We start from the raw sequence: 121,896 nt of genomic DNA on the forward strand, positions 1-121,896 counted from the left end.
TGATGAGTTATATCCAGTCACAGTTTCATCCAAGAATGTCTATCACTTTAAAGGATTTTGCAAAATTCTCCATATATGGGGGCTGCTAGGTGGCCCAGTGTATTGATAGAACACAGGCCCTGGAGTCAGGAGGACCTGAGTTCAAATCCTACCTCAGATACTTAATAATTACCTAGCAGTGTGGCCTTGGGCAAGCCACTTAACCCCATTGTCTTGTAAAAACCTAAAAAAAAACTTCTCCATATATGGTCAGTTTGTTTTAATTTGCTGTCATTCAAAAGTGAAACTATATTAAAATGGCACTTTTGAGAGAGAATGGAAGGTATCAGGAGTCAAAGAAATCAAATAGTAAGAAGATTGAAAGCATTCACCTTTTGGTGAATAAATAAATGTAAAGATACAGAACTTACTTAAAGAATTATCATTTTGAGTCTTGCAATCCTGTTATTTTGTGTTCCATTCTGGTCCTCTTGTTTCAGGGAGATCAGATTAATACTCTCATAGGCAATAGATGAGTTCTTAATGCCTTTACCCAGATCAGATGCAATTTTTCTTTGCTTCCAATGCAGAAGTCAAAGGTTTAATGTCTCATTTGCAGCTCCATTATCCATCCACAGAGGCTACTCAATTTGAAGGATAGGACAAGAAAGTAGCCAAGAGCTAGCATTTATACTGAACTTTAAGGTTTATGAAGCATTTTGATAAACATTATCATTTTATCCCCATAAAAACCATGGAAAGTAGAGATGAGGAAACTACGGTAGATAGAGTTTAAATGACTTGTCTAGGGTCATATAGTTAGCAAGTGTCTGAGCTCAGATTTGAGCTCATATCTTCCAATCCCAGGCTCAGTGCTCTTCACTTCAGATACCTGAGAAAGTAATGAGCAGATATGATTAAGAGAAAGGAGAACTTTGGGGCTAACTAATCTTCACATTGGCACTTTCTCAAAAATAGAGAGTACAGGAGCTAAATTCTATCCTTCGTGTGTAGACCTCACTCCCCCAAAGTAATGCTCTGAGATCATAAGTATGTCCACAGTGTCAAATATATCCAAGCAAACCCTAATTGAAAAGAGAGAGTCTATTGAGTTCCAGTTTTAAAGTTTACATTTTTAAATACTATTTGTTTGTAAATTTAAATTGGGGGGGGATTTTTTGCTTTGATGAATAAAAATGTCATTAAAGAAATATATATTCCTTTTACTAATTTGTATCCCTAGTGACTTGCACTTTGCCAAGGAACATTAATAAATGTTCAATTGAATTGAAATTGTGCATATTCTCTTCCTCCTGATCGTAAGGAAGAACCAAAAGGCTCTGACAGTAAACTGGGGGGAAGGGTCACCAAAAGGCTTGGGAATTTGAAGAGACTTGAGTCCCAGGAGAGGATATTATTGTGGCCCAAACTAGAAATGCCAAACACGATGCCCACAACATTCCCAAGTAGGCACAAACCAGATCAAAATATAATTAGGAAATACTTGACAAAATAAACAAAAATATAATAAAATGCAGATAACATTACGTTTTTAAAAACCAAGTCTATAAGTGGTCCACAGTGCTCCTAGTATAGGGTTCAATGGCCCCCTTTTCTATTTCAGTTTAACACCATGGTCTACACTAAAGGGCTACAAGGATCCCTAGACCTCCAAAAAGTCAGTCTACAGTCATAAAATAGAGAAGATGCAATACCAACCATTATAAGAAACTAACCAAATAACTTTATTTACCAAAAACCAAGGAACTAAGGAACTCCCCCCCCCAAAAAAAATTAGACAGTATTGGAGAGGAATTGGGGGAAAAGATAATAAATCTCTTTTTTTTCTAAAAAGTCCAAGAGTAGAATTCTTGAGGAAACCAAAAAGGAAATGGTCTTTTTCATCCAGAAAATCATAAGGCAAACTATTCCCAGTCTGTTTCCTCATCTATAAAATGAGGATAATAATACCTACCTACCAGTATTGTTGGGAGGATAAAATGAGATATTTTTAAAGCACTTTGAAAACCTTAGAGAATCAACAAATGTTACCTATTATTATTAAAAAAGAAAAGAACATGTAAGTGTTGAAAAGAATTTCTGCATCTGACATTTAAGAGCATTGTGTTTTGGAGCTAGGGAGTCTGTTTGCAGGCTGCTTCTAACTACACAAGAATGAAACTGTGAGGAATTAAAAGAAGTATCTAATGAAGTCAAGGTGGATGTATAAGAAAATTTATCAGTTAACTTATATTTTTAAGAGGCATATATAAAAAATGGTAGGAATGATAGACAACAAAGGCTGAATACAAATACATATTACATCAGTAGGAAAAAATGTAAAATATTATAAAGCATAAAATAATCTTGGGGTGAAGAAGATAATTAGGTACAATGGAAAGGGTTTAGGTTTGGAGGGTTGGTTAGTTGGTTGTCTGGTTGTTTTTCAACTACATGAGGAAGAGAAGGATGTTAAAGAAAGTCCAGGAGAGTTACTCAGATAGGAGGAATCAGAATGGAGGAAAACACAATGATTTTCTTGCTTATGTTTTCTCTGGCAAGGAGAATAACCTTGAATTTGGAAAGGACAGAACAAAAATGGCTAATATGGAGTTGAGACTTGAGAAGAGTAGAAAGATAAGAGAAATTTAGCATAACTACTCTTAGAGGCAGCTAAAGTACTGCAATGGATTGAGAGTAGGCTTGGAATCAGGATAGACATGAGATCAAATTCAGCCTCAGACACTTAGTAGCAATGTTATCTTGGGAAAGTCATTTAACTTCTTTCTGTATCACTTTCTACCTGTAAAATGAGAATAATAATAATAATAAAAATAATAATAGCACCTATTTCCCAGGGATTTTGTGAGAATCAAATGAGATAGTATTTAGAAGTCTGGCACACAGAAAGTGTTTAATATGGGCCAATTTCTTTCCTTTCTAAATGAATTGAAGAAAACTGGACCAAAATTATTCTGAAGCATTGAAATAAACAGCAATCATAATTGTATTCAGCCATTGTTATTGATCATTGCTACCATCTTTTATAAAAGCTTTTTTAAAAATCTAAGTTGGTTGGTAATGTCCCCTGGACATTCAAATCAATCTCATTAGATAATTCTCCTTTAGAAAAATCAAGAACAAGAAAAATATTACATTGTTGGAGAAGGGAAAATGTTTTCTCCATTTTAAAAAAGTTTGAGGTAAATAGTATCTGCAAATTATAGACCACTGAGTTTGACTTTGTTTCCTAAGAAAATTTTAAAATGGACATTAAAGAGATGATTAGGAATATCTAGAAAAGGACATGATAATTATAAAGAACTCAAATGACTTTATCAAGAAGAGGTCACATCAGTCTCCTTTTCAGACAGGAATAGTATACTGGAAGATCAGAGGACTACAGTAACTATAGTTTGTCTATATTCAGCAAGGTATTTTTTGACAAAGTTTCTTATGTTATTCTTGTCAAAAAATAGAATGATATGGGTTAGCTGATGGTATGGTCACCAGGACTCAAAATTTGAATAGAAGATGATAGACACAACAAACCCAACAACCTCTACCAACATTTCCTTCCAAACAACTTTAAAATAACATATCAAATTGAATTCCAGAGCACCAGAGCCAAGAAAAGCTGGAGTGAGACTTTTCAGCCCACCATAACTTAGGAAACCAGAAAGAGGTCTGTGACACTCTGGACAGTGCTGACCTGGAGGGACAGCAATATCACTGGTGAGCTTTAGAGATGACTGTAGCTTCAGATGTAAAAAGAGTTACAAGCAAAGTCTAAAAGGAAAAAATGCACATCAGATACAAGCCCAGCCAAAATTCCTGGAAAAGTTAGAGTTAAGAGTGGTAGAGTAAAAATTTGGAAGATAAGAATGATGCAAGAACATTATGAATAAAGCATTAACTGCTTGGTAAAAAAAAAATCAAGATAATTATGAAGGATTCATGATGAAAAATGCCACCTCCAGAGACAGAAGTGAAATTCTGAGTGTATATTTAAGGATAATTTTTCACTTTATTTTTTTGCATTTATTTTGTAGCTAATAAAGAAAGATGTTTTTAGGGTATAATTGATATCATATTGTTTCCCTTCTCAATAGGTAGGACAAGGGCAGGAGGGAGGAAGAGAATTTAGAACTCAAAAAAATTTTTAAACACTGGTAAAGATATATATATATTTATGTATATATATATATTATATATATATATATATATATATATAAAAGCCTTGCTAACTAGCTTGATTTAATTATTCTAACTAATAATTGTTCAGTGTCAACTTGCAAGTAGGGTTCTAATAGATGCCCAGGAATCTGTTCTTGATCTGTGCTATTTAACATTTTTATCAAACACTTGGATAAGGGCATTATATGCTTCTCAGATTTGAAGATGGTGTGAAATTGGGAGTGATAGATAACATCTGGAAAGTCAGGATTAAACCTAACAAGATGAATTTTAATAGTAAGAGAAATAAAGTCTTCCACTTGAGTTAAAAATATCAAATTCACAAAAATAAGATGGTAGAGCTATTACCAATAAACATTTCTTTTAGAAAAAGATCTAGGGAGTTTCTATGCATTGCAAATGATAAATAAGCCTTTCAGCATACTTTTATACAAAGTATATTTATCATATAGGCATAAGAAATATATATACTAATATACATAAGTATCAAGTATATGTATTTATATATAAATTATATACCTTATAATGCATATATATTTATGTGTACATATATTATACAAAGTATATTAAGAGAACGATATGACAGATGAGTATATAATGTAATCTTAGTCTATATTAGGAAAGACATAGACTCCATTCTTCTTCCTCTCTTTAGAACATCTAGGTTCTTTTAAGCTTATCTCAATTGCTAGCTCTGACAGAAAGTCCTTCTTGATTCTCTTAGTCATTCTCTCCACTTTAAATTATCACACACACACACACACACACACACACACACATTTATGTTTTATCTTCCAATGGAATAGAAGGTACTTGAGGGCAAGAATAAATATTTTTTTAGTCTTTTTATGCTCAAAATCTAGCATAATACTTTGTACTTAATAATAGGTACTTAATAAATTTTTGCTGTATTGAACTGAATCAGATTTTGGATGAATGCTAGCAGTCTTCAGCATTCAGAATTTGAAGGGCTGTCACATGGGACAGATTAGACTTATTTTTCTAAGGCCTAGAGGTCAGAACTAATAGTAATAGATTAAAAAGGAAAATCTGGACTAGAAATAAAAATTTCTTAATAATTAGAATTACCCAGAATTAGAATAGGTTGTATCAGAGAGTTAGTGGATGCTCCCCTACTGAACTTTTTTCCAGTTAAGATTAGATGACCACTTAGGGGTGTTTTATCAAGAAGATACTTTTTTTTTTTTTTTGCTATTTATATTGCCTTTGTTATACTGACTTGTTATTTAAACTCTATAATTCTGCTCATTATTCTACTCTATGATTCCTTATCTGTTAACTTGGTCAGACTCTTATGAGCCCATGTAAAGCATTAGAAAGGATGTAGCTAGAACAGACTAATAATGCTTCCAGAACTTTTCTTTTTGAGGGTTTTAATAAACTCTCAAAGTAAGAAGTTTCCCTTCTTACTATTTGATATAGTAGATAATATAAAGTTTTCTATTTTAAAATATTTGATCATGATTCCTGATTTAATAATTAATGCCAGATTAATAACCTTTACAAAAAAAAGTAAAAAGTAAATGAAGTCAGTTGCTACTGCTTTCTGATAAGAGGCCAAGTTTTCATTTCTCACTACCCTCTCCATTGCCTCCCCCTTTTCACACAGACAAAAAATCTCTAAGAAGGAGCAAAGTCAAGGGTGGTGATAAAGTCAAGGGTAATGCCCAGTGGAAGGAGAAAAAAGAATGTCTGGACCAGGTCAGTAAAACTAACATTCCAAGAGGGGAGGGCCAGAATAGGGAGTACATATCCCTCCCTTTCATTTCCACCTTCACTCTTACGAAAGAAATACAATACACAAATAAGTATAACACAAGGCAGAATATGATCAGGGCAAAGAAGAGCACCAGACAAAATGTTCTAGGAAAATTCAAGGAGGTATATTTGAGGAAAATGGGAAAAGCAGTAAAATTAGTACAATAGGGAGCACAACAGCTGGCTAAGAGAGCTTCCTTAATGAAAATCCAACTTTTATAAGAAGATGTGACAAGAGTAACAAGAAGAGCTATAATGCAATTATTAGATACCTCCCTTCAAAGGAACTTTTGTTATAACATTATAACTCCCTATAGTAAATAGATATTTGTCATGTGAAGAAGAAAAAACTACATTGAGACATTTAATTCAAATCAACAGGTACTTAGTGTCCAGCCAATACTTCCTCAGTTTGCAATTTTTTCATTGTAAGAAACTATCTATTTGGAAGACTTTCAGAGCTGGAAGGGACCTTAAAGGTCATTGAATTAGATGAGATGGTTGAGTTGGCTGGATTTGGAGTCAAAAAAACCTTAGTTCTAATTCTGCCTCAATCACTGATTATCTGTGTAATCCTGGGCAAGATACTTAACCTCAGGGTCCTCATCTATAAATGGGAATATATTGAACAAAATTGTTAGGAAGATCAAACAAGATAAGATATTTAAAGTGCTTTGAAAATGTTAAAGAAATGTAAGATATTACTATTGTCCAATCCCTTCATTTACAGATTAAAAAACCTGAAGCACAGAGATTAACAACAGACTCCTCCATGGTTCCACAATCAGTAAATACCAGAGCTGAGAATTGAACCACGGATCCTGAGTCCAAATCCAACCCTCTTTTCCTCCTTTGAAGAACTGGTTACCATATTTTCTCCCTTTGTTGCCAATAACATTAACATTTTCCTGGTGGGAGATACATAGCTGTCCTAGGCACTTAGACAAAATTCAGCTCTAAAGGCTCAGTAAGAGCTCTAGTAGCTTCATTCTCTTTCACATTTTCCCATACTATTATAGTTTTCATTTTCTCCCTCCTCTTGATTCTTTCCCCACAAGTATATTCTGGGTACTTCTCTTGTAACTAGCAGTCATTTGTCAATTAAATATAAGTATAAGCTTGTGTAAGCATAATGTGGAAAAACAGGCATTTTTGAATCATTACTCTGTTTAGTCAAAGGAAAATGTATGATTTATGGAGGCTTTTTGTGTATCTTTCTTGTGTTTATGAACTTTAAAAAGGAGGGTGGGAGATACACAATTAAAAGAAAGTTTGAATCCTTGAACTTATATATTTTCCTATTTTGTATTTATTTTTATACTCATCATTTAGACTCCATGGGAGGTACACTCTTGGCAAAACCTTTATGACCTATTAGGTCAGCAAAACACAACAATTTTGATAACAAAATTCTAATTATATCCAGTGTTACAGTGTTTCCAAACCTAAATGTCAAACACAAATTCAAAAATAGCCCTCCAGAGTGTTTCCCTCAAATAGCACAAATTAGTCTATAAGCTCTAGAGGTCAAGGATGTGCAAAGTTTAAAACCAGGGCAGAAAACACTACAAAAATTCTAAAATATTGGTAAACATGTTAAAGATTTATGATTAGGAACATATTGTGAGATTCTATTTTCAGTCCAAACTGTCTTAATAGAAGGACATCCAGTGTATACAATAGCTATCCTAGATAGATATTGAAAAATAAACATGGGGAGAAACTTTCCAAAATTGAATGTTTTTAAAGTTTATTCTTTTTTTTTAAGTTCTTCATCAAGTTATTTGTATTCGCTCACCAATCTCTGCTAATATCTTTGACAACATCTCTCTCTTCACATACTCTATCTCCTAAATACTTGACTTTGAGGGATCTGAGTACTGGTATTACCCCTATCAATGGAGGCCACAATGTATTTGTGTCTTCTCATCCAGAGGCAGGGGAATATCCAACCTTTGGATCATTTGATCTGCCATGGCAACCATGGCAGGAGCTTTTTAGGGGTGAATTAATTAAATATTTAACCAAATATAACAGGTGAATGATGTTAAAAATATTCATTTGGATATCCTTTGGCAGAAAAAAAGGTTCACCACCCCTAACAAGGCCATTATCACCAAAGTCTTTCATTAATGCTCCTCTGAGAATCTGCCCAACATGCTGCCCAACTCATCATGTCTATTTCTAACCCTAAGTGGCACAGTGGAAAGGATGCTGAAGCTGGAGTCAAATTTGACCTCAAATTCATGTGACCTTGGGCAAGTTATTTTACTATAACTCCGTCTGCTCCAGTTTCCTCATCTGTAAAATGGAGATAATAACAACCCTTAATAATAATAACTTACCTCCTTGAGTTGTTGTGAGGCTCAAATAAGATGTTTCTAAAGGACTTTGTAAACCTTAAAGCGTTACATAATTGCTGCTTTTATTATCACTCTTATTATTACCAGTATGCCACAAGCTCACTTTCTGATCAAATGTGGCACTATGGATATCTTTTACACCATTTCTTGTATGTAATGTGTCTGTCATTAATAAAATTATGCTAATTACCATAGTACTGATATTATTGCTTTGAGGTATGATTAAAAATTTTTATAAATTACTCAATAGAAAGAATTTGGGTTAAAAATAAGATAAAGATCAATAACTTCATGCTAACTATGAATAATTTAGACAGTTTTTAAATATCTATATGAAAATATTATTTATACTTTTAAATAAAGCAATACTTTTCCTGGAGTTCTTTACCTTGACAAACATCCTGAATATTTTATTATATATCACTTGAGTACTGATCCTAGCATAATTCAGTTCACTATTTGTGAAGTGCCACCTATGTTCAAGTATCTGTAAGGACAAAATGACCCAGTCCCTTCCATTCCCTTGGAAAGCTTAGATTCTGAGGACTGTGAAGAGTAATTAGAAGAGCTGAGGCACATACCACATGTATCTGTATAAGTATTATACAATTCAGGCAATGATGTGGGAAAAAAGAAATATTTAATTAAAATGCTCTAGGAAAATTACAGGGGAAGGGAGAATATTTTTGGCTAGAGGGAATCAGAAAGGAAGGAAGGAAAGGAGGAAGGGAGGAAGGGAAGAAGGAAAGGATGAGGGAGTTAGGAATGGAGTATGGAAGGAAGAGAAGGAGGAAGGGAGGGAGGAAGGGAAGGAGGAAGGCAGGGAAGAAGAAAAGGAGGAGGGGAGGAAGGAAGGAAAGGAGGAAGGGAGGGAGGAAGGAAGGAAAGAAGGAAGAGAGGGAGGAAGGATAAGAAGGAAAGGAGGAGGGGAGGAAGGAATGGAGTATGGAAGGAAGGAAGGGAAGGAGGGAGGGAGGGAGGAAGGGAGGAAGGACAAACTTATTAAGTACTAACTATATTTTAGCACCATACTAAATGATTTAAAATATTTTTATACTTACAGCAGCCTTGAGAGGTTGGTACATTATTATTCCTGTTATACATTTGAGGAAACTGAATCAAACAGAATTTAAATAACTTGCCCATGGTCACACAGCTGGTGAGGATCTGAGACTGGATTTGAACTCATGTTCCTGATTCCAGGCTTAGACTACAAATAGGAAAGTTTTCTACAGAGGAGGTGACATTTGAACTGAATTTCCAAGGGGAAAAAAAAGGATTTTAAAAGGGAGTGATGAGGTAGTAATATAGTACTGTCATGGAAGGCAGATTTTTTTTGAATACCTGAAAGCATGAGCTGGTATTTTAGATTCAAAGGACTAGCAGTGCCGAGATAAGGAAATAATGTGAAATAAGACAAGAATATGAAAAGCAGGAACACATTTTAGGCCCTCTAAAAAATGTTTATATTTTATCTTGGAGATAACAAGAAGTCCCTGAAAGTTTAGAGGCAACAAAGAGAAGTCTAATTACATATGTGCCATAAATGATTACTTTTATAAATCAATAGAAGGAATTAATTTTTAAAAAGGAGAGAATAAAAGGCAGGGGGACCAATTAAGAGGTTATAACACTCAGGGAAATGTGAGTGAAAAGAATGGGATAGATACAAGAGATGTAGTAGAGACAGAATCTACATATTCTCCAAAACTGATCATTAGATTAGTGTAGGGCATGTGCTAGAGTGGGATCAACTTATGTCAGTCCCCTAGTAGTTTAAGTTCAATAGTAGAACAAACTGATACATTCATAGGTCTTTGAACAGCCAAGAAAGAGATTTATTTAGTCACAGAAGGCAAAGAATAATGAACTAAGATAGGTACAGAAGGATGTCATCAGATTTAGCAGTTAAAAGTGATATGATTGGCATATGAATTTAGAGACATGAGTGAGCAGTTTCAGTAGAGTGATAAAGGAGTAAAGTATGAAGGAAGGAATGGGTAGTTTGGTAAAGTGTAGGCAGAAAGCACTATAGTAGTTATAAGCAAGGCTACTATGATTAGCAGTGAAAGTGGGGGGGAGAAATGTAGAAGACAGGTTGAGCAGACTTTAAAACATGGGAGATTAGAACATGTTTGGAGTACACAGAAAAATATTAACTAGGTGTGAAAAAATTGAAGATGAGAGATAAAAAAATGATCAAAGAGGAAAACCGAAGAAGACTAGAGTGATACTGAGGGATGAACCATGGGAAAAGAAGTCATAAAAGAAATAGGACAAGGTATTCAAAAAAGGATCATAAATGTGAATGCTAAAATCATATAAAATAAAGGGAGGGCTGGTTAAGAGAGAAAAGCTGGTTAAGAGAGAGATGGGTATTAAACTCACTGAAGAAATGTTTGTTTAATTGAATAGAACAAAATGTAAAACAGATTATCTTGATTATATAAAAATTTTAATTTATACAAACAAAATCAATACAACCAAAATTAAAAGGAAAATCAAAAACTGGTGTGGGGGGATTGCAACAATTATCTCTGATAAAGAACTCATTTATCAAATATATAGAGAACGAAGTCAAATTTTAAGAATATAAGTGGGAGGGCAGAGCCAAGATGGGGACAAGAAAGGATCGAGTCTTAGGCGCTCTCTCATAAAATTCATAAGCTAAGGACTCTAAATTTTCGAGAGACAGAACCCACATAGGGACCCAGTGAGGCAGTTCTCCTACTCAAGGTAACCTGGAAAAGAGCAGAAAGACTCTTCTCCCTGGGGTTGGAGGGGTGGCCTGCCAGAGGGGCGGCCCGCCAGAGCCAAAGAACTTCAGCCTCCAGGAGGCAGCCCCAGGGCGCTGGGAGCCTTGGCTCAAAGCAGCGGGGGAGTCTCCTGAGCTACACCCCAGGGAGCACCGGGCACAAAGTGGGGAACAGCAGGGGACCTCTGCTAGAGCAAGCACATGGAGCCCAGCCCTCAGAGCACACAGCAAGAAATGATGTATATTGTAGATATGGGAAAACTGGGACACTAATGCACTTTTGGTGGAGTTTTGAACTGATCCAAATATTGGATTTATACCCAAATGTCCTTCCTGGTTCCAGCTCCACAGGAAAAAAAGTCCCTGTTGTGTATCTCCTAGTGTCCTGTCCTCTGCCTTTCCCCAAGTTTCTGCCTCCTTGTGTGTATTGTCTCCCATTTTAGAGTAAGTTTATTTAGGGCAGGATTCTGTTTTTATTTATTGCATCCCCCATCTCTTAGTAAAGTGCCTAGAAAGTTATGGTGGCTTAATAAATGTTTATGGGATTGAAGGAAAAGATAGGTCATCATTAGATTATATAGGACTGGAAATGCTTAACTCATGGATTTGAGTTTCTGTAAAAAAAAATGAGGAACAAATGAATATTTTATAAGTAATAGTCTACAAATTAAGATGAATACTCAGGTACTATTATGTGGGCTAGGACACTGGGCAAAACTGTAGCCAGGGAAAGCAACAGGAAGGTCATTTGAAATATCTGACAATTGTAATGGTGTCGTAAACCAGGGTGATGTCAGAAGAAATGGAAAAGGATGTGGATTAATAGAGGAGTTATTGTGAAAGCAGAATCAAACCTGGCAAGTGATTGAAGAAGGGATTCAAGTTTTACATATAAAACCAGTTGACCCTTGATGTTCCTTTCAATTCATTCTTTTAAAAAAATTTCAATATTTTTATTTAAAGTTTTAAGTTCCAGATTCTATCTTTTCCTTCCCTTCTCTCTTTCCTTGGATGATAAGCAGTAAAATATAAGTTATGTAGAAGCAAGGTGGTGCAGTGAATAGAATACCAGCCCTGGAATCAGGAGGACTTGAGTTCAAATCCACCTCATTCATTTAATGATTACCTAGTTATGTGACCTTGGGCAAGTCACTTAACCCCATTGCCTTGCAATAAAAAAGAAGATATAAGTTACACATGGGCAATTATGCCACACATTTCCATATTACTCATTTTGTACAAGAAGATTCAAAAAATGAAAGAAAGTGAAAAAGTCATCATCAGTTCTTTCTCTGGAGGTGAATAGTATGCTTTATCATTAGTCCTTTGGGATTGTCTTGGATCATGTATTGCTAAGAATAGCTAAGGCATTCATAGTTCTTCACTGAACAGCACTGCTGTTATTGTGTACAATATTCTCCTAATTCTATTCACTTTGCCATGCAGTGATTCCATCCTTACTCCACCACTTTGAAATCTCAACTTCAATTCTGTGAAAAGGATTATTTACCTAAGGGCTTACACAGCTAATGAGGAATAAGGATCAGAACTTATCTTAAAACCTGAATTTATATATTGTTAATTTAAACATAAAATCAATGTCTAATGACTAATGAAATCATATACTGGAAAATGATATTCTTTGATAGGAAAAGGATTGAAATCAGCACAGATAGAGAAGGAGAAAATAGGACCAAAGAGGGGTGTGTGTGTGTGTGTGTGTGTGTGTGTGTGACAGAGAGAGAGTGAGAGAGAGAGAGAGAGAGAGAGAGAGAGAGAGAGAGAGAGAGAGAGAGAGAGACAGACAGACAGACAGACAGACAGACAGACAGAGACAGAGACTAAGTACGGCCACTTGTCTTACATGGATGTCAGAGCAGAAGCCTCGGGATGATACCAATTAAATCCAACCTCCTCAAAAATTGAGGGAAAGTCTAAGAAAGATCTACTCTTTCTTCAACTTCCCCTCCTGATGTTATCTCTCTGTTAACTGATACTATAATATAATCTGCTACTTTTTTATCCAAAAAAAAATTCTAGTTAAATTGAGTTTGGCTTCAAGCCAAAAAAGTGTAAGGGGTCTACTAGAAGTAAATATAAATTCAAGCAAATTAAAATCAAATAAAAATAAAATAAAGTAAAGCCTAGAGCCAAACTTCTATCTAAATTTTGTGGATTTTTCTAGCTGGGGGTTTGCAACAATAGAGACTGCAATCCTAATGTTTTGCTTAATATAAACTCTCTAAGGTAGTAGACATAGAATTCACATGGACCTGTTGGGATACTATATTAAATCATTCAGCCTTAGGCTTAAAATTAATATGACAAAATATCACATTGTTACAAATGAAATAATAGTTAACTTGTATGTATATTGTAAAGTTTGCAAAGCATTTTATATGTGTTCCTGCATTTGATCCTCACAAGCCTAATCATAGAATCACAAAAGTTAGGAGGAACCTCAAAGACCATCTCATCTAATCAATACCCAATTCCTCCTTTAATATCTCTCACAAGTGTCATTCAGCATCTACTCTTCATCACCTTCTGTGTATCTTATTCTACCTTTTTTTTTTTAAGATTTTTTGCAAGGCAATGGGGTCAAGTGGCTTTCCCAAGGCCACACAGCTAGGTAATTATTAAGTGTCTGAGGCCGGATTTGAACTCAGGTACTCCTGACTCCAGGGCCGGTACTCTATCTACTGTGCCACCTAGCCGCCCCTCTTATTCTACTTTTTGAAAACTAACTAATAGAAAGGGTTTTTTCCCCTCCTTATATTCAATCAGAATCTGAGATTTATCCAAGCTATGGATTAAAAATGTTAAACAGCATAGGTAAAATCACAAATTCCTGGAACATACCACCAAAGACCTTCTTCGAAGTTAACTTTGACACATTTCTGATTGCTCTTTGGGTTTTTTTTTAACCATTTCCAATTCATTTTAACTCCACTATTGCCTGACCTACACTCCTCCATCTTAATCACAAGAAGCTTAGTCAAATGCTTTGCTAATATCTAGGCAAACTATTATTTGTAATATTGAACTTTGGTTCTACAAAAAAAGAAGGCTCAAAGAAAGAAGTGATTGAATTGGCTGCATTATGTACCCAAAGACATTCAGTTGCATGCTATAGAGTGTATGGATCAGATGCAAAGGATAAGATGCAAAAAGACCATTATGAAGATAATTCCAGCTTATATGTCAACATTTGTTATAAGTGACTTGATAAAACTATCCAAACCAAACAAGGGAGAATAGTGAATGCTATATCAGAAAATCGGATTGATTTTAAGAAATGTAAAAGACTAAAGTCTTTAATATTACTTAAAAAAAATTATACCCACACATTAATCAAGCAGTGATTATATGTCAGGAACTATGTGAGGTACTGGTGTTCCAGATGCAAGGAAGGAAATAATCCTTGCTCAGAAGGAATTTAATATTCTAATAGAGAAGCAAGGACAAATATAAGTTTATGTAGAAAATATAAAGAAACTAAATACAATGTGTGTCAGATGAATGAGTAATTGGAAAAATGGTGATGTCTTTGACAAAAGCAGGAAAGTTTGAAAAAAGGGTAAGTTTGGGGATAGAATGAGTTCAGTTTTGGACATGTTCATGTTGAGCTTGAGAAACCTCTAAAATATCTAGTTTGAAATATCCAATAAGCAGTTGATGATGATGCATGAGTAAATCTCAGGGAAGAAATAGAAGCGATCTAGAGAATATGTGGATCTGTAAATAATCAACATGAAGATGATAAACACATGGGAGCTAGGGAGACCCCCAAGAAAGCATAATCACATCACAGAAATTTTATTCAAATAGAAAATAGAAAAGCTTAGTGTCAGAACCAACTAAGCTATATCATCCCAAGAGCGTTTGTAAATAAAACTAGAAGACAGCAGAGAGAGAATAAAATGGATTACCAGTGTTTCTATAGGAGTCTCTTCTCATTATTGATCATATTAAAAACTTTGCATTTGAACTCTTAAAATCTCACTATTCTGAAGTTAAGTTGGGGAAATTTTCAAAAAAATTATTGGTACATTTTATTTTGGCTCAGAAGACATTTGCTAACAAATATTCAAACATGTTCCCCAATGATCTCTAATAAATTTTAATTCCTGAAAAGAGTTAATCAAAATTATCAAAAAGAGTGATTATGATTAAAAGCAATTATGACTTGTTAAATATTATTTCCCACTATAAACTTTATAAATCCATAAAAATGATTTATTTTCAAGATATAACCAAAGAGGATAATTTGAAAACAATAACTAATTGAATTGCTATGAAAAAGCGATTAATATGATGCCAATATGCTACTAACCCATATACCTACTTTCTCAATTCTGAAAAGTATTCATGAGAATGATATATAAATGTGTATAAATTATATTAAGGATATTCAAAGAACATATAAAAACAGAAAGGTTTCTATACTAGTGTCAAGATCCAGAAAACCATTCCATTAATGTCACTGCTGCCACTCAACAAATCTCCCCAATTGCCCCACTGAAAAAGACAAAAATCCAATTATGGAGAGAATTTATACTATCTGCCTTTAGCAAAGGGAGTAAGCAGTACACCACTCAAAGCAGTGCAACATTGAGAATCTGGAAGATGAATATCCATTAGTGCCTACATAAAAGTATTATAATTACATTCTCCTTTCCAACTTTGAGAAGTCACAAGAGCACAAATTCAGAAATTTCACTCATTTCAGTGAGTGAAAACACCCTTTGTATTTCCTACATGACCAAGCTTGCTGTTATTTAACTAGAGAATTAATTACTCATCATTTAGCAGAAGTGTGGGTCACTTCTAAAAACAAAATTTCCAAAGTGACATAGAGAGTTGCAAGCAAGATCCTAATATAGTACCATCACTTCCCCAAATAGTACTTGTACTTCAGAATAATTTTATATTCTGGGAAGCACAAAATAAAAAGAAATTTCTTCTTGGTCCTCTTCTTTACACAGGCACAGCATCTCTAAGGAATTAGGAATGTTTAGTCTGAAAAAGAGGAGGTTTAACAATAAAAAATGAAATATTTTAAACCTTGTAACATGGAAGAGGGATTTGATGATTATGTTTTATTCTGCAAAATAAAACTAGGATCAATGGATACAACTTATAAGATGATAATTATTAGCTCAAAGTAAGAAAGACTTCACTAACAATTAGAGCTATCTAAAAATGAAATGGTCTGCTTCAAAATGCAATAAATTCTCCTTGTTGTAGAAGTTGGATATCCATCAGAACGTCTTAGTGGAGGTTCTTATTTCAGTTTGAGTTGGATCAGTTCAATCTATCAATCAATTAATAAATATTTAATACATACTGTTGAGCTAGGGACCATGCTAAGCACTGGAAACACAAAAAGAGAAAAAAAGACAGTCCCTGCCTTCAAGGGGCTTACAATCTAATGGGGGAAGACAACATGCAAAGCAAGTTATATATTGGATAAATAGGAAATATTAACAGATATAAGGCACTAAAATTAAGAGAGATTGTAAAAAGCTTCTTTAAAAGAGGGGATTTTAGTTGGGACTTAAAGGAAGTCAGAGAAAGCAGTAGACAGAGTTAAGAAAGGAGGGAGAGGGGCCAGTTAGGTGACGCTGTGGATAAAGCACAAGCCCTGGAGTCAGGAGTACCTGGGTTCAAATCCGGTCTCAGACACTTAATAATTACCTAGCTGTGTGGCCTTAGGCAAGCCACTTAACCCCATTTGCCTTGCAAAATAAGAAAGAAAGAAAAGAAAGGAGGGAGAATAGGGGATAGTCAGAGAAAATGCCCAGGACCAAGAGATGGAGTGTCTTGTTCTCCTGTCCAATGTGTGAAAGTACTTACATCCTACACAACCCATCTTAGGTCGCTGCTACCAGTATAATTTTCCTTAAGAGAAATTTTGATTTTGTCATTCTTAATCAACTCTAGACTGGAAAATATTTGTCAAAAGATAGAATTTTTCAGTTCTCACTTTCCTTCAATTTTCTTTGACCCAGGACATTGCTCTTTTAACTAGAAATGAGGGAATAAAAATGTCTAATTTGAGAGGGATAACCAGGTGATTTTTGATGTCTCTTTGAGTTCTAGATCCATGATCCTAAGATAGAGATAGAAAAAGTATCTAGTAGCTTTATATGATTCAAGTCAACAAGATCATACAGTACACAATAATGATAGATAACAGTGATACAAAAACTTAAAGGTTTGCAAAATATTTTACATAATTATCTCATCTGAACCTCACAAATAATCTTGTGAGGTAAGCGTTATTATTATCTCTATTTAACAGATGGGGAAACTGAAGGTGAGGGTCAGTCATTAAGAATTTATCAAGTAGCTACTTTGTGCCAGACACTGTGTTATGAGTGGGGGATACAAAAGAGACAAGAGACAGCCTCTGCCCACAAGGAGCTCACAGTCTAAAGAAGGGAAACAACAAGTATGTGCAAATATAGGATAGGAAATAATTAAGAGGAAAAAAAGTCACTAGAAGTAAAGAGAGTTTGGAAAATACTTCCTGTAGGTGTGGTTTTAGTTAGGACTTAAAGGAAGCCAGAGAGGCAGCTGGGTGGCACAGTGGATAGAGCACCAACCCTGGACTCAGGAGGACCCTTAATAATTACCTAGCTGTGTTATCCTAGGCAAGTCACTTAACCCCAATGCTCTGCAAAAACAAACAAAAAAAAAGAATTCAGAAAAAGTGGAGATAAGGAGAAAGAGAATTTCATTTATAGGGGATAGTTGGGAAAAAATGCCTAGAACTTAGAAATGGAGTTTCTTGTCTGTGGAAAAAGGAAGCCTGTGTCACTAAACCATAAATAGGTGGGGGAAAAAAGGTGTGAGAAGACTGGAAAGTTTGGAAGGGACTAGAGTGTGAATGCCAGAGAACTTTGTATTTGATGCTGGAGTTTATTGAGTAGGAGGGTGATAGTCAGATCTACACCTTAGAAAATCACTTGATTACTGAATGGAGGATATATTGTAGTGGAAAGAGAGCTGGTTATTGTAGTAGTCCAGGTATGAGGTAATGAGGATCTCATCAGAGTGGTAGCCATGTATCAGAGACAAGAAGGAAGGGGTTTATTTGAGAGAGGTTGAAAAGATGGAAAATCAACAGGTCTTGGCAATAGTTTGGATATGGGGCAGGGGATGAGAGACAGTAGAGTCAGGGATGGAAGAACTATGCCTCACCTCTGATGGCAAAGGATTGAGGGTATATACCTGGGACACTACATAATATATGTCAGGTGTATGTGCTCAACCCTGCACAATCAGAGATGAAGCACAGGTGAAGCACACCTCTGCCTCCTCTGCCTCCCCTCACCACATGTCCCTGAAAGAAGTCAAGGAAGACACCTAGCTCATGGAGAGAGACAGAGACAGAGATAGAGATAGGGATAGAGATAGAGAAAAACAAAGAGAAAAGAAGAAGTATATTCACGAGAGTGATTATGTTTCTTGAGTACCCACAATGCACTTGAACTACAAAGAAAATACAAATTATAGAGTCCCTAACTTTTTTTTAAGTTCAAAAGCAGGAAATACAATCAGGACAATAAATGTGCAAAGAATATATGAAAACAAAATCAATTATCACTATATCCATGAATTTTCTAGACAAATTCTAGTCATATTATCAATAACCTGGCAATTGGAACCCTGTCAACTCAGCAAAAGACAGAATTTTGCTTATAAACTTGATTCTATTACTTTAATGATTCCTTTTCTTTAATTTTATTTTTAAAAAGGGTATTTATTAATGATAGTAGTTGTATTGAATAGTAATCACTTACCCCATGTTGACTTATTCTTTAGGTCATTTCCTCATAAGGGTTGTCTTTGCAATGGCATATCTAGATAATTTTTTATGGTCTGGCTATTTTAAGGTTTATATTTTTTCTTCATTAATTTAATAATAATTTTTCTAAAAAAAAACACCATGAACTTAAAATGTTTAAGATCCTGGAATTAATCAGTGAAAACAATGATATCACAGACCACACATACATACAATTATCTCAAACAAGATAATCTATGGAAAGTGTTTTGCAAACCTTCAAGCACTGTATAAATGCTAGTAAAATGATTGTCCTAACTCATAACTTTACTTTGTAATTTGTCAGATATAATATCAGTGTACTTTTTTTCCCTTTCCAAAAGAAAAATAAAGAATTGAAGAATTGGAGTGATATGTGATACTATAGTTTAGGATATACCTGTATCCCAGTTACTATGAACCAATGATTGAATTAAGGCATCTAGGTAGGGTTGTGGACAGAGCATATTGGTCATGGTCAGGAAAACCTAAATTCAAATCCTGCCTTACTTTCTAATTATGTAACCCTGAACAATTCATCTAACCTAACATTTTCTTCATTTGGGGACAATAATACCTACTTTGCAGAGTTACTATGAAAATCATGAGAGGTGATATGTTAATAGCACTATATAAAGATTAGCCATCATTATCATTAATTTGATTCTGAAGGTTCAACAGCTCATTATCCACAAGTACAGCTGAATTGTCTAAAATTATAACTTATCTGCTCTTACTCTGTTTTCTTAAGCTATCATTGTCAGGAAGCAATGATTTATACCCTAGTACTGGCTATCACAAATTAGTCCTAATAACAGTGTCTGGCACACAGTAAGCACTATATAAATGTTATTATAATTAATTACTGACTTAATACTCCCTTTTCTCAACTTTTTCTCTTATCTCTCAGGACCTTAACTCAGCTCCACTTCAGATCATTAGCTAGTTCCTGGCTATATTCTACCCCTTCCAAATGTCAGACTTTATAGCTAACTAATTTAATATTGCCCTCTTTATCATCCTAAAGCAGACCTTTTGATTTTCTAGACTAAGCCCAGTTCTTCAAATCTTTTACTTCTTTTATACTCTAACTCCAAGACTGTAGACTACCAATCTCTTGCTACATTTCCATATGCCTACAGTACAGTATTTAATCCATTAAGCTCAGACTCAGATTTAGACTGGAAGAGACCCTAAAGGCTTTCTAATGTAATGCCCTCATTTAAAAATAAGGAAACTGAGGCCCAAAGCATTACTCCCCCCCCATCTTTGCCCCTCCTCTACCTTTGCAGCAAAAAATAAGGGGGAGGCAGTATGGAACTGAGGTTCATTTTACATTTTTATATCAGCTCACTGGTGAGAGGCAGTAGGACAATGAAGAGAAGAAAGTCAGTCTCCTGGGAAACCTACATTCCAATCCTGCTTCTGAAACATACTATGCACCTCTGGGTAAGTCTCTCAATTCCTTCATGCTCTTGGGAACACTTTAAGTTTATAATTTGCTTAGAAGGTGCTGACCTGTAGGAAGTTTCTTCATTTAGGAATTCCAATGGACTCATAGGTCCAGTCCCTATTTGTAATCCACTCATGATGAGCTTCTCCATATTTAAGCTTTGATGGTCCCCACAAAGCAAAATAGTACCACTGGATCTGGATTAAAAAAAAAATCTTATCCACTTCACAGAAACTGCTAGAGGCTGGCCTTCACTGGTATAATCTCCAAGAATTCAAGAAAATTTCCATGTTTAAATGTAGTGCCAAAATACTGAGCAAGCAAGCATTTGTTAAGTGTATAGTATGTGCCAGACATAAGGATTCAAAAACAAAAGTGAAATTAGTAGCTGCTCCCATTCTAGAGGTAAATATTTATCTACAGCTAATATATACAAATAAATATATAGATATGGAGATATGCACAAGATAGAAATAAAACCAAAGTAATTTTACAAAGGAAGGTACTAGAAGTTGATCAGGAAAGGCCTCTCATAGAAGGGGGTAATTCTAATCTTGAAAGAAATCAGAAAGCCAAAAAGGTAAGATTATGAAGAGGTTTAAATGCAAAACAGAGGAGTTTTTATTATATGTAGAGGCTATTATATTTTTTTGCAATGGATGGAGGAGAGGGGAGGGAGAGAATATGGACTTAAAATTAAATTTAAATTTACTTTTCAAAATCTCCATAAGATTTTATATTTGATCTAAAAGTAGTAGGAAACCATTAATTTATTAGATTGGGGGAGGGAGAAGAGAGAAGTGATATGATCAGACTTTTTCTTTAGGAAAATCACTGATGACTTAATGTAAATGGTATTGAAATGAGAAGAGATTAGAAGGACACCAATGGGAGTCTGTTTTAATAGTCCACAGGAAAGATAAGAAGACCCTTAACTAGAGTGGTGGTAGTATGAATAGAGAGTAGTGGACAGATGCATTAACTTATCTCATAACAATATAAATTCCTGTTTCCATTACATAAACATCACAAAGGCCTAACTGTAATGAAATTGCCTTTACAGATGTAGGAGGAATCTTTTAAAAATGCATCATTATGGACTTATCATAAAGAATGTGATCCACCCTTGACAGAACTAGTGGTGTTGGAACAGACTGAAGCACATTTTTTTTATTTTAATTTTTTTCCTTTTTCCTTTATTGCTCATGAGGGTCTGTATTTTTGGGGGGGAGGGGTTATTACATTTACTTTTTTTTAAATTTTTTATTTTTTGCAAGGCAAATGGGGTTAAGTGGCTTGCCCAAGGCCACACGGCTAGATAATTATTAAGTGTCTGAGACCGGATTTGAACCCAAGTACTCCTGACTCCAAGGCCCGTGCTTTATTCACTACACCACCTAGCCACCCCTTATGTTTACTCTTAAACAAGAATATTTTAGTAATATATAAAAACATTATTTGTACAAAAATAAAAAATAAATATATATAAAATAAAATAAAATGCATCACCTATACAGAACCAAAAGTTAGTTTATCTTCTCCCTCTGTGCCTTCTCTTTTATACTTTTCATCAACTTAAAAAACTTCATTTTCTCTGAAATAAATTACTTGGTACAATTATTGTGATTGTAATGCACTTAACTTGTATTATTTTTTCATTATGATTACCTGTATATGAATTCTATCACTCCCACATGACTTCCAGCAAATCTTTTGCCCTCTTTTGGCCTGTTTTCTCATCTGTTAAGATGAAAAGGTTGTACTAACTAAATGACCTAGAAAGAGCTCTTTCCAATCTATGATGTAATGATCCTATGCTGTCACTTCCAAGAAGAGCTGGGTCCTGTCTTATCTACAATTTGTACTTCCTTAAGGCATAGCACAATGTTCTGTACACATAAAGCTATAATAAATGTTAAATTTATTCAATTGAACATTTGAATTTTGAATATTTGTTCTATACAACTTTGAGGAAAAAAGGTGGAGGACACTCTTAAATGTAAATGAGGTTTTAACAGGAGAAAGAGCAAAAGAGGCTCCTGAATATGCTGAAGGGTCTTTACATTTTCTAAATTTATCTACTACATTGTGCAAAAGCAAAAGATATTCCTGTTTTGTATGCACAGTTCCTGATATATTTAATAATTCTTTTCAGAACCTAATACAGTAACACATTAACACATACTGCCTCTTGAATATTAAGTAAACAAGAAAGGAAAGCAGTTTAATCATGGGAATCAGAAAGTGGACTCACTGTCCTACTTATTTTTCTCCCAACTCACTGTGGGTAAGTTTTTTTTCAGTTTTAATAGAGCTATTAAAAAAGCAACTCATTAAAAATACAGATTCCTCACTAGGAAAAACAAAAAACTTTTTTAATACACATTCAATTTTCCACAACTATCAAAAGATCAAATAAATAAAAACCTTACTTCTCATTTAGGCTGGAATTTTTATCTGACACTGCCCCCTAACTTGTAAGTGATCTTATGCCTTTAGGGCAAATCACAATCTTTTATGGCCCAGGCCTCCTCTGTGGATTGGTCATTAAGGTGTTGTTGCTGAGACAGGTTCAACTTTTTGTGACTGGGGTTTTGTTGATAAAGATTCTAGAATAGTTTGCCATTTCCTTTTGCAGCTCATTTTCCAGCTGAGGAGACTGGCAAACCTGGTTGACTTGCCCAGGGTCACACAGCTAGTTAAGAATCTGAGGTCAAATTTGAATTCAGGAAATTGAATCTTCCTGACTCCTGGTACTCTAACCACTGCACCACCTGGCTGCCCTAAATTGACATGAAGTGACTTCCAGCTATCAAATTCTAGTACAGTGATTATGAGTCTATGATGTACTCCTGGAGGGGCCCCACCCAAAGTTTTTTTTCCTCCCAAGCACCTTCTTTAAGCACCCACAACCACTAACATCACTTCTCACCTGTCTGCTCACCTGGACTTTAATGTCTCCAAAAACTCATCTTGAAAAAAGCAAATCAAATTTGAAACTCACCGTTTCTAAACCCCCTGCACCTTGAGCTTCTCCCTCCATTAGGAGAGTTCCAGTGGACAACAGAAAGCTCCTCTGGATCCTATTAGAGGGAGCTCAAGACAAACACATTATTTATCACTCGCTGTAGGACCCTGCTACTGCACAGAGGTACCTTCCCTTCACTCTCTTCTCACCCCCCTCACTCCAGTTTCTTTTCATGTTGCTTTCCTTCACTAGATTGTGAACTTCTAGAGGGCAGAAACTGACTTTTCCCATTCTTTGTATCTCCAGCACTAGGACTTATTGTTATTCAATCAATGAGAGTCAGAGTAATTTGGCTTTAATTTGCAGTCCCCTCTTAAATCCAATTCACTTGCATCCTCTTCTAGATGTCATGGTCCTCTTTGATAACAAAGGACAAACAACATCCTCAGCACTTAGAACAGTTCTTGGAACATTCATAAAATGAATTGGGGACTTAATAAATGTTTATTGATTGTTTACTGACTGACAATCTATAATGCTACTTAAAACTACTAAACATGTATTAATATAGTGAAACTTAATACTTGGTTCCAGTCTAGGTGTTTTTTCTTTTTTAAATCTTAATAGTATTTTTTTCCAATTACATGTAAAGCCAATTTTCAACATTCATTTTTGTAAAATTTTCTCCCTTTCTTCCTTCTCTCCTCTCCAAGACAGTGATTGAACATAGTACATGCACAATCATGTTAATTATAATTCTATATTGTGAAAGAATAAGAACAAAAGGGGAAAACCAAAACAAAGAACAAAAAACAAATTTTAAAAAGTGAAAATAGTATTCTTTGGTCTGCATTTAGTTTCTGTACTTCCTTCCCTGGATGCAGATGGCATTTTCTATCACAAGTTTTTTAAAATTGTCTTTTAATCAATGTATTGCCAAGAAGACCCAAGTCTATCATAGTTGATCATCATATAATGTTGCTTTTTCTATGTACAATGTTCTCCTGGTTCTGCTTACTTCACTCAGCATCAGTTCAAGTCTTTCCAGGTTTTTTGAAATCTGCCATCATTTCTTATAGAACAATAGCTTCCATTACATCTATATATGACATCTTATTCAGGCATGCCCCAATTCATGGGTATCCCCCCCCCAATATCCAATTCTTTTCCACTACAAAAAGAGCTGCTTTAAATTTGTACATGTGGGTCTTTCCCCCTTTTTAATGATCTCTTTGGGATACAGATCTAGTAGTGGAATTGCTGAAACAAAGGATATTGCAGTTTTATAGCCATTTGAGCATAGTTCCAAATTGCTCTTCATAATGGTAGATAGGTTCACAACTCCACCAAAAATGCATTAGTGTCTCAATTTTCCCATATTCCCCTCAATATTTCTTTTTCTTTTCTGTCATATTAGTCAATCTGACAGGTGTGAGGTACCACTTTATTTAATATGCGTTTCTCTAATCAAGTGATTTAGAGCATTTTTTCCATATATAATTTCTTCATCTAAAAATTTCCCATTTATATCATCTGACCATTTAGCAATTGTATTCTTATAAATTTGAGTCATTTCTCTATATATTTTAGAAATGAGATCTTTAACAGAAACAGTTAAGTATTTTGGCAGTCTGGTAAACTCTCTGGACCTTTATTCAATATAAAAGTTTAAATGTATAAAATACAATTAGATATCTAATCAATTTCCATTTTTTGTTTAGGTTACATACAGTTGTTAAAAATTCCAGTTTCCAAAAATGTTGCAAATAGAATTAAAACTTCCATAAGGGGTGGCTAGGTGGCGCAGTGGATAAAGCACCGGCCCTGGAGTCAGGAGTACCTGGGTTCAAATCCCTTCTCAGACACTTAATAATTACCTACCTGTGTGGCCTTGGGCAAGCCACTTAACCCCATTTGCCTTGCAAAAAAAAAAAACAAAAAAACTTCCATAGCTCATTTCATTATAGTCAGGTTATTTTTAAGTGGATTGTTAACAATATTTGTAGATCTCTGCCACAACTGAAACATGATGGGAAATTATCTGTGATTTCTAATCAGTGACAAAATGGGTACTAATAATGCTACTACTTGTTCCTAATAATCATAATTTAAGAAAATAGACAATTTTAGCTGGTTATTGAAAATAAAAGATGCAATTTTTCCCATTCAACTGCATAAACTCCCAGAAATCTAACCATGGATCCCAACAATAATAATAATAGTTAGCATTTATATTTTAAAGTTTTTATTGAAACAATAGACAGCATATTTGAACTGCCATTTTAGTGAGAGCTCTGCGGAACCTCAGCTTTGTATACTAAAGCATTTAGTAAACCCACAGGTATCCCCATAAAAATCTGCATTTTGGACAGCCCTACCTTAATCCACTCCCCATTACCTGAAATGTACTCCCTCTTAGAATCTTTCCCTTCTTTCATTCCTTTCCCTCCTCCAATGTTAACATTCCCTCAACTCCTCCCATAATAGAAATTTATTGAGGGCAGGAATTATATTCCCAAACCCTAGCAGTGTGCCTTTCTTATAGTAGAAGCTTAATGAAGGATTGCTGAATGGATTCTGCAAAAATTATGGCATCTAGAAAATTTTTAAAAGAATGTTAGTTACTATCTAAGAAAGATAGTACTACCCAAAAGATAAGAACAGTGTGGTAAAACAAAAAAATAAAAAAAATCTATTTCATCAAATGCCCTTTCTTCCAGTCCCACATTTACTGATTTCTAGTCATCCATGAACTAACATTTATTAAGTTACCACTATGTGATAAGACACTGCACTAGGTGCCAAGGAGACAAAAAAATAATTGCTCTCAAGCAGCTTACATTCAATCATGGAAGCCTATCTACACACACACAGAATAAAGATAATATAAATGTTATCATTTAGGGAGCACAGAGAGAAGCAGTTGTTGAAATCAGGAAAGGATTCTTGAAGAAGGAAGTTCAGGATCCTGTGGGGGTAGAGGTTAGATGGCATTTCCAGCTCGAAGTACAGTCAGTCAATGAAAGGAACAGAGATAGGAGATGAAATAAAAGGCAAGAAGGTCAGTTTTGTCTAATAAGAGTACAGTAAAGGAAGAGATGCTTAATGAGGCTGGAAAGGGAGGTTGGGTCCATGCTGTGAAGTGTTTAAAAGAGAAATATGCATTTTATTTTTGAAGCAAGTGAGAACCACTTGAGTTTATTATCTTGCAAGTGCAAGAATATGGCCAGACTTGTGGAAGATAGACCGAGGTGGAGAGTTTTGTTGCCCGTTTATTGTCTCAAATGAATAAAATTAATAAATAAGCACAAAGAAAAACTCTTTAAATTGTTTATTAATATATATATCATCAAATTTTAAAGTAATATAATCACTGTGGTGAGGCATTTCCTAAAACAGGTACCTCTTTTGAAAAGTCACATTAATAATGGGCCTAATTCACAAAGCGAATTGGAATTTCCTTTTATGAAAAAAGGATTGAGATTTCAATTATGAACATGACAATTATATTTATTATACGAAGCAAAATTTGATGAAGCCCAGTATTACAAGGTGTTATTAAATGGTATTGAGAACCAGCTTGAACCATGCCTCTCCACCTTTTTAAAAAAACTGACAAAGATCCTATTGACTTCCATTCATATCCCTCGTTTTTTCCCCAAGAATTTCCTTTGAAGGGTAAAATCATCAAATTAAAAAATAGTTCAGGATACAGCTTAACAGTTTAAAAATCAATGTGGCCAAAATGTGAAAAATTTTAAAATATAAAATATGACTTAATAAGAAAGAAATATGCTTTGAAGCACATGATACTCATTATGTCCCACAAAAATAATTTTACCCAAAACAAAACATTTGAAAAGTTTCCCAAAATAAAAATGGGCTATTTATTATTTTTTCCCACTGTTAGAAATGGAAATCCTTAGATAGTACACATTTGTCTTTATTAAATGGGTTGGTAATTAAAATATTATCAACTACTCAATATAGAAAATAAAAAATAAAATTCTATTTAAAACCTCCAAATAATAAGTACCAAAGAGAAAGAGATGTACTAAACTGTTCCATTAATGATGAGATTTTAAGAAAGCAAAAAATAGTTGAAATATTATTACATTAATGTGTGACATTTTTCTGCTTTATTATAAATTTTAATCTGTAATTATGGGACAAACGCCTAAAGGATAAATTAGGAACAGTTTAAAAATATATCACTTGTGCATTTCAGGTGCATTACAGTAGTTCTATTTTCAGAGAAGCTACCAGGAATTAAGATACAAATGTCAAATAATGGGATTTGGTCAAGCAACTCTAAACACCACTTTTACTTAATATGCACTACATGCACATGATGCAGGTAAGGGGAAAAGATTGTATAAATCCATGCATTCAAGGTGAGATAGATTGTTACTATTGTCAAACGTGCGCTGGATCAGATAGGATGTTGTTAAGTCCTGAATACTTAGTTTTTTCATCAAAGAATGAGCAGAAGAATTTTCCTCCAAGCAACTTCTTTATTTGGTTTCCTGAACTTTCTTCGCATTCTGTTTTTCTTTTGCCTAGAAGTTAAAAGATAGACTGTGACACAAATTCAGGTACAAATATTATACAAGGTTTTCCCCTAGTAACTTGAAATAAATATATTCTTCTAGGATATATATTGAATAAAATGCTTTCTTGTAAACCATTTGAGTCTTTCTGTGACATAATTTCTAAAGATCATTCCCTTTATTAATAGGAACCACTTAAGAGTACATTAGTTTCTGATTCCTTTCTATTTGAAACCGATCTTTAAATTTTGTTACTCTGAATAGTTTGCCTTCAATTTTAATAAGATTAAATTGTAATTGATATTTATACAATGCTCCAAGATTTATAAAATATTATGTAACTATGATCTACTTTGATAGTATTAAGATGCAATAAATATAAGTTCCTAAGAGATTGTTATCCCCATTTTATAAATAAACTGAGTTTCAGTTAGGTGACTTGCCCATGACCATACAGTTAATATGAGAAATAGAATTAGAATCCACATCTCTAAGTTCAATGTTTTCACTATACCAATGTAACTAACAATATAACAAAAGCAAAAAAGAAAATGAATTTGATAATCTACTGAATATTATCCTTAACAGAAATTTAGACACATATAAGAGCAGCTAGGTGATACAGTGGAGAGCATTAGCCTTCGAGTCAGGAGGATGGGAGTTTGAATCTGGCCTCAGATACTTGACTCTTCCAGTTGTGTGACCTTGGGCAAGTCATTTAAACCCTGACTGCCTGGAATCTAAGGTCATCTCCATTGTCCTGATACATATATGGTCACTGAATCCAGATGGCTCTGGAAGATAAAGTGAGGCTACGTGGCACAGGCTCCCTCACTCAAATCCGATTCATGTGCTTGTCATGGCATGACCTCCTTGATACTGTAGTCTTCTTCAAAAATGAAGGACAGGGGCAGCTAGGTGGTACAGTGGATAGAGCACTGACCCTGGAGTCAGGAGTACCTGAGTTCAAATCCAGTTTCAGACACTTAATTACCTAGCTGTGTGGCCTTGGGCAAGCCACTTAACCCCAGTGCCTTGCAAAAAAAAAAATGAAGGACAAACATTATTAGACACATAGAATTATTAAAATCATAGAGCATAATTTTCTGCTATTAGGAGTCTAACATGTCATATTGTGGTCAACATTATGAATATTATTATTGGACAATTCCAAGAACTGTCATTAAAAGTGGCTTTAAAAAATTTAATCCTAATATTTATTAGCATGTCACGTGCTTTTTTTTTTTAGGCTTTTGCAAGGCAAATGGGGTTAAGTGGCTTGCCCAAGGCCACACAGCTAGGTAATTATTATTAAGTGTCTGAGACAGGATTTGAACCCAGGTACTCCTGACTCCAAGGCCGGTGCTTTATCCACTACGCCACCTAGCCGCCCTCATGTGCTTTTTTCCAATGAAAGCAGAATACAGAAAAACCTCAGTTCTTTGATTTTTCTAATTATTCAAATTCTGGACATGTTAGAGTTTACATAATGTCATTAAATAATTATGTGAACAGAAAAGGGAAGGCAATATACTTCGGTACAGATTCTGAAAAAGAATAATTTTAAAAATAAATTTTTATTATGCAACTTAAAAACTTTCGTGGAGATATAAAGAGGAAGCCAAATCTGAGGTTATCAGTAAAATTGTAAAATAATTCAACATGACTAAAGAATTTTTTTTCCTACAATGTGCTTCCTCAACTTAAAAGAAGAGTAAGTCATAAATTTATTTTAAGCAATTTGGACAGTGTGTCACATGTCAAATAAAATCATGTTGTCTTAAGTTTAAATAGAATACTGGTTTATTGACCTACTGTGTCCATATTTAACATTTTCTGAGAGGGAGAAAGGGGAAAAGAAAAAGCATTTCTTAAGTGCCTACTATGTGCCAAGCAGTGTGGTGAGCACTTTATAAATATTCTTTTAGGTTCTATCACTATCTCCAATTTTATAGTTGAGGAAACTGAATCAAACAGTGACTTGCTATTAAGTGTCTGAGGGAACATTACAGGTCCAGTACTTCTTCAACTGCACCACCTACCTGCCTCTCTAAACAACTATTAATCCATTAATACCAAACAAAACTTTCATTTCATTGAATGAAAATTCAATTATTCTTTGGGTATACATTGAAAAACAAATGCTTATTTTATTTCTTCCATTAGTTTCTGAATATACTTACAAATTAACAGAAAACTAAAACTTAAGGATTATTTTCAGTGGTTTAACAACATCCTTAATAAATAAAAAAAAATAATATATAAGTCTGAGGACATTTACTCCTTGCATGTTCTCAATTAGCATAAAATTAAAGGGATATAAAGCAAAATACAATCACAGAAGGAAAAAATAATCCTCCTAAGAAAAACAAAAGTATCAGTTTTAAACAACTTGTACAAAATAGTTCATACTACCACAAAACAGGAGTCTCTCTGCACAATAAAGAAATTATTTAGATGTATTGAAGGACCATTTAATAATTATTTTAAAGCATACGAATGGCTTAACTACTCTTCTGTTACCACAGTGAGACATATCTAACATGCAAAAAAAATTTCAAAGGAGAGTCTCCAAACTGTTGCCAGTTAATGGGAACATGTATTTATGTAGCCCTATTTTCCAATACTAAATAGATACATTTTATCATAGCAATGGTACCATCAGGTTACAATGTATAGAGAAACTGAACTGGTCAGAAAAAGGAAAACATAATATAATATGCCTAATTATAAATTCCATAATTAATAAACCCAGAAATATTCAAGAATTAGAAACAATTCAAATTCAATTTTATGAGCATTTATTAAACATCAATTACATGAAGAACACTGCGTATCATAGAGTGCACTAGAGTGGTAATGTCTGGGGGGTGCCCAGAAAGATACAAGAAGCCCAGATGGTTAAGGCCTTCAAAGCTAAACATAACTTTCTGTTTCAGTTTAGAGGGAACAGAAGCCACTAGAACTGCGAAGAGGGGTGATAAGATCAGAAGTGCACTTCTGGAAAATATTTCAGTAGCAATGTATAGGACAGAGTAGAATGTAGAAAGTAGATTCAAATTGGAAGGTCAATCAGGGTTGCAATAATCTAGTGAAAGGTGATAAAAATCTGAAGATTGTAGCTGTAAGAATAGTGAAGAGAACGGCTGTTGAGATATGTGGAGGTAAAAATGAGATGAAGCAATTGCCTTGAATGTACTGGTGAGGGCAAATGAAAAGTCAAGAATGAAATCAAAGTTACTATCAAAGGACACTGGAAGAATTGGTGGTTTCCCATCAAAAGAAATAGGAAAATAAAGTGAATTTAGCAGAAAATGAGTTCTATTTTAGATATGTTGATTCTGAAATGCCTCCAAGATATCTAGTTTGAAATTTTAATTGGCAACTGGTGTCACAGAACTGAAGTTCAGGGAAATGAGTAAGAATGAATGTATAGATCTGTGAGTCACTGCCATAAAGACAATAATTATAACTTATGGAGGTTGATAAAGGCACCTAGATAAATGGAGAAAAAAGAGGGTCTAAGAGCCTCAGGGAAAACTTACACTAAGAAGTGATATGAACAATGAGCCAACAAAGAAGGAATAAGGAAATTATTTTCTCCCATAGACAGTTTAAAGATAGATAACAAAGGATAAATATAAATGGCACTTTCCTGGTTAGCAATATAAATGGTATCGTTACAGAAGGATTAAGCACTAGGAACAGTATTAATTTATCATTTTATAAATTTATCATTATACAGTATTTAGAAGACCAATGCAACAAAATCTTCAAATTTGAAGATTCTTCTCACTAAATTATTCCAGTGAGGAAAGCTGTCAAGTTAACGGAGAAAGGCTATTAGTGGGGCAGATAAGCAATCAGCTAAGTTTTTATAATAGCAGTTAACTGACATTAATATAGAGCTTTAAAAAGTTTAATAGTACTTCAAATATATTATCTATTTTGAGCCCCACAGTAATATTCTTCTTATTATTATTACTTTTTAAAATTTTATTTATTTAAGGCAATGGGATTAAGTGACTTGCCCAAGGTCACACAGCTAGGCAATTATTAATTGTCTGAGACCAAATTTGAACTCAGGTCCTCTGACTCCAAGGCTAGTACTCTATCCACTGTGCTACCCAACTGCCCTACAGCAATCTCTAAAGATAATTACTACACCAGGGCAGCTAGGTGGCGCAGTGGATAAAGCACGGGTCCTGGAGTCAGGAGTACCTGAGTTCAAATCCGATCTCAGACACACTTAATAATTACCTAGCTGTGTGGCCTTGGGCAAGCCACTTGACCTCATTTGCCTTGCAAAAAAACTTTAAAAAAAAGATAATTACCACACCTATAATTATACTCATATCTGAAATGAGAAAACCAAGTCCCAAGGAGATCAAGTGACTTGACCATATACACAGGGTTTATAAACCTTAAGGAAGGGACTGGAAACCAGGTCTTCTGAATTCTATATTGCCTAAACAATATACCATGATATAGAAAAGATCAAGGCAATCCAGTAATAGAAAATAAGTAATTTCTATAAAATGGAATCATACACCTGGTAAAGGAACTCAGGAATCTTTACAGAACATTCCCTGAAGGCAGTGATTCAACATACAACAAAGGTCAAAAAAATCAACAAAAAATAATTCATACTAAAAATTAATCCTGTAAATGTATACAAAAATCACAGTGCTGCTACAGTATTTTAAATACTAATACTAAGATACTGTATTCAGTAATTCAGAAAATACAAAAGCTTCAGAAGCGGTGAACATTTTTTTTCTATTCTCTAAACTTAAGATTTTAACTATCCCATCTGTCAGCAGAACTAAAAGCAAAACAATAAAATTTAAATGACTCTTTAACAAAATTAAATTTATATACATGGCAATAAGATTTCATATAAATTTTGGGAAAATTTCACAAATAATCATGACTTATCTTTTCTATTAATGGTATTAACTGCTGATGTTCTTAAATTCTCTTAAATACAAATATCTTAAATACTAGATGCTGTTTTGGGAATATCATTGATTCAACAAACAATATTAAGCACCTGCTTTGCTTAATACAAAGAAATACAAATGAAAAATATTGTTAATTAAACTTCCTGGAGAATAAAATATGTTTATAGGCTAAGTAAATGTAAGATAACTTGAAGAGGTAAAGCAAACCAAGAATGCTTTGCAAAGGAGATTTTATATGAAGAGATCACAGGACAGTTGGGGTGGAAGACAGTATGTGAAAGGTAATGATGTGAACAAAATTTGAAAAAGGTGAAATGACATTCCAATTGTGTTATATCTAATTGTCAAGGGGAAGGTGGTTTTATTTTGTCCTAAGGGATGCCACTGAAGCTTTCCTTTAAATGCAATGACATTCAGACCCAACTCTAAGGAAGATCATTGACAGTTGAGTGGATGGTCAGGAGAAAAGGACTTGAAAGTAGGAAAAGTAACTAGAATGTTATTGCAAATAATACAGGCAAAGGTAATCAAGACCTGGATCTGGGTGGTAGTAGTGCTAAGTAGGCTGGAGGAAGATGGTTGACATGTGGAGACAGAACCCAAGGCCTGGCAACTCTCCAAATAGATGGAGTAGGGAGAGAAAAAGGAGATTAAAGATAACTACAAGGTTGCAAACTGAAGTGAGTGGAAAGATGGTAGTTTCCTCAAAAGAAGTAAGAAAGTTTGGTAGAGATAAAGTTTCATTTTTGACATGTTACCCTTGAGGCTTATAACATACTCAAGTTGAGACGTCTAGCAGAAAGCTAGGCAGATATATACTTAGCAAGAAGCTGAGCTTAGGAGAGATGTATAGAACTGAGGAAGAGATGAAATTTGAACCCATCAGAATTGATAAAGTAACTCAGGGAGAGAATATGAAAGATAAAAAAGACTAAGAAAATAGTATTAAAGAACACAGCTCACCTAGCAGGCAGAAGATGAATAGTAATTACACAAAGAATAAGGAGAAGATTTAGATGGGAGGAAACATATGATAACAATATAACGAGAAAGCCAAAGATAGGAAAGAGTATCTAGTAAGGAAAAGGCAGTTACATATTAGCTCAACATTTTCTAAAAGTGGTAAACATTATTCTTTTATGATCAGTGTTGTTTTTAAAATAGAATATGTATCTAATTTCTGAGGAAGATTAAAAATATAAGAGACATAAAGATATTATGCAAGCTTGTTCATCAAAAACTATCACAGTATATTCAGAATCATGTTAAATATTAATGGATGAGAGGATTAAGATTGATCCTGTATCATTCTGCAATAAAGTAATTGATTTTGTCCCATAATTGTTTAAGTCATGGTTCTTTGTCTTTGAACTTAAATCAGAGTTCATCTGATCTGTAATAGGTTCAGTTTAAAAATCCAGGTCTTCTTACATTAATGAACTTTGCTAAACCTTGGGGAATGTGTGTGTGAAAGAAAGGGAGTAGGGTCTGATAACTTTATCTACCAAGTTATCCTTCAAGGATGTCTGGTTTGCTGTCCAAAGTCTAGGCTATCTTGTACCTGGACTCAAACAATGAATATTTCTTAGTCTCATGAAAGAAGGGTGGGGTCCTAGCTAGGCCCTTTTAATAAATTTTCAATCAACCAAGTTTCCTACACCTTAGCTTTGTAATTAAACATATTAACCTCATTACCAAGAGGTCATCTCCTATTATGTTCTTGGTTCTATACTTCCCAAATCCTAAAAAAGAACTCTCCTTTTGTTTGGAATCCTACAGTATCTTGCTGGGAAATGTGCCTCAGTTTATTCTTATGTTGAATTCAAATTGTGAAAATTACAAAGACCCAATCAAACATTTGTTAAGTACTTATTAAATACAAGGCATAAAAGCTAGCTTCAAGGAGTTTGCATTTTACAGGGGAAATCTAGAAAATAGTGTTCAGTTCTAGGCAACAATCTAAAACTGAGCAATCAAAAACATCATGTTCTCTCCATTGCACTCTGCAGTTTCCCATAACAGGTGTGAACTTTTTTTAATGTATGAAAAAGAAACATTTAAAAAAAAGCATAATAAAAGGAAAAAGAAAAAGGTAACTCAATAATCCCAAAAATAATAAAATGACAGTTTCATACATATATGTCTTTTTAATATCAGTAGTTATTTATAGATCATCATCTCATATACAAAAATCATGCAAAAAGTTAATTCAAGGTTAAGGGCAAGGAAGTATTCTGATTTCTAAGGCAAAAAAGTAAAAAAAGGGTATGTAATTTATTATAGATAGTTGAGAGCAAATTTAAAGATCACATCCTCATGGTTCCAAATTTCCTAATATAATATTTCTTGATATTCATATGTACAGAAAACATGAGCAAAATACATATGAGAAATGTATTTTTCTTGTAACAATGCTAGAATTTCACGCTAGTTTTCATTCTAGAATTTGGAACCTCTGATAATGTTTATAGAGTCAGACTGAAATTTTGTTTAGGAAACTTTCATATTAATAGTAACAAAGCTGAAGAAACAATGTTTGAAAGCATAAAATTACTTTCTACGACTATTAAAGCACTCATTAATATTTACAACAAATACCAATGATCAAAATAATATATTTGTTAGTAATGGCATTTAATCCTTTATTTATCTAGTTTGACTTGCTATTATATACCCCAAAAATATTAAATCTCTTTCTTATTAATATATTATATTTTAAACTTCTATATTTCAAGGGTGGCTTCCTGCTCACACCCGCCTTCCCCCCCCCAACAAAAAGATTTGGACTAAGAGTAAAGTGACCATGAATTTTGTACTGGGATTGTTGTGGGATTTTAGGAAGTCACTAAATCCTTTCAGGGTTGGGGTTTCTCACCTATAATTGAAGGAAACCGAATCCTAGATGATCTTTTCCAGTTCTACAATTTCTGTACTGATTCCAGTTTGAATTTGTGATGGTTTGCTATATTTCCAATCCTTAAGATTTCTTAAAATCATTTTTCATCAAGGAACTATGACAAATATGGAGCTAATTTTTCAGTTAAATCCTGGATAGATTTTAATACTGGAAATTGAGAAAATATGAAAGCTTTGGAAGTGGTGGAAATTTTTCTGTTCTCTCAACTTAGATTACATCTAACATATCTATCGGAACTAAAAGCAAAACAACAAAATTTAAGTGATCCTTTAACAAAATTTAACCTTACAAAATGACAAAATTAATATTTCATACAAATTTTGGGAAAATTTGACAAATGATCATGACTTACCTTTTCTACTAATGGTATTAACTGCTGGTGTTCTGCTAAAGTCTTTAATAGTTCCATGATGAAAGGCAGGTAATTATGCTTCCTTCTAATATTTTCAATCTGAAAGTAAATCAAAAACACTGCAAAATATAATCTTCTCCATAATATATTTTAAAAATTAATCTCATATAAATACATCTAATAAGTACCAATGAAGAATATAACAGGCATTACATTTTTAAAAAAAAAATATCAACCATGTCAAATCACATGAATCTATTTACCTCATTTAGTAATGCATCATAGTAATGCTAGCATTTCTGGTTAAGATAAAAATGAATTTATATTCTGATTTTTTCACAAAGTACTAATTCCATGCTTTATGGAAATAACCCTGAAATCAGCAAGGTTATGGCAGAATGCAAATTCCAGCAAGTTCTATCATACTAGAAAGGTTTTGAGCATGGTCCCAGTAATGGATTATTTCTGCATTCTGATGTCCAACTTAGCTAATCACCACTTGGCTGACCACTTAGTAACATATTCTTTGGTTAAAGCAACCTACAAAACAAAGGTAAAAGTAAAACAACCCTTGATCCTAAACTACATCATTTTACTTGGATAGTTGTAGAGACACAGCAGCAGACAATGTTGTTAAGGCGGAGCTGCTGAAAATGCAGCCCTCTCAAAGGGGAATTTTATGTGGTTGCCTGTGGGTTTACTAAATGCTTTAATAGAAGCCAAACTATTGCAGAGTTCTCAACAAAATGGCAAATAATATATTGTCTATTGTTTCAATAAAAACTTTTTTTTTTTAGTTTTCTGCAAGGCAAATGGGGCAAGGTGGCTTGCCCAAGGCCACATAGCTAGGTAATTATTAAGTGTCCGAGACTGGATTTGAACCCAGGGACTCCTGACTCCAGGGCCAGTGCTTTATCCTCTGTGCCACCTAGCTGCCCCTAATAAAAACTTTTAAAAGAAAGGTTAGATAGCCCTCCTGTAAGAGATGTTATGGGGGCAGCTAGGTGGCAAAGTGGATAGAGTATCAGTGAGGAGGAACTGAATTCAAATTCAGTCTCAAGACACTGTGGGCAAGTCACTTAACGCCACTGCCTTGCAAACCCACCCCCCCCCTCCAAAAAAAGATGCTTTGGAGGTCCAAAAAATAAAATTTGGAAAACATTTGGAGATGGGAGGTAAAAAGAGTCAAAGATAAGTATGAAGCTAGAAAAAGGAAACTTGGAGGAAGAAACACATAAGTGTTTCCTTTTGAATGTATTGAATGGGATATCCAAGTGGATGTATGCTGCAGCATCAGAGTACTAAGATGATACAAAAGTCAATTCTGAAATTAACTTTATCATGTCTAAAAAAAATTTATAGCACTCCATTCTATTATCTGGGAAATATTTATTCACTATCGCTAACTGCAGAAAGACTAAAATCTAACTGCACTGCACACCTAGATAATAGAAGGGTAGTCATTTTATTTCTAAAGTTCAATAAAGATCTTGAAAAGTCAAAAATCAACTAAAAGTTTAAATTCAAATCTTTTTATAACAACTTCTCTTCCTAAAAAAGACACAGAAAATTAAATGTGGATTATAATAAATTCAAAAGAGAAATTATAGGCTCACCTGTAAATTAAAACTACAAACATAAATTTGGTGACAATGTTGTCTACAATATGGCTTCTATGAGAGCAATATTAAGATACACAAATCCACTGAAAGGTAGGTAAGCTATTTCATTTCACCCTTACACTAAGGTGAAGTAAATTCATCTGGAATCTACAATTTATGGAGTCTCACAAGCATCTCTTCCCCTTAGAAACCTATCATCCAGTCTGACATCTCCGCTCTCTAAATGGAATCAGAAAACTAAATATTTCTACAAGTTTCTTGGTTAACTAGCTACTTAGGATTTTCCCTTTTCCTCTACCCTTATCAAGACTAGCTTCTTCCTTCAATTTCTTTTCTAACCTTCTGCTCTCCTAAATCCTTCCTACAATATGCAGAAATCCTTTCCTTTACTCATTCCTTATTTAATTCAGTCCTTCCTCTTCCCCCAATCTCTATCCTTCTGTATCATTTCCTTGGTCCTCTGAAATATTTTACTTCAGTTCTTTGAGAAGTAACCACACAGATCACAACTCATTAGTTGGCTAAGAGTTACTGTTTAAATCAGAAGTTATAGCTATAGGGTCAATAAGCCTCTGAATTTATGAGAGGTATACAATCCATTACAAAGGCCAACCTCATGTCCTTTCCAAATTGGTAGGACCCTAAATTCCAATTACATAGACTCTGAAAAAGCAGGATCATCTGCCATGATGAAGTAGAACTTGACTAGGAATTATAATGTCACAACTTATAATTTGGTTTATCCCCCTACTGGATTGCAAGTTCCTTAAGAGCATGTAGGGGGATATGTTTCATCCCCAACACCCAAGACGGTGCAGTATACATAGAAGGTACTTACTACACATTTGTCAAGTGGAATAAGCTGAATCACAGTCATAATTTCATTTACAGAATGCAATTCACTGCAATTTACAGCAATGACCAAGAAGCTGCATAAAAATCTATTTACTATGTATACACCCCACACACACATACACACATGATTCTTTTTGTTTTTTTTTTTAGGTTTTTTTACAAGGCAAATGGGGTTAAGTGGCTTGCCTAAGGCCACACAGCTAGGTAATTATTAAGTGTCTGAGACCAGATTTGACCCCAGGTACTCCTGACTCCAGGGCCGATTCTTTATCCACTGTGCCACCTAGCCGGCCCAACACATGATTCTTACAGCCACAATATGATACATTCAAAAATTTTCTTGATCTTTTTTAAGAGATTGCTTTATTGCTACTTTCTTTTCTTCTCATTCTCTAAGACTAAGATCAGAAAGCTTGTTCAGTTCATCTCATGTGGTCATCAAAGACGAGCTATATGGATTCACAAGTGATTTTTCAGGCATCAATGAAATCTAGCAGGACTAGATGGTTCTACAAATTCAGCAACAATTCTTTCATATAAATGAAGTTTTCTTTATTTCAGTTCTTTCTTCAGGCACATGTCAAACAGGATGATATACCACTTCCTACTGTTATTTAGTTCATAGTTGAGGATTACCAAAAAATGAACCAGTTGGCATGTTGGCCAACTTTCTGGTACACGTCTTTATATACTTAGTTAGGTTGTCACTGGAGAGTAGACACAAACTAGTCTGTATGAAGCCTAAATAGTTTGGCAGAATCTGACGGAGCTTGCAATCCAATGACATTGCCTTTAAGAATTCAACAATGAAGAATCAGGCAAGGAAGGAGAGGAAGAGAGAAGGAGGGAGGGAGAGCTAAAGAGAAAGAGAAAACAATTTTAAATCTTGTAATAATTTAAAAAGAAGCATACCTTGTATCTTTTTAATTTCTGAATTTCTTCTTCAATTAGCATCTGGTGTTTAGCAACTTCTGACTGAATGGTACTTAACATACTACTACTTTGATCTGTATCCATAGGTTCCTCCTTAGAAAAATAGAACAGCAACACTAATGATTAATTATTAAAACTTTTAACATTTTTAAAAGGATAATTATGTAATAGAACATATACTCTGAAATGAAGATCTTAAATGTTGGTAAACTAAGTAAAAGCATTCTAAAATATAACATGAACATACACAGAAGCTGTAACATTTCCAAGTACAAAAATATGTTCATGTGAAAAAAATACTTAACATTTGGATATTTTTATTTCTCATGAGATTCATAAAGTTTAATCAAATTGAATCATATTTTTACTATTTTAAGTAATTTCCTTTTTAATCAGAAACAGAAAATCTAAAAATGGTATGGTAAAAATGCTTTAGAGAAGAACTTAATAATGTGGACCATCACTATAACATGCCTATTTACATCTATAATAACTATGAAGTATGAATGTCATTTTCAGAGAAAATAACCTATTAAAAAAAAGCAATATGTTCTTGTAAAATGTTTAAGTCTTTGAGGTCAGGGGCCATTTTTTTATTTTATTTTTATATTTCAAACACCAAGGCATGAATTTTGTATATACTAAATGCTTAATAAAAGGTTATTTTGGCAACCAACCTCTGCAAGCTGTCTTTGCAATTCAGCTATCTTCTGTTCATATATCATTTTTCTGTCAGACACAATGGCCATCAGGTTAAATCGTATTTCACCTTCACTGTATCTGAAAAAGATTTCTGAGAATTATTTCTCATTTAATTATTGCAGAAAAAGAGTATATCACAATGATAGGATAAATTATAGAATCTATTTCAAAATTACCTTTGAAAGCAAGCCAAATATCTAAAACTGTACAAGCAGATTTTAAAAATTCACAAATAAAAAACAATATGACTATGGACAAACTAAAATCCAAACAAGATTATGTTTCTAAACGCTTTTAGACTTATACTTTTATTTTTCATCAAAATGCTCATGATGATATTAAATACATCTATTTACCAATTTCCCTTACAGCAATGAGCAAGATGACCACAAATAACCATGGAGAGAAAAAAGAAAAAGTCTTATTGTCTACCAATAAAATTAAAATTAAAGGCAAAATGTTTTCTGCAAAACATTTTTTGACCAGAATAGTAACTTATGTTCATGTCCATGTCTTGTTCTCAAATTTCTAGCTCTTATTCTATTCTTTTAAAGTGATCCTATTTAGAGCAAGGGTAAATAATAAGCATGTAAGGAAACAAGCAAACAAAAGATTTAAAAGATTTGTATAGGTGAATTTTACCAAATTTCAAGTTCATGTCCTAAAAGACTTTATCTCCCAAAGTGTCTTACGTACAACCAGCTTAAATTAACCAAATAAATTCTACCAAAATGTTCGTCATATGTGACTATACAAAAAAAAAAATTTATTTACTAGCACAATACACTTGATTATATCAGAACATGCTTTTTTACTCCTCAGAGACAAGATACACCAGTACTTAAAATTAAGGGATTTTCTGCAATAATAGGAATGCTTTTCTTGAATGACATCTAATTTTAAAATTGGACTTCGGTGCCTACAAGATTTAACTGAACACTTACTTTTGTATTCTTTTCTCTATAACAGGTCTAACTGCATTAATCCAATCTTCTTGATGACATGCACCTAAAAGAAACCAGAAAGAATCAAGTAAAGCAGGGTGTGAAAAAAGTAACACCAAAAACTGTTGGGGGCAACTAGGTGGTCCAGTGGATAGAGCACCAACCCTGAAGTCAGGAGGACCCGAGTTCAAATGTGACCTCAGACACTTAATAATGACCTAGCTGTGTGGCCTTGGGCAAGCCACTTAACCCCATTGCCTTGCAAAAAAAAAATCTGTTTGGCAGGATTGGTTTAAAAACAACTCTTTTCAGGCAATGATGAAGCCGCCTGTGAGGGGAGGAAGGTAGAAAAAAAATTTTTTTCCAACATAACTACTTGTAGTTTAACTTTCAACTGTTTGTTGAAATGAGAGCCAGAGACAGAATGAGAACTGAGTCCAAGAGATAATACAATATAAAACAGAAAGCTAATTTCGTTATAATTTCACATCTAACTTTATTTTCAAACCATTATCTCTTAGCAGCATGACATATAAGGTAGGAAAATCTGAATGATGAATTTCATCTTTTATTTCCTCATCCTATTCTTTGATATCTATGAGGTCAGAAAAAAAGCAAGTAAGAAATGCAAGGAGATGGGATGATTCATATATTAGAAAAATTAGATTTAGTGAAAATGAGAATCAATAAAAATATTTATGACAAAAATTTTAGAAATAGAAGAAATGTTGTAAAGACAGAAATCATGTTTGAGACTAAAAAATGATATGCTAACAGAGAAGAAAGAACCAAATGTATTCTCAGAACAAGTCTTCAAGAATTATAAAAGAAGTTAAATGAGACTGATACTGAAGGCTTCAGGGTGATTTTGTTCTTTTTGACTGACTTGAAGAGAAAACAGAAATAGAAGAGATAGGAGGCTATGTTGCGAAGAAAGGAAAAAAAGGAGAACTCAGGGGCAGCTAGGTGGTGCAGTGGACAGAGCATCTGCTGGAAGTCAGGATGATCTGAATTCAAATATGACCTCAGACACCCAGCTGTGTGACCTTGGACAAGTCACTTAACCCCACTAACTAGCAAAAACAAACAAAAAGAGAATAATAAAAAAGGAACTCATCTCACAAAAAAAAGTTGCATAAATGAGGACAGAAATGTAGAAGGTGTGGAAAGAACTGGTGTCTGGAACCTCTCCTGGAATATCTGCTTATTTATAAATAATGGAGGTAGGGTAAAGGGGAAGAAAGGGAAAAGTACAAAAAATGGAATGAAGAGAAAAACACAATTAAGAATCATAACTGCAAATATAAGCTGAAAAAACTGAGCAAAATATATAAGATAATAGTAGAATTGATGAGAAAACAGAATTGAAAAATATGTTGCTTATAGGGAAAAATACTTGAGATTTTTTTTGGAGATTTTTTTTTTTAGGTTTTTGCAAGGCAAATGGGGTGAAGTGGCTTGCCCAAGGCTACACAGCTAGGTAATTATTAAGTATCTGAGACCAGATTTGAACCCAGGTACTCCTGACTCCAGGGCCGGTGCTTTATCCACTACACCACCTAGTTGCCCCGGGAAAAATACTTGAAACAAAAACTCACAGAAAAATCAAATGATGGAGCTGAATCTATTATGTTTCAGGTGTGTACTCAAAAAAAGCAAGTGTAGTAATCATGACTTCATATAAGAAAACAAAATAGAGATGATAAAAAGAGAAAAGCAGGCAAACAAGTTTGCTTAAAAGCATCTTAAAGCATTTAAAAACTTTTACAAGGAAAAATTAATTGAATTCATTGAAAAATAGCAAAACTACAAAAGAGAAGAAATCAACTGTTAGGATCTAGACATCTGACAAAAAACTAAACAAGATACAAGGATATGAAAAGAACTTTAGGGAAAAATTTGATCTATAAAAATCAGTGAATGGAAAAAGTTTATAAACTTCTTCAATGTGGATGAAGTTTTACAAAAATCATCCATATATTGATGTATAAAAATCTTACCACCAATGCAGAAAAGCAAAAATACTAAACTTCATTTATAGATTGAAATGCAATAAAAACTATACTTAATAAAGTCTTTGAAGAATGAATTAAAATTAAGTGGAGGCTAAAATAACTTAATCCTAAGAAGTTGGGGGGGGGAACTAAACCTCTACGATTTATAGAAGTTATAGAAAATTTCAAAGAAAGACAAAAATGAGACAACATAACAAAACTTAAGGGAAGGAACTAAAGTACTCCTTGAGGGGAAAAACTTCTATCTCACAATACTTTCATCAACAGCAACAAAAAAAAAGAGGAAGAACAAATCAATGAATTGGGTATATAACTAATTAAAAAAACAACTCATAAACTCTAGAAATCAAAGAATAGACGACTAGAATCAAAGCAAAAAATCAAAAATCAAAAAAGCTCACTGAATTAAAACCAGGAGCTGGCCTTTTGGGAAAAAACAAAAACTTTTTTAAAAGCACTAATAAAACAGAAACAATTATTAGCTAATCTTTTGCTTTTTTAAAAACCAAATTGATCATAATGAATTTTAAAAGAATTCAATAAAACTGAAAAGGAATAAAAGAAACTTGGGAAATATTTTACACTATTCTATATCAATAAAACTGATAAAAAGGAGAAATGAATACTTACAAAAATATAAAAAGTATGAAACTTCAAATTTTGTCCAAAAAGTGATTTGATTAAATATAATGAAAACAATTAACCAACATAAATTATTAACTAAATAACAATATGTGTTACCTAAATCAATCGGTCCTTCTCTTAATCCGTCTAATTCATATAGTCTTCCATTGACAGGTACATAACTAACAAAATGAAAAGCATCTTCTTCTTTTGCTGATGTTTTTGCATCAAATTCAAACATTTGTTGTCTAAAGTAGACAAAAGATCAAAGTTAGCGAAAGAAAGAATGAAATGTTCAAGGATAAATATTGTCATTATATAATAAAATTCCTACTACCTGGCAAAACTGTTGTGAACTTGTCGAATCACTTCTGAATTGCTTAATGCCAAGCCTTTCATCTAAAAAATTTTTTAAAATTAAGCATATTTTAAAAAATAAAGCATATAAAAATGAGAAATCAATCACTTCCAAATGAGGCAAAAATGATAAAAGGGTTATTATACTCACAGCAGCATCAAAACTTTGTGAAAATTCTTTAAACTCTGAAAGTGTTTCTCCTAGATGGACATCTTGATGAGTACAATTCAATAATACACTAACTATGGCTTGAGTTGCACAAGCATTATTTATTACCTTTAATACAGAAAAGGGGAAATATTATTATTATAATACAAAATACACATAGTTAATTTATGACACTAGTGACACACCAGTCCAAATGAATTCAAAGAGTACCTGATTTTCTTAGGGTATAGTGACTCCTTTAAATTTTGATTACAAAAGACATTTAATTTTGGTTCTTTTCTAACTCTTAACTAACCTAACTTAATCTGGAATATTAGTACATTATTCACAATACACTTGTGGTCTCAAGATCTGAAAAAAAACCCCAACATGTACAGAAAGTCATTTCTCATTATTCCACTTCTGAAATTTAGCTGATTAGGCTAAAATTTTAATTTTCCCTTCTATTCTTCTTTGTACCTTTCCTGATGTTAGTATCCAAGCTTAGAATAATATTTTAACCCTCCAATCCAGCTCAAATTCCACTTCCGTCATAAAGTTTCCTTCTAATAAATTTATAGCTCACTTTGGTTACCAATTTTTCTGAACTCCCATTAGCATTTAATTAATAAATTCATGACCTTTTTTGAATCCTCATTGTTCATCAACATTTTCAATCACCCTCTTTTCCTAGACACACTCAAATCTCTAGACTTTTTTGTGATACCACTCTCTATTGGCTCTTGTATCATCAGTCTATTTCTTCTCAATGTCCTTTGCTAGAATTTCATCCAGATCAATCTTACCAAATCATTGGTGTCCTGTCTCCTAAGGCTCTGCTCTTCTCTCTATATACTGGGAGCTTTTGAAAGAAGTACATGAACTTAAAACAAATTTGGTTTTTGATAACTACATTTTAATAAAATTGATTTCCTTTGTAATCCTAATTTAAAAACAAGAAAAGGCATTTAAAAACAAGAAAAGGGTCCAAGGGCTTCACTAGATTGTCAAAGAAGTCTACTAAACAAAAAAATGATTAAGAACCTGTCTTATTCTCTTTCCTGAATTCAATTCCACACCACCCAGTGCATTTTGGACATCTTTAATTTGAGGTCCTCAAAAACTTAACACGTCCAAAACAAAACTCATGATCCTTCCCTCCAAAACTTCCCTTGTTTCCAATGTTCCTATTACTTCAAGGGCATCAATATCCTCATTGGTACACTCACACTCCTCTCCCCGTCCCCATTTCTCCAGTCACACAACATCCATACTGGTATCAGCCCTCATTACCTTACTCCGGAACTATTACCAGAATCTCTTAATTCTTACCCTTGCCTCATTTCTCTTCATCCCAATCCACCTTCCACTCAACTAACTATCAAAGTGAAATCCTAAACCACAGATCTGCACACATTAATCCCCAAACTTAAATTCCAATATTTCACTATTACCTCCTTGATCAAATATAAAATGCTATTTGGTCTTTTGCAACCCAGCTCTTCCCTATCTGTCCAGTCAATCTCAAAAAAAATTTTGTTATATTGCTCTATTCGCTGTTCCTTGAACATGAATCTGTGTCTGGCTGTTCCTGGAATGTGTAAAAAGACCTTCCATTTCACATCACTTTCTGGTTTCCTTCAAAACACTTAAAACTAATCTTCTGAAGATGGTCTTTCCAAGTTACCCTCATTGCCAGTGTACTCCTTCTGAGATAATTTTCCATTTACACTTTATATCTCTCTCTCACAGTTATCTGCATATTGTCTTGTTAACTCGTAAATATTCGAGCACAATGTTAGTTCTAAAACTAAACTTAACTTTGTTGCTAACCACTTTGTAACTAATGGTTTAAGGACAAAAACAAAAAACCTGTTTAATAATTTATAATTAATGAAAAGTTGATAAACATAAACATCAAAACTCAGATATCTGATTCTCTTATTAAAGAAACAAGCTGTCAAGTGGGGGAGGAATTATGACAAATACTGCAAGTCAATCCTCAACATTCATGCATTTAACTTTTGAGACTTTGAAATTTAATATTCACTTTCACATTGGCAAGCACAAACATTTTCAGAGAGGTGTGCAAGTTTTTGAAGCAGCAGGTATTCATCCTACTAGATGGGATTCTGGTCTTTTCACCCTTATAGAGTAGAGCTCTCAGTGCATTCATTACTCATTTTCATGGTTTGCTTTTCAAATTCAAGTTTTGTGTTGCTATTATGCCCCTGCTGATTTGATCAAGCTAGCGCATCCTTTACAACCTCCAATGCCATCCACTGGTCATCAGGGACAGTGTCCAAGGTCCCAGCAATTTTTCCCTTTGATTTACAGAGGGTGGCCAAGGTAGAGAGGTTATCACAGTATCAAATACTATAAAATGTCTTCACATTACCATCTGACACAGTAGAAGATTGATATTTAAAAAGACTGCAATTTTAAGAATTTACTTGCCATAAGATATCTATGATCCTGTACATTTCATTGTTATTAAAAGTAAATATTGTCTGAAATCAATGTTTTGCTTTTTCAAATTGAGATGTTAGCACAAAAGGTCATAGAAATCTAGGGAATTATTAATGAGAATAAAATGTATTCCCTGTTGTCAATTTTATTTTGTGTTACTGCACTTTATAGCCTATTTCATGCTTACTGTGTTAGGAAAAGCACATATTAAAAGAATTAAAGTTTTTATCATAAAGAACTGTATGCATAAAAGTATTTTTTCAACAACTGCTAGCAAAATATTGTAATTTTTGATGGTTGGAGGCAACCTAACCTTCCCATAGGTTCAATGTATCAACATTCACATTTTTTTTACTTTCTCATCATTTTCTAGGAATGGGTAAAATTGGAAGACTGAAGACTGCCTGTATTTACCATGTATGTAACCAAAAAAAAAAAATCAATATATATTAAAAGCCTACTTTATGAATAGCCTGTCAAGGACTATGGAGAAAACTCAAGCATATAACAATTATACATTCAGGTTGTAATCCACAGTAAATATGATGGGAATATGTCTACCTTGTCAATGTACTGTGAATTGTACTGTCTACAGAAAAAATAAGAATTGGTACTTGCAAAACTAATATGCAAATTTTTAATTGTTCAAATTTTCCTTAGTCATTTCATATAATCTCATAATTTCTCCCCACTGAAGGATGACTTCTCCCAAATATCCATATTCTGAGTCATGTTGTCCCTTTGGAGCTCCAGATTTGCACTTCCAAAAGTCTGCTAGACTTCTGCTATAGAAGCCATTCAATCCTAGTTTATACAAACCAAAATATCCTCTTATTCATCCTTTAACTTCCTTGTAAAAGACATCACAATTTTTTACCCAAATCTGAAATTCCAGTTTAAAAAAAATTCATTCCTCATTGTTCAAAAACTTCATTTTCTCTTACGGAACCCAACCTCTAATCAAATGTCATTTCCTCTCAATCTTACTGCCATAATGTCCTTATTTTTAATTCCTTCCATATTATTTTCATTACCACCATGCTACCTTAAAACCTATTAGATGGATTATTAAAACATTCTGATCTATCTCTCCCTAAGTCTTAACCCTAACCAACTTTTAATGTCACAGTACTCTCCTTAAGACACAACCAGCATTCAGCCAAACTGGACTATTTGCCATCCTTCAAAAAATGGTATATGGATGTTCCAGTCTGAGATTTATTTATGTTATTCCTACTTGCCTGCAAAATACATGCCTTCTCTGCCAAAATCCCACCCATTTTTCAAGGTCAAACTGTGTTGTCATCTCTTACATAAAGTGTTCTTGAGTCCCCCAGAAAGAATTGACTTCTTTCCTTTCATAAAGTCGTGTACTATAATTCTCTCATAAAAGCAGGCAATAATACATTCTTCTGAATATCATCCTTATTTGTATGCTCCCTCTAATTACCTTCATAAATTAATAAGTTCTATTTTATCTTTGTACCTCCAACAGTATCTCAGATTGCTTAAAGCAGACAAATCAATAAATGATGAATATTAAAAGAAATTCTTCCCAATGAAATCACTGGGAATTTTAAAAATAATGTATCTGGTTAATATGCTTAGTTTTGTAAAACAAAAACTCACCAGTCTATCTGTGCTAAATTTTCTAAAAATCTTCTCAGGATTTGAAAATGAATTTGGTGCCACCAAGTGGCTGAACTATATACTATAAATTTAGAAGCACATTCCCTTTCATCTGTTAATGTACCTAAGTAGTGGATACAGTACTGAACTTTGGAGTCCACAAGACACAAGTTCAAATTCTACCTTACACACCTAGCAGTTATGTATACTAGGCAAGTCACTCAATTATTCTCAGTCTCAGTTTTCTTGTCTGTAAAACAGGTATAACAGTGTCTACCTTACAGGAATGTTGTGATAATTAAATAATTTATGCAAAGCATTTTGCAACCATTAAAGTATTATCACAAAACCATAGGATTTTAGAGTTGAGACATCAGTAGGACTCTTGCACAAATCATACATGAACACAAGGCTTCAACACAAGGCTATATCCCTTTGGAACAGTTTTAATTAAGTTTAAAGAAGACTTTTTACCACTTCTATCCATTCCAACAGTTTCTAAGCACCTGGGCAAAACAATACAAGTCTAAACCGTCCTACACAAGACAGATCTTCAAATATCTCTACTAACATGTACCATATGAAGCTATCTCTTCTTCAGACTTAGCATGCCTAATTCTTCCAATCACTCATATTATAACATGGGTTCATTATAACATGGGTTCAAGGCCCTTCATATCCTGGATTCATTCTCTAGTCACTTTAAGATCAAAGATCAAGAGTAAGAAGGAAACTCTCCAGTTAATCAATTTTCTTCTAAAATTGCAATGCCTCAACTTTCCCCTCCCCATTTCTGGAGGTCTTGTCCCTTTTAATGTAGCTCAAGATCCACATCACACTTATTGACTCTGAGCTTGAAATATACTAAATCTACTCTATTTTTCTACTACTTCTATCTAAGCTTTCTCATCTTAAGATGAAATATATTTGTGAAGTCTATTTTTTGTAGACAAGTAACATCTACTTACTAGTATGGAATTTCATCTTACTGAATTAAGACTAAAGCTTTAGCATTTTGGATTCTGACATCCAGATTGCTAATTATTGTTACATATACCTAATATGACAAACTGCTGAGGATATTTTTAACTTTTTGTAATTAAAATATCAAAAAATTTTTAACAATTTTACATACCCTCAATATGTAGATTTCTTCAGACTATATAAATTTGCAAACAATCTCTCAACATATCTGCATCAAATGCTAGATCTCATTGAATCTTGGACTAAGGGTAAGACCACGAAGTTCAATATATACCTGAACAAAGCCCTCTACAACTTAACTAGCTAATATTAGTCCAATCATTTACATGAAGACCTTCACTGAAATAGAACCATTGAGAAATAGATCTAAAAATAGGCTTGAAGTTCTTTATACATATCATGAACTCAACTGGCAATCTGGATAAAGGCTAGACTCCCTTTGAATTTTTCTTAAATCATTAAATGAAAGAAATGCTAATAAGTTTGTTAGAAGTTAGTGAAAATAAAGATGCATTTTTTCCCCGTGCAAGTTTATGGATTTCTTGAATTCTATACACAGATTTTTGCAGAGGAGAAAGAAATCTCTGTCCTGCATTTTCTCCAGTTTTTCAACATCCTTCCAAAGCCCTGAAGCCACACCACAGATGCAGAGTGAACAAAAGAAGACTTATTTCAGGTCTATCACATTCCTTATTATGGATACTATATCTTTCTTAGTAAGATTCCATCATTGTTTTTTTGTCTTCCTTATCCTGAAATTCCACTAAAATGACCAGACCTTTTTCAAGTATCTAGTGACAGTTTTCTCATCTTGGACTTGTGTTGGTTTGATCCCAAATATAAAAATGCTTTTTTTATAAGCTCTAGATCTATGCTCCTGTACACTTGACAAAATATCTCACTTGATTCAGTCCCAAAAGGGAAATGCTGAAGGGAGGGAGCTGGAAAGTATCATTTTACATGTGAAATTTCAAAATGCAGGAATAAATACATAAGAGAAAAATGTGACCAATGATCATTCCATTACCAAGTGCTTTAAACACCTTATCTCATTTTATACTCATAATACTCCTGGAAAGATCAGTCAGTCCTAGATAATTTGTGATATTTTCATTTTACAACCAAGGAATCTAGATTGAAAATCATAACTTGCTCTTGGTCTTAAAAGTCCAGCAATAAAATAGTAAGCATTTATTAGAATTATATTACACCAGGACTCATTCTAGGCATTGAGGAAACAAAAATAGGATTAAAACAATCCAAACATTCAAAGGCTTACATTCTACTGGGGTGGGGGTGGATATATATATATGTATGTGTGTATATATATGGTAAATATAATATATATATATGTAAATACAATACATATATGTATACATATACATATGAATGAATATAAAATATTAGGGATAGAGAGTACATTCTGATAAAGAAAATCCTTCTACCAAAGCAAATGGACTTCTCCATAATGTATAGTCTTGAAGAATTGTTTTCTGTATTAACTTGCTAGGGATCACAGTCAGTATTTTTCCAGAGGCAAGACTTGAACTCAGTCCTTTCAGGTTTTAATTCTCAATCTACTCTGTCTTCTTGAATACAAAAAAATCAAATCCAAAAAACCAAAAAAAAAAAAAGTTCAGGGAGCAGGAAAGTAAATGGCAGAGAAGATGTAAGATGAGATGTAAGAAGTGAGTTTTGAGGGAAGCTGGGGATTCTATAAAAAAGAATTTAAGAGGACTAACAATATAGAAAACAGAGATTAAGGAGAGAATATACATAAAAAAAAAACCCAAAAAAACCATAATAGCTAGAATGTAGAGAAAGTTAAAAGGAATAGGGTATATTTTGAAAAGGTAGAGTGTCAAGAGTTTCAAATTCAAATATAAGTTTGTATTTTAATCTCTGGACCTGAGGAAGCACCATGAGAGCCTTTTAAGCAGAGAACTGACATGGTTTGATCTGTGCTTTAGAACTTAATGTTTCAGCTGCTATGCAAAGAATGGATTGGAGAGGTAAGAGAGGAGGCAGAGAAACCAAGTTAACAAATATTTATATTTATTAGCCACTGTGCTAGACAATCTCTGTTCTCAAGATTATAGAATAAAAGATGTAAGAGGAAACTGAAAGGCAAGAGGAGTAGAGGGAAAAGGCACCCAACCTGGAGTATGGTGGAGAATGAACACTTAGAAAGCTACTTTAATATTCCAGATAACAAGTGATAAGGGCCTAATCTATGATGGTTGTTAAGTGAATAGGAAGAATAGGCAGATGCAAGAAATGTGTGGAAGGAGAATCAACAACACTTGGTGTGCACAAGAGATAGGATTGACCCCAAGTCCATCTTTTATAAATATGCCTCCTCTCATGACAGGTCATATTACCAAGATAACCCCAAGATGTACTAAAATTATAGGGATTTTGCATTTCATTACAATCAAGAAAAACAGGTGAGTTCTAAAGAACTCTACTGAATTTGAAGAACAGCCCCAATCAATTACATAATCAATAAGCATTTAAATAATTTACCACATATTGTATTAATATCTTAGGATACAAAGACGAGTGAATGGGCCTTGCCTTCAAGAAGTTTACATTCTCATAGAAAACATAAGCTAAATTTATATTACTTGCACACACAGACACTGACACACACAGTGCCATGAGCAGCTGGTGGAATGGAGAAAGGTTTCATTAAGAAGAAAGCAGTTCAGCCACATTTCAAAGGAAACCCAGGATTCCAAGAGAAAGTAAGAAGCAAGTGCATTCAAAGGACAGCAGACAGTCAATATACAAAGCACAGAGACGAAGCTGAAGCACTGAATACAAAAAAGTGGGTATGCCAGTATATCAAGAAGCATAGAAGGAAGTAATATATAAGGTGGGAAGGACTTCGGTTATCAAGAGACTTAAATGCCAAGTAGAGGGTTTTATATATGATCCTAGAGGTAACTAGAAATCACTAATATTTGTTTAGTAGGGGAGAGACATGATTAGACCTGCAATTGAGGAAAATCATTTCAGTGGTAGTACAGAGGATGGATGTGAGTGAAGAGAGGTTTTAGGAAGCTAATGTACTGATCCAAGCAAGAGGTGATGAGAGCTAAAAACTGGATGGTAGACAAGATTTTTGAGAAGAGGGCACTTATGAGAGATAAGATGTAGAGATAGAAACCTTGTGTACCCAAAGCTGGACTAAAAGTATAGAGTGCTCTCAATTAATCATGAATTTTTAAAAAATTTAACTTCATCTTCTATTTATAAACACTTTCTTAATTTAAAAATAATGATCTGTATCCATTTCAAGTTTTTATTGTATACATATTATACAAAATACGATAAAAGCCCAAATTAAACCCAACTAAAAACAAGAGGTATTACTGAAGAAGCACACTGTATAAAATAATAATCAGAAGAGAGCTGGGGTTCAAACTCAAACTCTATCTCTGTATGATCTCAGGCAATTTTTCTGAGCATTATATAAAAAGGGACTAATATTTATATTATCTATTTCATAATGTGTTGAGGAAAAATGCTTTGGAAACCTTAAAGCACCATAGAAAAATCGACAGAATTTTTTGCTTTCTCTTTTTTCCATAGGCTTTATATATATATCGTTCAAAATCAGCTTATAGATTATAATTATATAAAACTTCTGAAAATTTACAAAAGTTTGATAAAGCTATCACTTAACATTTCCTTTTGCAGATTAGGAAAATAAAAAACAGGAAAGTTAAGTGAATTGTTCAAGGTTACTCAGCTAGATATGTGTAGAAGATGGAATTTGTACTCCATTCTGACTCCAAATCCAGTACTCACACTATTATATTACTCTGTCTACAGCATTAATCATTCAACATGTATCAACCTAGTGATCTCTCTACTGACTATTATGAGAAAGCTATAAAAGAAACTGAAAAATATCCTACCTTGAAGCACTTTATTATGTGAGGAGTTTATAGCAAAGAAGTGCAGTGAATATAGCACTATTCTTGAAGTCAAATCTGAGCTCACACACTTTATCTTTACTAGCTGTAATCACGTAACCCTGACTGTCTCACATACAGGGCCATCTCCAATAATCCTGGTTCATATCTGGCCACTGGACTCAAGATGGCTCTGGAAAAGGAAGTGAGGCTGGTGACTTAGCACAACACTGTCCCCCTCCCTCCTCAAATACAATTCATTCTTTGAGAATGAAAGACTATGTTCCTTTAGCTATAAAGGAGATGGAAAAAATATATAAAACAAAGTGGGTTTGTCTTCAAGGAGTTTACACATCAAAAATCTTATGAAACATTAAATAATATTAATAATGATTAAATATGGCCATACTAAAAAATATCCTCACTATTAATTGGAGAAATGAAAATTAAAACAATTCTGAGATACTGCCTTATGCCAATTGGATTGGTCTAACTGAACAGAAAGAGAAAATGACATTGGAGGGGATATATAAAGGGAAAATGGGACATTAATGCACTGGTGGAGGAATTGTGAAATGATTCAATCATTCTGTAGAGTAATTTTGAAATATAGGGGCGGCTAGGTGGCGCAGTGAAGGGTAGCTAGGTGGCGCAGTGGATAAAGCACAGGCCCTGGAGTCAGGAGTACCTGGGTTCAAATCCAGTCTCAGACACTTAATAATTACTTAGCTGTGTGGCCTTGGGCAAGCCACTTAACTCCATTTGCCTTGCAAAAAACCTAAAAAAAAAAATTTGAATTATGCCCAAAGGGCCATAAAAACCCTGCAAATCCTTTGACCTAGGAATGCCACTACTAGATCTATATGAAAAACAGGAAGAAAAAAGATCTATACATATAAAGATATTTATAACAGTTCTTCTCTGGTGGCAAGGAATTGGAATTTGAGGGGATGCCCACCAGTTGGGGAATAGCTAAACAAACTGTGGTATGTAATTATAATGGAATGTAAGAAAGAAGGGTGCTCTCAGTCAAACCTGAAAAGACTTACATGAGCAGATGAAATGGGAAATGTACAATTTACAAAGTAAGAGCAATATTGTAGCACGATTAGTTGTGAATGACTTAGCTTTTCTCTGCAGAGTTGTAACCCAAGATGACTTGGAAGGAGTTATGATAAAGAATGCCATCCATTCCCAGAGAGGGAGCTGATGATGTCTGAATAAAACTTTAATTTTCTTGCGTATTTTTTTTCCTTTGGGGAGAAGGATCCCTGTCAATTTTCAAAAGGGGAGAGTGGAGTGGAAGAAGGGAGATAACTTAGAACTCCGAGTTATAAAAATGAATGTTAAAACTTGTTTTTACACATAATAATAAGTATTTAAATGAATGTTATAGAATAGTGGTATCAAATCCAAATAGAAAAGGGCAGTACTGCATTTTCATTTATTTTGTTGACCATTTTCCCAGTGGTCATGAGTTTGACAACACTGGTGTAGACAATAAAGTACAATAAGTACCACAAGGGTTCAGGAGTCAGGAAAGCTTCATAGAAAAGTTGATCTATATCTGTGGGAATGATGAACTTTAAATGTGCAGGAAAAAAAGAGACCAGCATTCCAAGCTGGGGAGAAAAAAAGCAAGGAAGAAAAAATGAGGATGACGTTCTGAACAAAAAAATAAAGTGACTAGCCTAATTAGAACAGTTCACATTAGACTTAGAGTGGCATTAGGTCAGACTATGAGGGTAATGAAAGCACTTTGAGGAGTTTAGATTCCAGACCAATGCAGAACCAGTGAAGTTTTCTTAATAGGGGAATAAAATAAGGAATGCTATATTTTAGGAAGATTCAGTTGGATTCCAATATGAAAGATAATATAAACAGGGAGGAAATCAAAAACAAAGAAACTGGTAAGGAAGTTAATATAGTCATTTTAAGTGTGAAGCTTTTAAGGCCCTTCATAAGGATGGTGACAGCAGAAATGGAAAGTAAACAGCTGATAGGAAATGCTTCCAAGAAAAAAAAAGTTAATGAGCATACACATGAAGGTTAAAGAAGAACAAAAAGGGGCAGATAGGTGGAGCACTGGCCCTGGAGTCAGGAGCCTTGGGCAAGCTACTTAACCCCATTGCCTTGCAAAAAAAAAAAAAAAAAAAAAAAAAATAATAATAATAATAATAATAATAATAACAATAAGAACCCTAAGGTTTCTATCATTCTCCCTATAAGAAATTGGTGATAGTACTTTAATGGGAAAGTTACTTGGGTAAATGAGTTTGGTTTTGAGCAAACTGAATTTGAGAAAGTAGCTACAAATTAAAATGGAAAAAGTTTGCATTTAACTAGTATATATCTCTACTCTTCTTCAATTGTTTCAGATGTACTGTTTCCTTAATAACACTATGACCTCTGTAAATTCAGGGATTATTATCTTCTATTCTATCCACACAAATTCTTAGTTCAGTGCTCGACACGTAGAAAGCATTCATTAACATTAAGAGTTTGCTGACAGACTGATTATGGGACATTTACAGGAAACATAAGAAAACATTAAATGTAGGAAGAGAGTATAACAGGAAGGACATGTGGAATTATTGAAGTCCCTTAATTTCTCAGTCAGTTTTCTCATCTGTAAAGTTAAAAATATGGATCTGCCTCATTTAGAGGATTGCTGAGCGCATTCAATGAATTAAAATATATGAAAACAATTAAAAAACTAGTTATTATTAACAGATAAAATGTGCTTTCATCCCAAGAACCCAAGAGCAATATCAAAGATTCCCATAATAATTAATTCCCTCTCTTGTATTAATTTCCTTTTTTTTTAATTTTACACTCCCTTCCCCATAACCTGAAAATATGTCCAGTTCTTTAAAAAGTGTCAATAAACCATCACTGAATCTTGGTTCTCTTTTTCAAATGCTAGGCCATTTTTTTCCTTCCCTATTAAAAAGAAATTTTTTCTAATAAGCTTATTTTCATCTATTGCCTTACTTCCTCATCACCAAGTAGGTTAACTTCAAGTTATCAGTTCAAAATTAACTCTTAAAATAGTCTAGATTCAAAAAATTCTGAATACTCTGAAAAAACTGAGTATTTTCTAAGAAAGTGAGAAAACAATGAATTAAAAACGAGGAACCTAGTGAATAAAAGTAAAACATACAGAAAATAAAAGTTTACTAGATTATCATACGAATGCTTTAAATGGCTTAATATACTATAAATCTGTTGGTGTAAGAGAAAATTGTACTAAGTGATATGAAACTTTTGTCATACCTGCTTTGCAAAAAATATTGTATCAAGTCTGGAATCTTGAACCACAGAGCCTGCTGGTTCTTCTCCTGGCTGCCACTTGAAAAGAAAAATTAACCCATGAACTGGCCTACAAAATAAAATACAAATTAATGATATCTTTTGTGCCAAATAGGTCTTAGTAGTTTAAGTTATGTTCAGCTAATTATAAAATCTAACCATAAATTAGATCCTTAAAAGACACTAGTCTTCTCACTTTCCTGTCTCCCAGAGCCCTACTCAAAAGGGGCAGCTTTAACCATGCACAAAGTATCATTTCTGAAGAAATGGATTCACTAAATCCTAGGTTATTATTTACACTTTTTAAAAGTCATAAGTTAGAAGCAGAACTGTAATGAGAGCCTTGCCTCAAATACAGGATACCCTAAATTAATTCATTTTAAAAAGTGAAAATAAGTGCAAGATTAAACTAGAGCTACTTTTAAACATTCTATATGGAATCAGGGAGTTTGGCAATTGAAGGGTATTTATAGAAATTAAAGAAAGTCTATCTTATTCATGTTCCCTATACATGAAAACTAGGAAGGTGTGAATTATATACTACTTGTTTTCTACTCAGTTTTGAAAGCTTGTTTGCTAATGGAAGTCAACTTCTATTACATCTGAAGAAGTGGGAGCTGTTAATGCTTTGAAGGTCCCTGTACCTCATCCTCTGGGAGTCCTTGAGATTTAAAGCAGTCACACCTCCCCAGACCCTGTTCTGCTATGGCTCTCCAACTACTGAAGGATGGGTATTTCGTGGAGAGGACTGTGCTGGACACTGGGGAAGATACAAAATTGGTTAAGACATAATCACTGTCCTCAAAGAGTTCTCCATTTTTGTTTATGTCAGTGTCCCATTCTGAAAATTCATTATCTCAAAGAGAACATCATAAAAGTCCCTTTCTTTTCTATCAACTAGAGTTACTTTAAGCTATGGAGCTTCTACCAGGGTACCTACAAGCCCTAGTTGTCAAAGAACCTCTAAGAGTATCACAAAAACTATCCATCTCATGCATCACAAACCATATCCTGAAATTCTACCCTAAAAGCCCTAGTCACAGGAGTCTATTCTACAAAACATACTACTCTGCGCTGGATTGGGCAATGGAAAACAACACTAATGGTATGGAGAGAGTAAGGTTCTAAGATCCAGAGCTCAGGCTCTAGGTACTGGAACTACAGTAGTTGAGGTATAAGAAGTATTCTTATTATCTCTAATTGGAATGTTTAATACAATGCTGAACAACGTCAAAGTTTTATAGTAATGTATATAACTTCCTATGACAGCAACAGATATATATATATATGCTTGTACCAGAGATAGGAATGTTTGTACATACATAGGCTTTTTAAACTGGGCCTTAAATTTATTCTCTCTACCAATGAAAATTGATAACTGTTATGCAACTTAGACTAAGGTAAGTAAAGTTGCGTGAGGCACTAAGAGGTTAAGTGACTTGCCTAGGGTCATACAGCAAGTTACAAAAGTTGGGATTTAAACCCAGCTTGACCTGACTCTAAAGACTGATCTTTCTCTACCATAACCCAGACTTCCTCCCTCCCCTTCTCTGAAAAAGATGACAAGAAAGAGAATAAGCTCTTGATTATCCTCTTGACTGAGAAAAATACATATAAATAAATGTGTATGTTTGTAGAAATAGAAATACCTTGTGGTTTTTTAAAAAATTGTTCATTTAATGGCCCAGATACCTAAACACTGGATATCATAGTTAAAAAGGACCTTAATTCAACAAGAATTTATTAACCACCATTTGTTACTTGTATTATTGTTATGTACAGGACACTAGAGAAATAAAGAAAACAAAACAAATAAAAAAATTCTCACCTCAAGGAGCTTACTGTTCACTGTGGAGGACATATAACAATTACACAAATAAGTAAATACAAGATTTATCTCAGGAGGGAGAGAATATTATCGACTTGGGAGATCAGAAATGGCTTCATAGGATAGATGGCACTGAGTTGAACTTTGGAAGTTCAGGATTCTAAAAGGTAAAGATGGAAAGGCAGTATACTCCAAGCATGGGGGATATCCTAAACAGAGTTAGAATAAAGAATGCCAAATCTGGGGAATTTCAAAGAAGCCAGTATGGCTAGGCTAGAGTATGAAGGAAATAATGTAAAAGTAGTCTGAAAAGTAAACAGGAGAGACAGATGGTAAAGATCTTTAAATGACAAACTGAGGAATCTGTACTTTATTCTAGAGCTAGGGAGAACAAATAGATTTTTCAACCATGCAAAGTGAGATAAGGGGCACTTCGAGATGCTCACCAAAAGCTCAAATTTAGCATTCCCAACAGAACTCCTTATCTTCCTTTGGTCCCCCCTCCCCAACCTTCCTTTTTTTTCTTAACTTTGTGATTTCTATTGAAAGTACCACCATCTTCAGTGACCTTGACTGATATCCAAGGAATCACTCTGTTAGCCTCTCTCTCATCTCCAAACAGTTATTATATCATGTCTATTCCACCTCCACAAAATAGCCCAAATTCATCCCTTTCTTTCCACTAACCCAGTCATTATCCTATTTCAGGTTTCATCACCTTCCACTTGGAACACTGCCAACAGCTTCCCTAATTGGTTTCCCTACAAGGGTTTCTCCTCCAATTCAACCCTGACAGCGCTGTTAAATTGGTCTGACCATGTCATTCTCCTTCTCAAGAATCTCCGGTAACTCCCAATACCTCTTGAATAAAATTACAACATCCTCAGTTGAATGTTTTAAGGATCTTTGCTTTTGGGCACCAGTTTACATTTCAGACTTTTTTTTTTTTACATTACTCCCCCTGTAGTTTCAGGCCAATCTGGCCTAACTGTGATTACCTACAGATGATACTCCATTTTTGTCTTCTGCACAAGCTGCTCCCTTCCTATCCCTTTCCCCACCTCCATTTAAGAGTGTTCTAGTTCCTTGACCCCCTTCATAGAAGCTACAGCTTCCAAAGTTTGGCTCCAATGTCTCCTCCTACAAGAAGCCTACCTGAATCATACCAGATGCTAAGGTACTCCCCTCAAGAAATTACTTTGTATTTAAGTTTCTGTGTATAGGTTGTTTCCTCTCAAACAGAATGTAAGCTCCTTGTTATTTCTATTTTTATCTCCAGTGTACTTAAATACTTGCTGACTGTGTGTTGAGGGACAAATCATTTAACTTCTCAGCCTCAGTTTCCTCATCTGTAAAATGGGGATAACAACACCTATAGTACCTACCTCACAGAGCTGTTGTGAGGCTGCATTAAGAGAGGCACAGCTTCCAGGAATAAGGAAGGATTAGTCCTGCTGTACTCTGCCCTGGTCAGACCACATCTGGAGTATTGTGTTCAGTTCTAGGTGCCGCAATTTAAGAATGACATTGTTAAGCTTGGAGAATGTCCACAGGAGAAGAACTTTTCAAAGCTCTTAAGAAGGCTTACTAATCTATTGAAGGAACTGGAGATATATAACATGAAGACTCAGAGGGAACATGATTCCTGTCTTCAAGTATCAGAAGGCCTGCACGTGGAAAAGGAATTATATTCATTCTGATAGACCCCAGAGAACAGAATCAGGAACTTCCAAAAAAGTAAACTTGAATGTGAAGCTAGGAAACACATCCTAAAAGTCTGAGCTATGCAAAAGCAAAATGGAAACTTCGGCAGGTGGCAGGATTTCCCTCACTGGAAGTCTTCACAGGAGGAAGGATGGTTACCTGTCATGTGGACTCTGGTGGGGATGCTATCAGTACTAGGCAACTGATAAAGGTTGCTTATAGAGAATTTGTTTATCTTTAATTGCACTCCTCTGCTCAAAAACTCTCTACTTAGTGAGTGAAGTTCATACTTCTTTACTTGGCATTCAGGGTCCCAATGGATTGTTACCCTCACCTCAACTTTAGATTACTCCCCTCAACACAACCCATGTTCCAAACAAATATAACTATTCTCTATTTCTATGAATTGCATGGGCTTTTCTCTCTCACTTCTGTGCATTTTATTAAGTGTCTACCACATGCCAGTCACAGTGCTAGGCACTAGGGATTCGAAAGACAAAAACCAAAATAGCCCCTGCCCTCAAAGAGCTTACATCCTATTATGGGAAAATATCACATTCACAGCAAATTAAGTAAAAAATACATTCCAAGCAATTTCTTGGGAAAGGGTTCTAGCAAATAAGGGGACCAGAATAGGCTTTCTGTGGGAGGTGGCACCAGAGCCTGGCATTGAAACAAGCTGAGGATTCTTTAAGGTGAAGAGGAGGAAGCAGTGCACTCCAGACATGGGCAAATCCTGTGAAAAGCACCAAGGTAGATGAGGGAAGGTCAGGCGTGAACTGGCAAATTGGCCCATTTAGCCATATTGTCAGGCGTATGGAGAGCAATGTGCAAATAACCATGGGAAGAATAGGCCAACGCCAGGACTTGAAGGGCTTTAAAAGCCAAAGAGACTTGTATTTTATCCTAGAGGTAAGAGGAGGCTATTAGAGTTTTTTTAAGTAGAAGAATGAAATGTCAGATCTGTACTTCTGAATCTGGTAACTATGTGTTGCAGAAGAGACTGATTACAGGGAAACCAATTAGTAGAAGGCTATATCATAGGGAGGACATAGAGGAAGGATATGAAATATATAACATGTCAAAAGTTTTCATTAGTTTTGCTGAATCAATTTTTCCTCTTTAAAAAAAATCAATTGCAAAGGGTCACTAACAGGAAAAAAATGAGAAAAAATTCTTTTAAGGAGGCTACTACTGCAAAAGTCCAGGTGAGAGTGAGATAAGGATTGAAATATGATGACTGAGTAGAAAGAAATGCAAAATATTTCATGGTGGCAAAATTGATAAGATTTGTCAAACATCTAGAGAAAAAGAATGATAAAGAGGTGGATGACTCGTGGTTGAATAGAAGAACAGTGGTAACTCTCCACAGAAATAAAGAAACTTAGAAAGAGAGGATTTTGAAGGTAAAGTTAATGAACTGCTTTTTATGTCTGGAATGCTCTTCTTCCCCCTCTTGTCTTGCTGAGTCCCTAGCCAATCTTTAATGTGTTGCTCAAAAGCCAATTCCTCAGTGAAACCTTCCATGATGCCTCTGGTCAACAATCAACTTTTCCCTCTTATTTATTACCTATTAGTTGTTAAGCTCTCTAATACAACAGTAATGTGATATTGTATATTCTATTTTTCTGCATGTTAGTCTATTACTCCCCTACTAGACGCTAAGCTCCATAAGGACAGGGACTATGTCTCATCAAACTCTTACTCCCTCAGTGCCTGGCACAATGCTCTGCACAAAGTAGGCACTTTACATTTGTTGAATGAATATGGAAAATAGATTTCAAGTTCTAAAAAAAATAAACTTTAAAGTTGGGGGATACTTGTACTGGAAATTTAAAACATGGACCTGCAATAATATAATAGATACACACACACCTCCCCCCCCCACACCTAGAACTAAAATGAATTATCCAGTATAATTATACTTTCAAATTTTATTCGGATGATAAAAATTTTCCTAAATTGGAAAAATTTTTCTAAAAAGAACTTACTTTAATTTCTCAAAATTCTCTGGCTCCAAACTCCATATTTCTTCTACTTGTGCTCCTCGACAACCTAAAATACAAGAAACCATTTTTTTTCAGAAACTTTATAAATTATATTTACTTACAAAGATTAAAGATACAAGTACTAATTTTAAAGTAAGATTCAAATTATGTATGCTTCATTTTAAAGTATAACATCTTCCTCACTGACAATTTGTACCAAATTTGAATTTGTACCAAATTTGGTGGTCATGAATGTTGCCAGATTTCCAAAATTCTTTCAGAGCACTAACCAAGTTTCCTTCTCTCAAAAAGCTGAAAAGTTTAATATTTCCCCCAATATTAATACATGTAGAAAATGAAAAACACATCATCATAAAAAAAGAATGATTTTTAAAAAATTAAATGCCAGACAATCTTGACCATCATTTTCTCCCACTATCTCAACTCCTCAACAGCTTTCTTATTTTGGTAGGAATTAAGTATAATAAAGTTTTCCACTGAATGTAATGTAACTAAAGATTCTACTTCTTCCTTGCAAACAGCTGAGTAAAGACTTTACTTTACAAAGGGTATTGAAAATATAGATAAGTTGACTGAAAATTAGATTCAGACAAGTTTTACTGTTCTGGATATCAGAAAGAACTGAAAAGATGCAGAAGTACTCCAGGAAGTTAAGACTCTTCACCAAGGCCATATGATCACAAGGGAAAAGAAAACAAGGTATTATTACCTTAGAAAGTAATGAAGAAGACAGTTAGTGGCACAGTGGATAGAGCACCAGCCCTGGAATCAGGAGGACCTGAGTTCAAATACAGCCTTAGACACTTAATATTACCTAGCTGTGTGACCTTGGGCAAGTGACTTACCCCATTGCCTTACCAAAAAAAAGTAATGATAGATGAAGACTAGCCTCACAACAAAAATAGAAATCAGTCCAAATAGTTAACAGAGCAAGGGAGAAGACCACTTCTAGGGTGTTGACTCATGGATAACTCCAGGAAGAGTAAAGTAAAGTGCAAAGTTAGTACAGAATAGCTTTAAATAATGCTGAGAAAGAACACTGAAAAGCAAGTTTTTAGAGATTGAAGCTTCCACCAGATTTAGAAGTGGCATCGATTTTTTTGAGTATCTCCCCCCCCTTGGTTTTTATGAGGCAAGTGACTTGACTAAGGTAACATAGCGAGGTTAAGTATTATGTGTCTGGGATCGAATTTGAACTCAGATCCTCCCAACTCCAGGACCGGTGCTCTATCCACTGAATCACCTAAGTATCTTTTGATTATCAAAACTGACCTACCTGTCTAAGGTCACAACCAAAGGCCAACCTTCTCCAGAAAGTTTTCTACTATTCAAAGGTAATTTTGACAAAAGTTAAGAAAATGGATTTCCTCCCCTCTTTGTAGAAAAAGTGGTATGAAAGGGGGAAGGACATAGGTATAGGATATTGCCTATCATGACTGATATGTTGATTGACTGTTGAAAGTATTTTCTTTTTCAAAAGTCATTATTACAAAGGGTGGCTAGTGGGAAGGAGAGGAATTTGGAAATGAATATGATAAAAACAAAAAATATAAATGAAATTTGTGTGTGTGTGTGTACATACATCTCCCCGAAAGGATTTTTCAATTACCTTGAGAGTAGGAATGTTTTATACTTTAAATGACCCTTCCAGCCATAAAGGCATGTAGCTTCTCACAAATTATGTTATATAGTGGATAATTTTGTCAAACAATGTGTCTTTATTGGCAAATAACTTGATGGTTTCAAATGTTTCTACTTAATGATGTCTTAAAACCACTGTTATTTTTCACTAAGAAAATTTAACATTAAAATTCAAGTAACAGTCCATGTCTCAAAGGTAAAAGATTTTAAGTCATAGATAAATACCATCTCATACAAGAACATGAGAGAACAGACACTACCTAACATAAGGATGAAAAACTTAACTTCTGAACATGGAGTCAAATTATCCTAAAAATACAGCCTTAGGAATCCAGCTTTAAGGGGCAGCTAGGTGGCAAAGTGGAAAGAGCACTGCCCCTGGAATAAGGAGACCTGAGTTCAAGTGTGGCCTCAGACACTTAATAATTTCCTAGCTGTGTGACCTTGAGCAAGTCATTTAATTCCATTGCTTTAAATACAAAAATAAAGTTAAAGAATACAGCCTTAAGAGACAATTTATTAAAAAATAAACTTGCAGTTTGAAAAGGTTGAAAACAATGACATTCATAATGTGCTAAATTGAAAACAATCAAAAAAGCTTCAGTTATGTGCAAATCACCCAGCTAAGCCTAAAAGGGGGGGGGGGGGGAGTCAAGGCGCTGAGCCCTCCTGGAGTTTATAAAACTAGAAGGAATTCAAGGCTAGATGAGGGGCCAGAAAGCACCAGTAATGAGAGGGACCAGAAAAGATTTCAGAGAAGTATGTGATTTTGGGGCCATGATGGAAAACAGATTCCAATAGGTGGAAGTTTAGAGGAAGTGCAATCACTTTGGGAACATCTTGCCCGATGGGAGAGGAAAAACAAAAAAATAAATGCCTAATTTGGGGAATAGCATGACTCAGACACAAGAATGTTAAAAGACTATTGTCAGGACTCAAATGCGGCCTCAGAGGCTTAATAATTATCTAGCCGTGTGATCTTGGGCAAGTCACTTTACCCCACTGCCTGACAAATACCAAAAAAAAGGATTAGGAAATAAACTTGTGGAGCAGCTGGGTGGGTACAGGAGATATAGAGCATCAGCCCTGGAATCAAGAGTCCCTGAGTTCAAATCCGGCCTCAGACACTTCATATAATTACTTAGCTGTGAGGCCTTGGGCAAGCCAGCTAACCCCGTTGCTTTGCAAAAAAACTTTAAAAAAAAAAGGAAACTTGTAAAGGAAGATCCTCTCGGTTGTATTTTAAATATCAATCTGAACTACCGCTATTTTATGCCATGAGAAAGGGAATGAGCTTTATTCTATTTGCATGGAATACTCTCCCTTCTTCCTGCCACTCTTTGCCTTCCGGGTTCCCTTTAATACTCAATTCAAACCCCACCTTCTTGGAGTGGTCAATCCTGATTCCCACAGCTGCCTCACTTCTGAGATTATTCCATCCATCTCTCTTTCTCTCTCTCTCTCTCTATATATATATATTTTACACACACACACATATATATATATATATATATATATAGTTGCTAAAATGTCCCCTCCCCACCAGCACTGTGAAGTCCTTGACGGCAGAGACCATATTTTTGCCTTCCTTTATCTTACACTGGTGAAGTCCTTACTGGAGGTTAGACTGACCTGCTGCATTTCCCACATTTATATTTCTGTCACCCCTAGGTACAAATTCTTCCCCTCGCCAGCCTTGGTTTCCCATTCTGTAAACGGGGCCAGTGCTACTTGCAAGGCTACAGAAAGGCCTGAATGACTCCTGCGGTGCCAGGACTCTCCCCAAGGGACAAGACTGCCAGGGTGGACTATAAACAAACGGCTTGCGCTTCTGCTTGCAACACCAAGCAGCTTGGCCGGCCGCCGCCGCCCCGGGTGCGGGGTCGCCACGAGGCCGCGCATCACAAGCGGGGGGCGGGGCTCCGAGGCCGCCGGCGGCAGTTTCCCCGGAAGTCCGGGGGGCGGCGCGGGCCCTTCCTGCCCCCCCCCCCGGGCCGAGTCTGGAGGGGGGGGGACCCCGGCTCGGCCGTGCCCTAACTTCGGGGCTTCCTCGCGGGCTGCGGAGGCTCTCACCGAATCCTTTAATGAGTTCAGTGAAGACCCCGGGGTCGCTCTCCATGAGGCACCACTCCCCGGCGCTGCCCGCCATGGCCTCGGCCGCGCCGCTCTCCTCCGGGCCGCCTCGCCGCTCCGGGCCGCCGCCCAGCAACGCCCCCTGACCCCGAGCGGCGGACCCCGAGCGCAGCCGAGCCGCCGCGGCCGTCCTGCGCCCACGTCACCGCGCTCCCTTCCCGACAAGCTCCGCGCCTGCCGTCACCGAGGAAGCGAGACCCGGGCGAGGAGCGGCCCCTCGGAGGACCCGTAGCCGTCGGAAAGGGCGCGGAGCCGGGGATTCTGGGAAGGGGGCGGGCCGACGGGCCACATCCGGGGTCCTAGGAAGAGGCGTGGGGAAGAGGGGCGGATCCTGCTTGGGAAGGGGAACCAGCCGCGGCCGCCTCGCTCGCCGCTCCCAGCGGAGGCCATCCTCTGCTGGGCCGCCCGCCCGGCTCCGCGCGGCTGCGCTCAGGTGAGGAAGCTCCAGGAGGCGACGCCCGCGGAGAGGCTTTGTGCGGTCGGAGCGCGCCCCGCAGGCTGCTTCCCGCGGCGGCAGCCGGGCCTCCCGCGCATGGGGCCTGCGCGAGTGGGGGCGGGGTGAGGAGAGCGCCCCGGAGCCGGGACCGCAGCTGCGCCAGAGCGGGGGCCGCCCCCCCCCCCCCGGGCCTCCCGCGGCGGTCATGGCCGCCGACCCCCCCGCGGGCGGGGGAGGATCCGCCCCGCCCCTTCCTGCGGCCTCCGCCACTCAGAGCCGAGGCCCGGGGGAGGGGGCGGAGCCCTGTGCCGCGGCCCTCCGGGCCGAGAGGCCCGGCTGCTGCGGGACTGCGCCTGCGCCTGCTGGGATTTAAGCCCTTGGCCGGGGGAGGCTTTCCCTTCTCCACCCCTGCCAGGAGCTAGCAGTTACCTGTGACCTTAAACTTAGCCTCAGCGTCCTCAGGGCCCTTTGCTTGCAAAGACTAGCCTAGTCTCACGGACTGTGTTTTAGGGAGTCAGCCCAAAGGTCTGCAGCTCTAGGGGCAGACTTCATAGTAAGTCCATAATGACTTACCTCATTCAAAATAGTAAAATGAACTCAACATTCTTGAAGTGATCTTACCTGCCTACCTCCCTCCAAACTTTAAGTTTTAAATATAAAAGTGACCCTTTCCTTTCGGGGAAGTCAATAATTGACTTACCGAGTTTTACCCATCTAATCTCATTTGATTCTCCCAACTACTCTGGGAGGTAGGTGTTCTGAGAAAACTCATCCCTTCCCCGGAGATTTGATTTCAGAGCCATGGTCTGACGCTCCCCAGCCTGTGCTTAGAACTTCTTTAAAGCTTTTGGGAGCTGCTGTGCTTGGCTTCACAGTACACATTTTCGGAGGTGGATGAAGCGGTATAAAATACTTTTGGAGTTCTGGACCAGAAGTTAAGTACTGAATTCAGCCACTGCCTCAGACCTAAGACTCGACTAGCAGGGGGAAGTGGAAAGTCACCCACAATTTCAGTTTCCTCTGTAAAACGGGTATGATAGCACCTACCTCAACTACTGGGTTATTGTGGAATTCAAATGAGATGTTTGTACAACTGCTTGAAAATTTTAAAGGGTTATATAAACGCTAGACAGCCATTAATATGCCTAAAACAAACTTGTATACAATGGAGAGTAGCTTGGCCAGGTGATTAGAGTGCTACACTTGAAATGTTCAGATACTGATATGTGACTCTAGGCAAGTCATTAAATATCTATGAATTCTAAACAGCTCAAGTTTTAGGTTGTGCCATAATTCTTGTTGCTTCTAAGAATTTCTCTGATTTATCCTGTGTATATTTTATTTTAACACAATATTAAATTGAGTGTACAAAACAGGTTCACTGTGTATTGTATATTTACTAACATCTGTTGATACTTGTATGTTGCATTTCCATTAAAAATAAACAAACTTAATCTACATACAACTTTGATTATGCAGAATATTCAGGACATAAGAAAAATTCCAAAAATTGCTATTCAAATTGTTCATAATCTATCATTTAAAAAAAAACAAGCACATGATCAGTTTCTATAAAAAAAAATAGGTTTCTCTGGAATGAAATTCCTTACTATGTAGTAAAGTCTTTTTTTGATTATCCACAAATAGGTTATCTAATTCCAGGATTACCCACTTCCACTCCTCCATCATATTACCTCTGTTCCTTTCATTGTTCCTATTGATCTTACCTTCTGATGAGACTGACCAGAGAACGGAGAACCATTACCTAGAGCTGGAGAATAATAATAATAACCTTTAATTTCATATTTAAATTTACTATTAAGATTAGGGTTCTGGTTTTTAGTAATTTGGTACTTTTTATTATGAATTATGTTAAGAAGTGGGAGACTCTGGGGAGGCTAGGTGGTGCAGTGGATAAAGCACCAGCCCTGGAGTCAGGAGTACTTGAGTTCTTCAAGTCCAGCCTCAGATACTTAATAATTACCTAGCTGTATGGCCTTGGCAAACCACTTAACGCCATTGCCTTGCAAAAAAAAAAAAGAAATGGGAGACTTGGTGTATGTGGAGATGTAACATTTTCAGATATGACCAGTAGATCAATTTGGCTTAATTATGCCAATTTTTCAAAAGTTGGGAATTGGGAGGATAAGACTGAAGAATGATGCCCCAAAAGGAAAGAAAAGGAAAGGGTCGTTTTTACATTTAAAACTTAAAAAAGATCCATAGAACAAAGTTTGGAGGGAGGTAGGTAAGATAACTTCAAAAATGTAGAATTCATTTTACTATTTTGAAAAAAAGCAAGCTTTGGAATGGGATTATATGGTTTTACAAATAATTCTATCTGCCTGTGTTGTTTATTGAAGTGCTTGCACTTGTCAGGTTCAGAATTATAAAAATCAGATTTTTAAAAACTTAAGATCTGAATAGGTGAGAGTTTTATCCTGGCTCTACAGTTAATTATATAATCTATTATTTGACTGTTTGCTACTATGCCTAACTATATTCCAAACAGAGTCACAAGAGTAAAAAGTAATGTAGATAATGAAAAGCTGTTAGCATCATTGCAGAAAAAAAATCAATGTACTTACTGTACTAAATATGTATCATGTAGGTCATATGCAAAAGAATAGCACATTTTAATGATCTCTGAGTAAAGAATTTGAACTCAGCTTTAAGCCTGAGAAAGGGAAAAGAATAGAATTTTATTAAGCACCTTACAACCCTGAAGAATTATTTGCTGTTATTTGCTGTTAGTGACTTGACCAGAATTATCTGAGACTGCATTTGAATTTCTCTTCCAGACTCCAGGCCCAACACTATCCACTGCACCTCACAACCCTGAAGAATAATTTGCTATTTTTCCATTTTAGAGTTGAGGAAATTGAATCTGATAGAAGTTAAGTGACTTAACCAGAATCACACAACTAGAATATCTCATAACTGGATTTGAATTCTTCCAGACTCCAGGCCCAATACTATCCATTTTGTCAATCTCAGGCATAGTAATATATTTCAAAAGTTGATTGTGATTTTACATGGGATAAAAGTTACAAGGTTATGAAAGTTTACAAAGTATCAGTGTTATAGACATTAAGAACTAAATTACCAATAAAATATCATTATTTCTTTTGCTCAGTTTTAGTAACTTGCACTTTGTAAACTAACATCCTGATATATTTGTCTTCTTTATAGAAAATATTTTGCATTAGCTACACAATCGACCTTCAAGTTGTTTTATTCATTTCTTATTTCTGAGTTCCTTTTCAAAGTACATAAACACACACACACACACATATAGTTTATAACTCGACAGATTGAAGACTTAAAGCCTAATTTCCAAAAGAATTTTATCTAAAAAGCCTGAATTTATCGGCAGGGTACATAATTTAGGATCAGCCAGAAAGTTTTAAGATTTTTATTTCTTTGTATCAAAAGTTTTTTTTAATAGATATAGTAAGAAATTAGTTATTAAATGTGATTTCTTTTTAGGGAAAAGAGATTTGACCAGTTAATCCTTATATGATCTTTTACAAGATTGTATACTTGCCTGGCATCAGGTTTCTTCATTTAAAAATAAGTGAATTGGGGGCAGCTAGATGGCGCAGTGGAAAGGGTACCGGCCCTGGAGTCAGGAGTACCTGAGTTCAAATCCGGCCTCAAGACACTTAATAATTACCTAGCTGTGTGACCTTGGCAAGCCACTTAACCCCATTCCCTTACAAAAACCTAAAAAGAAAATGTGAGTGAATTGGACTACAGGGTCTCTTAAGATCCTCACTAAATCTGTGCTCCTAAGACAACACAAAAATAAAGATTAAATTTTTAGAATGTAAACATGGTATGATAGGGCAAAAACTATCTTCAGAATCAGGGAGACCTATATTTGAATCTTGTCTTTTTATATATGTCAGTAACATAGGAAAAGCTTGTTTTTGTTCATTTACTATGTTTTTACTTCTCAAACTAAGAACATGTTTTTCCTTATATACTTATTTTAACTATTTGCAAAGATAGTTTTCAACAATCATTTTTGGTAATGTTTTGAGTTTAACATTTTTCTCCCTTCCCCCTGAAAGAAAGTTATCTAAAAGAGGCTATGCATGTATAGCTATGTTTGAGAAGTAAATTTTTGTCTTAAAATATATAGCTGAGTTTTAAAATGAGCTTAAGTTGCTTTTTAAAAAAGATTCCTAAAGAACTAGAAACAAATGTAACAAGTGGTACACTAATGGAATATTGCTGTCATAAATAATGATAAAAATGTATATACAGTATCATGTGATGTGAGCCATTAGTGAAGCAAGCAGAACCTGGAAAACAATTTACGTAAGATAGTAGCAGTCTAGAACAAGGGTTTTTTTTTGTTGTTGTTGTTGTATTTTTTAGGTTTTCACAAGACATTAGGGTTAAGTGGTTTGCCCAAGACCACACAGCTAGGTAATTATTAAGTGTCTGAGGCCAAATTTGAACTCAAGTACTCCTGACTCCAGGGCTGGTGCTCTATCCACTGTACCACCTAGCCGCCCCCCAAAAGTAGCAATCTAAATGGAAAAACAACAAAAATGAAGGTAGATACCAGAATGTGATCCTAAAGAAGAAATAAACAATGCATTACCTTTTTTTTTTCCATTTTTAAAGGTGGAATATTGTGTGTGGGTCTTTTGCAAAGACTGTTGGACACAGATGAGGTGCTGATTGATTTTGCTGGATTATTTTTTCCTTATTCAAGAGCAAGTCTCTAGGATAGGGTGAGGAAGGGGATATATTTGGAAATGAAGGTGCTATAAAAGCAAAAATACTAATTTTTTTCTTTAAAGAGCTTAGCAAAACTTTACCAACTGTCTTTTCCCTAACACCCTAGTTTATCCAACTGAGGCTACCAATATAATCTTCATTTTGCCAGCAAAGTAGATTCATTCCTGTGATTTTTATTTACATGTCTCCTTGGAATGCAGTTATCTGTCCTCTGTCTTTTACTTCTACAGTACCATTTATAAGCAACCTGCAGAATCATCCTTGGTTAGCCATAATATTCTCTGCTGATGCTGTATCAATTGGTATTTATTATATTGCTTTTTATATCATTTATTAGAGTTGGAAGGGACTTTTCAGCAGACCAGACCCTCTCATTAGAGACAGCTAGGTAGGGTATTCAATTTGAGTTTAGGAAAATCTGAAAGAAAAACTTCAATCACTTAATAGTTTTTTGACCCTAGTGAGATCATGTAGCAACATTACATAATGACTGTAATATTGCAAATGGAAAAACAGCAAAAAATGAAAATGAATGATATATAATTATATTGACTGAATGTGGCTCCTGAAAAAAAAAATGAGAAAATGTGTTATCTTCCCGTTTGCATTGATAGGGGACTCTGAGTATGGATTGTTGCATATACTATTGGACTTAGTTAATTTTTTCAATTAGTTTTGCTAAACTGCTTTTTTTTTCCCCTTTTACTAGTTTGATAACCCTGTCAAGTCTCAAAACTATTAACTGCCTGTCCCAATCTTAATTTTCTCATCTAATAAAGTGGGTATTATAATAATAGCACAGATCTGACAGAATGATTTTAAGACTCAAATGAAAGGCAGCTAAATGGCTTTGAAGTTAGGAGGACAAATCCAGCCTCAGACCTAGCTGTCTGACCTTGGGCAAGTCATTTAACCCTGATTGCCTCTCATTCAGGGACATCTTCGGTTATCCTAATTCTTATCTGACCACTGGATCCAGATGGCTCTGGAGGAGAAAGTGAGGTGGGTAACTTAGTATAGCTTCCCCTCATTTAAATCCAATTCATGTGCTTGTCATGGCATCAGCCACTGATGTTGTGATCTTCTTCAGGAATGAAGGACAAACATTAAGAATCAAATAAAATACCATAAAAAGCTTGTCAATATTGAAGTACTGTATAAGTACATTTTTTCAAATGAGGTTACTGAGACTACAAGAAGTGAAACAGCTTGCCCAGGTTCCTACAATTAAGAACAAGGTAGGATTTGCATATAAATCTTTTGACTCAAAACACAGCATTCATGTTTCTGTGCCATGCTACTGACATGGTTTGGATATTTATGTACAGGTATTCCACTTTCCTGCAAGATTATAAATGAAAAGACAGACATGTTATTGCAAGAAAAGTTTAATATAATAAAAGATGAAACAACAAACTTGTTTTAAGTAGAATTTAGTTTAAACAGTTTGATTAAGGAATCTTTTGGACTCAGTTGATTCTAATAGAATTAGAACTTCATTTTTTTATGTGCTTTCATATGTACTGTTGCTATGTAAAATATTCATTCTCAAAGAATAATGCTAATATGTTAGTAAGTTTTAGTGTCTTTCTCATTTTGCATAATATGCTTTCCTATAGCATTGTGTAGTAGGAAAGAGTATTGAATTGCAAGTTAGACAGTTGTCGGCTCATAGATTTCTAGAGGGAAGGAACCTTGAAGGTTACCCCTCCTCATTTTACAGTTCAGAAATAGGCCCGGACAAGTTCAGTGATTTTTTTTTTAACAACATAATACAGGTAGTAAGTGTTTTTAACTGAGATTCTATAATTCATTTCCCAAATTTATGTGTCACTTATTCTACTGCAACATTGAAAATGAATGAAATTGGATTAGATGGAATACTAAGATTCCTTCAGGGGTTGTGCTAAGTTTCCAGCCTTACTTTCTCCTCTAAAACCATCTGGATCCAATGACCAGATATGAATCAAGTTGACCAGAGATGGTCCTTGCTGTGAGGCAATCAGGGTTAAGTGACTTGCCCAAGGTCACACAGCTAGTTAAGAGTCAAGTGTCTGAGGTCAGATTTGAACTCCTGTCCTTCTGATTCCAAGGCCAGTGCTCTATCCTTGTGCCACCTAGTTGCCCTTTCATTAGAATATAAACAACTCATTGAGACCATAAAAAAAAAGATTATTTTTGACTTAGGACCATTACAATGAGTTTTGAAGAATAAAAAATTCTAAGATTTGATCTTTTTTTTTAGGCAGGTCAGTTAAGTAGTATTTATTAAGTATTTTCTACATTCTAAGCACAAATAAAATCCATATGTCAAAAGAGTTCATATTCTATTGGAAGGGACAACATGGGAAAAGCTGTTTAAATAGAAAAATAGACAAGAGTAAGTGGAAGTTAATCTCAGAAGAATGGAAAGTGTCCCAAACCAACTTCTCTCAAGTTTCTGTTTATCTAAATCAAAACTAGCTTTACCTGTTAATATAATCAAATACTTTTATTAGACTTTACAATACAATAAGAACTGTAAGGAAAGGGCTTTTTAAAACAAATCGTTTCTGCTTGTAGTTTTCACATCCCTCATCTAATAGGCAACCTGTTTAGAAATTCAATACATTTATTGAGTTCTTACTGGGTTCCTAAAGATGTCAGCTCTACATAATTTAAAAAGAAATCATTTCAAGGCAGAGGTTATTATTCATTTGGCAGTCCAGTGAAGCTAGAAATTTCCTCATCTAACTTACGCTACAATTGGTTCTGCTGTTCAAATGTGCCCATGTGTAAATACAAAAAAAAAAAACCAAGAATTGAATATACTTTATATGTTTTAGTTTTGCTGTTTTGTATTCCAATGATAACATTTGTGATCTTCTTGGCAGATTTCCTTAAAAAAAAAAAAAGAAAACAATGGAGGAATCCATAAGCCAAACACAGCCGCTGAATGAGAAACAGGTGACCAATTCTGCCAGTGGCTACGTGTGGCAGGTCACAGACATGAATCGACTACACCGTTTTTTATGTTTTGGTTCTGAAGGTGGTACTTACTACATCAAAGAACAGAAATTGGGCCTTGAAAATGCTGAAGCTTTAATTAGACTGATTGAAGAAGGCAGAGGATGTGATGTGATACAGGAAATAAAGACTTTTAGTCAAGAAGGGAGAACAGCAAAACAGGAACCATTGCTTTTTGCTCTCGCCATTTGTTCACAGTGTTCTGACATAAACACAAAACAAGCAGCATTTAAAGCAGTTTCTGAAGTATGTCGAATACCTACTCACCTCTTCACTTTTATTCAATTTAAAAAAGATCTAAAGGAAAGCATGAAATGTGGTATGTGGGGACGTGCTCTCAGAAAAGCTGTAGCAGACTGGTATAATGGGAAAAGTGGCATGGCCCTTGCTCTTGCTATTACAAAATATAAACAAAGAAATGGCTGGTCACACAAAGATCTTTTAAGATTGTCTCATCTTAAACCTTCTAATGAAGGTAAGACTAATGTTTCATTTTTAGTATCCCTTTCATCTTCCTAAAGAAAAGCAAGCAGTAGTACAGATAAGTTTCTGTTTTTACTAGGCATGAAAATGTAAGGATAAGAAAAAGAAGTTTTTTTAGAAAAGTATTGAGGAGTCAGAGGTAAAATTGTTCCTGTTGGTTGATGAGACCAATGATAATCCTGAGAATGAAGTTATTTGATTTTTATTATGCTTTTGTTTTCTCTGCTAAGGAGAAAATTTGGGACTGGGAAGGACAAAAAAAAATGTTTATTAGGAAGTTGAATGGCTAGGGACTGACCTAGTGATTTTATCCACAAGAATTCCTAGATGATATAATTTCTTCTAGCAGTACAGGTAAGCAACTTGTCTAGAACACTTAAGAGTTAAATGATTTGTCTAAGGCCATGTACCCTGTATATGTAACAGATGTATCTTAGACCTAGGTCTTATTACTTCAAGGTCAACTATATTTGTGTGTGTGTGTGTGTGTGTGTGTATACACATATATAGATAGATATAGATATATCACACTGTGAAGATAAATTGAAGATTGCAAGAGACTACTTAGATCTCCCTTACCTCCCTCTCCATGTTGAGTGATTGAAATCACCTGATCCAAACATCAGACTCGCAGGATTTTGAATTGAAAGAACTGAAGGTTGTCATTGCTATTAGTCATTTTTGAAAGGTCATGGAATGCAGGGGAGATGCCACAGGATAGAAGGCACGTATTACATTTTTCACAAAAGGGCAGAATTAGTTGACAAACTCTTAACCAGTGCTAAAACTTTGATCCTTGCAAAATTACATAATATAATTAAAAATGTAGTGAATGTATAAAAAAGGAAGTAGTGATCACAAAGGATCACCATGACTTCATCAAGAAACAGGTAATCTTAAACTTAGCCCATTTTCTTTGTGATAGGGTCACTATAATGTTAGTTGATAGAAATGCTTTCTTTTGAGGATTACAGATTTAAACATTGAAAAAACCTTAAAGGTCTTCTTATTTATCCCCTTTGTTTTTACAGATGAAGATGAGGGCCAGAGAAATAATAAATTCCTGAACCAGAATTCAAACCCAAGTCCTCTAACTACAAATCCAATACTCTTTCCACTATACCATGCTGCTTCCCAGTAGTTTGCCTATGCAACGTAATAGTCTTTATGTATGCTTCTGGAAAAGATGGAGATGTAGCATAGATATAGTTAATAACATAATGATAACTGTCTTTTATATAACTTTTTAAGGCTTACAAAGCACTTTATATCTGTTGTCTCATTTTATTAGGTCAAATCACAGGTCTTGATCTAGCCACACATAGAAAAATCAGTCATTTATGTTCATTATCAGTTTGGAAAGAGATTTCTATTCTACTTCAGAGATTTTTTTTTCTTAGCTCTGTATTATAAAGTATAGGACTTGAACATAATATCCTAGACTTGGGTTAAAAATCCATAATAACAAGAGTATTTTGATGTGACAACTTAATACGAGTTGACAGTGTGAGTCTGCAACAGCAACAAAAATGACCTTTTTAAAGACTCATACAGGGTCCAGATCTAGATGCTGTACCCCCATGTTCCCTGGTCCTTCATTGAACCAATATTCAACATCACATCTTCTCCATGGAAGAGAAATTTATTTGTTCTATTTGTCTTTGGAAGGGAGAACTAGAAATAATGGGTAAACATTTAAAAGAGCCAGATTTAGGCTTAATTGCAGAAAAAGATTTCTACCAGTTATTTGAAAGTAGAATAGAGCTGCTAAAGGGTTGGGGAGGGGTGGGTCACTGGAGGTCATCAATAAAAACTGGATTAGCATTTATCAGATATTTAATAGAGGTTGAATTTGTCTCCAGATGACCAGATGATTTCCAGTCCTGAGATTTTGTGATTTTTGTCTTCCCATTCTACATAGGTTTTTTTTTCCCCCGATCACCTTGAGAAAGATCTAATAGTATTATAAGTCATAATTCTTTGTGCTCTCCAATATGATGAGATCAGTTCACAGTGCCACCAACTGTGTATTTGTGTCCTAGTTTTTCCATATACCCTCCAACACTTGTCATTTTTCCCTTCTGTCATTTTAGCCAGTCTGATGAGTGTGAAAAAACTTGAAAGTTATTTTAATTAATTCTCTATTCAATAATTATTTAGAGCAGCTTTTAAATGACAGTAAATTGTTTTGATTTCTTTCTCTAAAAATTGCCTGTTCATATCCTTTGATTATTTATCAATTGGAGAATGACTTCTATTCTTATAAACTTGCCAGAATTCTCAGTATATTTGAGATATGAAACCTTTATCCAAGAACCTATTAATTTTTTGCCCAATTTTCTACTTTTAATCTTGGCTACATTGATTTTATTTGTACAAAACCTTTTAAATTTAATATAATCAAAATTTAACCATATCTCAGTATTCTTTATCTCTTGTTTGTACACAAATTCTTCTGATAGTCTGATAAGTAATATTCCTCTAATTCCTCTAATTATTTAAGATGACTATTTCTAGTCTATATATCTATTTTTGGCCTTTTTTTGGCAAATGGTGTAAGTTATTCTAAATCTTTACATTTTTCAAATATGCTGTGAGTGTGGGAGTGACATGGGTAGATCCTCACTTTAAGGAAAATCATTTTGGCAGCTTTGAGGAGGATAGTTTAAAATAGGAAGAAATTTGAGACAGGTAGCTTAATAAGGCTCTTGTATTAGTTTAGTGGACAGAAGGTGATGTGGCCCTTTAGATAAAAGGGGACATAAGCAGTAGATCATGTGGAGATAGAAATTTTTACTTGGATTTCCTGTATATGCTGAGAAGATATGAGATATCAAGGATAATATGAGATTGAACTTGGAAAATTAAAAGAACAGCGGTTCTCTTGACAGAAGTAGGGAAGTTTGGTAGTGGGGTAATTTTGGACAGAAATTTTTTCAGGACCTATCTCTGGGGCATATAGTTTGAAATATCCAAAAGGCAGTTGGTGATGAGAAACTACAACTCAGGAGAAGAGAATAGGCTAAATTTATAGCTCTCTAAGCCATTTGTGTAGAAATGATAAGCTTATGGAAACTGATGCTGCCACCAACAGGGAAGGTGATAAAATACTAAAACCCAGATTTTCTGAATCTTGGTCAACTGTTGCTTCTAGTATTCCAAGTTGTAGTGGGGGGGGTGGAATTGTAAAAGGTGGTGTACAAACTTAGTTTTAATTACGTCACTCAGAAAATATGATGCCGATTTGAACAAAAAATGAATTTGCTGCTAGAAAATAGGAATAGTGGTAAAAGTTGGAGCCAAGATAGAAGATTAAAGGCAGCAACCAACTGAATTGTACCAACATTCAATTCCAAACAACTTTAATGCCTCAAATCAAATTTTGGAGTGGCAGTCAACAAAAAGTTAGAAGACATTTATCCAGTCTTAAACAATATATAAGATCCACAGGAGAGGTCTTTAGGGTAGTGGAAGCCTTAGAGCACAACAGAATCCCCAACAGTGGACCTTGGAGAGGTGACTGTGACAGCAATAACAGTAGCTTTGGGAGCTCTCAGCCCAAAGACAGTAAGAGGGGTCAGAGAGAAATTACTGGGACTCTTTACAGCTACTCAATGCACTTGGCACTGATTAATAACTCTTGCCTGGAAGCAGTTCTAAGTCACAGGTACAGAGCCAGAGAGAACTTGGGAATGGTCACAAGGGTGCAGTCACAAGGCCACACTTTGAGACCAAGAGTGCTAGTACTTGAAGATTTAAGAAAGCCAAATTGGTTACAGTTCCCGATTGAAGTGGGGCACTAGTACTTAGAGCTGCAGGGGAGCAGGAATCCTTCCTGAGTATATAGATCAGGAGAGTAATAACCATGTATCTCCCAGAATATTACCACCTTGGAAATAATGAAAACTTGCAGACTCCTACCCCACCTCCACTAGCTCTGAAAATAGCATTGTGAAAAAGCTTGAAGCTTGGCACAGAACTTCCCCATTGTCAGGTGAGCAGAGCCTAACATTTACATAAAGTCCAAAGTAAAGAAATAGACTGGGAAAAGGGGCAGATAATAACAAAAAAAAAAAAAGCTTGACCCTATAAAACTCATTTAAAAATTTAAAAAAAGACTCAAAAGAAAAGTGGTAAATGAACCCCAAGACGGCAAGAATTTCTGGAAGATTTAAAAAGATGAATAGTAAAAGAAAATTGGAAAAATAGCTTGATAGAAGAAGCACAGAAAAATACTGATGAAAAAAATATCTTGGAAAAAAAGTCCTGATGGTTTAAGAAAGGCATGAAAATAACTCCTTAAAAAGTAGAATTACCAAATGGAAGAAGAGGAAAAGCTCACTGAAGAAAATACATAAAAAATTAGAATTAAACAAGTAGAAGAAGTTAATGATTATAAAGCACCAAGGAACAATAAAAACAAAGTCAAAAGAAAGAGAAAATGTATCATAACTCATTGAAAAAGCACCTGACCTGGAAAATAAATCTAAGAGATAATTTAAGAATTATTGGAATTGGGAGCTAGATGGTGCAATAGATAGAGCATTTCCCCTGGAGTCAGGAGGACCCCAGTTCAAGTATGTTCTCAGACACTTAATAATTGTCTAGCTGTGTGGCCTTGAGCAAGTCACTTTTTTTTAGGTTTTTTGCAAGGCAAATGGGGTTAAATGGCTTGCCCAAGGCCACACAGCTAGGTAATTGTTAAGTGTCTGAGGCCTGATTTGAACTCAGGTACTCCTCACTCCAGGGCTGGTGCTCCATCCATTGTGCCACCTAGCCGCCCCAAGCAAGTCACTCTTAACCACCATTGCTTAAAATAAATAAGATTAGGGGAAAAAGTAATTATTGGAATTAATGAAAGCTATGATTAAAAGAAACATGTTTCAAGAAATTGTCAAGTAAAACTATCACAATATCTTAGGTACATTGGGTAGAAGAGAGATTGAAAATCTTCAGTGATCACTTCCTGAAAGAATTACAAAAAAAATGAGAACTCCCAGGAATATTATAACCAAATTTCAGAGCTCCCTAGTCAAGGAGAAAATATTGCAATAAACTAAAAAAAAAAAATTCAAATACCATGGAGCCCAGTTATGATAACCCAAGATACAGTATCTTCCACATAAAAGGAACCAAGGGTTTGAACTATAATATTTATTTGGGGGATTTTTTATTTGTTTGGGCAAGGTAATGGGGTTAAGTAACTTGCCCAGGGTCACCTAGCTAAGTAAGTGTTAAGGTCTGAAGCGGATTTGAACTCACATCCTCCTGGATCCAGGGCCAATGCTCTATGTACTGTACCACCTAGCTGCCTCTGAACTATAATATTCTGGAAGACAAAGGAATCTAAGTTTACAACCAGTAGTAATCTACCCAGAAAAACTGAGTATATAATCCTTATGAGAGGGAGAAAAAAGGATATTCAGTGAAATAGAGGACTTTGAAGCATTCGTGATGAAAAGACCAGAGCCAAAGAGAAAGCTTGACATTAGAATTAAAACTCAAGAGAAACACAGAAGAGTAAGGGTCTCAATGATTCTATAAAACAAAAAGTTAAGCTATTTTTATTCCTATGTGACAAGATGATAATATGTAATTCCTAAGGACTTTATCATTTTTATAACAGTTCAGTTGGAATACAACCATATAGAAGACACAGATGTCAATTGATTATGTTAGGATGATTCTCCCTGAAAAAAGTGGGGGGTGAGAAAAGAGGAATGTACATGTAAAAGAAATGCCCAGGAAGAACTTTAATCTTGGAGGGGGAAATTGGGAAGAGCTAAGTGGCAATGTTTGAATCTCACTCTTTGGAGTTGGTTCAAAGAACCTGTTGAGATAAAATGAGATAAGAATAGATGGTGTGATTAAAAAGAAGGGTAGATTAAAGGAGGCAGTTGCTCAGAAGCAAAATTAGTGGGGTAGGATAGAAAGAGGGAATGATAAGCAGAGGACATTAGAATGGAGGAAATGTGCAGTTAGTAAACATGACTGAATTGGATTAACTAACAGAACAGAAGCATATTGTAGGATGGATTAAAAACCAGAATCCAATAATATGTTGTTTATAAGAAACCCACTTGGGAACTTCCTGAAGCCAAGATGGTGTAGTAAGCAAGAAATTATTTGAACTCAACCAAATTTACCTCCAAACAACTATAAAATAGTGCCCCAAAAGAAATTTACAATGGTAGAACCAACAAGATTAGATGAAGTAATTTCCATCCCAAAATAATTTGGAAGTTCAGAAGGAAAAGTTTGTTCCCTAGGTAAAAGTGAAATAGTCCTTCAGGCATTGTCTCAGCAAGGCAGCATCAGCATTTACTGTACAAGACAGTGATTGGGACCCACACTATAGCAGTAGGCAGCCAGTACCCTCCCTTGGCTCCCCAATTCTCCATAGTCTAGTATAGTACTAGTCTCCACCTCCATGAATCCCAGCATAGCACTAGGCAAATGACTAACCCTACCATTCTATCCCAGACACGGATCCTGATATAATACCAACCCCCTGTAGGTCCCAGCATATGCCAGATGAGTTGCCAGGTCATGCATAGTACTTGTATAACAGCAGCCAATCAGTCAGGGCCCACAGCCCCCCAGCATATAAGAAACTTAGAATAATGCCCCTTCCTTCCCAGGAATAGAGTTCAACTTTAAAAGTAATGGAATAGACCAGAAAAGCTATGCAGAAAAAAAGAACCTGACCACAGGTGCCTTGTACATGGGAGATCAAAAAAGAAAACCTTCAGAAGAGGGCAGCAAAAAAGGCCTACATGCAAAGCTTCAAAGGAAGATGAATTGGTTTCATATCCAAAAAGAACTGAAAGTTCAAAAAGCATTTTAAAATCAGATAAGAGGGGTTGACTAGGTGGCACAGTGGATAGAACACCGGCCCTGGAATCAGGAGTACCTGAGTTCAAATCTGGTCTCAGACACTTAATAATGACCTAGCTTTGTGGTGTTGGGCAAGCCACTTAACCCCATTTGCCTTGCAAAAACCTAAAAAAAAAAAAATCTGATAAGAAAAGTAGAAGAAAAACTGGGAAAAAGAAATGAGAATGATGTCAAGAGAGTTCTGAAAAAAAATCAACAGCTTAATAATGGAAGTTCAAAAAAATGGAAAAAGTATCAAAATGTACTGAAGAAAACTATTTAAAAATAAAACTGGTCCAGTTTTCACTGGAAAAGGAAGTGAAAAAAGGTAACTGAAGAAAATAATTCCTTAAAAATTAGAATTGGTTAAGTTAATGATTCCATAAAACAAAATTAAATTTAAAAAAAAGCAAAACAATGAATAAAATAGAAAATGTGAAATATCTCATTGGAAAAACTGACTTGAAAAACATCCTGGAGAGAGAATTTAAGAATTATGACTTCTTAAAATACATGATTTTTAAAAAAAGATCTGAACATCTTATGTCAAGAAATTATCAGTGAAAACTACCCTAATATCCTAGAACCAGGAACATTACAGCCAAATCCCTGAATTCTCGAGTCAAGGGAAAAATTTCACAAGAAACCTGAAAAGAAAGCATTAAATATGGAGCCACTAGTGAGGATTGCACAGAATTTAGCAGCTTCTGCATTGAAGGATTGTTCAACTATTTGCCTCCCAACATGGAAGGTGATCATTTTTAAGAACTCTGTCACTATTGGTGTGATTAGAAGTAGCATAGAGTATGGATATATGATAGAATGATACCCAAAATAATAAGGGGTGAAAAAGAAATAAACTGGGAGGAAAGAAAGAGGTAGAAGGAGGTAAATTAGTGCATGAAGAGGTATGAAAAACATTTACAGTGGAAGGGGACATGGGGGTAGATTGGGTGGTATCACTTGAATCTTATTCTCATCAGATTTGGGTCAAAACAGTAATAACATACACAGTGAGTCTGTTTGGTAATGTAACTTACCTATAGAGAAGTAGGAAGAGAGGTAAGGCAAATTGGGGGAGGCAGTGGTCAGGAATTAAAAGAGGGTGGTGTAAGTATATTGTAATAATTGAATGTAAATGGGATGAATTCATAAAATGAAAGTGGATAGCAAAGTATTAAAAACCAGGATTCTATAATATGTTTAAAGGAAACAAGTTTGAGACACAGTAAAGGTAAGTGGCTGGAGAAGAATTTATTATGCTTCAGCTGAACTTAAAAGAATACAAGAGGGGCAATCATGATCTCCAACACAGCAAAAGCAAAAATAAATTAAACAAAAGAGATAAGGAATTGAATCTTTCTAAAAGGTACCACAGTAATGAAATTTAAGTTCTAAGCATATGCGCCAAGTGATTTAGCATCCAAATTTTTCAAGGAAACATGAGTTAAAGAAGGAAATGTTAAAAGTATACTAATGGAAACCTTTAATCAGAATAAATAGGAAGTTGAAAAAAAATGTTAAATATGATAGATTATTTTTAGAAAATATAATGGGGATAGAAAAGCATATTTTTTCAACAGTACATGACACCTAGTTCTTCATTTTTGAGGGGACCAAAATATCACCCTGCTAGAATCAAGTTACAATGTGTCCATCAGACCCATAAAAACTTGGAATGCCAGTTAAAAATTGACCATCTATTAAGGTCATAAAAATTTCACAATCAAAAGTAAAAGAAATGTTAAATGCATCCTTTTCATAACAATGCAATAAAATTACACCCAATAAGTGGAAGTGAAAAAATAGATTAAAATTTAATTGGAGGGGGCAGTTAGGTGATGCAGTAGATTGAGCTCTGGTCCTGGAGTCAGGAGGACCCGAGTTCCAATGTGCTTTCAGACACTTAATAATTAGCTAGCTGTGTGACCTTGGGCAAGTCATTTAATCCATACCCATTGCCTTGCAAAAAAATAAATAATTGAAAACCAAATAATCCTAATGAATAAGTGGATCTTATAAACAATTTCATTAGAAAGGATGATGACATTGAGACACCATGCCAAAATTAGTGGGATACAGCCAGAGCGACACTTGGGAAGAAATTTTATTTCTCTAAACTCTTAATATTGGTGAAATAGAAAAAGATCAGATTAATGAATTAGGCATACAACTCAAAAAATTGGAAAAGAAGAAATTAAAATCACCAAGTAAGCATCAAATTAGAAATCCTGAAAACCAAAGGTGAGATAAAATTTAAAAGAAAACTTAGGAGCTAATAAAACTAGGACCTGGTTTTAGGGGGGAAAAAAGCAATAAGCTAGATAAACCATTAGTTAATTTGATTTTAAAAGAAACATTATCAGTATCAATAAGAGATGAATTCACCACTAGTGAAAAAGAAATTAAAGCAATTAGGAAACATTTCGCCCAACTATAATGCCACTAATTCTGACAATATAAGCAAAATTAATATTTTTTAAAAATATAAATTGTTGGGGTGGCTAGGTGGCACAGTAGATAGAGCACCGGCCCTGGAGTCAGGAGTACCGGAGTTCAAATCTGGTCTCAGACACTTAATAATTACCCAGTTGTGTGGCCTTGGGCAAGTGACTTAACCCCATTTGCCTTGCAAAAAACATATATATTGTCCAGACTAACAGAAGAGGAAACAGTCACATCTTAGAAGCCATCATAGTAATAAATATGATACAATATAAGTTATTTTGGGGAACTACACTAAGAAGGAACCCCACCAAATTCTTTTTATGACACAACTATGTTGCTGATACCTAAAACAAAAAACAGACCATACCAGATGCATCTAAACTATTAAAAGGTAAGAAATTTAAAATATTAAACATTTATAAAATGTAAATGTTAAAATATTTTAAAATTTAAATAAAATCATTTCTTAATTTAAATTTAAAATTTAAATAAAATCGTTAAAATAGTTTTCCTACACTATATCATAAAAACCACATGCTTTAACCAAGTGGGATTTATATTAGGAAAACTATCAGCAAAACTGGCCATATCAGTAACAACCAATAGTTGCAGAGAAAACAAAATACAACTCCCATTCCTTCCTGAAAATGATAAATAATCTCTATTTAAAGCTATCAGCAAGCATGATCTGTAATGGGGATAATCTAGAAAAAACTTTACCAGTAAGATCAGAGTGAAGCAAAGATTCTCATTTCGATTACTCAATATTGGACTTGGAATCATAGTTACAGCAGTAAGAGAAGAAAAAGAAATTGAAGGGACTAAAAACAGACAATGAGGAAACAAGCTATCAATTTTTGCAAATTATATAATTACATGCTTAGAGAATCACCCAAAAAACCTTTTGAAATAATTAACAAAGATATAAAATAAACCCACATAAATCATTGGCATTTCTATATGTTGCCAACATTCCTCACACATCACAAATTGCATAATTTTGACAGGAAAGGGAAATGGTAAATGTTGCTGAGTATAAGGAAAGATTAAATCACTAATGAATTGTTGATTGAGTTGTGAACTGACCCAAACATTCTGGAGAGCAATTTGGAACTATTCCCAAAGGGAAATTAAATTGTTCATACCAATAATTACCCTACTAGGTATTTATCCCAGAGAGATCATAAAAAGGGGAAGGGACCTATATAAACAAAAACATTTATAGTGACTTTTTTTGTGGTGGTAAAAAATTGGAAATTTAGGAGATACCCATCAATTGGGGAATAGCTGTACAAGTTGTATATGAATGTAGTGAAATACTGTTGTACTGAAGAAAGAATGAGCAGGTGGATTTAAGAAAAACCTGGAAAATCTTACGAAATGAAGTGAACAGAACCAGGAAAACATTGTATGATCTTAGCAATATAATGATCCAAACTAATTATAAAGGAATTGATGGAAAATGCTATCCACAGCCAGAGGAAAAAAAATAATGGAGTCTGAATGCAGATCAAAGGGCATTTTCAATTTTTTTGTTTTTTTCTTTTCATTATCACATGATTAATAGGGGAAAAATATATTTTCATGATTGCAAATGTATAACCTAAGCCAAATTGATTACTGTCTTAGTGTAAGGGAGGGAAAAAATTTGGATTTCTAAAATTTATTTAAATGACTATTAAAATTACATTTGTGATTGAAAGAAATATAATACTTTTTAAAGATTTTAAAAAACAAGCACTTAAAATAAAAAAGCAAAACCACATCTAATTAAAAGTCATAAGCAGGGAAACTACATTTTGCTAAAAGATATAGGCAATGAATAGTAAAGTTTTTTTGCAGCAAGTTTCTCTGGATAAAAGCATCATTTCTCAGGTATATACTAGATATTGAACTGAGTGAAATTTTTTAAAATAAGAGCCATTCCTCCATTGATAAATGATCAAAGAATATGAACTTGCAATTTTCAGAAGAAATCAAAGCTATATTCATATAATCATATGCTCTAAATCATGACTAGAAAAAGACAGAACACCTCATACTTCTCAGAAATAAATGCTTGAGGATATGAGGGCAGAAAGGTACATTAATGCATTGTTGGTGGCATAGAGAATTGGTTCACCCATTTTGGAGAGCAATCTGAAACTGCCTAAATGACTATAAAATTGATCATACCCTTTAGTCCAGCAATAACATTATTAGGCGGTTTCCCAAAGAGATCAAAGATGGAGGAAAAGAACAAATATGTATAAAAATATTTATAGCAGCTGCTTTTAGTTTTGGCAAAGAATTAGAAATCAAGGATATAAAAGTATCTACCTCCAGAGAGAATCTGTTGAACTCTGGACTGCAAATTAAAGTATAATTTTCTTGTTTTATTTCTTTGCTTTGTTTTGTGATACAACTAATATGAAAATGCATTTTGTGGATGATACCACCATCCTCTAAGTCACCCAGACTCTCAGCTTAGGTGACTTGTTTAATTCCTCAATCCTACCCTAACCCCTGTGTCAAAGTCCCGTCAATTCTACCTTTCTAACATTTTTCCTACATCCCTCCTCCACTTCTCTTGACAAAGCTACCACCCTGATGGATACCCTTATCCCTCCCACCTAGACTCTTGAGAGTTGTTGGGTCATCTTGATTCAAATATCTCTTGACACCAATCTGTCCTCTACTCAAGATGACAAATAGAACTTTAAGCAGAAGTCTGACCATGTCATCCCCCAGCCTTTTCATTCAGTGATTCCATAATAGAACTATTTAAGAAGGGCAAGGTAGAGGTTAAAAAAATGTTTAAATTTATTTTAAGCCCTTGAATATTTGAATTAGTTCATCTTCAATTGCTTGAATGTTCTTAGTAGGTACAAAAAAAAAAGAGTACCACTTTTGTGAGAGTTTGTTTTTTGAGCTTTCATATATTCTTATGTCAATCTTAGATTCATTTATTATCTTTAATTTTTCTCATTTTCTTAAAGGACTTGCTATTGTGACCAAATATGTTACAAAAGGTTGGAAAGAGGTACAAGAAGCATATAAAGATAAGGCACTTTCTCCAGAGATAGAAAAATTACTGAAATATCTGGAAGCTGTGGAAAGAGTGAAGAATACAAAAGATGAATTGGAAGTGATTCATTTAATAGAAGAACATAAATTAGTTAGGGAACATCTTCTGACTAATCATCTTAAATCTAAAGAGGTAAGTAAATCAATTTCTTAGAATAATTCTCATTTGTTGTGTTCAAACTTAACCATTTGCATCATTAACATTAATTCTATTGTCAGTGTAAGTATAAGAGGATCAATGTTTTTCTTTCATTTCTTTCTGTCTGTCTATGCAGGTTTGGAAAGCCTTGTTACAGGAGATGCCTCTAACTGCATTGCTAAGGAATCTAGGGAAAATGACAGCTATTTCAATGCTTGAGCCAGGAAGTTCAGAAGTTTCTTCAGTATGTGAAAGACTATGTAATGACAAACTTTTAAAAAAGGTAAGAATTATTAAAACTGAATTATTTTTGTCTGAACATAAAAAAAGGTAATAAAATGTATTAGATTTTATACTCCATGAGAAGAGGATCTGTTTTTAATCCAGATCACCCTTTCTATGATTCTGTGTCTGTTTAAAGGGAAATGAGGGGAGAGATAACAATTACTGGACACATGTTTTCATTACTATATGTAACTCTCCAAGTGAGGAAACTACCTCTACCAATACAGATCCACACTTTTGTGCAACTTAGATTCTTAGAGCTTTGCCTGGATCAGAGGGGCCAAACACAGTGGACCATATGACTCACATACTCCTGAGTGCAACCTAAACTAGATTAAAATGTAATTGGAAAGTATTTAAGAAAATACAATAAAACATAGATAATATTAAATTTTAAAACTAGATCAATATGTGACCAACAGGGATTCTTAAGGATGGATTAAGGGCCTCTGTTTATATTCAAGTTTGACACCACTAACCTAGAGCATTGAGAGGTTGAATGACTCTCCCCAAGTCATGCAGCCAGTATGTGTCTTGAACCCAAACCATCAAGGCTTGAGGCCAGCTCTCTCTACACTCCTCAATGACATGGTAGGGAGGGTACTGTACCTGGATTCAGTCAGACCCCACTTCAGTTGACTGCCTTATACATTTATTATTTGTATGATCTTAGGTAAGTTACTTAAGAACTATTTGCTTTAGTTTATTCAACTGTAAAATATATAATGGTACCTCCTTCCAGGGTTGTTGTAAGGATGAAATATGATTCTTTGTAAAGCATTTAGCACAATATCTAGTCCCTATATAGAAGGTTAGTTATTATTGTTGTGGTGATTTTGTATACACATTCATTTGTATACATTTGTATACACAATTGTATACACATTCATTGTGTACACATTGTATACACATTCATACATAGTAAGTATACTCTTTCTTTTTTGGATATAATATTTTTTCATTAAACTTCAGGTGTCAAAATTTCATACTATTTGGAGTTGATGTATTTTTTCCCATTAAAAATCCTTTCAAAAATATTTTATCAACTGATGCTAAGCGAGATGTGCAGAACCAGAAGAACATTGAATACCCTAACAGCAACATGGGCATGATGACCTTAATGGACTTGCTCATTCCATTAGTGCAATAATCAGGGACAATTTTGGGGTATCTGTGACAGATAATACCATCTGTATTCAGAGAAAGAACTGTGGAGTTTAAACAAAGACGAAAGATTATTATCTTCAATTTTTTTAAAAGTTGTCTTATTTACTATATAATTTTGCTATCTCTAATGTTTTATTTCTTCCTCAAGAATATACTTTTTTCTTTCAATTCAGTTTCGATCAATGCATAGCATGGAAATAATGTAAAGATTATCAAATTGCCTTCTGGGGGGGGGGATTGTAAAATTCAACATTTTACCAAAAACTGATAGAAACTATTATTGTATGTAATTGGAAAACAAATAAAATATTTATATTATAAAACAATCCCTTGAAGTTTGTGAACAAAACTTCTATACAGGCTCCTAAAAAGGTCCTTCATTGTAGTTACAAAGCTTCCTTCTAAATGTTCCATTTCTATCCCCAGTAAACAGTTCAGGCTCAACTATTTTTCTGGAGAGTGTGATATAATTTTTTTCTTTTCTTTTTTAACTTTATATTTAAATACAAAAATAAGAAAAAGGAAACATTGTCATGTGCACAGCAAAAGATGCAAGGATCCATAATATAAAACAAATGTTTCCATTTCAAGAAAGCCTATATAATATATACTATACATTTTGTTCCTAATTGTTTACTTTGCTTTCTTGTAGGTTTTCTTCTGTTCTTTACTGTGCATTGTTTACTTTATTTCTTTAACTCTTTCTAGCAGCTTGTCACTAGAGGGGGAAAAGAATGAATCTATACTCTTAACATTTATATCAGACTTGCATAAAAAGTATAGCTGGCATGCTCATCAGATTTGCATGTGACACAAAAATGTCAGAGATACCTATCACAGAGGATGACAAAATCAGGATCCAAAAACTATCTTAATAGACAGAATCTATTAAGTTAAAGTTCAGTAGAGAAAAATTAAATTCTAAGGTTCAGATATAAAAAAATCAAATAGAAGATAGAAGAGATAAATATGGAAATTGTTCTGAAAAATATTTAGAGGTTTAATGGAATTAGTAGTATGCATTGGCAGACAAAAAAACTAATTTAATCTTTTGTTTGTTTTGGGTATTTTTTGGCAAGGCAATGGGGTTAAGAATGATTTACCCAAGGTCATACAGCTAGGTAATTATTAAATGTCTGAAGATGGATTTGAACTCAAATCCTCATGACCCCAGACCAGTACTCTATCCACTGTGCCACCTAGCTGCCAAGCTAATTTTATCTTAATACTACTTAAAATAGGCAATATATCTTCCAAAAATAGGGAGCTAGTAGTCCCACTGTACTGTACTTTCAGTAGACCCTTTCTAGATATTCCTGATCAATTATTAGTATCACAGTTTTAGAAGAACAGGGATTAACTGAAACCTCCAGAATAGGGTGACTAGAATGGTCTATGACCTTGAATTTGTATCATGAATATTTGGGATTATTGCAAGGACTGTATAAATTTAGTCTGCAAAAACGATGACTCAGGAAGAACATGACAACTCTCTTCAGGTGTTTGAAGAATTATCTTGTGAAAGAAGTATTAGACTTGGGTGGCTAGGTGGAGCAGTAGATAGAGCACCGGCTCAGGAGGACCTGAGTTCAAATGTGACCTCAGACACTTAATAATTACCTGTGTGACCTTGTGCAAGTCACTTAACCCCATTGCCTTAAATAATTTTTTTAAAAGTATTAGAATTGTTCTTTTTAACCCTTTAACCCTTAACTGTTTCTTTAGAACCAGTAACAATAGGTGGAAATTGTAGAGAAGTCAGTTTAAGTTTGATCTCAAGAAAAACTGCCTAATAGCTATAGCTGTCCAAAAGTAGAGTAAACTTTCCAAAGGTTTGTGGATTCCTTCTCTACCTTAGAAGTATTTAAGCAAAGTCTAGACAGCCACTAAACAGGTATGTTACAGTAGAAACTTCTTTATTGTATGGAATATTTGGTCTAGATGATCACTGAAGTTATTCCAACTCTCAAATTTTATGATTCTCCTCATTTCATAGGTATTAAATAGTTGCACCTTTATTATAATAGTTATACAAACTATTTCTTGAAACATTTGGTTATTAAACTTGATCTCAGGTTTCATTTCCCTTACTAATTTGCTTGTTTTAAAATCCAGTAATCCAATTAAAACTTTTTAAATTAAGGTAAAAATATATTTTTTCATTTATCTAGTTCTTTGATAAATTATATCTATATTAAGTTGCAGCTTCGTAGGACAGAGACTTAGTTATGCCTGTCTCTTTGTGATCCCTTTGAGGTTTTCTTTGGCTCATTTTTTAGATGAAGGAACTGAGGCAAACAGGGTTAAGAGACTTGCCTAAGGTCACACAGCTAGTAAGTGTCTGGGGCCAGATTTGAATTAAGTTCTTCCTGATTCCAGATCCAACATTCTATCCACTGCACTATCTAGCTACCATTACATTTTTTTTTAGATTTTTCAAGGCAATGGGGTTAAGTGGCTTGCCCAAGGCCACATATCTAGATAATTATTAAGTATCTGAGGTCGGATTTGAACCCAGGTACTTCTGACTCCAAGGCTGATGCTCTATCCACTGTGCTACCTAGCTGCCCTACCATTACATTTTAATTGCATTATATTCATATATATTTGTACATGTTTTCATCTATACACCCCTCCCCAACACATTTCACCCCCCCCAACTTAATTAAATTTCTTGAGGGAAGGAAATTCATTCAGAATAAACACATGCATTTACTAGATCTAAAGAACTAATCTTAATTTAAGATTAAAGATGAATGTTTAATCTTAATAAATTATATTTACTTTCAAAGTTTCATTCATAATTTCTAATTGTCTTTCTTATTGTTAGGCTCGTATACATCCATTCCATGTTTTAGTTGCATTAAAAGCTTATAAAACAGGACATGGTCTCCGAGGAAAACTGAAGTGGCTTCCTGATGAAGACATTTTGAAAGCATTGAATACTGCATTTTATAAAACATTTAAGGTAATAGTTTCATTTGCCTCAAATTTTTAAAAAGACACAGTGAAAATGTAATGTTATTTAATATTACTGGAATACCATTATTGAAACTTGTAAATTTTAATCAAAAAGTTGAACAATTTTGATAGTGCATTTTTTTTAGTTCATGTGATTTTTTTTTATTTCTCCCCTAAAATTTTTGTTATTATTTCTAAAACTAGTTTACCTGTTTACAAAGTAGTCATTGGATTTCAAATCAGTTTTAAGATACATAATTTCTGTACTAAACTATTCTAGCATTTACTTTGAAATTTGCCAAATATAGGATATGCTAAAATACTAGAATATGGCCAATATGAAATTAAATTGGTGAAGTAAATTATGTGTTTGATTAATTCACTTCTATTTTGAAGAATATTGACATGGCAAAATTTTTGGTTTCATCCTGGTAACCATATTTTAGAATTACTGTCGTGTTCCCAGAAGGGTAACAAGCAAATTCAATTTTAAAAAATTTATTTCCCAGATAAATAGATATTCCTCTAAAATTTGTCTTTATGGAATTCTGATTTAGCTGCCAGTTCTAAAAATCAAAATACTGATTGGCTAATCCAAATTTAGTGTTGATAAAATTATCCAACCATGACAAATTAACATTTTTCCAATACCAAGAGGAAAATAAAAATCAGTGCTTATGAATACAGTTCTGCATTGTTATCAGTGTGGATCTCCCTTCATTGATGTCTACATTTTATGACTTTTAATCTTCTCTTAGAAGTTTGAGGACACCTAATGCACTTGAACTCTGTTGCCTTATCTTGACTTCATGAGGACACCAGTGAGACATGCTCTCTATTAATGATCTCTCTCTTTATCATATGACCAACCAATCTTCTTTTTCATGCCCATATTTCTTTGGTGATATTGTAATTTTTTTGTATCCTGCTCACACCAAACATGTGCTTTCTTACATTGCCATTTGAGTGAGCTTCAGTCAAATTCTATGCAGGCTGCAGTGTTCTGTGTCTTATAACCATAAACCAGAAGAACAATGATATTAAGAAAGTAGTCCTTTTTTTCCCACAGAAAAGCTTAGGATCATTAAAATAGTTTTTTAGTTTCACAAAAGCCATCCAGCCTTCATTCTTTCTCTTATTCCATTCTAAGCCCAGCTTATTTTTCTGTTTGTAGTTTCTGGCCCAGATGTATATACTAAAGGATGCTCTTCTACAGCTTTTCTCTGAAGCCATGAACTGAACAATTGGCATTCTTTATCTATTTTTTTTCTGTTTTTTGGAAATTTTTTATGTGAACTATTAGACCAAACTCTTTAGTGTGATTTTAGATCTTATTTATAAGGCTCAGAAGTGAGGCAGGTAGGTGATGCAGTGGGTAGAGTGCTGACCCTGCAGTCAGCCTCAGACACTTAAATTGTCTAACTGTGTGATCTTGGGCAAGTCACTTAACCCCATTGCCTTGCAAAAACCAAAAGAAAAAGAAGAAGAAGACTCAGAAGTTTACAGGGCTTGATGCAGTCAGCACAATGACATCTATAAACAGAATAATGCAAAGACCTCACTATAGGGGACCACTCTTCATCCTCAACTCTTCAAAACAGTTGACTTTTCTCTGTTTTATGCTTTGCTTAATATTAATAATTTGGCACACTTGTTGCCAAACTAGTTTTTTAATATCTTTTAAATCATCTCACATAATTTTAAAATATGTATTGAAGAAACTTTATTGAAGGAGGAGAACTTTAAGGTGACTTTTTACCCTTCCTAATCAATTGCTTTTTAAAGTAATCAATAAGTTCACATTATGGTATCTTGTCTTTTGTGTGACACTAACATCATTTTCAAAAACTTACATGCTCCTTTCTAAAACCCTTATTTAAGAATGCCATTGATTTGTGTATTGATATTATGATCAAAATTTTTTCACCACCAACATGGTGGTGATAAGGTGTATGACATTTTTCCTCACATTTTCTCTCTTCTCATTCTTCATATATCTTAAGATTCAGTCCTTGGAATTCTCAGAATTGTCACTTCAGCCATGAACTTTCTTGTTTTATACTTGTAGATGTAATTTGCTTTTTCCATCTGTTTTTTCAGTGCCATTTTACCTTTCTCCATGAGCACATTAAAGGACTTCGAGGTTAGAATCTAAATGCCATGGTTCTGACCATGATGGTAAAAAGATTTGTTCTAAAAATCTTTAGAGAACGTTTCCATATTTTTCTACTATCATATTTTCGGTTTTATTCTTAAATGTCCTGAAGGTGCCTTTATTTACTTGTATCATCTTCCACAGCTTCCTACTGTTTGAGATGATACTGTTTGTAATCTTATAGCTCTCTATAAGATTTTTCATAGTATGATAGTTTAGTCTTTAAAAAAAAATCTGGGGCAGCTAGGTGGTGCAGTGAATAGAGTACTGGTCTTGGAGTCAGGAGTACCTGAGTTCAAATCCGGCCTCAGACACTTAATAATTACCTAGCCGTGTGGCCTTGGGCAAACTACTTAACCCCATTGCCTTGCAAAAACTAAAAAGCAAACAAACAAAAAAACAAATAAAAAACAAAAAAATTTAAAAAAAAATCTAATTGTGGCATTTTTTTTATCAGTTAAATTTCCATTTAACATTATAGTCAGTGTCTTTTCCTGCTTCTATTTCCAGTTTGAGTTGAAAGGTTTGATACCCTAAAAAGTCAAATCAGAACTATTTTCAGATTTTTCCTTAATTTTGTTTTAGTTTTGTGCCAAATTCATTTATATAGGAAACTATTTTTTGTATATTGCTTATTTACAAATTCCAGTATATATTTATGGAGTGAAGTTGGGGAATGGGGAGAATGGAACTTTGCTTTGGTGAAATTCTATAACAGCAACAACAATAATAATAATAGATAAATGTCATATCTTCAGTTTCTTGCACTAAAACCCTCTAAGACTTCTAGATTTTTAACTAGTGTCTCTTGATAAGAAGTAACTGGATTATTTTAGTTGTACTTGTTGTATATCTAGAAAGTTGTACTAGTTGTACCATCCTGGAAAGACTGAGTATGAGTTGCATGTTGAACTTTGCTGCTTGAGGACCAGCTTAGCTAAATTCAAAGAGGCTTGTCACTTGGGTTGCCACAGGATGATGAATTTTAAGTATTAAGTTGTAGAGAAATTGTAATCTGCAAAGTAGAGTTGGTTGATTGGTGGTTGTCTTTTGTTCTCTAAAAGGACCAAGATGACATTGCTATATTAGAGTCTAGTTGCAGTGTTTCTGGCTGTGATCAGACCACCACATGCTCAGAATGCTCTACTACAGTTGGAGCACAAACAATCCATGGGACCATTTGGGGTGGGTTCTCTAATCATGCACCAATACCTCCATTTAGTCTTGGATTGCAGCTTGTAGCCTTTTCAGTTGAAGAATTTACCATCAGTAGTTGACCTTGATTCTCTGTTTGTCTTCATTGAAGGCATTTGAAACCATGGCTGAAAACATCATCTCATGTTTCCTTTGAGCTTCTTCAATTCTGCTTTGCTCATAGAACACAGTACCCTCTGATGAGGGCATGCCATGTTGGGTGATCTTAGGTCAGTCTCTCTTGTTACTTAATGAATTTCCAAGTTCTTAAGAGACATCTTGAGAATGTTCTTGTATCACTTTTTCTGCTCCTCCTTCTCCCATGAGTGCTCACCCTTGTTTGAGTTCTCCATAAAATGTTTAGCATTTGAACAGTCATAGATGCACTCTGCAATAGAGTTTGAATGTTTGGCAGTTTACCTCTAGAAGGGACCTCAGTATCCAGTATCTTATTCTGCCAGGTGATCTTCAGAATCTTCCTAAGACAGTTTAAATGGAAGCAATTCATTTTCCTGGCATTGTACGAGTAGACTGTCTAGTTTTCAAAGTCATCCCACAGAGGTCAGCACAACAGCTCTGCAGACTTTCAGCTTGGTGGCAAGCTAATTAATACCTCTTCTCTCCCACACTTTCATTTGAAACTCCCTAAACACTGAGCTAGATCTGGCAATGTTGTATATGTCAACCTCATTATCAATGTGTATCTCCTTGGAAAGTACACTGCCAAGTTAAATGAATTTATCCTCAGTATTCAAAACTTCTCCATTTGCTGTAACCAATGGTTCCACATTTGGATAGGTGTGGTGCTTGCAGATAGAGCATCTGTGTTTTCTGGTGCTCTTAGGCCAAAATTAGTACAAGCAGCAGAGAATGAATCTTTGTTGCATCTAACTTCAAAGACTACACTGAGTGCACAATTGTCTGCAAGTAGAAAATCATGTACCAACACTTCTGCCACCACTTTGGTCTTGGCTTATAACCTTTTCTTTTTTTTTTAATTGAAACTTTTTTATTTTTTCAATTACATACAATGGTAGTTTTTCAACATTTGCCCATTTGCAAATTTATGAGTTCCACATTTTTCTACCTCCCCCCCCCATGGCAGCAAACAGTCTGGTAAAAGTTGTTCATGTACAGTTCTGTTTAACATTTCTATATTAGTCATATTGTGAAAGTAGAATTAAAACTAAGGGGAAAGAAAAAATGAAGCAAGAAAGGAAAAACATAAAAGAAGTTTTTAAAAATTAACATAGCATGTATTCAGACTCTTTGGTTTTTTCTTCTTGATGTGGATGGCATCGTCCAAAGCAGGTCTCCCATGGTTGTCCTTGATCTCTGAACTACTGAAAAAAGCTCCATGAACATCATGGTTGATCATTTCCACAATGTTGTTAATGTGTATAATGTTCTCTTGGTTTCTCCTCATTTCACTCAGCATCAGTTTTTATTTCTTTCCATACTTCTCTAAAGACTGACTACTCATGATTTCCATAACATTCACATACCATAACTTGTTCAACCATTTCCCAATTTATAGGCATCCCCTTAATTTCCAATTCTTTGCCACTACAAAAAGAGCTGCTAAAAATATTTTTTGACATGTGAGACTTTTCTGTTTTTTATGATTTCTTAGGGATATAGACTTAGTATTGGTATGACTGGGTCAAAGGTATGATCACTTTTATTGCTTTTTGGGCATAGTTCCAATCTGAAAGGTGTGAGGTGGTACCTCATAGTATTTTAATCTCCATTTTCTCTAATAATGATTTGGAGCATTTTTTCATATGATTATATATAGCTTTAATTTCTTCATCTGAAAATTTGTTCATATCCTTTGACCATTTATCAATTGAGGAATGACTTGTAATCTTATAAATTTGATTCAGTTTTCATAAATGTTAACTATGAAAATTGTTTTCAGCTTTCTTTTTATCTTTTTTATCTTGTCAAAATCTTAGTGCAAAAACTAAAGTTTAATAATTTTTAATGTTCTCTAAGTTTGGTCATAAAGTTCTCCCCTCTCCATAGATCAGACAGAATATTTTGAGTCCTCTTAATTGGATTATGTATTGCCCTTTATTTCTTAATCCTGTACCCATTTTGATCTTATTTTATTATTTTTGACCTTTTCAAGTTGAAGAATTTACCATCAGGGAAGTAATTGACCTTCAGGCTATGTTCTTCCTTGTTGAAGGCATTTCATAACATGATTGAAAACATGCTAAACAGCATGGAAGCAAGAACAAAGCCTTGTTTCACTTCATGGGTGACTGGGAAAACACCATCATCCATCATCCAGAACCTGGGCAATCATGCCCTCATGAAATAGATGTATAATACTGATGAACTTCTCTGGGCAACCAAATTTTGACATAATTTTACATAAACTCATGAATGACAATATCAAAGTCTTCAATCAAATCTACAAATGTTGTATATAGACCTCTATTCCTCTCCTAGCATTTCTTCTAGAGTTGTGGGGCAGCCAACACCATATCAACTGTTCCTGAGCCCTGTGTGAAGTCACATTGACTCATAGGTAGATGCCCATCATCCAGATGAAGGATCAGCCTATTAAGGACTCTGGTAAGAATCTTGGCAGCAATGACTTAAGAGAGAAAACCTCCTGTGATTTTGTCACAGGACAATATATTGTTTTTACTTTCATAGGTAAATCATATGTTAAATCAATGTGGATTGAAGTTGGAAGATTTTAGTCACCTTTTGTTTGAGCATTGGACTCCCCAGCTTGTAAATCTCAGCTGGCAAAGAATCAACACTAGATGCATTGCCCCATGAAAGGAGAACAGAGTACTCATACTGATGAAACCATATATTCTTTAACTATTTAAACATATTTAATTACTTTTGCTAAAATGCAAGCATTATATCAGAAATCTTTCCTTTAATTAGCAAGTCAAACAGTCATCCCTGGATATGTCCTATGAAAGTGTTTATTGGTTTAAAAAAAAGGATGTAAAATGTTAAAGATTTTCACAGAATCTTAAGTGTGAAAGGAACCTCAGAGAGCTTAAAATTCAATTTATACCTGAATGGCAATCCCCCTTAAAATATCTGCCCAAAATGGGTCTACCAGCTTTCATCTGAAGAAAGTAATAATAAGAAACCTCCTTATTCCAATTTTGTACAATTCCAACTTGTTTTTATTAAGATATTTTTATTATTACTTTTTTAAAAATTTTGAGTTTTTGGGTCAGTTAGATGATACAGTGTATACAGCATTGACTTTAAAGTCAGGAGGACCCAAGTTCAAAACCAGCCTCACACACTTACTGTGTCCCTAGGCAAATCACTTACCCCCTGAACACCTTAAAAAAAATAAATATCTAAATGATGAATAAAATTGGGAGTTCCAGATTTTCTCCTCACACTGCTTGAGATGTCAAGCAATATGTTATCCATTATACATGTGATGAAATCATACAAAACATTTCCATATTAGTCATTTTGTAAAAGAAAACACAAACACAAGAAAAAGTAAAAAAAAGTTTCAGTTTGCATTCAGAATTTATCAGTTCTCTCTTTGGAGAGATAAGGATAGCATTTTTCATAATGAATCTTTTGGAATTGTCTTGGATCATTTTATCAGAGGAGCTAAATCTTTCACAATTGATTGTCATTACAATATTGCTGTTACTGTGTACAATGTTCTTTTGGATCTGCCCTTTGCATTAATTCATATAAGACTTCCCAGGTTTTTCAGAAACCATTCTACTCGTCACTTCTTACAGCACCAAAGTATTCCATCTCAATCATAAGACATAACTTGTTCAACTAGTCCCCAATTTATGGACATCCTCTCTATTTCAATATTTTACTATCACGAAAAGAGCTCCTATAAATATTTTTGCACAGATAGGTTTTTGATCTCTTTACGATATTACCTAGTAATGGTATCAATGGGTCAAAGGGTATATGCATTTTTTTGTATGTACATTTTTACAATTCTTTGGGCATAGTTAAAAATTGTTCTCTAGAATAAAGATATCAGTCCACCAGCATCCCAATTCTTCCACATCTGTTGCAGTGTTTGTCATTTTCCTTTTCTGTTTTGTTACCCAATCTGATAAGCTTGAGGTGGTATCTCAAGAGTTACTTTAATTTGCATTTCTCTAATCAATAGTGATTTAAAGTATTTTTTCATGTGTCTGTTGATAATTTTGATTTCTTCTTCTGAAAACTGCCTGTTCATTTCTTTTGAACACTTATCAACTATGGAATTGCTCTTATTTTAATAAAAATGTCTGTTTCCTATAACTTTGAGATATGAATCCTTTATCAGTGAACCCTTCTGTAAAAAAAGTCTTTCCCAGTTTCCAGCCTTCCTTCCAGTTTTGGCTGCATTACTTTTTTGTTTGTGCAAAAACTCTTTTAATTTCATACAATCAAAATGTTCATTTTATTTCCCATGATTTCTTTTCTTTTGTTTGGCCTTAAACTCTTCCATTATCTATAGATCTGACAGGTAAATTTTTCCATGCCTCCCTAATTTCCCTGTGAAATAACCCTTTACATCTAAATTGTTTCCCCATTTTCATTTTTATTTTTTTTTTGGTAAAAGGTGTAAGATGTTTTTCTCCACCTGGTTGGTTAGTTTTTGTCCATTATTGAAGAAGATCAAAAAATGACATCACTAGGTTTGAGACAAACTACAGTGTCCAACTGCTGATAAGACCAATAAGAGCACAAAATGCTCTACCACCTATTGTGAACACCTTGGGGTGGGTACTCTAAACTTATGGATGTCATATTTCTTTTGAGCAGCTTCAATTTTGCCTTCGTCATAGAGTGCAGCATCCTTACTGATGAGGGCACACCATGCTGGGCAGTCTTGTGCCAGTGTCTGCCAAGCTGTACAATCATTTTTAAAGTTTTTCAATGAGATCTTCAGAGTGTCTTGGTATTGCTTCTTTTGACTCCCCTTGTGAGCACTTCCCTATGTGAGTTCTCCATAAAATAGATTTTTTAGGCAATCATGCATCTGACATTCTAACAATGTGTCTAGCCCATCATAGTTGCACAACATAGTAATGTTGGGATGCTAGGCAGTTAAGCTCAAGAAAGGACCTCAGTGTCTGGTATCTTCTCCTGCCAGGTGATCTTCAGAATTTTCTGAAGACAAATTAAATGGAAGCGATTCAGTTTCTTGACATGGCACTGGTAGACTGTCCAGGTTTCAGTCATACAGCAATGAGGTCAACACAACTGTTCCATAGACCTTCAGTTTGGTAGTCAGTCTAATACCTCTTCTCTCCCATATTTTCTTTTGGAGTCTCCCAAAGACTGAGCTAGCTCTGGCAATGAGAGTGTCAATTTTATTGTCAATGTGTACCTCCCTGGAAAGGACACTGCCAAGGTAAGTAAACTTGTCCACAGTATTCAAAACTTCTCCATTTGTTGTAATCGATAGTACCACATATGGATGGTGTGGTGCTGGCTGATAGAGCACCTGTGTTTTCTTGGTTTTGTTAGATCAAAATTAGTACAGACAGCAGAGAATTGATCCATACTCTGTTGCATCTCAACTTCAGAGACTGCATTGAGTACACAATCATCTGCAAACAGATCATCCACCAACACTCCCTCTACTTTGGTCTGGGCTTGTAGCCTTTTCAAGTTGAAGAATTTCCCATCAGTGCAGTAGCTGACCTTGAGGCCATGTTCATCCTCAGTGAAGACATTTGATAACATGGCTGAAAACATGCTGAAAAATATAGGTGCAAGGGCACGGCCCTATTTTGCTCCATTGGTGCCTGGGAAATTTCATGATGAACTTCTCTGGGCAACCAAATTTTGACATAATTTTCCATAAGCCCTTACGACTGACAGTATCAAAGGCCTACAAAGATCTACAAATGTTGTATACAGACCACTCTTCTGTTCCTGGCATTTTTCCTGGAGTTGTAGGGCAGCAAACATCATATTGACTGTTCCTTGACCCTTTCTGCAGCCACCTGGCTCTCAGGAAGGTGACTGTCTTCCAGGTGAAAGTTCGGCTTATTGAGAAAGACTCTGGCTAAATGATTAAATGGCTAAATGACTAAAAGAGAAATACCTCTATATGATTATCACAGAACAATCTATTCCCTTTATTTTTATAGAATTGGACAATGGAGGCATCCTTGAGTTCTTGGGGATAACCTATTCAGGCCATATAACCTGGAAAATTTCAGTCAGTTTTTGGATGACCAATGGACAACCCCCCCCCCCAATAGATCTCAGCTGGAATAGAATCAGCACCAGATGCTAAGTCACTTGAAAGGCGCCTAACAGTATTCAAAACCTCTTCTTCAGTTGGAACTTCAGCCAGGGACTGGTTGATTTCAACTTGAAATAAACAGTCAATGACTTCTGCATTGATGATGGTATATTAAGAATACTCTGGAAGTGTTTAGTCCATCTCTCTAGGATCATGACCCTATCTTTAATCAATGTTGATCTGTCAGCATTGAGCAACTGAGATGCACCATATTCCTTGGGCCCACATCTGGTCTTCAGGGCATCATAAAAGCATTTTGGTTTGTTACTGTCTGCATAAAATTGAATTTTGTCTGCCTTCTTATTGAGCCAAGAATTATGCATCTCTCCAAACTTTGCTTGTACTTTACTTTTGATGGAATTAAATTCTGCCTTCTTAGAAATGAATGAACTATCCTGCTGGTGAGCCCTGTGAAGTTATTTTTTCATTTAATAGCTTCTGTGTTTCCCCATCATTTTCATCAAACCAGTCTTGGTGTTTGGAAGTGTTCTTACTCAGATGAGCAAATGCAGTGATGTACACCAGATTTCTGAAAGCTGCCCACTCCTTCTCTGCTCCACTGATGCCAAAAATGCATTGGCTCAGTTTTCTTCCTAGTTTCTGCCAAACTGCTCTCTTGTTTTCACAGAAAAATGGTGAAGTTTTTCCCGAAGATCTTGAATTTTTTGATTTACCAAACATTAGATTACTTATGGTGTGATTTATTTCTCTGTATTATAAACATGTTTTATTTTACTGACCCATTACTGTATTTTGATTTTTTTTATGATTACCACCTTGTAATATAGTTTCAAATCTGGTACTGGTAGACCATTTTCTTCACTAATATCTTTCACTTTTTTTGTTCCAGATGAATTTTGTTATTTTTTTCTAGCTTAATAAAATAATTCTTTGTTAGATTAATTGATATGGCACTGAATAAATAAACTTAGATAGAATTGTCATTTTTATTTTATTGGTTTAGTTTTCCTATGAGCAATTCATATTTCCCCAATTGTTTAAATCCATATTTATGTGGTGTTTTGTAATTGCGTTCATATGGCCCCTGAGTTTGTCTTGGCAGGTAGACTCCCATTATTTTGTGTTGTTTGTTATTTTAAATGCAATTTCTCTATCTCTTCTTACTGGATTTTGTTGGTAATATATAGAAATATTGATAATTTATGTGGATTTTTTGTATCAGCAACTTTGATAAAGTTGTTCATTGTTTCATTTACTTTTTTAGTCAGTTCTCTTGGGTTTCTCTATACCATATCATCTGCAGAGAACGATAGTTTTGTTACCTTTTTTGCCTACTTTTATTTCTCCAATTTCTTTTTCTTAGTGTTATAGTTAGTAGATCTAATATAATATTGAATAATAGTACTGATAATGGACATCCTTGCTTCACCCATGATCTTATTTCTAATTTATCTCTATTATAAATAATGCTTGTGCTTGGTTTTAGTCTGCTACTTACTGTTTGAAGAAAGGCTCCATTTATTCCTTTGGCTTTCTGATGTTTTTATAGGAATGAATATTGTATTTTTTCTAAAACTTAATTCTTCATCCATTGGTATAATCATATAATTTTTGTTTTTGTTATTTTTATATCAGTTATGCTGATCGTTTTATTTATTATTGAGTCCTGAATTCCTTATATAAATGCCAGCTGATCATAGGGTATATTTGTAACATATGTTGTAATTTCCTTGTCAATTTTCCTTGCCAATATTTTATCTAAATTCTTTTCATTGATATTCATTAGGGAAATTGGCAATAGTTTTCTTGATGTTTTTGCTCTCCCTGATTTAGGTATAAAAGTCATTTTGTGTCATAAGTGGAATTAGGTAGAACTACTTTACCTATTTTCGCAAAGTGTGTAGTATTTGTATTAATCCTTAACTAGTTGGTAGAATTCATTTGTAAATTCATCCGATTATGGGGATTTTTTCTTAGGGAAAGCTCTTTTATGACTTATTCAATTTTTAAGATTGGGTTATTTAAGTATTCTATTTCTTCATCTGTTAATCTGGCCAAGTTATATTTTTGTAAATATTCAACCATTTTACTTAGATTTTCAGTTTTACTGGCATTTCTGAGCAAAATAGCTCCTAATAATTGCTTTAATTTCCTTTTTATTAGTAGTATATTTGCTTTCTTCTTAACAGCTCTAATTTGTTAAAAAGTTTTTTCTTACATTAAATCAAAATTTTTCTTTTTAACTTCTGTTTTTTATTTGAATTTTCTGAGATCAAACAGAACAAATCTAATCCATCTTCCATTAATTCATTTATTTATTATTTACTATGTCCCAGGTACTTTGCAGAGATATAAAGATTAAAAATAATCATTGTCCTCAAATGGTTTGCATTTTATTAGATAAAAACAACATGAAAACAGTTAAATAGAAAATACAAAATAATTTTTAGTTATTAGACATTAGAATCTAGTAAGTCAATTTAAGTTGGGCCATGAAGGAAATTAGACATTATATTGTGCAGAAAAGAGGAGAGATTTATATTTCAGGCAGGGATGATAGTCACCTGGGCAAAGTTAAGAGTTTAGAGATCAGATTGTGTATTTTGAGGAAGAGCAAGTGAACAAGTTTTGACAGAATGTAGAGATTAATCTACAATAAGTCTAGAAAGATGAGCTGGAGTCAGATATTAAAAGGCTTTAGATTTCAGACATTGGTATTTTATCTTAAAGGTAATGGGGAGGGGGCAGCTAGGTGGTTCAGTGGATAAAGCACTGGCCCTGGAGTCAGGACTATCTGAGTTCACATCCAGCCTCACCTAACTGTGTGGCCTTGGGCAAGCCACTGAATCGCATAGCCTTGCAAAAACCTAAAAAAAAGGTAATAGGGAACCAATGGAAGTTTTTGAGTACAAAGGTGAAGCCATTTCATTTAAATATCTTAATTTTTTTTTCTCTTTTAGACAGTTGAACCAACAGGAAAACGTTTCTTGCTAGCTGTTGATGTCAGTGGTTCCATGGACCAAAGAGTTCTGGGCAGTATACTCAATGCAAGTACAGTTGCTGCAGCAATGTGTATGGTGAGAAAGATTAAAACTTTTTTTATATTTTTTCTGTTTTAAAATATATATGATTGGGGTGCTAGGTGGTGCAGTAGATAAAGCACTGGCCCTGGAGTCAGGAGTACCTGGGTTCAAATCCAGTCTCAGACACTTAATAATTACCTAACTGTGTGGCCTTGGGCAAGCCACTTAACCCCATTTGCCTTGCGAAAACCTAAAAAACAAACCAAAAAACCCAAATAAAACACATATGATCTAACCAGGTTGTAAAACAGTTATTTTAAAATATATTTTGATATGATGATTAAATTAGGCTTTCATTTACTTTTTGATGACTATCATTAGATACTTTTCATTGGATTTTGTAAAGCCAAATCTTTGTTACATTAACAGAATACAAACAGTAAATAAATTATACTTTTTTTAAACAGTGAGGAATTATTGTTAATAATAGTTTTGAAAAAATTAAAACACTCATAAAAACTACTTAATAAACATAGTCTTGGAAAAAGTAGTGAACTAGGACTCAGTTGACCTGGCTTCTGTTACTGTCCAACTATTAGATGACTTCAATTAGGTAAGTCATTTAACTTATATAATTTTCAGTATCCTTATCTATAAATGTTGGAAATAGTCTTTCCTTATCTGCCTTTTAGGAATGTTGTTAGGATCATATGGAATCATAAATGTAAAAACTCCTTTTAATAATTTACATGTGTAAATTATATACTTAAAATTTCAAATTAGAGTTTTATGTACTAATTGATGAATCCTTCCTAATCTACTGAAGATGACTATAATTGGATTTTTCAGGTTATTGCAAGAACAGAAAAAGATTCTCATATAATTGCATTTTCACATGAAATGGTACCATGCCCAGTGACTATGGATATGACTTTATGTCAGGTATTGAAAGTTATGGATGAGGTAGGTAACAGTTTCAGTGGATAATATTTTTGTTGAAGGTAAATATAATTTTCTTCATTATTAAATCTAGTTCAAGAATAAAAAAGTTCTCATCTGATAAGCAAAAATTCTATTTTGTTGAATTCCACTGCATATAGCAGGAGTGGGGAAACCTTTTCTTAAGATTATGTTTTTCTATCTCATCCCAGGCTGGAAGTACAGGGGTTACTTATGAGCCTGTTCCACTCTGATCAGCAGGGCAACTTTGACCTCCTCTGCTTCCAGCCTGAACCTCTTCACACTCAGCCTCCCTCTTTTTAGGCCCCCCCATTTCTTGGGACGATCATTATATATGTACTTAGTGCAGACCTTAGCCCACCACAGCCCAATCGCAGAAGATCTTGCTGACCTTATCATCTGGGGAAACTGGGATTACAGGTTTGTGCCACTATGCCTCACTTCTTTGTTTTATGACACATTTTTTATTTCTCTTCATAATATAAAAATATTTTGAAACTAGACTGCGAAAGATAAATTAGAGTGAGAGGGACTTGAGAAAAGAGATTAAGAGATTATTGCATATAGCATGGAAACAATGTAAAGATTATCACACTGCCTTCTGTGGGGGGGGATGGAGGAAAAATTGTAAAATTCAAAACCTTACAGAAAATGATAGGTAAAAACCATTATTGTATATCATTGGAAAACAAATAAAATATTAATAAAAAAGATTATTGCAATAGGCAGTTATAAAGATGAGTCTGAAGACTGGAGGAATGATCTGTAGATCAGTAGAATCAGTAGAAATTTGAAAGTTTGGCATAGGAAGAAAGATGAGTTCTTAGACATGTTGAGTTTTGAAGTGGCTTAGAACATATGTTTTGAAATATCCACTGGGCAATTGGTGATGATTAACTGGAGCTCCAGAGAAAGACTAGTACTAAACAGATATACATGTATATAGATATACATGCATCTGCTGTGTATAACTGATCAACCTTTGGAGTTGATTATACAACCTCAGGTTTAGTGAGAAGAGGATAAAACCCGGGGCAGAGCCATGGCCTATACTCACATTATTGTGAATAGAACAATAAGCTAGTAAACCAAGGATTGGTCTGGAAGACAGGAAGAGAACCAGGCTGGAGAGGGTGGTCTGTGGTTCCAAATGTAGCAAAAAAGATAAAGAAGGGTGAGAGGGCTGAGGAAAAAGACTGTCTGATTTGACAAATTAGAGCTAATCAGTAACTTCTGAAAGAGTAGTTTCAGTTGAGTACTGATGTTGGAAGCCACATTTCAAAGGAATGAAAGGTAAAGAAGCAGAGGCAATGAGTTTAGATAACTTTTTCTAAGAGTTTGTCTGAGAAAGGGAGAATAAAAACAAAGCAATAGTCTGGTGGGATGTCAGTCTAGTGAAATTTTTTTAAGGTTGACAAAATTGCGCCTACACAAAAATTGACCATGTAATAGGGATAAAAACCCAAAATCAAATGTAAAAAAAGGTAGATATGTTATTTTTATTCTTTTCAAATCCTAATGCATTAGGACTTACATTCAACAAAAGGCTGTAGGGAAAGCTAGACTAAAAATTAATTGAAAACTAAAAAATCTTAAAGAATAAGTGGGTTGGGGTGGCTAGGTGTCGCAGTGGATAGAGCACCAGCCACTGAACCCCATTGCCTTGCAAAAACTGAAAAAAAACAAACAAACAAATAAATAAATAAATAAAAATAAAGATTAAGTGGGTCAAGAGCAAATTATAGAAATAATAATTCCTTATAGAGAATGACAACAGTGAGACAACATAGCCAAATTTATGGTTTGCAACCAAATCAGGGATAATTTTGTTTCTCTAAATTCTTACATCAACAAAATGGAAAAAAATAAATCTTGACCTGGATATGCAGCTAAAAAAACTTTTTAAAAGAACAAAAATCCTCATTTGACACCAAATTGAAAATTCTGAAGATCAAAGGTGAATTTAAGGATGAGGAATCTTGGAAGACAGGCAAGAAACTGCAAGGGAGATTGAAGATTTAGAGACTGAAAAGAAACGGGATCCTTTGCCAAAATCTGCTAAAGAAGAGATGGAGTATGGGAACAAGGGCATTTAGAGGGTCTAATATTATCAAGAAGGATTGTCTTAATATCAGACTAGGGAAAAGGAAAAGAGAATAATATCAAGGGAATTTTATATAAAAAGCTCAGCAAATTTGGACTAGATGGCAAAATTTTCTTAGAAAAGAGACAGGGTCCTCAACTGAGGAGGTAAGTTAAGGGGAGAATTGAAGAGAGAACAAATCTAGACTAGTGTCCAGTGAGAGGAATGATCAATTATAAAGAAATAAAAGGATTGCTAACTTAAGGGCTTAGATGAGGACTAATTACAAATTTCTCTTGGACCTAAGCAGTTTAGTTTTCATGATTTGTTTCAGCTCTCTTTAGCTGTATATGAATAGACATAGAAATGGAAAATATGATGGGAGTAGTCCAGGATGGAGATCTATCAAGGAATGAATTTCATTATGGCAGTGGTAGCAAAAGGACTCTGTGGTAATAAGATAATTCGAAGATGAACTAGTTAACTGTAGGATTGTTACTGTTTCAGAGGTGGAATTTGTGTGGACACCCAGTTTCTTCTGAAATGATCCTGAATGAGTAGTTGGGATATTAATTGATTGTTGTAGCTCTTGCATTTTAATGAAACAATACTCAATAGAAATTTTTCAAGGTTTTTGTGGAAACGTATAAAGAGTATTGTCACAAGAGTCATTCCCTTGACTGGAATTCAACAAATAGAACATTTATTAAGCATCAAATAACTTCCAAGCACAGAGCTAATCTCTGGGAATACCCTTTTCTCAATCTCACAGTCTAATGGGAAGGAGAACACACAAATTACTAAGTACAAGCAATATATATGGGATAAGGTGGAAAAAATTGAAATAAGCTGGTAGAGGAATTGGAATAGGCTTCTTAAGATGGTGGGATTGTAGTTGGGACTTGAAGGCAGGGAAGCCTAGGGATGGAGATAAGGAGGAAAAGAATTCCAGTCATGGAAAAGCCAATGAAAAATCTTTGAATTGGGAGATGAGAGTGTTATTAGGAACAGCAAACAGTGTCATTATAATAGAGTATGTGGAAGGGTGTCAGAGGACTGGAAAACCAAGGGACCAGGTTTATGAAGGTCTTTGAATGCCAGAGGATTTTATATGATTCCAGAGGTAGCAGGTATGAATTAATTGAAGACAGGGGTATCCTGGTCAGGAGTTGTGCTTTAGAAAGATCAATTTGACAGCTGAGTGAAGCATGACCCGGAGTGAGTGGGAAATGTGAGGTGGGGATACCAACCTGCAGGCTGTTGCACAAGTCCAGGTGTGAAGTCATGAGAGCCTGTACCATAATGATGAATGTCAGAGGGAAAAAGGGTGGGTAGGGGTGGGGGGAGGAAGATGGTAAATGAGATAATAGGAAGGTAAAATTGAGCTGGTCTAGGCAGCCCATTAGACATGGGTGAGGATGAGGCAAGTTAAGAAAAAAGGAAGGCTTAGGGGAGAGAAATAAGAAAGCTAAGTTAAATTGTCAACTAATGACATCCATTTAGAGTGATCCAGTATATCAGGCATTTGGAGAAGTTAGTCTAGAGGCCAGAAGCGAAACTGGGGCCAGATAAGTAGATCCGAGAATCATAAGCACAGAGATGATAAATTAAATCCATGGGAGGTGTTGATATGGCCAAGCAAAATAATAGAGGAAAAAAAGAGAGTCTGGGATAGGACCATGAGGAAAACCCACCAATACTTTGCAAAGGAGAATTAGAAGGATCATTCCCAACAAGTAGAAAGAGTACCAAGAGAGAACAGAAAACCTAGATAGAAGAGACTATCAGAAGATAGTGTCAGATACTACAGAGGACAGGAAGCATGAAGACTGAGAAAAAGCCATTAGATTTAGCAACTAAGAGATGATTTGCAAATTTGGATAGAGCAGTTTCAGTTGTATGATGTCAATAGGTTAAAAGATTAGTAAGAGGAATGTAAGTTGAGCTGCATCAGTTGTAGAGAGCCTTCAATGAATTTATAGACACAAAATCGAGGAAAGGTACAGAACAATAGCTACTTGGGATGGACAGATCAAATGAGAATTTTTTTATAGATGAGGAAGGCAAGGTATTTGTTGGTAGTAAAGAAGTAGTCAGGAAGAGATTGAAAATAAGTGAGAGTAGGGATGATAGAAGAGGCTATCTGCTGCAGAACACAGGATGGAATTGAATACAAAGAAATCTTATACTGGAAAAAAGAATAGAGTGCTTATCCTAAACATTTCATCACTTGTCTGTTGCTGCCATCTCTTTGATTTACCTTCCTCAAACCAAAAAAGAGGCTAAACAAACAAGCTTTTTAAAAATTTTTGAAAAATTTAATACATAAACTTATACAGAGAATTGGAAAACTGTTTTTCTTATGGTTTTGGCAGAAAGACATTTTTATTATAATATGAATGAAACAGGTCTTGGAAAAGGATCATGAAATCATGTATCAGACTATAATGACAGGTGGACTAAACTATTATCTTAAATACCACACCATTATATCCAGAGGCAGTAGGTATGAATTAATTGAAGCATGAGAGAAGCATGACCTGGAGTGGGTGGGAAATGTGAGGTGGGGATACCAACCTGCAGGCTGTTGGACAATTTCAGGTGTGAAGTCATGAGAGCCTGTACCATAGTAGTGAATGTTGATAATGAAAATAATACTAAGATTCCTCTAATATACTAAGGTATTTCTTATACTTAATGTTCATATTTTTAGATTCCAATGGGTTTTACTGATTGTTCTCTCCCAATGATATGGGCTCAGAAGACAAATACAGCTGCTGATGTCTTCATTGTGTTCACTGATAATGAGACCTATTTTGGAAGTGTTCATCCAGCTGTGGCTCTGAGGGATTACCGAATGGTAAATTGAATTTTGATAATTTCTCTTATATAATTCTGAAATGTTAATATAGTCTATAGTTTTTTTCAGTTGTATAGGAAAGTGTAGTGGTATTCTAGTAATGTTAGTTTTGTCCTTATAACTAGGCAGGTATAAGAAAAATTAACAGACTGATTAATTTTTTAAAATTTTAGCCACTCTTAAAACACATCACTAGTAACCCTTAGAATATGTTTTTAAAAATAGGTAGAAAAGATTTTATGTGTAAGTCTGCTGGGCTCATTTTGTCATTTTAAGATGCTTGTTAAATTCAAGTAGGATTTCTGAAATGTACTAAAGGCTTGCATAGAACCAAAGCAGTGAGTATAAATTTCACTGGTAGGTGATGCAGTGTTTAGAGCACTGGACATAGAGTCAAGTCAACCTGAGTTCACATCCTCAGGCATCAGCTATGTGACTGTGCGAAGTCCTCAACTGTAAAATGAGGATCATAATAACACCAACCTCCCAGGGTTGTTGAGAGCATTGTAAAGCTCTTAACACAGTATCTGACATACAGCAGGTGCTTAATATATGTTTGTTCCATTCTTGCCTCCTTCAATATTTAAATGTTTTACAAATAACTGATTAATTTGATAAGGAAAAAAATCCTTTTTGCAACTTAAAAACCTGTAGAGAAATTTTTACTCATATTCTTTTAATTCAAATGCTGGAAGGAACTTTATATATAGATCATTTAATTAAAATCCCTCAACTGGGGCAGTTAGGTGTGCCCTAGAGTCAGAAGGACCTGAGTTCAAATTTGGTCTCAGATACTTGATACTTATTCTCTGTGACCTTGAGCAAGTCACAACCATTGCCTTATCAAAAAAAAAATTCTTCAACTTACAGATGAGGAAAATGAAATGATGCCCAAAGAATTTAGTGAAATGCCACCATTGTATAAAATGTTAGATAGGCATTAAAATTAAGTGTGTTTGTTATACTTAATTCTGTTAAACTTAAGCTAAAACCTTAAGAGAATTTTCTTATCTCTGAATAAAGGTTAATGTTGTAAACAAATAACTAATACCTTCTGCAAAGATATTTTAAGGGATATTTCTCACTATTTACATAATCAGAATTTTAGAGCTTTGACATGTTTTCAAAAATATCTAACTCAGTTAATTATCAGTGGGTTGGTAGATTTAGAACTGGATTTTAGATTTAGAGGCTTCATAAAATCTATGACAAAGGAGTTTTAAGTAATTAAAATTTCATATGCTGATATGTAAAAATTAAATCTATTTAAATTGATCAAAATATTATCTATTTAATTGTGCCCTGTGAATTTTTTTCTTTCTACAGAAAATGGATATTCCAGCTAAATTGATTGTTTGTGGAATGACCTCAAATGGTTTTACCATCGCAGACCCAGATGATAGAGGCATGTTGGATATGTGTGGCTTTGATTCAGGAGCTCTGGATGTAATTCGAAACTTCACAATGGACATGATTTAATCTTCTGGCACCAGCACTTCACTTCATATCCATTGCTGGCAGTGGATTTTACTACAAGGATCTAATTACCAGCTAAACTTGGTCATTTAAATGACAAACATATCAGAAAGTTACTTTTTTATCTTTTTTTTTTTCAAAAGGAAAGAGAACAAAAATTACTTTTCTGTCTAAAAACTGCTAATAATTTAAATTACTAGTAAATTAAACTCAACCAATATTTTTTAAACCACTTTCTACTAAAACTACTGTAGAAACTTTATCTCCAACTTCTACTTAGAAGAAAAAAATTGCATTCTGATGCAGTCAACTGAAGAATATTTTTGCTTTAGAGAAAATAGAGCCAAAAATGAAAGTAGTTCTGACATCGTTGACTGTCTGTCAGCTTAAACAATATGCCTAACCTGTATTTAAAATTTTCTGTGTTCTCATTCAAAAAGGATAACATTAAGGATACTTCCATTGTTTGAATTGCAAATACTAAATATACTCTGAGTACACTAGACCATGTAACTGTGATAGAATATAAAAATGATCTATAAAGTTTTCTATTTGGAGTAGTGGAGATAAGGAGGAAAGGACCATATCAAGAAATTTGAGGAAGTAACCCGAGCTATATCTTAACCTCTAAAATAATTTGTGTGATCCTTTAAGATCACATTTTCAATAGTTTTATTACATATTGAAAATCAACATTAATTAGCACTCATAGAATGAAAGATTTAAATTAGAAACAACATCAAATTCTTCACTTTAACAGCTCTGTATAAGTTTAACATTTTGATAATTGTTTTCTAGAAGAAAAACTTAAAGTTACTCTACATTATGAGAATGTTGACAAAAATTCACTACTTAAAAAATAAGTGGGTTTTGACAATTCCAACAACCATTAACATTAACCTTTATTTTAAAATAATTATGTTAATGTATTTTAGCTATATGCATTTTAAATGAGTTTCTATTAGCTATAATATAAAACAGCCACTAACTTCCTATTACCAGGTTATTCTGTCTGGCAACATAAATTTAGTAAATTGTTTTCTGATCATGGAAAACACTTGAGAAAAGTAAAGTTTTGGTAAAGTTTAAATACATTTTGCAAAGAACTTTGTGGCCAATCATTGTTTATGAATTAAAGCAATAGGTTCGCTAATATTTTCAGGGAATTTTTAAAAAATTGAGTGAGGTTATTAAAATTTTTACTCAGTACTCCAAAGTGTACTAAAGAACAAATTATAATCTTAATAGGAAAATCTTTAAGTTTTCTTTAATCTTAAAGTAACTACTGAAGTTTTCAACCTTATTGTTCATAATTTTCACGTGATTATTTCAACAAAAGTAGTCTTGATATTACAACTTTAATTTTTAATTTATTTTTTAAATTAGTGGGCAAGAAGTAAAACTAATAAATACAGACCTTAGCTTTTCACTTGGCTTAGCCATTAGATATCTATATGTGTTTAGTGGGGTCAAACAGTATTATTGTAAGTTTATATACATATTTTTTCTACTTTTTAGAAAACTTTTTCAGAACAGTAATATTAGAATTGTGATAAAGCTATTATTACAACCATGACTTCAGATAGTCTGATGACAGTTTCAAAACTGCTTTCTGCATGGGTCATTTTGTATTTTCTTCTGTACTTTGAGGATCTATAATTCCATTGGTGTCAGTATTTTCTCACTTACTAGGCAGTGTTTGAGAACTGGCATGGCTAAAATATTCATCACATCCTTCCTGCAGTCAATCTGGTAATGAACTTCTCTTTTTTTAGCTAAGGTCCTTGTAGAGTAGTTTATCACCAGGCACCTTCCTAAAAGCCTTTCCAGTTTGATAGAATCTGCCAGACTGTAGTTCCTGGAGTGTGAGAATATAGGCTATATTTTTAGTAAATCAAGCTGTTATCAGAAAACATCTTTCTCAAAATGCATTTCTCTCTATACTTCAGATATCATAACCAAACTCTTAAGAAAATATTTCTCATTTGATTTGTTTTTAACTTTCTGACAGATTTTAAGCAATTAACATGTTAGATGTTTTTGATACCTAAAATTGTCTTTAGATTTTAAAGAACATTTGATAGATGTATATAGTTAGTTATTAAAATTGCTTTTTGAGTATACCTTCCTAAGTTAAAAACTAAGAAATACAGAATGACTACTCCTTGTAGAAATGATAAGGAGATAAAGTATAAAAAATGAGACTTAATACGAGTAAAATATTTCTTTTTTTAGTTATCTGTAAAGTCAACATTCTTTTATAAGTATCTTTAGGAATTATCATCAGAATCATTTAGAGAAATAATTTGTGACCTTAGGATATGTAAGTCTAATTTAAAAGATCATGACATAGATGATGGATTATTTCATTCTTTTTTTTTAAAGAACCAGAGACATTATAAAAAACTTATTGAAGCTGACTTTAAGGTCTTGGTTTGGGGGGGGGGGGTTCCCCCCAGTGACAGTAAAATTCTATCACTTTGATTAATAATAATGAGAGGGGAAAAATAGAGAAAGATTTAGTAAGTTTGTGACCAATGTTAAAGGACCATGTTACTCCTAAAATTTCCTTAAAATTCATGTTGGCACATTTTAGGAGTTGAAGGTGTTTATGGGAATAACAAGATCCTGTTAACTTACCTCACTGTAATAAATATAGTAAGGCACAAATTATACATTTATGAATCATTTTTAGCTTTATTTCAGTTATGAGAAAAAATAAAAAGTTACTTTTATAGTCTTAAATACTACATATTGGTATTATATCCTAATACTCCATGAAAAGCAATCATAATATTTCAAAATTGAGATTGGAGAAGTGGTCTTTGAAAGGTAGAGACTGGAATTGATAGCCATCTAAAAATATTTCAAGGCAAAGGAATGGTGAGATTTCTTTTCCTTGGTCTCAAAGGGCAAACCTAGGAACAATTTTCAAGAAGTCAAATTTAGGCTTGATCAAGGAAAAAATTCCTAATACCCTTGACAGAAGTGAAATGTTCTATCTCAGGAGGTAGTAGACCCCCCCACACTGCACCCCTTCCCAAACATTCCCCCATCCTCCCAAAAAAAGTTTTCAAGCCTAGACTGAATCTTGTTAAGTATGTGGTAGTTCTACTGCACGAAGTCATATGATAAAATTTAGCCTTAGAAGGAACTATAGTTAATCTAATTCAATTCTTACTCCTTGAATCCTCTCCACCCCCAAATTTAGAAATGAAGCAATAAGTTCAGATTGGTTAAATGACTTGCCCCCTTTCATAACTAAGACTGTTTCATTATTTAATCAACAGAATAAAAGCTAAATTTTTTCTTCTAGCTTCTACCCTATAGGCTAAGTAGTGGACAGGTCATGGTAGTTCTGTTTCATTATTTAAATTAAATATGCATGCTTGTGATTTAGAAATTTTTGTAAGCATTAAGTATTTTTGATTTAGACATGTTCAATAATTTTGTTTAGTTAACTATAACATAAGCTATAATTTTGTTAAACTCTTAACATTTATAAGCTTTTGTTATATATCTCTCTGGCATCTCAATGGCCACATGACTGAAACCACTATACAGTTCTCTAGCTAAAGAAATGTATCTTATAACCTGACAAATGTTCTTTGTCAAACACATTGAGAGTCTGTAGGGAAAAAAATTTATAATGTAAGAAGTATTTTATTAATCAGAGATACTCCTTGTAAGTTTGTGAACTTTTGAAATATGGCCATCTTCTTCAAATATATCTTTAAAAAAAACTTAACTAAATAATCTTATGAAAAATATAAAGTCAGAAAAGTTCTATATTGTCATATAGGTGAGCATTGCCCAACAAGTCGAGGTTAGGGAATGTGATATTTTATCTTTGGATGATACACCAGAATTTTGAATAAAGTTTAGGATCTGACACTGAATATAAAAACTAATATTTTAAAAGCAAAATTGTTCTTATCTGTGGTTGAATTTGAATTTAATTTAAAGAAGTTATAGCTAATGATCCATAAATATACCACTGTAGCCTACTAGTGAAAAGGCACTGTTTATCAACAACTTTTCATACATTTGATAGTTTGTTAGATGCACTGTATATATAAAAAAATGCAATTACCATCAATTTAAAATGTATAAATTTCAAAAAAACAAGTTTAACCATATAAATAACAACTTTGTATTTATTATACATACTTCTAGTCTAAGGAAACTAATTTTCCACCCTTCGTCTTTTCTACCTCTTAGTGATATTCCTCTTTTTATCTTAATACCCAGTTTTCAATCCCTCCCTCCTATAAAAAAAATAAAAAGTAACCTCATTTCCCTTTTGTTATCTTATTCCAACCCTGCTCTAGTGGGGTTATACACAATTGTAATATAGTGCATATGGATCAGAAAAAAGTTTAGTTTTGGTGTGTTTATTAGTTTTTTTGCTTATAGGACTATTAAACGCCTTAAAGATGTAAGATTTTAATATTTAGTTTTATACTAACAATATTTGAATAATGTGCAAATCTACTGGAAAAACACCCAGACTAATATATCTTATCCTTAAATCAGTTTTGATAGCATTTCTTTGCATAATAGCTCTTAAAATCAGTCAGTCTTTAAAAGAAAATTAGAGCCAACCCTATAAGAACATTACTCTGACCTAGAAGTGGAATTACTTGAATAGGTCTTTAAATAAATGGCATTTCTAAATTCTGTGTTTTCAATAGGGCCAATAAAAATCTGCCTAAGTAGTGTAATACCTGGAGTTTTCTTATATTCAGAATCTCATTAAATCTTTACATATTTAGGGCACAAGAAAATCACATAAGCAAATAACTTGTATTCGGTCTGCATCAAGTACTGAGACATTGGATTTTCTTTCTGAAAAGATTATCTTAATCATGTGTGACTTTTTTTACATGGTAAACTGACAAACTGAACAAAGCAAGGACAATAGTTAACTCCACTTTCTGGTTAGCTGTATAGTTACTTTTTACTAAAAGTTAAATCATACTAGAAGATTTATGTGTAGTATAAAGAGGATAATAAGAAATTATGGGAATACAAATTGGTCAATCTCTGACAGTCTGTGGAACTGATGAGTTCTGTGGCTAGCAATATGTAAGCTATTGTTTCTGATATTATAAAGCAGATCTTTTTTCTGCTTCCTCAGCTTTGGAGTTTCTGCTCTATTTAGAACCTACACCAAAATAACTTTTATAATCAGCCAAACAAAAGAAAAATAAATCAACCATATAATCTGTTGGTTCTTTTAGAAGTCAGAGTAGTGGGGTGTCACTATCAATATATTGATATAGATCACACATAATTGTTGGAATATACAAGTTAAGAACTAATTCAATGCTTTTATTAAAGTTTTTAAATGAAAACTTGTTAAGTTTTATTTATTTATAAATGGAAACTATTTTGAAAACTATGGCCCTGTAAAGGACAAATTACAGTTGATATGTAGTATAATTATTGTTGACAGACATTTTTGCTGCACTAAAGTAGTCAAAATACTGTACATTAATGTGATAGCATGAATATACATGCACATGTCAGAATAGGTAATTGAAGATCATGCTCTTAAGGTTCAGCTCTCCCACTAATTGTCTTCTGGTGTGAGGTCTAGATAATACAGAAATCATTTTTAGTTCTTTAACAGTAATAGCTGTATGTTATATACTTAGGTGTTGCTTTCCAAAATCTATCACTTTTGCTGCTATTGTGTTACAAGTTTATATAAAGTAAATTTCAGATATTTTCAGTGTGGTTAGGAGAGCCTTAATGTGGAAATTTCAACTTTTACTGCCTTAAAGTGTCACTCCAGTACAACCAAGTATCCAGGGTCTCAGTATTACCATATACTGCCTTAAAAATGTTCTAGTTATTTCTGAGGTATAGAACTTCAAGTTCTTTTAAACTGAGACTCTCTAGTTTTGTAGAATGACTGAAAATAAACTTTAAATTTAGAAACTTAAGCATACATTGTTTTAATTACCCTTGTATCAGGCAAGCATAAGCACTTTAGTGTTTTGTATGTACTATACTAGTCAAGTCCCTTCCCTCCAGATCTAGTGAAAAGATCAGAAAGAAAAGTGATGAAAAAAAGAAATGGAAATAGACAATAATGATGACAAAAGTTACTAGAATCTTTGTTTTATGAAATTTTTAACTTTCATGGTAAATATATTTTACTCAATAATTTTTCTTATTTTTGTCATTATATACCTGAGCTTTTCTTTTCCCTTTCAGAATTTTCACTTTCAGAGTGTCTCGTTTATATCAATACAGTACTCTTTAAACACTTATAGGAACCACTTGATAGTTAGAATTTTTTTACTGCTTTTTATAATTCTAAATAATAAGCAGAATATCATAATTATTAGCTGACCTATTAGCACCATGTTTTGTTAATAACCCAGTGTATGGGACATATCCTCCAGAAGCTTGTCTAAGAACAATGTAGTTTAGTAAGGAATTTAGTAGCATTAGTTCCAAATTACTTATATAAATCAGCATATAAAAAGTATACCTTTCTTATATGTAACAAAGTAATTTATACTGAGAAATAAAAATCAAATTAAAGTGTAGAAACAATTGCATAAAAAAAAAATTCCAGGCCAGTACTTGGTCAGTTACATTACTTTTTAAAGTTAATTGTTTTTCAAAGTAGAAATAGTTTTTTAATATTAAAAGATGTCAGCCATACAAAAACATAAACCTGACTTAATAAAATTAGGATATATAGAGAGATTCTAAATTCTATAGAAAAAAACTTAATTCTAATTATTAATGCTTTATAAAATTTTTGTAGTTTTCTCTGTATATAACTTAGCATGAATTGTCTTTTTTCAAAGATGTTTATGTCTGTTAATTGTATTATGGAATAATTCTTCAGATATTTTAGGGCTTTCATTTTATCTCCTAAACCTTGACTGGATAAACACAACCATGAATAAGTCATTCTTTTTAAGAGACAAGGGCAAAAAATAAATAAACTTGTGACATGCTAGTTGATTGAATATTTACTGTAGGACTTGAGATGAAAAATGAATAAACTACACATCAAATTGTCTTTTTCTTATAAAAAACTTCTAGTGCTTAATATTTTAAACAAATTTTAAAAAGATTTTATAGAAAAGCTAACAAGCCCTTGCATAACTAGTCTTCATTTTAACAAATTTGAACAGATAATAGACTAAAGTTAACATTTAATAACTTAGTCACCTAAAATCTATCTAAGAATTTCACTGTAAAATGTGACTTGGAACCCCCCTTTATTGTGCAATAATGGTTATCTATGGTGAAATGTATAATGAAAATACTGTTATGAAATATAGGCAGTATATGACATGAGCATGAGCTCTAAAGGCATAATAGGTAAAATAGATTCGGTCAAGGGGAAAAATGTTTAATCAAATATAATGAAGTAGCTGTCAAATAGGATTGTGAGCAATAAAAAAAACATCACTTATCTCAGGTTTACCTATGGGCAAATAAACATTTTGGGGTTGTGCCATACACACACACACACACACACCCTCCTTCCCCATCTCACTATCCACCTATGGCACACTGCATGCCCACACTTCCCCTCTTTCCTGTTCTGAAGTTACGAAAGGATGTGTCAGTGTACACTGATTTCCCTAATTTAGCCATAAGCCTCATATAGGCTGTTTCCTCTAGGAAACTGCCTCTCTTTATTCTTTATATCTGCCTTTAGTGCTTTTCCACAGAACTTAGTCAACAATAAGCAATTAAATCCTTTTAAATCCATTTAATACACTGAATAACATTCAAATATAGGCTAGTTTATTTCCATTAGAAACTTCTCCCTACTGTATTTTAGCTACAGCTAATGGTATTATGAAAAGGAAAGAAACTAAAACTGCAATCTTTATGAATAATCCTTACTATCCCATAGAAAACATTAAAACTACTATAGTAAATCCAGTCATAAACTTATTTTTGAATACATGTGATTGAAAACATTTCCCAACATCATGAAAAATGTGGTGGAGTAGAAAGAGCTGTACAAATTGGTCTTCTAGAAATCCCATAATGTAGGATGCAAATCTCACCTCCAGCATTAGTTGTGTGACTAAACAATCATTTTATTTCCTTTCACCTTGGCTTCCTCATCTCAAAAACACGTTATATTTGCACTACTTTACCCCTCAGCCTTGTGAGAAATCACTATGTAAATGTCAGTTATGAATCACATTTATATCTTACTGTTTCTAGACTTTATTAATAAAATTGTGTAAATAAAATTGCATTGGTATTAATTTCCTCTTCTCAGAAGAGTGTTTCCATTTCTCCAACTTTCCCAATTAACTTAGGTAAAAGCAAAGAAAATGTACGGATAATACAGTGAATGAAACATCATGTTTTGAAAGAATAATATAGGGGTGGCTAGGTGGCGTGGATAAAGCACTGGCCCTGGAGTCAGGAGTACCTGGGTTCAAATCCTGTCTCAGACACTTAATAATTATCTAGCTGTGTGGCCTTGGGCAAGCCACTTAACCCTGTTTGCCTTGAAAAAAACCTAAAAAAAATAAATAGTCCTTAAATTTCACCTCTTACAATATAAAAAGATTATAATGGAATGAGGTCTTATATAATGCAAAAAAACACAAATCCAAAAACTTTTGTCCCAGGAGGCAGAAGATACAGAAGATATGTGTGTGTGTGTGTGTGTGTGTGTGTGTGTGTGTGTGTGTGTGTGTATTTGTTTTTGCAAAGCAATGGGGGGTAAGTGACTTGCCCAAGGCCACATTTGAATTCCAGGGCCTCCTGACTCCAGGGCCAGTGCTCTATTCAATGTGTCACCTAGCTACCCTATTCCTGTTACTCTTAATAAAGGACCTGGAAGAAACTTGTGGGGTTCAACTTTAAAATTCTGAAAAAATAAATTCAAAATATTTTGTATATATAAGGTATCAATGTTATGGTATTTTTCCATCTCCAACACAACACACTCATTTTTGTATATGGGACAAAGGTGATTTGCTTAATGTTCGTGTAAACCAGCGATTTTTAACCCTTTCTGTGTCTTGGATGCCCTTTAGTAGTCTAGTGAAGCCTATTGATTCATCTTAGAATTTGTTATAAATTTATAATGGAAGGAAATTAGTGAAAATAAAATTAGTGGTTAGGTTAGTGAAAATAATGATGTTCTGAAGTGTTTTTCTTTTCCCCATCAATGTTCAAAGACCTTACAGCACACTGAAATCTATGAAGAGATCTTATTAATTTATAAGGCAGAGTTGAGACAAAATGCAAAGTTCAGCAGTAACTTTTGTAAAAGCCAAATGTTCTTATAAAACCTGCTAAACCAGGTAGAGAGTACCAAAACCCACCATAGGCCTACCTGAACCATAGGCCTACCTGATCAAGGTGGACTACATGAAAATTACATTTAAATTAACAGCTGCTCTTCTTCCTGCTCTAGGAGTACAAATCTTAAAAGATTTTTTCAGATTGCATGAATATTGCAAAAGATAAATAGGTTAGCTTTTTAAAGAAATTAGGGTTTTCAGAATGAAAGATGTCTTGTGTTACTGCTTTTAAACCAGTGGACTTAAAACAAAATATCTCTTCAAATGCTGTGTATTTTAAAGTTTGTTCTAGAACATCAAAGAATTCTTAAGATATTATTGTTAGTAGTTAACAGTTTCCTTTCTCAGATCCTTCTTCAAATTATAATATACAAATATACTTTATCTCCTCTGTAAAATGTAAGATACTTGAAAACAGGGTCTGTTTCATTTTTGTCTCTGGACTTCTAACATTTAGCTCAAGGGGATCCATGTAATAAGTCCTTAATAAAATGCTTGTTGAAGTGGCTATAAAATTTAGTTTCAGTGTTTTCTTTATAGTGCATATACTTTTTGGAAGAGAAAGAAAAACTTGCTAGGAAAATCTTGATTACTCTGTCATTTTTTATTTTATATTGTTACAATAATCTTGTGAGAATAATCATAAATCTTGAGAAACTTCAAGAATACTCATAGAAATAAAAAGTGTACTTTAGTCTGTGTTCAGATTCCAATGGCACTGTCTCTGGTATGAATTGTCTTACCCACCATAGCCACAGAGAAGCTGCTTCAATATTTTTCCCACAGTTGCTATCACTAGCTGTATTTCCCTCCACTCTATTCCTCCCCACTCTCATCTATTCCATTCTCTCTCCTTTCATCCTGTCCCTGTTCATTAGTGTTGTATCTGAGTACACTTTCCCACAATCTTCCCACTCTTCTATCACCTACTCACCCCTTCTCTCCCCCACCCCACCCTGTCCCCCTTTATCCCATTCCTTTCCTCTCATTTTTCTCTAGGGTAAAATAGATTTCTATACCCCATT

General features: G+C 34.4%; 2 protein-coding genes across 6 annotated transcripts; one reads left to right on the plus strand and one right to left on the minus strand.

Moving 5' to 3' along the window:
• Nucleotides 1–27,638: 27,638 nt before the first annotated feature.
• UCHL5 (ubiquitin C-terminal hydrolase L5) lies at nt 27,639–66,108 on the minus strand. Of its 3 annotated transcripts, XM_074222270.1 has the most exons (12): nt 65,884–65,909; nt 62,152–62,215; nt 59,842–59,957; nt 56,593–56,698; nt 44,315–44,440; nt 44,144–44,205; nt 43,924–44,054; nt 41,168–41,231; nt 40,199–40,301; nt 39,501–39,614; nt 36,112–36,210; nt 27,639–27,887 (listed from the first exon to the last, which is right to left on the minus strand). In XM_074222270.1, the coding sequence occupies exons 3-12, from the start codon at nt 59,865–59,867 to the stop codon at nt 27,843–27,845; spliced, it is 876 nt and encodes a 291-aa protein (XP_074078371.1). In that variant the 5' UTR covers nt 59,868–59,957; nt 62,152–62,215; nt 65,884–65,909; the 3' UTR covers nt 27,639–27,842. The 3 variants fall into 3 exon arrangements, with proteins under 3 accessions (XP_074078371.1, XP_074078368.1, XP_074078369.1); XM_074222267.1 differs by lacking the exon at nt 59,842–59,957 and having other exon boundaries at nt 65,884–66,108; XM_074222268.1 differs by lacking the exons at nt 59,842–59,957; nt 65,884–65,909 and adding an exon at nt 65,443–65,685.
• Nucleotides 65,780–121,394, plus strand: RO60 (Ro60, Y RNA binding protein). 3 transcript variants are annotated; one of them, XM_074222264.1, is made up of 9 exons: nt 65,780–66,376; nt 74,008–74,615; nt 86,926–87,146; nt 87,289–87,435; nt 91,435–91,572; nt 104,116–104,232; nt 105,028–105,141; nt 109,935–110,081; nt 111,408–121,394. In XM_074222264.1, exons 2-9 carry the CDS (start codon nt 74,036–74,038, stop codon nt 111,558–111,560), a joined length of 1,617 nt encoding a protein of 538 aa, XP_074078365.1. In that variant the 5' UTR covers nt 65,780–66,376; nt 74,008–74,035; the 3' UTR covers nt 111,561–121,394. The 3 variants fall into 3 exon arrangements, with proteins under 3 accessions (XP_074078365.1, XP_074078367.1, XP_074078366.1); XM_074222266.1 differs by lacking the exon at nt 65,780–66,376 and adding an exon at nt 71,678–72,136; XM_074222265.1 differs by lacking the exon at nt 65,780–66,376 and having other exon boundaries at nt 72,143–74,615.
• Nucleotides 121,395–121,896: the final 502 nt, after the last annotated feature.

Source organism: Macrotis lagotis, chromosome 2 (assembly GCF_037893015.1).
Source record: "Macrotis lagotis isolate mMagLag1 chromosome 2, bilby.v1.9.chrom.fasta, whole genome shotgun sequence".
Taxonomy (NCBI): Eukaryota; Metazoa; Chordata; class Mammalia; order Peramelemorphia; family Peramelidae; genus Macrotis; species Macrotis lagotis.

Coding starts and splice junctions, on each gene's coding strand:
- RO60 (XM_074222264.1), top strand. CDS start 74,036: ATGGAGGAATCCATAAGCCAAACACAGCCGCTGAATGAGAAACAGGTG. Junction 87,147..87,288: donor ATCATCTTAAATCTAAAGAG/GTAAGTAAATCA, acceptor CTGTCTATGCAG/GTTTGGAAAGCCTTGTTACA. Junction 104,233..105,027: donor TTGCTGCAGCAATGTGTATG/GTGAGAAAGATT, acceptor TGGATTTTTCAG/GTTATTGCAAGAACAGAAAA.
- UCHL5 (XM_074222267.1), bottom strand. CDS start 65,959: ATGGCGGGCAGCGCCGGGGAGTGGTGCCTCATGGAGAGCGACCCCGGG. Junction 56,699..62,151: donor GAGAATTTTGAGAAATTAAA/GTAAGTTCTTTT, acceptor TTTATTTTGTAG/GCCAGTTCATGGGTTAATTT. Junction 39,615..40,198: donor TGCAAAGACAGCTTGCAGAG/GTTGGTTGCCAA, acceptor TATTTTTCTAAG/GAGGAACCTATGGATACAGA.